Source organism: Anas acuta, chromosome 1 (genome assembly GCF_963932015.1).
Source record: "Anas acuta chromosome 1, bAnaAcu1.1, whole genome shotgun sequence".
Lineage (NCBI taxonomy): Eukaryota > Metazoa > Chordata > Aves > Anseriformes > Anatidae > Anas > Anas acuta.
The window spans coordinates 74,088,900-74,233,078 of NC_088979.1; the positions used below are offsets into that span (position 1 = coordinate 74,088,900).

A 144,179-nucleotide genomic window follows, 5' to 3' on the forward strand; every position below is an offset into this window, starting at 1 on the left:
ACTGGAACAGGCTGCCCAGGGAGGTGGTGGAGTCACCATCCCTGGAAGTCTTTAAAAGACGTTTAGATGTAGAGCTTAGGGATATGGTTTAGTGGGGACTGTTAGCATTAGGTCAGAGGTTGGACTCGATGATCTTGAGGTCTCTTCTAACCTAGAAATTCTGTGATTCTGTGATTCTGTAATAATATATAATATAATACATATTATACTTATAATATAATAAGAAAGATAATAATAATTACTGTTCTGTTCTTGTTTCTCCAGATTGTTTTATTCTAACAGACATAATTCAAAGGTATGCCAAAAGTTAATTCAAACCTACATCCACCAAACTTCACCATCCTTCTTCCCAGATTTCTGCCTCCACCTCAGCTTTGTTTTTTTTTTTTTTTTTTTGTTTTTTTTTTTTTTTTTTTTTTTGTTTTTTGTTTTTTGTTTTTTGTTTTTTTCCTAGTGCATTGTTTCTGAGTACTGGGAACTACTCTATTAGTACAGTGGTTTCAAAACCTGGTGCTAAAAGGCTCTAAATCCTTTCACTGCATTGGCTTCTTTCCTGTAGTTTGCAGCCTACTTAGAATTCCTCTTCCTAAGGAACCTTATCAACTCTCATAACCTAAACCAGCTGTGATATTGCTTCCAACTCACAGAATTGGAAAGGTTTTGTAGAGCATTACTCTGACACTGAAAGATACGTGTTCAGTTCAGCTACTGACACACACCAAAGAATGAAGAACAAAAATTGTCTGGGCTTTATGGCAGCAGTACTGGAAAGCACTGTTTTTAATAGAAACCAGGGAATAACATGACTCCCTGAACCAGTGGGCACAGGAGAATGTGCTTGTGAAGAAAACCTCTATTTCAAAGTGATATGCTAGATAAGAGAACATTTGCATTTAAATGTAGAGGAACTTCAATTCATTAAGTGGAAAGGGATCAATTTACATGTCTACAAATACAATATTCTTTTACCCATGTATCAGATGGTTAGTTTTGTCTTAGTGAAGAATGTTGACTTCTGTATCTCTCTATAATAAAAATTGGGAAGATAAATAAAGTCTATTGTATAAATACTAAACATTTTGTGGAAACAAGCAAAACCTAATCTCATACAGTGTGCAGAGCAAATTACTTTTTTTTTTTTTTTTTTTTTTTTTTAACAGTATACAATGCTTAAAACCACCTGGGCTTTCTTCCAGAAGTACCAGCAGTATTGGAATTGCACTAGACACAGCTTGAAGCTGAACTTAAGGTTGAATTCCATCATACAGAAATTGCTTTGAAAACAGAAAACTATAGGTTACAACAAGGAAGAGCAATACAAAACCTTGTGTTAGTTTCTTATCCTTGTGCTATTGCTTTGCAGCTGTAACAAAGGACAAGTCTAATTTTCTATTCTTTGTGAAGCGTGACTTTGGACTTCAGTAAAGTTATAACTTCTTCACAACAATCCAACGAAGAGAATAAACATCAGACTTCAGTTTGAAGTCAGTGGAAGAAAATTAAGTGCAAAATGGCATGTATTGCATATGACCCATCTGCAGTATTTGGGGTTATAATCAGGGACTCACTGCGGCTTAGAATAAGCATTGCTACTGAGACATCAGTATTCAACTGAAATATCAAGAATGCAATATCTGAGTCTCTGTATATATTCAGATTTCCTTAGTGTTTGCTTTGGTGTTCAGCTCTTTTTAGGGACAACTTAGCTCCAAGATCAATAATTATTCTTCAGATATAATTAATGGTTAGCCATTAATATATGGACTTATTCCTGTAAGTCTTTGAACAAGATTTAAAATAAAATCTTCCTCAAGGAGAAGAAAAGGAGATTTATTTAGCTTCCACTGTTTTTTTTCTTTTTTCTTTTTTCCTTTTATTACACTCACGATATGGTTCATATCTCAGAATTTGTTTTAACTGACTGTGTTCAGAATGAGCACATCCACATATGGTCTTGAGTGATACATATAATAGTTGTAGAAAGGATCCCATAAAAGATAATTCTATTTGAATTGCATTTTCATTTATTATTTCCTTGGATTTATATGAGTATAAATGAGAACAGAATTAAACTCTGCAGTAGACCATGTCCTCTGCTTCAGTGAAATAAGGGGGAATTATTTCAGAGCTGCACTCGTTCTGCAATATATAGTTTCACTTCCGCACTCTACCACTACAAAAAGATTCCCTGCAGAAATCCCCTTCACAGAGCAGGTGACTGTGAAGGGGTTTGTGGCAGATAAGGAGGAAAAAAAATAATAAAATAAAATAATTATTCTCATTGATTTAAATAGGAACAGGAATAAACCACTATATGGATGAACAGTAACAAAAAATCCACTTCATGTTCTGCCTGGAGAAGAGGATGAAGGCCTTAGAAAGACCTTATAGCAGTCTTCCAGTACCTAGAAGTTTGGCCTACAGGAAGGCCTACAAGTTGGAGATGGACTCTTTATCAGATGGTGTAGTGATAGGACAAGGAATAAGGGTTTAAACCAAAAGAGGGTAGCTTCAGATTAGATATAAAGAAGAAGTTCTTTACTCAGGGAGTGGTGAGGCACTGGAACAGGTTACCCAGAGAAGCTGTGGATGCTCCATCCCTGGTAGTGTTCAAGGCCAGGTTGGATGGGGCTTTGGGCAGCTTGGTCTAGTGGGAGGTGTCCCTGCCCATGGCAGTTTGAGGTGGAATTAGATGATTTTTAATGTCCCTTCCAAACCAAAGCATTGGGTTCTATGGTACTACAATTCTATATGCAAGCTAATTCAGTATCTCTGAAAGTAGCCATTTCTATAAATCACCCAGACATAATGGTCTAAGAAATCAGTCCAAGAAGATTACAGACACAAAGTGAACAGGCCAATATTTTAATCTCTTCTTTGTTTCTCTAGCATAGACAAAATGAAAATGTTGTTCTCCCAGTGGAGTATGTTAGTAAAGCAAACACATTTTTTTGTTTGGCATTCAGGTTTCTTTGTTTTGCTCCCTATAAAACCTCTATGGTTGGTTTCTGCCCAAGGCTTGCTGGAGGGCATAAACGTTTAAGGTTAAGCACACTTTTTAAAGTGTCTTCAGGGAGACAAGCAGATCACTTCTGAGTTCTGAATGACAGAAGGTTCTTGCGTGCAGGCTTATATCTCAGGGTCATTTGTCTCCATGTAAACAGTCAAACGGAAAAATATGGGACCAAAAATGTGGCTTTCTGTTCCTTGTCTGGTGAATGCCAGTGGTATTCTGACTGGGTGAAAAAATTGAGTGATTTTACATCTAGAAGAGTGTTTCAGTCAAAACTGAAGCATTAGCACGTCATTTCAGAGCAAAGAGCAGTACATTAACTAATTGGTTGTTTAAAATTTCTAGTTGTAAAAGTTGTCTGTCAGAAGTGTGGAGCAAACCCTTTGATTTCAATTTGATTCATTTAGCTCTTATGTCACTTTTGGTTACTCAACAGTCTTTTTCGCTGTGTTTCAGTTCTAAGAATGAAATTTCACATTGTGCTGAGGGAATTTAAGTTCATCTGGAAAATGGAGCTTAGTATCCATAGTTTTACAGTATCACAGAATTGTCAGTGTTGGAAGGGACCTCCAGAGATCATCACGTCCAACCCCTCTACTACTATTCTTATATCTAATTAAAACAAACAAATAAATAAATATATATGTATATACACATGTATATATTAGAATTGGACCACTTAAAAATAAAGGGAGATTGTTTTATGTCATTGACTTCTGTGGAAGAAAGATGTTGTCTAAATTGGTAAAATTATTTTATGTTTAAAGTTAATTTTTGAATTCATTAGTTTATTGTTAGATTTTTTTTAAGTTTGGAAAACTTGAAAAATCTAATAATTAATCATAACAGATTATTACTTTAGCTTTCTATTAACTCATGCATTTGAAAATTTTGGTCCCCATACGTGGAAAGTTTTGGATGTTGAAGTATCCATATTTAATCCAATTTATGTAAGGGAGATATATATGAATTTAAAAGTTTAGCTGTGTCTGAATAACAAATTTGAGACTGACTTTTATAATAAAAATTATTTAACGGGACATGTTTTACACATAAAAGACAGCAAGGCTTCTTAGTGGCAAAATATTTCCTTTATCACCTCAACCTGTGTACTAAACTTTTTTTTTTTTTTTTTTTTTTGTGATAAACACCTAAAATCAAAGTGTAATTACGTGTAAATTTTCCTTAGCTGTACTATCTGTATCTCTAGATACAACCTTCATAATATCAGTGGTTCTTCTGCTGGCATAATGTATTATTTATAAATATTCTGCATTTGATATTGTTAAATGATTTCTAAAATCTTGTGGAACATAAAATGAATATTCTATTTAATGCTCTGCATAGTGATCATTTTAGGGTACAATAATGGTCATCAAAACTACATACTCAGCCTTTCCTTCTATATCTGACTAGGGGTTTTTATTAATTCATATTCCTATTTGAATTTCCTATTCATGTTAAAAAATATTTATCATTGAAAGGGTTACGATACTCTGCCAATTTCTGTATTTGATAACAATTTTTTTCTCTGGGACTTTTCCTCCATGTTATTTTGAAGGCTTGTTACCCTTGTGCATTGTTTTCCAACACAAGGCACCTTTCCTTTTGTGGCCGTGAACCCTGGGCATTGCGATGGCACAGGAGTTGCTTAGGTGAGTTCCAGCTGAGAAGAAGCCTCAGCAGGCAGAGCCTAAAGATTTTCTCTTGCCAGGTGAATTGCTTAGAAAAGCAAGTAAATTAAATGGTCCTTTAATAGTCTGGAATAATAGCATACTTCTTTTGTAATAAACAAATCATACAGACATAGCTGTTGTGGTAAATGAATGTCAGGACAATAGAGAAATACTTGCTTACTGAACCACACTGAAGATATTGATATTGATTTGGAAATGTACTTGTATACAGTTGACTATTAAAAGCAGTCATTGTTCAATTTATTATTTAACAGGAATATATATTTACAAAAAAAAAAAAAAAAGGAAAAGAAAAAAATGAAAAAAAAAAAAAGAATAAAAAAGGAAACTGCATTTTTTTTTCCTAAATAATATGTTCAATAATGTTAATTAATTTCACTATTAATTTCACTAATTAATGTTCAGCCACTTCCAGGAAACCAGGACTCACCATGAGTAACAGTTTATTGGGAAGGCAAACGCCATCACTCCTACAGTTCCCCCAGTTCTTTTTCTTTATTCCGGCTGACAATTTATGGTATGGGATATCCCTTTGGCCAGTTTGGATCATCTGTCCTAGCTATGTCCCCTCCCGGCTCCTTGTGTACCCCCAGCCTCCTCGCTGACAGGGTAACATGAAAAACAGAGAAATCCTTGTCTGTATGCAAACACTACTCTGCAACAAACAGAAACATCAATATGTTATCACCACTATTTTCATAAAGAAACCAAACCACAGCACTGAGGTTTTATGAGAAAAATTTATTCTGTCTCAGCCAAAACCATGAGAGTACCATGGAATGTTTTATTTCTTTTTACTTCAGTCTTAAATATGTAAGTCCAGATCTGATTATTGTTAAAAAATAATCAATTCTGTTAAATAATAATCAATATTGTTAAATAATTCAATAATAAAGAGATAGCTACAAAATTCCAGTATTATTTAGCCCTTCCAAATTATTTAAGTGCCCTCATAATTTAAGCTGTTCCGAATTAATATGTTAATTGTATAGGAAAAAACAAAGAACTTGATTCAAAGTTGTGGAATGTAGTCATAGATAAATTCTGCACTCAGTCAAAAAGACATCTGTACCTAAACACATAACTAAAACTATATTCTCCACAATTCCATCACAGTTTTGTCAAATACAAAACTGTAGACTTCAAAGTACTGGTGGCTTTTGAAAATTGTGACTCCAGTCATACATGATTCCAAAGGGTTTGAAGACCCTAGTGTATCCACTAGGTATAATACAGGTTAGTATAAAAACTGAGGACCTGCTGTGAAATTTTATTTTACTTCATGATGCAAAGTGCAACGTGCAGGACCTAATCTAGCAATGTAAGTTAAACAGGTACCATTTTCAAACCTTCAATTTAGGAAATGAAATGAAGAAAATTTAAAACAAGGAAAAATCACTACAATACATTAACAACACCAACAAAATCTTTGCACTCTGGAAATGGAAGTAGTAGGGAGAAAAACAAAAAAGTCAGGTACAATTTATACAAATCTTCATAAAGCCTGACATTATTTTTGAGATCAGGGTCCACAGATGCCCAGGATGAAGCAAATAAGCTACATAATTTGTTTCTTGAAATTTTTCTATTGTATTTCAATTAATTATTTCCCCTCAATGCTAATGAGCAATATTATTTTGGCTTAGCATGGGGAGCTTGCACTGACATAATTTCTGTTAGAAAAAACTCACCATAGTCTCCTCAAAGATAGGAAAGTATACTGTAATTGAGAAATGGGAATGTAAGAAGTTGCTTGCTTTCATTTTTATCTACGTTTCCTTAGAAGCTTACTTTGAAAAGGCTATGAGGAATTGTGGGAGATAGGCAAAAGTAGTACAGAAGGAGATAAAGGAAACTTTGAAAAGAACATGTCAAAGAGCTTGGAAAGAAACAGACAAAACTATTACAGAATATGCTACAAAAATGTAATTTTAGTAATCCCTAGAAAGATTGCAATATACACCAGACATTATTGTGTCTATTTCTTTTAGCAATAGATTGGTAAAATTTCATTCTACGTCCTTGATCAAAGTTGGGAGTTGGGGTAACATCATCCTTTTTTTTTTTTTTTTTTTTTTTTTTTTTTTTTTAATACGTATTTCTGCTAATCCAAATAGACTTTTACTAAAGCTTTGCCTTTCTGATAAGCATAATATCATTCTCACAATATCAGCTGCAGATTTTTCTTTACCAATCATTTCCCTGTGAAAAATTGTTGTGTTTTGCTTCCTTTTTTTTTTTTTTTTTTTTCTGAAACTTAACGTTGATTCCACCTCCTTAATAATGAGACTGTTAATATCTCTTGCTCACAACAGTGAATGATTATGAATGCAATAAGAATCACCTACTGTTTCCACCATCTTCTGAGAAGGTGGTCAGGAGATGAATCCTGTTAATGTTTGCAAATATATTGGTGAACTATATGAGACAGGTTATCTCATTTCTCCTGGTCTGTTAATTTCACTGCTGTAGATCACTGAGCATTAAAAATGTGTATTTCAAGAAGTTAAACTGCAGTATAAGCTTTACTGGCAAATACAGCTCAAAACCCTGAAATAGATGAAAGGTCTCTTTTTTTTAATTATTTATTTATTTTTTTTAATGATTTGAAATGTATCTACAATATTCTTCCCCCACAGAGAATTTAAAGGTATGAAACAAATAACAAATTTACTGCCATGATACTGGCTGTTGCAAATATGCAGAACTGAGGATCCAAATTTAGTTGGTAAATAGAGAAGTTATTGAAATAGGATGTGTATTTAAGAACAATTTATTTCAAATTGCTGGAGAAAGAAGAAATAGCTTGTTTTCCCCAAACAAGGTGTTATACTGTAGCTGAAAGGATGTGAAATTAAATGACAATGACCTGATATAAACTAGTTCTAAAATTCTATTTGCTAATGTTTTAGTTAATATTTATGGACATTTTTATAGAAATATTTAATTACATTAAATATATATATATATAATTTTAAAAATAAATGAATAAATGAATAAATGAATAAATAAATAAATAAATAAATAAATAAATAAATAAATAAATAAATGTTCCCCCAGGTCTTCTATTCTACCCTTTTTAAAAATGGGAGTGATGTTTCCCTTTTTCCAGTCATGGGGCATTTACCTGACTGCCATTATTTTTCAAATGTGATGGACAGCATCTTGACAACTACATCAGCCAATTCCCTCAGGACTCTGGGATACATGTCATTGTGCCCCATTGATTTGTAGCTGTTCGGTTGTATCAGGAGGTCCTGAACTTGCTCTTTGCTTACAATGGGAGGGACACTGATTCCCCAGCCCCTGTCTAGAGGCTCGGGAACCTGAGAGATGTGAGAAGCCTGATCACCAGTGAAGACCAAGGCAAAGAAGTTAAGTGCCTCAGACTTCTCCACATCTCTTATTACCAGTTCTCTATCTTCATTTGTCAGAAGCAGTAAACACTCCTCAGTCTTCCTCTTGTGGCCAGTGTACCTGTAGAATCCCTTCTCATTATTCTTTGCATTCCTTGCCAAGTTTAGTAGTGTCAGTGCCTGGGGTTTCCTCATCCTGTCTCTACACATTTGGACAGCGTTTCTGTACTCTTCCTGGGCCAGATGGCCCCGTTTCCACCATCTGTGCATTTCCTTCTTTTGCCTAAGTTTGACCAGCATGTCCTTGTTCAGCCATTTTGGTTTCCTGTCTTCCTTGCTTGATTTATTGCATATGGGAATAGAGAGCTCTTGTGCTCTAAGGAAAATATCTTTAAAGAGTTGCCAGCTCTGATCAGATCCTCTGTCCCTAAGGACCGTGCCCCATGGGATCTCATCCACTAATTCTTTGAACAGCTGGAAGCTGGCTCTTCTGGATCTTTGGGATCCTGACTTTGCTCTTAGCCAGGCCCATTTCCCTTGAGATTACAAACTCATCCAGGGTTCACTGCAATCCAGGCTTCCTCCAGTCATAACCTCTTTAATGAGCCCCTCCACATTGGTGAGCACCAGGTCATGCACCAGTAATGCTTCTCCTCTGGTTGGTTTCTCTAATACCTGGACGAGGATGTTGTCCTTAATGGACTCCAGGAGTCTCCTGGATTGCTTACTGACTGCCACGCAACTTTCCCAGCAGACATCTGGGTGGTTGAAATCGCACAAGAGGAGGAGAGCCTGTGAACAGAGGGCTTCCTGTAGTTGGGAAAGAAAACCTCATCAACAGACTCCCCTTGATCCGGTGGCCTGTAGTAGACCCCAACCACAAAGTGTCCTTTGTTGGTCTGGTCCTTAATTTTTACCCACAGGCTCCCAACCTGCTCTTGGCTGTTTCTCAGAGTCAACGCTTCACCATCTATTAATTTCTTAACATTGAGGGCAACACCCCCACCCTTCCTTCCCTGCGTGTCTCTCCTGTAAAGCTTATAGCCCTCCACTCCAATGTTGCAGCTGTGTGATTCGTCCAACTATGTTTCTGTTACAGCTGTTAGAGCACAGTTTTCTAATTGCACTGTGTTTTCCAGCTCCTCCTGCTTGTTTCCCATGCTGCATGCGTTGGTGTAGAGGCACTTCAGCTGGGCTATGGACCGCATCACATTTTTAGAGGAGTCCTTCCCAATTCATATGGGACGATTCACGGTCACGATTCTCAAAACATTGCTGAAGCCCGGGATTGAACCAGGGACCTTTAGATCTTCAGTCTAACGCTCTCCCAGCTGAGCTACTTCAGCCCTGCCTGAGTAATTTGATAAGCTTTTACAATGAAATATCTTTCTTGAGAGGGTGTCGGTGGATATGGCCTATCTAGATTGCTTGTTTCCCATGCTGCATGTATTGATATAGAGGCATTTTAGCATGCCCAAGATCATAGAATCTGAAACCCTGAACATGGAACCAGCTATGCAGACATTTACCTGACCCATATGCTGCCTCCTCTGTGGGCACTAGTCTCTGGCTGGGAGGACTGAGGAGAACACCACTTTTGCTTCTGATCCCTTCAGCATCTTTCCATGAGATATAGAGTTCCTTTTGATGATTCTTAGTATCCTTATCACAGCCGGTGTTGTCCCCATGTGGAAGATCAGGAATGGGCAATAGGCCTCTGGCTTAACTAAGTTTGGTAGCCTCTTTGTGATGTCACAAATGAGGGCCACAGGCAGGCAGCAAACCCTTCTCAAGGGATTGTCTGAGCTACAAAAGGGCACATCAGTGCCTTTCAGAGAGGAATCTCCAATTACCAACACCTTCTGTTCTTTTTTAGTGGAAATGATTCTTAAACTAGTGGTATGCTGGTCTACCTTGTTGCAGTTGCCATTTCCTGGGTCTTGACTATTACCATAGTTGTTGTTGATGCACTCTCGTTTTCTGAGCCCCAGAGAATCACATCTTTTGTGTAGGGACTTTTCGGGGCAAGGGGAAGATTCCTCACTCTGCTCCAAGCATAGGACTTCTGAGCTGAGGAAGTCTTCCCATACACCTGTGACTTTTAATGGCAGAAATTAAGCAATTGCTTCTGTATGGCACACAGATGGCTGTCATATAAACAGCTTCAACAAATCATTTTACATTTATCACTTATATTTTCATGGTTTTACTATAAATTCATAAAGTCTCAATTCCATATATATATATATATATATATATATATATATATATATAAACACCATAAATCTCATCCAAGCAGGCAGTGTGAGCTGTAATCAGTATGAGATGGTACAACAGCTACTTTCTGATCTGTTCTTAATACAGAACTGCAAGTATTTTTCAGTCAGATATAGCATGTAATTTTTAGTAGATGAATTACTTCAAGTTTGATGAACTGGCCTCATCCAAAATTATTTTGCAGGTATCTGAAGAGAAGGACTTAAAGGCCAGTTCATTCTTCCATTGTATAGGTGCTCTAACCACCAAAAAAAAAAAAAAAATGTTACAGATAAAATGGACATCTCTTAGGATTGGAGAACATATTCTGTGCTCAGTTCTACTCGATTTTCCAGAAACTCTTCTAGGTACTTCTAAGTAAATAGTCCTGACTGTGTATGGGGGACCAGCTCTGAGAAGGGTAATACTGGACTGGGAAAAACTATGATTTCTTATACAGGCTGGATCATACAGTTGCATGCTGGTCAGATGGTTCCAGGCATGATGCCTGCTGGGACACTTCACTCCCCTCTTATACTGTAGACAGAAATTAGGTATTTCATGCAGTGTCCTCCATTGGTAAAATACCAAACCAATATTTAATGCTAGCAGCAGCACAGAGTAAATATTGTATGCTACTTTTTGCTTCAAGTTACCATTCTTCTTGGATGACTTTTATTTAAACAGGCTGCATCTTCCATCTGACATAAAATAGAAGTCTTGACTGTGCATAGCATGCATTTAAATTTAATGAGTACAGATAAGAATCTTGTTCTGAAGTCTAGGAAGACAGAAATGTTAAACCTGATTTGATATCCCTGATAAACATGCTAGCAATTGTGACAAAAGAAATCCTGATAAAAAATATCACTGCAGAAAATACTGAAATGAATGAAAGAGGATAAGAATCAGTTCTTACATGTAGTAAATGGATAGTAAGGTGCCAAATTTATGAACCCATTCCCAGAAGCAATGTTTATCAAACATCAAAACCAGACACAGACTTTATATATACATACATACACATATATACAACATAAAGTCCTAGAAAAGTTATTTATGGTTACCTGAAAATATAGTTATTAGAAAATATATATAGAAAATGTAGTTATTCTGGACCCATTTGTAATACTGCCTTTAGGAGGCTGTTAAATAACTCACAACCATATTATTTGTCAAATAACTTGTTCAACATACTTTTAAATAGAGTATTCTTGGAACATTTTGCTTTCATTAATTCTTAACACTGCTTATGAAATTTCTGATATTTAAAAAAAAAAGTTTATCACAGTGTTTATAGCACAGGGGTCTTATTTGTTCTTTACTGGCATGGAGGTTCAAGAACATTATATGGGGAAAAGGTGGAAGGCATTCAGACTATTTTGCAGTCAACTCATGCAGTCAAGACAGGAGTCAAGTATGTCTTCACCCCACTGTCAGCAGTGCAGGCACTTCCAGGGAGCATATATGCATAGTGCACCTGAACCTCAGATGCCTGCTGCACAGAGAGCTGGTAAATCTTTGAGATGATGTTGAGAACATGGAGATAGTTTTCTGAATCTGTAGCTGCAGCTATAAATGAAATTTACTACATTTTTTTTCTCTTTTCCTGGTTTGTTTTTTTTTTTCAGTTGTTATTATTATTTGACAGAATTTCCCAACAAACTGCACAACTGCTGGGAAACACAGTATGAACACATAGTATGATCCCTACTTGCTTGTTTTCTTTAACTCCATTCCCAAAACATATCATAAGTCAGGACCCTTTATCAAAATATACTCTCAAAGATATTGTTCAAGGTTCTACCCTGGAAGGAAAACAAATCTAAAACAATTATAATGAATTAACTATCCTTCCTTGTGAAATAAAAAGGTATACTGGTTCCATTCCCTAAGATTCTGTTTTTCTTCCCATCTTGTTTGTTTTGTATATGTGACAGAATATAGTTTTAAAAATGAAAGATTATTTATATCTTATGTGTATACCTAAGATATTCACTCTTGAACATATAAACTAGTCTTCCAGTTATACTGCAACCAAATTATATATAATGGTGAAATCAAGTGTAATAGTAGGTTTGAAAAAGACAAAATGAAGAAAGAATGAAACTGTATTCAAGACAGGAGAAAGGTTGCAAAACACTTCTGACAAGATAAATGACTAGCAGAGTATTAAATATTTTCTTGGTGATAGAGAAAAACAGTTAATAATTCTAGTCTATTTTGCGTTTTCTTATAAAACCACCCCCAAGAAGGGAATAACTGTCTCTGGAAGACAAGGCAAGGTTGAGCCTAGAGAATTCCCGATACTCAAAACATAGAACAGGAAACTGCAGATAGAGCAGTCTACAGTATTAGAAAATTTGTAGCAAGGAAAACATTTGGTCTTTTCACAGGAGAGATACTTTGGGATGTTTTTTATTACCTAAAAAAGAGTGTCTGGAAAATCTAGTGCATTTCATAACCTGTCTCTTGTTTCATGAAGAAAGAAGGTACAAAAGAACAGAATACTATTAAGTTCCTTATTCTTTTCTAATTTCAGGCCCAAAGTGTCAAAATACTTCAAGTATTTTGCATTTTCAACACAAAGATAAACTTTAATTTAATTTTAAGAAAAGGAGACTAATTTATTACAGCTGTTCACATTTTTCCATATTTCACCAGCATAAATAATAAAGCTTATTTTTCATATTCTTGTACTAGACCCAGGCAGGTCTACAGCATCACTTTGTTCAAATATTCATCAATTCCTTATAGGACATCATGTGTGATTTTGTGAATGTGAATCTACAACATATTTCTGCATTTTTTAAAAATTTATCATATTATCTCACTATAAAATCTGAACAACGAAAACACAACAGACTGCTAGCAAAACATATTCATAAATAATAGTAGCTGCAGCATATTTTACCTAATACAATTTAAATATTCTAAATATTTAAATGTGAAAGATTTCACACCCATCCAAGAAAACCAGGATTTCTAAACATTGAACATCTTGAATCTATTTGAATCTCTGTTTTTCTGGTCCATATCTTATCCTTCTTTCACACATAAAAGTAAAATATTGGTATCCTCCTCTCTATAGCAGGAAAACATATGTAATAATTGACTGTGTCAAAAGAAGCAAACAGCTTGAAATTTACAAGTCATGTGGTTTGTCAAATCCTAAATAATAATAATAATAATAAAAATAAAAACACCCACAAACAAACAAAAGCCCAACTGGGAATTGTATGTCCCGTTTCAATTCCTTTTTATTTTTTTCTTCCTTTTAACCTTATAACTACTATCTTTTTCTTGAGAAAACAAAACAAAACAAAACCTTCAAATGGGATTATTCATTTAAAAATATCTGTTTAATTTCTCATGGCTGTGTAATCATGCAGCCTCTATCCTTTAAACAAGAAGATACCAGAATCAGGGTATATTAGAACTTACTGGTAAATCAGAATTTATGCCATAAACTGATATTCTGACTATGAAAGTAGAAAATAATTGTTACATGCATAGATGCAAGTGTGAGAACATGCGTTAGCAGGAAGAGCTTTGGGTGTAACAGGAAAAGATAAAATAGTTGATGAAAAGCTTATCTTATGATGCACCAATTTCTGGGTTTATTTTCTTGTAGAACACCTCCTGCAACACACATACACTTTACCTTATTTGGCTGCAAGGTGTTTTGTTGTTGTTGTTTTGTTTTGTTTTTATAACTAGTTTTTAAATAACAATTTGGGAGATATTTTATTTTTCTTGTTCTGCAATGTTGTACAATTTGTGTAATGAATATTTTTATAATGAAAGATTTAGCTCTGCTGAATGTGGCTAAGGAACACTTCAAACTAAAAACTCTGAAAAGCGGAAAGATTTTGCAAAAACAATTTATGAAATTCCTATTCGTATACTTAGATGCAAGGATTGATGTATTCAGGTGACTTTGCTCCTCTTCCATCCAGCAAAAGTAAGGAAAGGTCTATCTCAGTAAAATGGCTTGAAAAAGCCATTTGAGCCAAAACTCAAAAAAGTCATGGGTTTTGGATATAGTAGGCCTAACACAAAATCTGTCTGGTAGAACATCTTTTCTGGTTGAAGCCACTCATTAAGTCCACTGCCTCCTCTCTACTGTTACTTTCTGTGAATGTTTTTTTCTCAGTTTGGAGACCTGTACAGGGCTTTCAGTGTCACCAGAAAATCACAGTCTTTGCTACCAGTTTCAGAGATATAGGCAGAAAGATGAATCAGTTGCAGTCAGACCTGGAGAGTGTGAAATCATATTCTGTGTACAATTTCTCCATCTAATTCTCGCTGGAAAAGTGCTCATTTCTCTTTCCCCCTCTCTATGTCTCTGCATCTTCTGATCTTCCATATTCAGACACTTTAGCAAACACACAGTAATACAGCAATATGGTTGATATGACAGAGTTGGCTAGTCGACAATTTTCTGCATTCAAGGTCACAGTATTATGGTTTCTAAAATATGCAAAGCAGATAAATAGTGGTTATATATTGCTGATATTGGACAACAGTCTACTGTTTTTTGTTATCTCAAAGAATGACTTTTCACAATAAAGATATTCAAATCTACTTTAAGTTGATTTGAGAGATGATTGCTTTTATTTCCTCTTTGCATTTTCTGAACGTTACCAAACTTCTCTAATGCTACAGCTCAGTTCCATACCTACAGAATATTTGATGGTGTAATATCAAGATTTTAAGCAATAGGAATTTGGGATAATTACTTTAATCCCTAGTAAGAACAATGCAACAAACAAGACATCTTCTGAAAAAATCAAATGAAAATTTCATGCCATACTACACTATTTCATTCCTATCCCATTCTGCAGCAATATATATGCTACAAAAATAAAAGCTATTTTAGGTGCAAATTTGTTGCATATGTGACAGGGTATTGTCTTCTGGATTGTATATCCTTATCCACAATTTAAAAGTAATATTTTGAAGATAACGTATTTGTAATATTTCTGAATTTTTGAAAAATGTGTAGGAAATTATATTTGGATTTAAGTTGCTGAGGTACTTTTCTTTTGTTTTGTTCTGCCCCCTTCCCTCACCCCCAGCAATATTCATCATTTCCAAAACATAAGTTTATTTAGGATATTTGATGACTAACAAAGTATTCAAGGTGGATTCCCATTTGAAACAACAGCTTTAAGGTGCACTGCTTCACCGTATATCTCTGAAATATGACATATCTATATGTATATGCTTAAAGATATAGAATGCTTTTATTTGTAAGAATTATTTCTACAATATTTATTTAATCTATTCTGTGCATAGATTTGTTACAGTGTAAAAATTTTTTCAGCTTAAATAAGGAACATTTGATCCTGAGGGCCAAACTACAAAGACTTGATGCAACAATAAGAAATCAAACATTTTCATTTAAATTGATTAAAGAATATTGTAGCTAGTCCTCTGTTCTCAGTCTGTCTCACACATGGAACAGAGACTTGAAGTTTTAAGTAATCCAAATCCTTCCAAATTACAAGACTTTAAAGTTGTGACTGGCCTAATTTCTAAAGACATTTTTCAGCAGCATTTCAGGAAGTATAGATAACACGCATGATTCTTAAGAACTTTGATCTTTTTAGGGCTTCTCTCTTTACTTATTGTGACCATTTCTTCTAGTCCAATCTATAACATTTTCCTGTACAACCAGGAAGAATTTAAGATAAATTTTCCACATTCATGAACACAGTTCTATGTGCATTTCATTTAATAATTAAAAAGTGAATAGTCTTGGATAGTGGCATATTTTTAATTGTGATTTAAACACTTTCAAGGGAAAAAAAAAAAAAAATCAAACCAACAACCCATCATTCTTTTCATCCAAGTTGCAAAACAAACAAACAAACAAACAAACAAACAAAAAAAGTAGGATTAATTCCTCCAGGCAGTTGGCAACAAATCCAGATAAATGAATATTATTCCTAGTTATTTAAGTTTAATTTCTATGTACAGACAAAGAGCCCTTTTATATGATATAAGTCCTCTGTATCTACTTTTGGATCAGCTTAAGAAGCAAATGATATAAAAAGAAAACTTTGTGCAAGCAAAATAAATATTTATGAGCGTATCAGAAATTTATGTTAGGAAAAATGAAATAAATTTTATAGAAAAGACATGAACCAAAATAGTCAGAAATGAAGTTTGGATTTCTGCTTCCTCTGCTCAATAAACTTTGTCATGCTATGTATGCACCATTAACCTTTGTTGTTGCAAGCAGTTGCATATAGTGTCATTGCTTTCACTCACCAAACAGAACAAAGAATATTAGCACAGACTTGTGAGAAAGAATACAAAACTATATGTGAGATATGAAATAGTCATTGCTGCATTCACTTGAAAAACATCCTCATTGCTGTTATGAAAAATATAGTCATTATACGAGAGTGACCAAATTGAGGTTTTTGAAAATTGACTTTCAGATTTATATATGGTGAACAGTAAACGCTCTAGGAACATTGAATATGAGTATAATATGAATCTTATTTAATATTAAGATAAAATGGTGTTTGTAGCTGCTTGAAAATAATCACTGTTCAATTATAGTATTGTAGCCATGTCATGACTCACTATGAAATTCAGAAAAAAAAAGGTTTTATTTAATATTTTATTTATTTTATTATTGTTCTATCCTATCCTATCCTATCCTATCCTATCCTATCCTATCCTATCCTATCCTATCCTATCCTATCCTATCCTATCCTATCCTATCCTATCCTATCCTCCATTCTAGGTAAAAAGAAAACAAACAAACAAAAAAAAACACCAACACTATAATCTTGTAATTAAATGATAACAGAATTCTCAAAGGTACACAATTCTACTAGATACAGGATTTCTGCCAACAATGTCTTGTAAGTCTTACATAGTTTGATAAGTGTTGTTTACCAAGCTGATGTGATTTTTCTCTCACTGAAACTGTTTCATTAATTTGATGTGTGAGAAATAAATATTTGCTGTGCAATTAATTGAAGATGATTATGGTCTAATGGAACTTTCCCATGCAAACCAGTATTTGGCATAACTGGTGAACAAAATTGATGTTCCTGTAATAGTTTTGTTCACTACTTCAGTTAAGTTTTAACTGAAAAAACAGTTTCAGTAAGTCAAAACAAACCAACCAAAAAAACAAACAAACAAACAAAAAAAAACACCACCAATAAAACAGTTACCATGTGTGCAGATATTTGCCAAAGCTATGGAAATGGTAATGACATAACAGACAGTAAAAGATTATTATTATTATTATTATTATTATTATTATTATTATTATTATTATTATTATTATTATTATTATTATTATTATTAACAAAAATACATAGCCTTGTTTTCAGAGTCTCATGCATTCATCTTATATACACAATATTTTATATAAATATATATATATAACTTTATGGTGAGTAAAACAGAAAGTGAAATATTTTTGTCTATGCTATAGTAAGATATATAGATCCATTCACCATATTACCTAGATTGAAAATTGCAGGAAAGATAAGATAGACCTCTTTCTCTTGTATCAACACTTAGCCACATCCCAACTGTGGGATTTGATCTAATAGTACTTTTGGTAGTAGCACAATACATAGCTCATAGTTCGAAAGCTATGATTTATTCAGTTATTGTAAGTAATTTAGTAAGTAAGTAAGTAAGAAAGCAAGTAAGTAAATAAGGGGAAGTCCTGAATGGTAGCTGTTCCTAAGGCTGCATTTCAGAAGCAACACATATGTAACAAGACTAGTAAGTGTACTCAAAATGAAAATGTACGCAGAAAACTAAGAAACTAGATAAACTGAGAAAATATCATGAAGATAAATTATAATTGATTGTATCTCTAATATATATATGGAAAAGTTCAGTAAGGTTATTCTAGATATTCAGATAGAAGTCATTGTCAACCTCTTTTAAATCCTACATCTACTTTTTTGTGTTTTACATTTGTGATAGCTAGCACAATTGGTGCAAGGCTCCCTACAGTACTAGTCCATCCCTCTGTAGGATAATTGAACTTTGTCTGAGAAACCAAGGAAGTGTTTCTCAAATCCAATAGAAGCTAAATAACACTAGAATAAAGGTAGGCTTGAATCTTGATAAATATTTCTCTTGCAATTGCATGTAACACTTGAAACATAAATATGTATATAATTATGTAAATCTAAATACAAGTCTATATCTGAATACATATGATTACTAAAATGGGTCAGAAGGAAAATCTGGATTCTACACCTGAAAGAGGTGCAATATGTTTTTGAATAAATTATTTATGAAACTTCTTTAAATGTCTCTGTGTGTTTTGTGCGTGTGTTTGTGCTTTCATTGTTTGATTGATTTATTTTTTAATGCCAGCCACCATAACAGGAAGTTCCTTAAAAGTCTCTAGATTCAAGAACAGATCTTCCTTACAATAGAAAAATAAATTTCAACATCTTAGGAAAATGTAGTCAGAAAAAAGATACAAATGTATGTGCCTCGTGATTCTTGAGAATAACTTTAATTAATTTTGTGCGGAAACTTACTTGTTAGTGCTGTGAGCTGTTATTTTGGCTAAAATGTCAAGCTATATTACAATATCAAACTGTGTTATGAAAAGGATTTAAACTTTGATCTTAAGGTTCCTGTTGGTACATAATCTTTAATGTCGATTACATTACCAGTATTCTTCAATATAACTATGAAATTAAATTGAAAGTAAATGCATTAAAGGAACATTCTGGCTCCAAAGGTCAGCATTCTAAGAATAAAAACCAAGCAAATGAACAAACAAAAAATGTTAGATAGATAGCACTGTCTATCTTTAAACTAGATAAAGGAATAATATTTATTTTTATTCTCACTTCTCAATAAACAAACATCTTTCCCATTAATTTGGTAGTGACTATCTTGTGTGTGTGATGAAGGTCTGATTAGATCAGGAAATGCACATTATTATACTATAGGCTTCAGAACTTCAGAAAGCTTAGCCAAAGTGTTCTGTTATGTGGAAAAAAAAAAAAAAAAAAAAAAAGCTAACAGAATAAGGCACGGATTTCTATGCCTCAGGGAACCTAGAAAGGCAGAAAATATCTACTCTTTATAAAGTGTAGGTCTATTAAATGATAGATTAGGTTTGTTCTGTAATGTATTTAATGCATAAATGGCAAAAGTAAACATAGAAAATAAAGCAGAAACAGAGATGAAGAAAAATAGAGTCAGTAGCAGGAAAAGGGGCTTGCTGAATGATTTAGTATCACTAGAGAGGATACTCAACACAATAGCATAGTTACAACATGCCTTTTCTACAAAACACCATATTGGCAGCCATGGGAGGTTCTTCCATAAATCTTTCTTTAAACTACAGTAGAGAATACATTTAAATGACAAGCTTTTATCCAAAGGTATCTATGGACATAGCAAGGTATTCCCCAAATACTTTGAATATCTAATCTCAGAGCACAGGGAAGGAAACTGAAACAGAATATTAGGCCTGGATCTCAATATCAGGGTGATATCACCTTTAAGGCAATTCACAGACAATTGCTTTCCTCCTTCTATTTAAAAATTTTGGTAGTATTGGAGCAAGCAAGCTTTGCTTTCCAACCCCAAGTGCTCATAACCCTTTCTCCTTGGTGCTTTTTCAGTGTGCTTCTGGCTGCTTGCATGTTCTGTTAATTTAGGTGACATGCATGAAGAGTGCAAGTGCCCCAAGCTTCCTAGTGAGCAGCTCCCAAGGAGCATTTCCTTTCCTGACATTAACTGCTCTGATCTCTGCCTTGAGGTGAGGTCACCTTCAGGACCATGGCTGGCTCTAGGTGTCAGCTACACAGAAAGTGCTAAAGGGAAAAATTCCTGGTGGTTACTCTGTGAGAGATGACAGAAGAGCAACATGCTCCATCAAAAACAAATATCGCAGTAAGGGATTTTCCAAAGCCAGCAGCAGACAACAATAACACTTCCAGGTTTTTTTTTTGTCTCTTGTGAGAGTGGTACATTAGTTTTTGCTCATGTTTCTCAAACAAGTAAGAAACAGCAGCATGAGTCCTGAAAACGGGGAAAGAAACAGCAGTGAGTGAGAAAGCTGTTGATTCCAGGGTGACATCTCCATGAAGTCACACAAAAACACACACATGGCTTCATCTCTACATTAAACCAAAACAGTAATGTCTCACCATTGCTTCTTCACAGTCAAAATCCCAGCCACAAGCAACTTGCTGAGCAAATGGCATTCTCATGCCAACCATTGCTGATGATGCAGTATCCACAGCAAAGATGCGGAGAGTTTGGAGGGCACGTGCCCGAGGAAGTTCTTGCTCCAAAGGACAAACAGGCCTATTCATTTTCTATGTGTTTTTTTTTTGTTTGTTTGTTTGTTTTTGTTTTTTGTTTTTTCCACAAAATTTTACAGTTTATAAACAAAATGTCTTCACCACTAAAGGACCCTGTTAAAAAGCCCTTTATAAAGCAGTGATGTTAAGAAATATAACACAATTTCCTTTGCGATAGTACTCTGCCATAGAAGACAATGCAAACTTGTGGTATCGTCATTATGATGAAGTAGCCACAAAACCAATATTTCATCTTAGGGAAAGATAAACCCTCTGCAACATTTTAAGAGAACCTGCCTGCCAACTGTAAAAACATATAGTCTAGCTAAAACATGAAAGGAAAGCCTTCTCATTTAGGGCCCCATGAAGGTCATGTGGTTTCCTTGGTTAGCAATGTGTTTCTTTTGAGGGTTTCAGAGACACACATATTTTCTTTCTGTTTACATTTGTTGTCATTGGGAACTACGTTCCTCTCATTTCTCAACTACTAGTAGTAATAAAATAACATAGCTGGGGGCAGACTGCCAATTAAATAGGATTGTAACAGTCCATATTAGAAAATGTTAGGGCTGTTACAATGATGATCAAAAATGAAAGAAATATTGTAATAAAAAGTAGTAAAAATACCCAAAACATAATTGTTCATAATCAATGGCAATAACATTACACCAAGACAGGTTATGGGCAAAGGGTAAAGAGCTGAATTGAAATTATGTCTAGTGGAGATTTCTTCAAACAGCAGAATTTTTGAAATTTTTTACCACTGCTGATTCTCTCTATCAAGTCATCCTCAGAAAAGTACATCCTTTGGGCAGTCTGGCAGCAATCCCTTACACTGAGGAGAAGCTTGCCTTAAGACATATAAAATCTTTAACATTTAACCTTGCCTTTCTAGGTCTGAGAATGAAATTTCACATATCTCTAATGAAAAATATGACTGCATACTTAATAATATTTGAAAAGTTTAACATTTTTTCCAATTTCATCACAGCAGAGGGAAATGGAAAACTTGAAAAGATACTTTAAAACATTAAGCTTCCCCTTAATACACTGCACAGACATATGACACAGAGGTGAAATTGAACTAGCTACTTCTTCCTTCAGCAGTTGGCCCTGGTAATTTCAAAATGATTTGTCAGTTCCCCATCATGCATAATACATTTTTTACTTGCCTCACCTCTCCCTCTTCTCCCTCCCCTTTAGAATTCATAAGCCACCCAGTAAGATAGTAGGGACACTTATATGCATTTTATTATCTATATTTATATTAAAAGACCCTTCCATGCTGAACTAACAACTTAAAAACAAACAAGCAAACAAAAACAGAACTTAAATGAGCTTTGTTGAATGTAAGCATGTGTACAATAATGGAGAAAGATGCTGTTATGACATGTACATGTATTTGTTTGGATCTGACAGCTGGTTTAGATTCCATCCGCTACCCTTTAGGGATGTCACCTGAGAGTGATGTTACTGATACATCATGATGGTCAGTTGCTGCCATTTATCCAATACTTATGGTTCAGCAAATAGAAGCAGAACTTGAACAACAACAACAAAAAAAGCATTTTGCTACTACAGGGTGCTGCAGAACACTGGGCTCCTAACGTACCTGGTTCTATAAAGTAAGAAGTTCCTAAAGAATTTCTAATGTGAGAAGAGTATTTGATTCAAGTTTCAAAGACAAATATGATACTCTGTTTCAGCACTACAGTGATAAATTAAATTACTTTGGGCTCAAAACTATTAACTATAGTCTTTTAAGAATCTCCTCTGTCATTCTTGTTAGAAATAACTTCCTAAGAACGTGGATCAGTGCTTTATATTGCAGCATCAATACCTATTTTGTGACTCTTTACTACACTAAGTAGTTAGACATTTCTCAAATACAGTCCCTGCAGCATTTAGGAGTGTTTTTTTTTGGGAGTGTAACAATTATAATTTAACTGTAATGTTTAAACTTCACAGTCTTATTCTTGCTAACTTAACGGTCTCCTCCCATCCTACAAAACAAAACAAAACAAACAACAATGAAAACTGAGAAACTGACAATTTAAACAGACTTGATGACAGTGACAGGTCTGTTAGAGCACAGCCTATTAGGAAAAGTCAGGCTTAGATTGGTTTCCCCTACCTACATACACAGCTCTGTTCCAGTAGAGGTTACCCATGATCTATAGATTGCACCACAACCTTAGAAAGATAACACATCAAGAGACCTGAAAAGATTTTCTTTCTTACTTTGCATAAGTAACTAACAGGAGGTAGTGAGTATGTTAGAAATCTATATAATGGAAATAGAAATCAAAACAATTACTCCTCCAACTTTACAAAGGTAAAGGGTAATAAATAAATAAATAAATAAAATTTAAGAGGATGAATAATGGTTATACACCTATTCTGATCCTTAGTTACTTGCTTATGATGAAATTTCCCTGCATGTCTTCCACAGATAATTATCCACTATTTTTTTACAATAATAAACATGATTAAAGCAAGACATTTTTAAAATTAGATGTTTTAATATGTATATATAATTGTAGATCTAGTTGTACGTAAGAGATAAATTAAAGCAGATTAAGCAATACTTCTTTTCATACGCTAAATATTTTATAGGTTATCACATTGGATGAGTTTTAATAAAAACATAATGTGCTATGCCTAAAAAATGTAAATTGTAATTGCACAACTTTAATATTAGGATTTTCAGATTTCAGTATAAGGAGAAAACTCATGATGTAAGAGAACAGAGTAAGATAACTATGTACAATTTAATAATTCTTTTGACATTCAGCCATTCAAACAGGAAATTACCATCCTATACAAAGTACAAAATGAATTCAAAAGAGGGGAAAAAGTGAAGAAGTTGTCTACTTTTATCTTTCCCAATCTCCTCAGTCATCCCCCTCATGATTACCTCACTTGGCATTGTCAAAGGAAGGTCAACCACCTTCCATTACTCAATGTTGTTAAAGAGAATCTGAAAAAATCCCAAGTTTCCTTTTCAAAAGCAGGATTTGCAAACATCAGAAGAATCTGTGCCTTAGCTTCTGGAGCAGAAGGAGAGATGCTGATGCTATCAACAATTTTATACTAATGGAAAAAGGACATGTGCTCATCATGGATAGAACAGAGAGATCCTGCGAAAGAGACAAATACAATCAAAGCATCACATTTTCCTTTTAGGATTCTTCCTGTAAGACTTCAGTGTGGTTGGCCTTAAACACTCAAAAGTTGTATCAAATTAGACTCTGAAACTGTTTACCAAGATCACATAATAGTGAATTGGGTCTTCAAATTTCTGATGCTCAGAAGCACTGGACAATGGAGAAAAATTGGATGGTTTCCTTTTTGTTTAGTTTCATTGTTGAAAGCACAGTAGACACCTGCAGACATTTTAAAGATGTTCTTACTTCAAACAACAAATACTGTTGAAAATAGTTAACAATGCTGTGAAATTTTTAGAGATAGAAAATGACTGTGTTGTTTGCTTTAAATATTTTGTTTTGACTTTAATATATAAATATATATTAGTTCATAAGGTTCCAAATTTATTTTAACCTAACCAGGACAAGGAGTTGTGTATGGCCAGATCTTGAGTTAGAGTCAAGAACTTTCAGACTGAAAGCTGGAATCCCAGTCCCTCTTTTCATCTGAAGACACTCTAGAAACTGGCTGTTATGACAAATGAGTTGCAGCAGCTTCCCTTTCTCTGGCTCTGTTAGTGAATGAAAGTTGTGGTGGGTGCTGCTGCTGAACTCAGTCACCTTGGCTGATTCTGCTCTGAAATTACATGGGGCTCTTCACGGGACTCACTTATACAGAAAGAGATTTAGTTTGGAAAAATGATGTGGAAAAGAGAGGAGAGGAGAGGAGAGGAGAGGAGAGGAGAGGAGAGGAGAGGAGAGGAGAGGAGAGGAGAGGAGAGGAGAGGAGAGGAGAGGAGAGGAGAGGAGAGGAGAGGAGAGGAGAGGAGAGGAGAGGAGAGGAGAGGAGAGGAGAGGAGAGGAGAGGAGAGGAGAGGAGAGGAGAGGAGAGGAGAGGAGAGGAGAGGAGAGGAGAGGAGAGGAGAGGAGAGGAGAGGAGAGGAGAGGAGAGGAGAGGAGAGGAGAGGATTAACTCAGCCTGAAAACTGTCTACAGAGGAAATTTTCAGAGACTGAAAAGGAATTCAGTGGAAGGAGGGCAAACTTGCACCACAAGCAAAATAGATAAAAAAAATTATAAAAGGCAACACTTTACAAAAATGCAAGGACTCTGCCAGTTCCTTGGATAGTTCGTGTTTGCAGGAGTGGATTAAAAGTTATATTAAATGAGAGATTATGCTGGCCAGTAACAATGTTTCCTCATGGATCTAATAATATCCCTTCTAATCAAACTGCTCTATGTATATATCATTAGAGTGTATTCCATATATAAATCTTTTTTTCATTTCTGTTTTAAAGTTAAAAGAAAAAAAACAACTCTTTAGACAAGTAGTGGAAAGCATTACATTTTATGTGATTTTTTTTTTCTAACCTTAAAAGAATATGAAAGGAAATTAAAAAGAAAAGTTTTATCTCTCCAGTCCCTATTGGTGGTTTAAAACACACAGCATTTTCACTGTTTCAGTTTGACAGTGTAACGTATAAAACGTTTGCTGATTAAAGTAAAACCCAACTATTTCACAGTTTATCTCATGTGTATAAGATTTACCTTTTCCTAACCCATCTCTTTCCCTAACTGTTACTGTCTTCTCCGCAAGGATATAAAACTGTAAGTTAGTTGCTTCATTAATAACACCTGTGATTTTCGCCATCTGAAAACAAATATGTTGGGTTTATGAGAAGGCCTTATTAGCTTTCAGGTCCTTATTTTTAGAAGGGCATTTAATGCTAGACAAAGGTGGAGGACTGCCACCACTGGAAACTCTTGATAGTATTTATTAAAGGAAATGACAAAGGATGACTGTGATAGTATAAGCTTCCATGTATCACCCTCTCACCCTCCCAATAAAATTCGATTCTGACTTATTTTTTTCTCCATTTTTCAGGTATCATTTTGCTTTTTTTTTTTTTTTAATAGTAGAATATGAAGCTCCAGCTTCTCAAAAGCCAGCTAGTTTTCTTTTTCTTCATTTCCTTTTTTTTTTTTTTTCTTCATCAGCTCAAAAGCACTTGAGAAAACAAACAAAAACCTCTATGAATTACAAGGAGTCTCCAGAAAAAAAAAAAAAAAAAAAAAAAGAAATGGGGATATTTATTCAATGTTATTCATATTTATTCGATTGTTAGAATTCCATGTTTACATGTCCATGAACCAATGTAATTTTTGACAATACAGATTACTGATTTACAGATAAATCACAATACAAGAGGAAAATGTTATTAGCTTCATAATTTTTCTTTATTGACTGCAAAATTATTGTAAGGAATTGGAACTTTGGATCTTATATGATAAACAATCCTTGTCACATAATTTCATTTGTGCAGCTGTCAAAAACATCAAAGAGCTTTATAGGAAGCATCCTGTCTGGGAGCTGTAGTTACACCACACTAATCTAAAGATACATAAAAAAGATAGTGTTTTTACATTTATCTTTAGGATATCCTCTTCCTCTTTTTCATCCGCCCTTTAACATTTTATTCTTCTATCTCTACACTTTTAGTTTTCTATTTCCATGCATTAAATATAGTTTCTGTAGAGATAAAAGTTCATCGCTCGATACAAATGTATAATGTTGTGATAATGCAAGTAAGTAGGATTTGAAAGGAGCTAATGCCATGCTTTCAAAGTTCAAGCAATTGTCTTGCTCAACCCAATTACACCAACACTGACATAAGTTCCAGAGCAACTAGCTATACTTCAGGGAGAAATCATATTTCAGGCTTATATCCTCCACCTCAGGTTTGTTTGTGAAATTAACAGCACAATAAATAAATAAATATATGAATAAATAAAAAGAAGGCTTTCTATTTGCTGCTAGGTAACGTTAACATTAAAGTTAATAATTTCTTTAAAGGGAAAATAAATGCATTCAGTCAAACAAATTGCTCCAGTTAACGTGGATATGCCTCAAGAAGTTGAAATGGATGTATAGTGTAGAAAGACTACATCTTTTTTTAAAAACTTTTTAAAAACTCTTCCTGCCAACAGGTGAAGAATACTTACATTAAACTTACATTAAAGTCTGTTGCTTAGTTTTGATATGAGAAAGCATAAAGATGTGTTGATTTATCAGTGAACAGAGCTACTCTTGAAATGGTTTTATCTTTTCCGTTGGATGTTTGAAAGGGTAATCTTGATAACAAATTATTTTACGTACAGATTGTCTTATACCTAGCTTAGTCTATGGCCAACAGGACTGTGAGGTGTAGGAGAATTGACTCTGATGCTTTCACTATAGTGATAGCACTCAGGAGACTGAGAAACTCTAACAAACGTTGTCACCTTCTTAACCAGTGAAAAGGTAATAGGCAAGGTAAGGATTTCTCTAGGGTGTACAGTTGCCACATTTTTGGTCAAACAATGAGATTTCTAGCCCACTGTAATGTCAGTTTGTATTGCAGCTATATCATCGTCCTGACAGGATTTGCAAAAACAAGATTTACAAGAAGGGGGTTGCTTTGTTTTGTTTTCTGTGTGATAACAATGTCCTGCCTACTGAATATGATAGCTCCCGTCTAAAGAAATATTCTTATTGGTTTACTGGAACTCTTGTGTTTGCAGTTTGAGACTGCCGAACACCCCGAATGTAGTTTCACTTCAAGCCAGTTTATTAACCAGAACATGTATAAAAATGTGTCTTTGTTATTGAATTGATTTCTCAGTGAGAATAGAAAACATGATATTTTGTTCTTTGTACTAGCTGCATTTAAATTTCAGTGTGGATTTTAAATGGATTTTTTTTGATATTGATCTATAAAGACCAAAATAATTTTGTTTCTGCCTTCTATGGTACAGCAGCAGACAGTGAAATACACAGTAGTAAAAATTTCCTCAATTTAACACAGAAAATAATATTTCCAGGCCAGAGGGGCAACTTTAGTGTGGTTCTCCATTTTCAACATAGAAGAGAGCAAAGGGAATGGGGATGGAGAGAAAGAGAGTTAAAGATGTAGATAGAGGCAAAGAAGAGTGTTTTGACTCTATAATAGCATTATTCATATTGCACTCTGTGGAGTTTTCTGAAATGTAGAATTTCACATCAATAAGCTGAGGAAGAACTGCAGCTTTCCATTTCTTATGCAAGTGCCAGATAATGTCAGAAAAAATTGTGTTCGTTACAGCATTGTTGAGATGGGCTGAGAGCTGACCACATGCATTAAGAATACTCTGAGCATGCGTGAAGGATTGATCTAAAGCTATAGATGAAATCTCAGAGTAGCATACATGATTAGGAAATTGTGCAGTTATCACTTTTAGGTGTGTCCACGATCATAACACTGAACTACTGTGTTTGTTCTGGTAGAAATATTTTGATGCATCAGGTAATGATGCAGACTGATAGAATTTAGTGTCACTATCCTGCTTGGGTTGTTTGTTGAGCATTTAACTCCTATTTGTATTTCTCTGAACGAGGTTCAAGAAAAGAACTCCCAGAAAGGGTAAGTCATTTTAATATACTGTAGACTCCCTGCTGCTGGTCAACAGAAAGATCCCACAGAATCCACTGGATAACCACACTGCATTTCCTTTGATGGTGGTGTCAGCTGTCAGCAAAAAGAGACTTAAGATCATTCCACTCCTACTGAGAGAATATGGAAAAATCTTCCAGAATTCAGAAGCACACTTCATTGCGCAATTAAAAGCAGCTCTGCATGTGGACATACCCAGAAGATCAAGAAACTGTTAGCAGGTTCTATATTTCTCTGCATGGAAAATCTCAAATTCCTGATCAAGCAAGAAGAAAAGATGCCACCCATTAATGTTTATTAAAGTGTTTTCTTAATCACACATGCTTTTAAGTCCAATAAAGCTATTTTCCCCCAGTGATTGTATTTAAACTGCAATTAAATTTTGTATTTATTAGTAACACAAAATACTGGGGTCTGAAATTAGCTGACTTCATAAACAACTTGCTCTAAATTCAACCAGCAAGCTGCAGATCCACTACTGATATATACTGCTGGCAGTTTCATCCATACCAACTTACGGATAGGAACAGTGAAAAAATTTCGTCTCCAGATTTCAAATGATTAATAGCACATTTAATTCATATTGGTTACTAAAGAGATTTATACACATGGTAAATATTCTGCTAGTATTGAAATTTCCTCTCTTGGCTGTAAGAATTAGTAATAGTTAAATAATTAAACTAAGGTAGGAGTTTTGGTCAAAAGAAATAATGTACTCTTTCCACATTTCACCTGTCATATCCGCCCAGTTTCTCTATTTGTGAATGAGGGTACAATTGAAGTATTTGCTTTTCATTGTGAATTTCATTTTTGCTCCTGTTTTGTTCTGCCTACAAGTAGAAAAGATTCTGCAATGCCTTTAACTTCCTACTAGGCTAAGCAATGCACTACTATGGAGACACCCAGCAGGAGTTTACAGAGTCTGTATTACCTGGGCAACCTGAAGATGAAGAACATCTTAAGTTTTTCGGGTCAGTAGATATAAAGCAGCTTTTGATGTTCTCTCAGTCTGTGCTAGTGACAGCCCTCTTCCATCTTGTGTATCTGATTAGAAAACAGAGAGAAACCTCGAGGTCATATGCACTAGTCCCCATATAGGATCCTCCCATGTCGTTCTTGACACTCATCTTTCTCTAAGGTCTCCAGCCTCCCCAGATAATCTATTCCAGAGCTCTGCTACTCTTACCATTAGCAAACTTTCTACAATGTTTACCTGCTTTCTTGGACTCTAGATTTATGCTGAATAAATCTAAAGAATAAACTGGATGCAAATTATCTTACTTGTTTAATATGTGCTAAGGAGATGTCTGCTTCAAGCAGTTTTATGTTGTCAAGTAGCTATTTTTGGGTAGTCATGAACTACAAGGCACTGTTTTATTTCACACTGCTGTATTCACCTGCATTTTTATAGACACTCATAAAATGCCTGATTGCTTTTCAGGGTTAAATACCTCCAAATAAGGACCAGTGAAGAGATACTACTCTGAGATTGTTTGTATCTTCCTTCATGTCTTGTTATCTATTTTCATGGCTTCAGTAGAAATTTGCACAGAATTTATTTTCTCATCTCTTGGTGATACCATTATAAATTTCAAAACAGATCATGTATTTGTACTTCATTTAGAAATTACTTAACTGTGCTGTTCCTCCAGGCTGCAGCCACAGAGCAGTGAGACATCTGCACAGTTACTCTCTCAATTTTTCCGCTTATCATAGTGAAAACAACTCTGCTAACAGAGAAGCTACAGCCTACTAGGTACATTTATCCATCTTTTTCTTCCAGCCCTGTAGATAGACAATAATCAGCTGGAATCTAGGCCTTGTAAATATGTATCATCTCTATTATAGTCCTAAAACTAATCCTCATTTCAGCGGTTAATTAAAATATAATTTTAGATAAACTCAAGTTTCCAAATTGCTTGAAATTATAGTTGAAGCTGGTAATAAGAAACCACAGAGGAGTGAAAGAAGTCTAAAAGTAAGCATGCTTATGTGTTGGTATTGTTCTGATATTTTAATTGAGATGATTCTTATTTTCATCACTGTGGGTAGGTCCTGAAGAAGACCTACATGTCAGTCACCATATCCTTAGGTTGTGTGCTTCTTTTTAGAGAAAAGGTTACAAGGTCATTGTACAGTTATTAACTTATCTTAAGTTTCAAACTTTATCTATGTCATATATAGGAAGAAAATAATACATTTAAAATTAATCTCTCTCCAGTTTTAGAGAGTAAAAAACACTTTTATGCAGTGACATTTCAATATTTCCTATCGTATGCCATGACATAACATTTCTAGATTTGATCTTTTTAAAGATCTTAATTATTTCAAAACCTTTGACGTGTTTTCTTGGTCACAAGTTTAATTCACATAGCAACTGAGCAATAAGCACAAAAATCATCTGATTTTTCTTCATGAAAGTGTTTATGTCACATACACATCATTCCTACGAGACACAGTTTCTTTTCAAAAAATTATTACTGAATAGCAATAGATTCAAGCTTATTGTTATATACTAGCATAAATATTTTGGTTAGCTGAAACTCAAAGCTCTGGCAGGACTTCATTTCATGAAGAATTTTGTCTATCATTTGGAAGAGATGAATACTTTTTTGCATTCTATAACACTAATACATAAACTTAAGGCAATTAATAATTAATGGATTAGTTAGTTACAACTGTAGGCAAGCCTTTTTGTTTGCTGAACTCTCACTTATCCAATAAACTAATGCTTATTTACCTCACAAAGTTCTACTTTGTAGTATAATGCAACATTATTGCAATTATGTATGATTGTGGAGTCTCCTTCTCTATAGATATTCAAAACCCACCTGGATGCTATCCTGCACAATGTGCTCTAGGTGATCCTGCTGAGCTGGACTAGAGGGTCTTTAGGGGTCTCTTCCAACCTCATCCATTCTGTGATTCTGTGATTAAAACCAGGTTAAACTTTAGCTGAGTACAAGTCATTAGAACAACATACTGAGATAAACACTGTGTTAAAATATAGAGTAACCCTATCACTATCAAATTAAATACATTAATTTTCTGGAAAACAAAATAAAATGAAACAGAATCCTCTGATACTGGATAACTGCTCAAATGTATATGTGAATCCTGGACCAGCTGCATTAATTTCCTTATGCTTGCCTTTGATCGATTTTCTCTGAATCACTTATTGCTTATTCAAATCAGTATCTTAAGGGCTTTTATCACTGTTGTTCAAAATGTTATAGCTAAAAATATTATATGGGGAGTTACTTCCTAGAAGCAGGAAATTCAAAGAATTTTACATTTCTTTTATTTCTCTCTTCAACCCGATTAATATCAGATATGATTTATAAGAATAATATCCAATTTAGCTGTTATTTTTACACTTACTATTTAATCAATAATATTAATTTACAATAATATAATTAACATTATATTGATATTTATCATTATCATTACAATTATCACTATAGTAATATTACTAATTATATTATTCATATACTCATATATGAAATATATAAATATATATTATATATTTAATATATAAATATAAATATATATTGTATAATGTCATATAACATGTTAATATATTTATGCTATATTAAATTAATTATAATTATATGATTATATATATAATTACATATGATATAATATATATTATCTATATTATCTATATTATATAATTATATAATTATATAATTTTTAAATTATATTAAAATTTTTATTGGTGATTACATTCATATGTTAATCTGTTGATAAAAAATGAGGTAAAGAATGGCATAAGTTTAATGATACATTCTCTTTACAAATTTTTAAAAATTATTTATCTATGCCTCTTTTTTAGGGAATAAGAGTTATTTTTTATCTTCTTGTTGATATTATTTCCTTTGTGTGATTAGTTAGCTATTTGGTGTCTCTAGAACACAATTTTTGCTCTATTTTAATTTTAGTTAATCCATTGATAACAACAGTAAATAATGTGTCCACAAATGTAAGTTTAAATAGCCTACATTTTTTTTGTTTTTATTTATTTATTTTCCTGAGACATACATTTGAGTGAATGTGGATTAGGGGGATGGAATTCTTTAAGAAATAGTTGAAAATAATAAAATGATTAGAGTATACAATTAGTGTTTTAAGATCAGCTTAGCAAACATTTCTAATAGTTGTCGAGGAGACAAAATATATTATGCTGGAAAGTTAGAGGTTTTTGTTCTGGTCTTAGTGCTATTAATGAGAATGGAATATATTTGTACCGCCTTAGAAGGCAGTGATTCTGCAAAGACATGCAACATTTCAAGTAGACAAACATAGTGGCCTCCCAGCAGGACGCTGTGTATCCTTGTATTTGTAAACAAGACAGAGAAGCAGAAGAGTAGAAATTTGATTTTAACTCTGTAGAAAAATGGTTTTAAGGTGTCTATATAGAATCATATATATCTTATCCCAGGACTGGAGGAAATGTCTTCTATCACAAGCCTTGAACGCCTTTTTTTTTTTTATTTGAAAACAATTACCAGGACGTTATCCCATATAACAACTTACATGTAAAATGGGGCGGGAGGGGGGAGAGGGTGGCAAAAGAATTGATACAATAAAGGACATGTAAGGTGAAGACACAGCCTTTCACAGTGAGAATCATTAGTCATTTCAGCAACAAGCTATTGAGTTTGTAGATGCCTCTCAATGTCTTCAAATCAAAACTAGATATTTCCATGGAAGTTATCTCTGTAGTCAAATGCAGACATTCAAATCCGTGGGCAGTGCAGTGCGATAAAATCAAGCTTTAGTAAAACACAGGGGTAACTGTGCATGATGGAATTTAATAGTTTATACAAGGAGCTATGAGGAGGTTAGCTGACCTAATGGGCTTCTGTGAATTCCAAAGGTAAGTGTTAGGGTTGCTACATTGCTTTCTTTGCCACATTATGGTTCTTGGCAGCTAATGTTCATATATGTTGGATTGCATGATTTCTTTTCTGAAAAAAAGAAAAAAAAAAGAAAAAAAAAAGAAGAAATTATGTTTGTTTTTATTTTTTATTTATTTCTGAAACACTCTTGTGGTATGCTTTATTTGTCTAATTGAACCAAAGCTAGATAGAGCTTCATCCTTCTGGTGCTGAAGGCATAAATAGGTCTTTCAGCAAGAACATCAAAGAGAGGTATCTGTTGACTACTTTGCTGTATTATATTGTCACTGTTGCTACCAATGATTTATTTCTGTTTTTGTCAGCTTTGAGTAAATTCACCACAGAAAACCAATCCTCCTCCTAGTTGTCTGAAGAAAATACTCAGAATGTAAAAACAGTCATAGCAGAGTTCAACTTGAAACTACAATATTATAAGCTAATCTGTTGCAATGTCCAGGATGTGTGATGGCAGAAAGGGAAATAGTTACAGTGAGTAAAACCACAGGAACCTCCCCTTAGAAACAGGGTTAAAAACATGTTTTTAGGAGAACTTTAATTTATTTTTCAGCTAGTTGCTGATAGCTGTGGTTTTAGCAGTCTCAGCTGACCTTTTAAAACTTTTCATTGGCAATTCCAAGAAAACGATGCTGATTGGTATATTAATTACAATATCTTACTTTGTTCACTTTTCAGGTAAGTAGTTTTTTGCAGTTTGTTGTTGTTGTTGTTTGTTTGTTTGTTTGTTTTTTAACCTCAAAATTCTTAAAAACCTAACTTTTGAGAAAATCAGTGTCAATTTTTAATCAAGGATGAAAGTGTCAAAAAAAATTAAATCTGATTGGCACATAATAATAAAAAGAAAGAAGAGCGGGTTCACTTTTGCATATTAGAAATCTGTACTGATATTTTAATATTTAGGTCAGTAACTTTATTTCAGGACTTTAACATAAGTGAGTCTTTAAGTACTTTTAAAACTATTCATTTATACTAACAAATTTAAAAGGAAAGAAATATAAATCGTATTTGGAGCTTTTTTTTCTCTTTCTTTTTTTTTTTTTTAATTGTATAGTATGATGAAAATGCAAAAGATATTTCAGATATGACACATCCTTTTCTTTACACAAAGTTGCTTTCCTTCATTGAATATACTGAAATTGGTTTTACATGGGTTTTGAAATATTGCTATCAATGTGATATATTGATTTTTTTTAAAGAAAGTTGTTTTTCAAGTAAATGAAGGATATAGCCCAGAAACTTCCTTCACTCCTCTGGGTTTATGTCCTTTTTAAAATCTATTCCATGTTATATTTCAGCAAACCAAACCTCTTTCAAGTACAGAACAGTCATTTCTGAGCATACATTTCTTAGTATGTATGCTCAGATGACAAGAAGTCTAAAAAGAATAATATAAAAAATTAGAGGTAACCAACTATTTTGAAGCATCATATTAATTTGTTCTAATATTTTTAAAAGCATGTGTTGTCTGTGCTTAGTAATGATTTTCCTTTTTTTTTATACTTAGTATAAAAATGCATAAGTAACACTTACGTAAGACAAATGTTTAATTTCAAAGCAATTCAGTAAATACAGTTAATGGTGGAAGTCTAGTTGCAGTTCCTCAGATGGAAAAGATTCATTTCACAGAATTCTGAATGTCTCTTTCATGAATTTATTACTCTACATGAGAAATAGATGTTCTTATAGTAAAGTAAGTAAATAAATAAATCATTCAATCTGTTTAAACCTTTATTGTGGCATTAAATCAATCTTGCCTTTAAATTATTATTTCAGTTTATTGACTAAAAAGGGAGAGTAAGGTTAAGTGTTGGTTTCAATGTGGTTATTTAAAGTTTAAATAACTGACTTGAAAGCAGATTAATCTTGTGTGAATTATTAGTTACAATCTCAAAACACTTAAGATGAGACACAAACGTAGATAAAGTTTCGTCATATTCACTAGAAATAGTGAGATGTCACTGCTAGCTGATCTGAGATGGGTGTCAAATAGGGATTTTTTTGTTATTCAGAAAAAAAATATCTCAGAGTTTATCATTATGGGTCCAGAGGAGGACCATGAAGGTTATCAGAGATCTGGAGCACCTCTCCTATGAAGAAAGGCTGAGAACACTGGGGTTGTTCAGCCTGGAGAAGGGAAGGCTCTGGGAAGAATTTACTGCAGAGTTTCAAGACATAAAGGGGGTTTATAAGAAAGGTGGAGAAAGGCTTTTAACTTGGTAAAGGTAGACTTGAAGGTAGATTTAAAGAAGTTACATTTATAGTGAGCATAAAGAAGAAATTTTTCACGATAAGAGTGGTAGAACACCAGAACAGATTGCTGAGAGAAGCTTTGGATGCTCCCATCCCTGGAGTTGTTTAAGGCCATTTGGGTGGGACTTTGGGCAACCTAGTCTAGTGGGTGGCATCCCTGCCCATCTCTGCCCATGGCAGAGGGGCTGGAACAAGATGGGTTATAGAGGTACCTTATGATTTAGAGGTACCTGCATGATTCTACAACTACGTGTCTTGGAAAAGCCTCTTCACTTATTTCCAAACTAGTAAAGACTTATTTGCTTATTTGCTTATTGACTAAGTATTAACATTCTGGAATTCTTTACATTTAATGAAAGATTGTTCTCTTGTGGTGTATCTTCTTGTTTATTGCAATCTTATTTTAATTAACAGTTTTTATTATTATTATTATTTTAGTTCAAGGCACAGCAACAGATTTATTTCAGGCATATTCCCAGTCTTTATCTCATTGTTGCCTGCATATTATGCAAAAAAAAACCATCTCATGTTATCCATCTATGGTTTCACCATCCTTCTGTATTAACTCTGTAGATAGTTTACGTGCACACAGTATCTGTATAAATCTTTACTGCATATAGACTTAAAGAATTAAAAAGAAAAATGTTAGGAATTATCAACATTTATTTTTTTTTCATAAAAATATGAAAAAATATAGAAATTGAAGACTTGTATTAACATAGAAAAAAGATGTTGACCTTGCATAGAAAATATCAGAAAGTGAGTAAACTTAAATAATCCTTATATTTAAAACAAGAATAGAATTTCATTTTTGCTACAGTTTTTGTTACTCTTTTTTTTTCCCCTCATTTTAGATATATTGTATTTCCTTGCTTTCCAGGATTCCTCCACAAATTGCATGTCAATATTTAAATAATGATGTATTGGACTAATAGGATAATATTAACAGAACATTAACATTGCTTTTAATAAAGGTGATTATTAATTAATTGATAATTACAGCTAGCAGTAGGCCAGAGCTCTCAGTTGTGCAATATCCTGAAGATGCCAGTGTGCTCACTAACTCCACAACCTGGATGCTGTGTGTCTTTGAATACCACAATGACAAGAACGAGGAGCCAGTTGTGTACTGGAGAAAAGGCCCCAGTTGCAACAACCAGCAGAGTCTTCGGTCAAGCTCAGGCACCAGCAGACCACAAATACACATTACAAAGGATGTGTTCAGGGGATACTCCATCTTAAAACTCAGCAATGTTGACCAAAATGCCAGCAACTTTTATTTCTGTGATGTGACGCTAACCCAGAAAGCTCAGAACAAATGTGGAAATGGCACCAAGCTGACAGTACAAGGTAAGAAGTGTCTAATACACAGAAACTGACTTGATATATCCAAGGAGAATTAAGTCTTCCACAAATTTTACTGTCTTCTCTCCCACCACTCACTGCTACCAGAAGAAGGTTGGGGAAAAAACAGCCTACAGTCATGAGTAGGAGAGAGAAGGTATGAACAGTTTATATAGCCAGACTTCTCAGGGACAGGAACTTTTCTTTGCATCTGACATTGGGCAGCAGAACATTGACTCAACATTTAATATATTTTATACATTTTCGATATTTTGCATATTATTGTATTATTTAAATTCATATTCTGCATTAATATATACATTACACATTTTAAATATTTTTTTCTTACTATTCTGCACACAGTTTTGCTGGATCTTTACTTTGCTTCATACAAACAACAGAAATCTGTGACAATATTTTGTACCATTTTTCATCATTTCCCTCAGTCCTTGTATGCTGTCTTTTTTGAAATACGTAGTTCATGCTTCCCCTTCCAGTCACTGAAAAATGAATAGTAAATTAAGCACTAAGGGTATTTTTAGAAAGGTTTGTGAAAGTAGGGATACGTAGGAGTGGGAGTTTCTTTCTGTGTAATTATAAAAGCATTTTCATCACCTTATAACTCTTCCACTGTCCTCAAATTTTCTAATTTCTGTAATCCTGATGGGGACTGCGAACTCAGTGACTAAATTACACTATTGTAGCAGAGCCAAGTTTTGTGCACGAACACTTTCCAGGCAAATCTAACTAGCATATGCTATGTACCGCAAAGAATTTCTCTGTTTCTACATTTCACTTTATGCGTAACAATTGTCCAATGCAGTACTTTTAAGTCCTTAAAGAAAAACAGTTGTTGATGAAATTCTTTTGACTTACACACCATAATCATGTTTGGTTTAGTTTAAAAAGCAAACAAGCAAAAACAAACAAACAAACAAAAAACACACGCACAAAAACAACGAAAACCACCATAGGCTTTTTCATCATTGCGTAAGTGTGTGCTGTATAAAAGAGATGTTTATGCATATCCCACTTGGAGCACACTGAGAATTTTGTTTACTTTTAATTTTATAAATTGCTAACAACAGTTTCAAAAATTTCATCTGAAAAACAAAGAAGACAATAGTTCTCACATGAGAGGCTTAACCTTTTAGCCTGAAAAAAAAAAAAAAGAGCAAAAGAAAATGTGATAAAAATTAAGACCACTGTGCTGACTAATCCTCACTAATCCTTCAAATGAAATCATATCAGAAAAGCAACTATTTTCTCTTTTTCAGGTACTTATTTTTCGTTATCTTCATTTCAGATTTCAAATGTAAAGACTGTACAAGATCAGAAATGACATGGTGGTGGTGGTTCCTTCTCGGATACGCCATCTTTGTCACCACAGTTATCATGGCTTTTGGTGTAAGTAATAACTTCAAAAATAAATACTACAGACCTAAAGAAGGGTGGTATCTTCTGATGGAAAGAAATGATAAATAGATTGTGCAGCTATAGCAAAGTAAAAAGTCAGTCTGTTTTCTTAAAGTAAAAAGTTAGAGGTAGAACCCCCTGCCTTTGGATGTTTTGAGAGCATGACCATAAAAGAAACAGAAAGCTGTGGCAGTGGAGATGCATAGAGAAATTAGATCTGTTTTCTGAACTTGCTGACAACTGGGAAGCTGTTGTCTATGCTGGTGGTTGATCTAGAATTATTACTTTTACCTGGAAAGTAAACAGAATTATAAAACAAAACAAAATGATAATAATAATAAAAAACCACAACACTTAATCAGCATTTTAAAACACATCCTGCTTCCTCCATATGTCTGGGCTCCAGCTCCTAATGAGCTCCACTGGGCATACATGAATGTCTGCTCATCTTTTGTTTTACTCATGTTTCAATCAGCCAATCAGTCATACCAGGATTTTATGTCCACTCTGACCCCCCAGCTGATATGGGTCCCTGCCTGACATTTTCCTGGTCATCAGTGAAGCACACTGACATTTTGAAAACTTGAAAATACTTTAAAGAGGAGAAAATATTTTTTTGATATATATTTTGAATATATTTTTTTGATACAAAACTGTCTAAGATGAGAATGATTTCTTATGCTTCCTACATATTTTACAAATCCTTCCGTCTTTCCTAATCTTTGCTCTGTTCCCCTCCTTATAATCATTTTAATCAATCACTTCTTATGCATCAAAAAACTAAAAGGTAGATTTCAACTAATAGTTTTATTTTGATCATATTTGGAAATATCTTTTATGTGAAGGAAACTTTGCATAAGGAAATAAATCTGAGCTGAAGAAATCTGAGCTATGTCATAACTTGATGCAAATGAGCATTACACAATCTTTGAAGGCAGGGACAGTGCTACAATGTGCTCTATTTACAAGGTCCTTACTTGTAAATGTAGTTCAAAGATTATCTTTTACGAGACATAAAAAGTTCCTTGTGCTTCATTGTGCAACAATCTCCCCTCTCAAAAAACTATATTGTACAGTCCCTTAGTAGTCAACAAATGCAGTTTACATTGGATTAAGAGGGAACAGACAACAAACTTAGCAGACTTTCTCAGCTTGTGAAAGGGCTATTTAAGTATTAGTGAACCTAGCATTAATTACAGCAACAGCTCTCACTACTGCACAGTGGAGAATCTCATTATGAAAAGACTTGACACCAGTGACATAAGTTACAAGACCTACAAAGATACTTATGGTATCTGGTTGCACTTCTGGGTCAAATAAGGTTGGGGTTTTATTTTCTTTAGAAACCCAGTTGTTAAGTTCTGTTACCTCACAGCCACATCAAAACTAGAAATGTTCACATAGTTCGGGCAGCTGGAGACAAAGGATGTGTGGTTAGACAGAGTGAACTCAAGCCAGAGAGAGAAGAGGTAAACAAGAACAACAAAAAAGAAAAAAGAAAAAAAAAAAAAGAGAGAAAAAGAGAAAAAGAAAACACAAACACCAAAAAAATTGCTGAGATACAATAGCACTTTGCACTACTGAGGTGACTCTTGCTCAGACAATGGCTTGGCATTGGTCTGCTGGAGGGAGCTGATGAGCGATTTCCTGATTTCGTTTGCTTCCCCTTTTTTTTTTTTTTTCACCTATTAAACTGTCTTTATCTTGACCCTGGAGATTTTTCATTTTTTGTTCTTCCTGCCCTCTCCCCTCTTCTGCTGGGGACTGGGTTGTGAGCAAGCAGCTCTGTGGTTGCTTGGCTGCTGGCCAGGATCAACCCACTGTACCAGCTAAAGAGAAAGACACTGAGATTTACGAAGTCAGGGAGTTTATAACTTCTTATGGGTCTTTTTTTTTTTTTTCCCCACTAAATGACAAATGTTTTGTATCATGAAAATGTGTATCATGTCAAAATCAGAGCATACAATAATGAAAGAGGGACTGAATCACTCAAAGGCCCTTCAGCCCTTCTAGGCCACTGCTTAAATCTGGTATGTCATGGTTGGCTGAGCCCTTCATGTAGCTTCTGGAAGGAACTGCTATCTCAGGAAGAGGTATATAACTTACCTCTTCTTAGCGTAAAATTCTCTTAGCTTTTCCCTTACCTCTGTCAAACTTTTTCTGTGCTTCAAAGTCCAGAACAGGGCACCACAATGCACTTTTCCAATGAAACTTGCATGACAACTGTGTATACTTTATGGAGAAGCCATTACAGCTGTTTATTTTCCCCAAAAGATACCCATCTCATCCACCCTCAAAAACAAACAAACAAACAACTAATTTAAATTACATAAGAATAAAGAATAAATAAATTATTAAAATAATAGTTATCTCTCTCCCCCTACCTTATGCTCTATTTTTATAAAGTGGCAGCATACATGCACCTTAAGAGATAGTATTGGGAATTGGAGAAGTATTAAATGAAATCACTGATATATAGTTGGACACACTTTCTACCTACTTTTATGAATTACCCTTATTCTGCTAACTGTAAAGTTTTAGAATTCAGCATATAAAAAGCTAATCAATCAATTTAATAATGTTTAATATTAGTTCTTACTCTTATTTTAAACTAAAACATACCATAATTGTTTTACTGTATCATAATTGTCTACAGTTGACCATATACCACTTAGCTAAAACCCACTTAGCTAAAACCATATGAAATACCAACATGTTAATTACTCAGGTATTAGCTAATATGCCTAATTAACATTAGGTATATTATACCTAATATTAATTTCCTATACATAAATATAAATATATATACCTATACCTAATATAATACCTAATTAGTTAATAATATTAGGGTCTAACTAAAAATTATTAAGAATAATAATAAAAAATAGTATGTCAATTCATGAAGTTGTATTTAACATTAGTATTTCCATGTTTACTTGTGCTGTGAAAAGTATCATAACTTTACAAACAATTCGCAATAAATACTGGGTTGCTATCCCAGTAAAGTGAGGAATATGATCTCTAAAAAGATGAATATCTGATGGAAACACATTTTTCTTGCCTAACAATATATTTTGTGGAATATTGAAACAGATTTACCAGTGCTGTAAAAAGTGCAAGACCGAGTCAAGAAATACAGATAGCAGCGCTACCCTGAAAAGTGAATGGATTTATGACAAGCCATCCAGACCAGTTAATAATGGGTGTAACCAAGAATATGAAGATATGTCACTAGTAAGAACTTCAGTCACATTAAAAGGAAAATGATATGAAAAATAAACCATACAGTTGTAACTGTAAAGATGTAAGCATCTGTGATATGTACTACGTTGAAATACAGAAGAAATATATACTAAGTCACTTCATTAGCTTGGAATCTTCCTTGTTCAAGATTTTTTTCATTTGTTCATGTATTTATTTCAAACTAATGAAATAATTCAAAACTAATGACGGTCTATACATCTACAGATACAGTGAGCTTTACTGTATACAGCTAGCATCAAAATACTGTAAAAGTTAAAGATATTCAAACTTCTTTTTAATGCCAACAAGTCTGGCCACACATTCCGATATTTTTTTTTCCATTTCAAACAAAAAGACACAAAAGTTGGAATTTTGCTTTTTCCTTGGGTTGATACAGTTTCTTTGCTTTACAACAGCAATGGCAAATTCTGTAATATAGTATCTGTCCACTGTAGTGATAGATTAGATTATGATGAATTTAGAGTTTATCATAGAGAAATTTTTCAAGTGCTTTTTTGATCTTATTTCTAACTCCTTACACAACCCCATGTTTATAAATCCCTGCAAATTCTTCCACACTTAGTTTTGTAGCCACCTATGCCACTCACATAGTGCACTTTGGGTACATGCATCTCCCAACAGAATGAAAATACTGAATGTATTTTTAAAAATTTTAATTTCTGAAGAAAAATATAATCGCTTCTGTTGTAGGGCTTGTCTTTGCTGACCATGTGCAATACCTAAGATTATAAGATAAACTATTTGCATAAATAAGTGTCTTTTAAACTTGTTTGAATTAGAATACTTTGGAATTCATGTAAATAACAATAATAGAATTAAGCTACATAGAAAGAGCTTATTATAATTTGTGTAGTAATTAGGTACTTGAGGAAGGAGTGCCATGGAATACTTATGTATGTGTTGACTTGAAATTAATATTTTGACAAATTACATAAATTGTTGAAAATAGATTTTATTTTTTCCCCTCAATCAAATATTGCAAGCTGAATATTGTGATTCATATTTGCTTACCACTGAAACTACACTGCGTGAAAGGAAAAGGTTTATAGAATAAAATGTCAGAGATTATGGCCTTACACATTAATTATGCAGTAATTATAAAAAGTGAGTAAACTCTTTTTACTCAAGGTGGAGGGGAGACCAATAAGTCACAGTTGATATTCAAAACTGTATTTTAAGAAGTGGATACACATTGCTAACAAAGTTCAGCTTAAACTTCATCACTGGTGTTTTTTTCTAAAATATTTCCCTATTCAATCACCAAAGATACCAATTACAATCATTTTCATTTTCATTTAAGAAATTCATCTTACTATTTGAATCCTTTTGGTAAAGCTGTTTGATACACTTAGATAAACGTGACTTGCAGAGGGACAGGCAGACTATGCTTGAGCATAGTGCAACCTTTAAACTAGTACTAAAGTCTACCACTAAATCATGGTAGACAGCAGGAACTAAATAAGTCTTCCCCACTCCTCTACCCAAACAGGCATAGATATATAAATTTCCAGATTCAGGAACACAAATTCTAATGGTGGATGTAAATATTTGTGTATATTTTCCAGAGGAATTAGCTCTTCAGAAGCACCTCAAATTTCATATTTTAAGAATCTTTAAAAATAAAATCCTTGCTGTACATAATACATGTCTAACGTTTCATTTTGAAGTTAAATTTTTAAATTGAGTTAAATATTAATGGTTTAAATACATGGCATGTTTATACATTCAACATGTAGCTTTAGAGAGAGAAAATGTCATTTCATCCTTTACAGTGCAAGGTGTTAAGTCCACCGGAGAGGAAGATTCAGTTCTGTGAAGAGAACTGAAGGCAGGAGTCAGTGAACCAAAGTCACCTTCAAGTACAAGAAGCACAAAGAGGTCAATGCATTCAGTGAAATTTTCCGTCTCTGGCATTTTGGCAAAAATAACAAGAATTCATACCTAATCTAGCAGATATAACTAGAGGGCAGGTTTAAAAGGCATCCCATTCAGATAACTCATATACTTGAATGGAGCTGTTTTCTTTACATCTCATATCACTGGCTCCACTCTGGATCAATGGCCCTTCAAATGAAGGTCAATACAATTTTGGCACTTTTTCACATGCTTCTCAGAAACAGCCAAGGTATTTTCTACATAATGTTTCCAAAGAAGTTGTACATAAACTTCAAGTCAGAAAGGTTAAGTACTTTGAAAGTTCAGGGGGAATAAAAACAAATAATAGGTAGTATGTGCCACTAACACCAATAGCAATAGTAAAAAAATAAAATAAAAAAAAAAATATGTTGCAGTCAGCAAGGTCATGGAACTTTTATGGCAGCTTAGAACAGAATGACACATCAGGACAGAATTCGAAATGAGTTTATAGTGCAAGCACTTATCAGTATTAGACACATGAAATATTACTTCTTCCAATTTATGCTTTAAAAAGTCAATGTTGTGGTGTAAAGAATGTTAATATTTATATGTGTATTGGGTTTATGGGGCCAGGTTTCGGTGGGGGGGCTGCAGCCATGGCCTCTGTGAGCAGAGCCCAGCAGCTGCCCCAGGTCAGATCAGGGCCAGCTCCAGCCAGCTCCAAAAGGGACCTGATGCTGGCCAGAGCTGAGCCAGGGAGCAATGCTGGGTGGGCCTCTGGGAGAGCAGATTTAAGATGGGAAAAACTGCTGTGCAACAGCAGCTGGGAGAGAGGAGAGAGAACATTGAGAGAAGCAGCCTTGCAGTCCCCAAGGTCAGTGCAGCTGGAGAGCAGGAGGTGCTCCAGGCACAGAGCCGAAGTTCCCCTGCAGCCTATAGAGAGGCCCCTGGTGGAGCAGGCTGTCCCCCTGCAGCCCATGGGTCCCACATGGAGCAGATCTCCACGCTGCAGCCCGTGGAGGAGCCCACGTGGAGCAGGTGGATGTGGCCTGGAGGAGGCTGCGGCCCATGGAGAGCTCCTGCAGGAGCAGGCCCCAGGCCAGAGCTGCAGCCTGTGGAGAGGAGCCCACGCAGGAGCAGGGGGCATGGGGGGAGCTGCCGCCCATGGCGGACCTGTGCTGGAGCAGTTTGCTCCTGGGGGATGGACTCTGTGGGACGGAGCCTTGTGGGAGCAGTGCTTGAAGAGCTGCTGCCTGTAGGCAGCCCCTGCAGGCTTAGCTGGGGAAGGACAGCATCCTGTGGGAGGGACCCCACATGGAGCAGGGGCAGGGAGTGACCGTGAAAGAGCGGCGGAGATGAAGTGTCAGGGACTGACTGCAGCTCCCATTCCCCATGGGGAGGAGAACCTTTTTAGTTTGCTTTTAGTTTTTTCGCTGCTCCAGTCTACTAGTGATAGGCAATAAATTATATTAATCTCCCCTCTGATGAATCTGTTTTGCCAGTGATAATAACTGGTGATCTCACTTATTTCAACCCAAGACCTTTCCATCATATTTTCTCCCCCTTTCCCTTTGAGGAGGGGGAGCAGGGTAAAACCATCACAATATCAAACAAATTCTACAGTAAATCACAGAATCACAGAACCATTGGTTAGAGGGTACTTATGGAGCTCACGTAAGCCCAATCACCCTGCTCAAGCAGGGCCACCCACCACCTAAAGCAGGGTACCCAGGCCCACATCCAGACAGTTTTTGAAGATCTCCAAGGAGGGGGACTCCACAACCTTTGTGGGCAACCGGTCCCAGTGCACTGCTACCCACACAAGGAAAAACTTTTTCCTTATGTTCAAAGGGAAGCTCCCATGTTTTAGTTTGTGCCTATGGCCTCTTGTGCTATCACTGGCCGCCACCGATCAGAGCCTGGCTCCATCTTTTACATTCCTTCCCATCAGCTATTTAAACACATGTATAAGATCCCCCTTAGCCTTCTCCTCACAAGGCTAAACAGATACAGGTCCCACAGTCTCTCCTCATATGTCAGACGCCCCAGACCCCAGTCTTTGTAACCCTGCAGTGCACTCTCTCCAGTAAGTCACTATCTTTCTCATCCAGCACTGGAGCCACTACTTCAGATGTGCTCTTACCAGTGCTGAATAGAGAGGAAGGACAGTTGGTAGCTTTTCTAGATTTTATTTTTAGTTTAACAAGGAAAGATGGAAAGTTACTACATTTTTTGTTTTCACACTGAAATTCCAGTTTTCTCAGTAGGTGTCATGTTTTATAACCCTAGCAAAATTAAAATGGAAGCCATGAAGTCCTACACAGCTGTCCAATTCACAAATACGGAAACCAATTTTCTTGGGGCTTGTCTTTCCCTAGTACATCACAACAGCACACGTTCTTTTCCATGTAATTACCTGAGTGATTAGAAAACTCACATTTCAAATTTTACATTGCTTTGTGGCATGTGCAAAAAATGCTACAACGAGGCGTTTGCCTCAAGGAGGAATGATACCTCCATATAGCTTACATTCTCAAACACAAGCCTATTCATTTAGGAAACACAAAAAGGATTTGAGAAAAAAACAAACAAACAAACAAACAAAAAAAAAACCAGACAAAACAATACCTAGATCATATGAAAAACAAAACAAAGCAAAACAAAGCAAAACAAAACAACACACTTAAAGCATATCTCCAGAATACAACAGTATCTCAGACTAGTTTCCTAAAAACAGTAAAAAAAATATTTCAGTATAAAAGGATCCGTACTGTCTAAAAATCCCTTTACCATCTATACGGCAAGAGAAACAGATGCAGTACAGGCACAAATTATTCCTTAATAACCTCTTAAGATTTGTATTTCTTGCCTGCTTAAACATACCTCTGCATTTAAATAACAAAAGAACAAACACGAACAAAAACAAAAACACCTTAGCACATCCTTAGCATAATCTGAATAACATCAGAACATATATACATTGTGCTTTATCACAAAAATGTGTTAATCTTCAGAATAAATTATTATCTTAATCTGTTTTTCTAGATTTGACTGTATGGATACTAATGATTTTCAAAAGAATTTGTGAAATGTTAGTTTAAAAAGAAAAAAAAAAAAGTTTCCTAGACAATGTGACCAGCAGAGACAGTAACAAGGTTTCAGCAGAAATGGCATATGTATTTAATTGGTATTGAATGCTATTATCTTCATCACAACCACTTATCAGCAGCATCAAGGTAGAAAATAGTTATGAGATTTAGCAAGTTTAATTTCCTTTAACCTTTTAAGATAGTAATAACATTTTCTAAAAAAGGTTATGCAGCCTATTTATGTAGCAAGTCCATCAGAAGATGAAATTCTAGCAAGTGCAGATTATGCTTTCAGCCCTATAAGGACTTCACCTAAAACAACCCTAACAGGAAATGAATCTATTTAAGAAGTATTCTTGAACTTAGAAATTCATATATTTGATTTTGGTTTGTTTTGATAAAGGAGATTGGTAACTGCTTTTCAAATTCATTTATCCACTACTTTTTGAAAGAGGACTCCCTACTGCCTTAGGCTTTTGAGAAATGAGTCAGAACCTTTCTCGGTATAACAGAGTTATGATGCTCTAACAGAAAATTCCAGCTATTAGTCAGCAAAATTAGCCAGGAAAGATCCATATGAAACTGAAGAACCTGCAGTGTTGTAAAACAAAAAACTAAACTGAATTTCCTTAAATCTAATATTCACTTGAAGAATATCACTGCTGACAATACAAGAAAGCTTAAGATAAGTCTGACTTTATTAGATTTGTATTTAAATAGAAAATATTTAAAAGTGTATGCATGTAATTGCCCAGTAAGACAATACACAGAAGAGATTTAAAACAGAACTAAGGTTTAGGTTAGGAACATACACAGCCATACATACCTCCAACTAGACCTGGTACAGGGTATGGACAGAATTAGTACTACTACAGATGAAGATAAGCAGGAAGTTAGCTGAAAGGAATCACATCTTTTGCCATGAAGCAGACTGACCTTAAGGTACTCTTACTAGTCCTCCTATCCTAAAGGCAGCTTTTACAAACATTTAAAGGTTACCCCTCATTTCCATAGTGTCAAATGGCATGTACATTCTACATAAACAAACTATTCCCCACATCCACATGGGCTCCCCCATGTTGAATTATTTTCAGAAACAAAAGCATTACTTTTGTATTATAGATATTTTTAAATTAATGTTTTGAAGTTTATGAAGATAAACAGAAGGTAATTGTGAGCAATTCACACAATTTTTGAGACCAAACCAGTAGGAAAACAAATTAATCTTTAGTAAGGTACATCTCTATTGCAAAAGCACTACTTAGCTTGGAAAAAATAAATTTACTTAAAACTCTACATCTTAAATTTTCAAGATTATACAGCTGTATGTGTTTGAAGGAGGAAATAAAATGGGTATTATTCACAGTATTGGAACATACAGAAGCAGACATTGTTTCTTCCCTAAAACAAAGAGATTGCAACTGTCCTCATGATTTAAAACTGCCTTCTGCAAATCCTGCCCTGCGAGCCTATTTGATCAAGAAACTTTTTTTTTTTTTTAAAGATTTAATTTTTTCCACACAAAATGGGTTCAAACATTGTTGGCTGAGGATAATGCATTTCTGAATGTCTGAATGTGCTTTACTATGCTTCTTTAGGACCAGATGAACAGCTTAAAGACAATAAGACAATAGGCTTGTGTTCTGCTTTTGGTAGATCATACACAATCAGAAAATATTTATAAAATGGTGGTAATAAAAATCTCTGAGTCTTGCTGTTCAGTAACCATTCCGAACATTGGTGTTATGTCTGAACAGACTTATGTTCTCATTCAAGTTTTATGCTCCAAGATAAATATATATATAAAAAAAATATCCCCCCACCCCAAACGACAAAACTTCATCTTATCATTATAAACACTTCTGCAGCTTTTCTCTGCATAAACATGATTTTTATTCTTTCTGAAAAGTGTTCTGTCAAATTATCATAAACCTCTGAAGGTCAGTTTCTAAAGCACTGAACATTACCTGTGGCTCTCAGAGTTCAGTGAACAGGATATGGCATATGTTCCTGTCTGTGACATTAATACATGCAGAAAGAAGTCAGATTTTACTAGACTAAAGAGCATAGCGAACTGTGACACTCCATGCTCAAAACCAACATACATTAAATGTAAAGTTCATTTACTGACAATAACCTTCTTCTTTAAAAGCAACTCTTACAGAACTGCATCCAGATAAACAAGCTTTTTACAGGTTTTCTAAATATGCATGGCTCTATTACTGCTTAGGAAGGTAACTGAGTGGAGCACGTATGCTGTTTCCAAAAGCTTGTGAGTAGCTCCAAACCCTCAGAATTCTAAGTCTGTAAGTTTCTGCTATACTGACAAAATATCGTTAATTTAGAAACTCAGGCTACACCAGACCAGCATTAAAGAAGAAATTTTTAATAGCATTTTTCACATTTCTCCTTATGCTAAAAGTTATCCTTTGTATAAACAAGTAAGCCAGCCACAAGTGTTTTGACAGCACAAAAGTAATGTACCTCAGTTCTACCTGTAGAAATGCTGTCCTACAGATCTGGAAGTCATACAGCTATCCTATTTTAATTGCATACTGAACCTAATGCATCTAAAAATGCTGGTACAAAACATTCTGTTTTAATTACTCCTTTTTCTAACAAAAACAATTCATAGAATAATTCAATCCCTACCACGTGAATCCTAGGTACAATCTATGAACAGGAATATGTGGTTGTGTGCTGAAGAGGCTTTTAATTATTCTTATCTCCCTAGATTTTCCATCATTTAAGAGTTCTATAAATATCTCAAATTTTTGTAAGTATTAAGAACTCAAAAAGCACATTTAAAAACCTAACGCTGATTTTAAACAGCTGTGGATTTTAGGCATTAAGACTGAAAACTTTGAACTCGCACTTAAAAAAAAATCAATACAAGGGGAATAGTAACAACAAGATATTAGTGGGTTCATTACCTGCTGGCTGACTTGAACTTATTTCCAACTGACTATTTTCTGTAGACAATCAGATTGTTATAGCATTCTGAGAAATTAATAAATGAGCTCAACAAAAGTTTCAAGAAAATATATTTATTCATATTTTGTTCCCCATTATTCATATTTTAGCAAAGGAAGAAAACATAATAAAATAAGTATTCCTATGCACAAGGTATTAAAATATCACAAACATCACACTTCTGTTAAAAATTTTAAATAGTGTTTTTAAATTTAGAGACTGCATTCACTGAAAAGAGCAAGAGCTTTTATTATTTAAAAAATACTCGTATAGAAGTAAAAGTGAAAATGTTTTATTTCTTGTGGCTAGTGCTGAGTTCAAATCCTTAGAACACTGTAGAATATACATTAGACTAGCAACATTATAAACACCTGATGAGCATGCACAACAATTATACTAACTGAAGAATACAGACTGTAATTTTTCATGATACAACCATGATGAGTCTCTCAAGTAACATCAGATACAACTTCCAAATTTCTTTAATTACGGTAACACAAGCTCACCAAGTTAAAGTCCAGTGCTGCAGCAAAATGGATCTAAATCTGAGTTACCTCAAAACAAAACAATTACCAGGCAAGTACAGTTCCCATTCTGACATGTTTATACAGTTCTTCAGGATGGAATTGATACTTTCTTGGCAGAAGCTGAAGCAATTCCAGCTGAGATTTTTATTTGGATTAACAGAAATTGTGACAGCAATCTAGGATAGGTAAGGTTACCTATAGCTGTGCTTCAACAGCCATCAGGTTTTGTTTATTTTCTATGTACTATCTATTCAAACCAGTTTTCTTTTAGTAAAAAATGAACAGCATCATCAAATCCATTTTGGTACAGTGATTCCATTTTCTCTTGGTTTGGTGGGAACATAGCTTGATTAAGTCTTACTAGGTTGGCCAGAGACAGCTGCAACAGAGAGAAGTGCTAGAAATTAATATATCAAAGCAACTTATGTTAAGCTTGACTGTGTTGTTATCTGTTCTGTTATCTGTTTCATGTAGCATATGTAAAAACAAAACACCAGCATGGCTATGTCCATACTAGTAAATCACACATGTTCAGGTACATTGCTGAAAAACAACATAATTCACAGCCTCTAAGACAAGCTACTGTAAAACTGCCCAGAGTTTCTGAAATGTTTTAAGTATGGAAGCATTCCAGGAACTGTCTGGGGTAGTAGTAGGTGACACAAGCTAAACTTGCTTAAGTAAGTATTTTGACCACTTCCTAGTGTGAACAATCACATTCTTCAGAATATAGCATAATAGAGGGTCGTGAGGCACTGGAACAGGTTACCCAGAGAGGTTGTGGATTCCCCATCCCTGGAGGCGTTCAAGGCCAGGCTGGATGAGGCTCTTGCAGCCTGCCCTAGTGGTTGGCAACCCTGCCCAGAGCAGGGGGATTGAAAATGATGATCTTCAAGGTCCTTTACAACCCACAGAATCATCTAGGTTAGAAGAGACCTCCAAGATCACCTAGTCAAACCTCTGAACTAACACTAACAAGTCCTCCACTAAACCATATTACTAAGCTCTACTTCTAAACGTCTTTTAAAGACTTCCAGGGATGGTGACTCAACCACTTCCCTGGGCAGTCCATCCCAATGCCCAACAACCCTTTCGGTAAAGAAGTTCCTACTAATTTTCAGCCTAAAACTCCCCTGGTGCAACTTTAGCCCATTCCCCCTCACACTGTCACCAGGCATGTGGGAGAAGAGAACAATCCCCACCTTGCTACAGCCTCCTTTAAGGTATCTGTAGAGAGCAATAAGGTCACCCCTGAGCCTCCTCTTCTCCAGGCCAAACAATCCTAGCTCCCTCAGCTGCTCCTCACAGGACTTGTTCTCCAGACCCCTCACCAGCTTCGTCGCCCTTTTCTGGACTCACTCGAGCACCTCGATGTCCTTCTTGTAGTGAGGGGCCCAAAACTGAACACAGTACTCGAGCTGCGGCCTCACCAGAGCCGAGTACAGGGGGACAATCACTTCCCTAGACCTGCTGGCCACACTGCTTCTTATATAAGCCAGGATGCTGTTGGCCTTCTTGGCTACCTGAGCACACTGCTGGCTTGTATTCAGCTGACTATCAACCAATACTCCCAGGTCCTTCTCTGCCAGGCAGCTTTCCAACCACTCATCTCCCAGCCTGTAGCTCTGTTTGGTGTTATTGTGCCCCAGGTGCAGGACCCGGCACTTGGCCTTGTTAAACTTCATACATTTGGCCTCAGCCCATCAGACCAGCCTATCCAGATCCTCCTGCAGAGCCTTCCTACCCTCGAGCAGATCGACACACGCACCTAACTTGGTGTCATCTGTGAACTTACTGAGGATGCACTCGATCCCCTCATCCAGATCATTGATGAAGATATTACAGAGGACTGGCCCCAGTACGAACCCTGGGGGACGCCACTGGTGACCAGCCTCTGACTGGATTTGACTCCATTCACCACGACTCTTCGGGCCCAGCTACCCAGCCAGTTTTTAACCCAATGAAGCATACATCAGTCCAAGACAAGAGCAGCCAGTTTCTTGAGGAGAATGCTGTGGGAAACAGTATCAAAAGCCTTGCTGAAGTCAAAGTAGACCACATCCACTTCCTTTCCCTCATCCACCAAGTGCGTCACTTTGTCATAGAAGGAGATCAGGTTCGACAAGCAGGACCTGCCTTTCATAAACCCATGCTGACTGGCCCTGATCGCCTGCTTGCCCTGCAAGTGCCACGTGATGACACAAGATAATCTGCTCTGTAAGCTTCCCTGGCACTGAGGTCAAACTGACAGGCCTATAGTTCCCCAGGTCTACCCTCAGGCCCTTGTAAATGGGCGTCACATTTGCTAGCCACCAGCCTACTGGGACCTTCCCTGATAGCCATGACTGCTGATAAATGATGGAAAACAGCTTGGCCAGCTCCTCCGCCAGCTCGCTCAGTACCCTTGGGTGGATCCCATTTGGCCCCATCGACTTGCGTGCATCTAAGTGCTGTAGCAGGTCACCAACCATTTCCTTGTGGATTATGAGGGCCACATTCTGCTCCCCATCCCCTTCTACCACCTCAGGGTACTGGGTATCCAGAGAGCAACTGGTCTTGTTGCTGTGATAATAGAATCACAGAATGGCTTGGGTTGAAGGGGTCCTTAAAGACCATCCAGTTCCAACTCCCCTGCCATGGGAATGGACAAATCCCACTAGACCATGTTACTCAAAGCCCCATCCAGCCTGGCAAAAACATTCCCAGTCAACATTTTACGTATGAATACAAATGCAGCTTTTACTTCCAACAAAGTAAAAATTACTTAGCATCATAAAGGGTCATTTTGTTGACCTTCCTGGTATACTACTAAGATTTTAGAACTTTGTTTTTAAATAAAAACATTATTAAGTTGTTTACAAGAAAATTACAAACAGATTTAATAAAGATTTAAATACTTCATTTATACGAATAATTTAATATCTACTTTAGCCATATACTTTATCCATATAAATATTGCAACACAGTACCAAAATAATCATCATTTGAAAAAAATATTCACATTTTGACACTAACAGATGGCGGATGTTTGAAGAGAGAACACTGTTCACATTCCAATCCAGATACAAAGATAGACAACTCTGTTTTATATAGATTATGGTATTATTGAAATAAAATTTTTCTTAGTTCACATTTTTACAGCTCTAAAACATAAGGGTGCTTCAAAAATAACAGTTTTAAATGTTGCTCAATATTTTACACAAGTCTGCACTTGGAGAATCCAAGCAGCAATGCAACTCTGCAATTAATTCTCAAAATTAATCCACTCATCAACTCATTTTCTACCTCTAGATGCATTACATACTAGACACAAGCCGCAACCAAGAAACAAACTATGCATATATTATAAGTAAAATAAGTATTCTCATGCTTTATGATCATTTACCAAGTACTATGATGCTTGAAATCTCTGTGAAGCACTACAAAGACTCAGAAATTGTCACAGTTTAGGACACCAAAGAACTTATGTTTTCTGAATTTGAGTAAAATATATTAAGAACTGCCAAAGTGAAACTTAAGATGTGTAGCAACTATTACTAACCATTCTTTTTTCTTTCTAATGAAGTTTTTTTTGATAGCAATGATAAGCCTACTGCCTTCAGTATTTTCTTTCATCATGACGAAGGATGCAATACTGTGATAAAAGTCTGTGAGAAAAAGCTTGCAGAGACAGGAATGTCAACAATGAAAAGGAGGTCATAAAAATCAGTCTAAGCCTTAGTCATTAAACACGAACATTTTTGTAATATCAAAAAAATTCTGGAAAAGTGTAGTAGTTACAAGGTTCAAAATCTTAACATAAGCTCTACTGAGCAATGAAGTGTCAAGTGTATATCATTTCAAATGTACAACTTAAAACTCATATTTTAAATTCAGTTAGAGCAGCTTATTTCAGTATGTGTGAATGGATGTGCTAGTTTCCCTCTCCCGAGGTATTTTAGGGAAGTCTTAAGGTGTTTTTTTTATTATTTTTTTTTGCTCTGTAAACACTGCCTAACTGAAAACAAATGATATGTAAAGCAAGCCTAGATTATTTAAATTGAATAACCTCTGACATACTTACTCTATTTTGTACTACTAGATATATACACTTTCAACCTTTCTGACAAAATTTATTCTATGTTTTTCTTTCCCTTGTGTTTAAGGAAATATTTACACTCCATGTCAAAACAGAAAATGCCAAAAATATTATATAAAGGTAACATATATACAGAAAACAAACAATCAAAAATAAGCATGAACTTAACTACTCAACTACCTTTTATTCTTCTGAAGTTATTAAATAAACCATCAACTCACCATTATATCTTGTTTTGCAAGTTTAACATAGAGATCCACACGTCCTTTATCTTGTGGACAGATATCTAATCGACCGCTGAAAGGAGAAATTGTCACGGTTCGTCCAGCAGGCAAGACAGGAAGGCCATTGGTAAGGCCACCATCAACCCACTTCTACTGAAAAATAAAAAGTATTTTCAAAGTAGCTTTAGTACAGTATGGTAACGATCAAATACTTCATCCTTTCTGTTCCAGTCTCCTCTACAACCACTGTCTCTAAAGAAAGACTTTCTTTTGACAACCAAGAAAATTAAAGAGTTTTCTTCTCAGAATACCATGAGTAAGCAACTTGGAGGATAAGCAGCATAAAAATCAAGGAACTGACAATGTACATACACAGTGTTCAACAACATGCAACTGTATTTATAAATTCTCCAGACACTTAAAAGTTTTAATCAAGCTAAGGCAGCTTGTTTAGTTGATCTATTAAGAAAATGCCCCACAGAGTTTAAAAATACAAATTTGATGTCCACAGGTAAGAAAAAGATCACTACTATGACACATGAACCATTTCAGGTAAGGTATACTCCTGTCTTGAGAAGCAGGAGCAGTGTACATATATGCTGGTAAAGTGATTGCATGAGCTGAAACACATGTAACGTCTCTTACTGTCTCCTAGAGTTTCTTGTTTCCTTACATCCAAAAAAAACTATCATGCACCACACCACAAAGACAGCAGTAGCTGGAAAGCAGAGAATAAAAAAGTGGGAAGGAGCTAGATATCCATGCCAAATGAGAAGGAGTAGACATCAAGTCTGCTACAAGAGTTGAGTATAGGAGAGAACAAGGAAGAAAAAAAAAAAAAAAAAAAGCAACCAATGAATTTCTTGCAGATCCTCACATATTTCTTGATTCTGAATACAGTCCAGAGGTACAAGACTGATTTTTATGGAGGCTACAGTCAAATTCCATCCCAGCATAACCAAGGACAGCTGAAATTTTACCCTTTTTTTTTTTTTCATTTGCATAAATACCATGTTGATTTTGTTGGTTGTGTAACTTTTAGCTAATAGGTTTGTAGTAAGGAACATGAAACACTATTCTGTTAGTGTTCAGATTTTCCACTGACCCTACTTGAATCATAAACTAAGTGAAAAAGACCTGAATCCTGGAAAATCACTGACTAAAAGTCAATTATCTCATGATACTATAGACAGTGATCTCAAGCAAGAACTACTGGAGTTCTTGCTCCATGAGAAGCAGGCTGCATGCTCAATCTCCCCCTGAGCTGGGACACCGGAGATAAAGTGCATCTCAGGGCTGACTCCTCGAGGATGAAGCTTGTCTATGGACAAACACGGATGAGTAAGAACGGTGAGTAATTCACCTTAGGAGAGAATTCTAGAAGTGTGAGGCTGAGTTTAGAAACTCCTAATACACTGTAGTAGTCTCTCGTGTGAACCTTGCCATTTTCAAATCTTTAACTAAGTCTCTTTCTATTTTAGCAAATTCCGCTAAAATCATTGTTTTAAGTTGTCTGATACTTAAATGCTAAGTGCTGTTAAAAATCATACAGTATAATTTTGTTCTTTACCATAAAATTATATAATAAATCCTTAATTACATGTACTACTACATTGAAGTTGTGTAAAATCAATTCTGTAACACCAGTGTAATCTACCTCTTTACCAGTACATTGGTTTTACAAAACCATTCTGTAAGACAACACTATAGCTTCATCACGAAAAATAGTCAACTCAGTCATCTGAAGATGTTTATTTAGCTCAAAGATTAACATTGCCAGAGGTTCAGAAGACACCAACCCAACTCAAATAAAGGTTACGACACTTGGAGTAAGCTTGGTCCATGTAGAATCGTACAAGAAATTACTCCCACTGCTTCGAGGAAACGCTTGTTTCAACAAAAGACAGTATGCAGAGCAGAGGACCTCTCTACGGTTATTGGAAATGTAGTCCATGGGCATCTTAAATACCCAATCCAGGTAAAAACCTAGCCCACTGTGGTTAAGATCATTAACAGACTTAAGATCTCAGATGCTCTATCTGTATTACACACCCTTTTCCTTCCTGTTATTTTTAGGCCTATCAAACCAAACCAAAACACACTATGAACAGATTGTTGCAATGGCTACACTACCATGCAATTTACCCATTTCACCCCAGAAGTCTAGTCTCCTAGCATGCTTTGTGTAGATATGCCATCTTATTCTAGCATAAGCCAAACACTTCCTGAAAAAACAAAAACAAAAAAACACTGAAGTGCAATGCTGGGAACAATTCTCACCAGGGTTCAATCTCTACAGGCAGTACGTACAGGATAATAGGTTTGACTTTTTTTTTATAGTTTTCTAGCAGAAGTGCATCAGTATACTCCCTTACGCATCACACAATACATACCTCAGAAAACATACTATGTTTAAAAAAATTACTCTCAGACAACTTGTTCATGTATTCAGGTGACATAGGTAGCCCAGCAATGATCCAGACCAACTGTTCTGAAGCACACATACAGTTAGCCGACACAAGCAGCTGTCACGGCACAAGCCTGATTCCATGCTGCCATGGACTATATGGTCTAGGGAATTTGCTCCATGAAACTAGTGTAAATGCAGACAGTCAGAATTTTGATCCATTACAGCAGAACTTCCAGAAAACATGGAATATGATGCAAACATGATAGGTGGGCTAGTTAATATCCAATCCATCGTACAGAGGTCAGTGATTACCATGTTGGGATCACAAGGTTCCATTCCACATACCTGGCTCTACACTGCACACTCTAGGACCCCTACCCACACAGCATCATCATCCACTAAATAGAATAAAGATTCTAAGGTTTTTTGCTCTCATACTGCTCAAAGTGTTTTGGACTAGAAGTCACTTCCATTTACAGGCAACAGTTTTCTCAGATAAATAGGATTCCCAAAACACAAACGCACTGTATGAGAAGTCAGTGCAGATGTGCATAACTAATCCATTAAAACAAATAAAAATAAATTAAACCAACCTATTTCCCAGAAACTACGTTTGATGAATCTGACTTAATGAGAGTAGTAAGAAGCTTTGAGAATGACAAGCAGCTTTTAAATAACAGAAAACTAATTGTCCTAAAATATTCATTGATTTAACTTCTGAATGCAAAAAATAAAGCTAGGCAGGAATGAGAACTGTCCACTAAGAAAAGGCTGAAGGTGTTTCAGTAAATCCAACAAAACCCAGGCAAATCATAATAGCAGTGCTCATCCAGTAAAACGGGTTTTAAATCAATTTGGACAAAACTCTGATCCAACTTTTCAATTTGTTAATTGACAACAACATAAGAGGTTTAACAAAGACACTTCCTTCTCTTTAAGTAGTAGCAGAATGAACCTCAAACATCCATGCATGTCTCAGCAACATACAAATACTCCAATCAACAAAATCTTTAGACTCTGGCAAGATGCAAAGTCTCCATTTAACTCAAGCAGTCAGGCATACATTGCTGTATAAGTAATTCTAAAGCTGAAAAGCTTTCTGACATTCAAAATGAACTCAAAGTCCTTAGATAGAAATAATTTCTAGGGACAAATGGGTACAGTTTAGCAGTGATTTTTTTTTTATTTTTTTGCATGGTGGTCCCATGGGATGATAGATACTCTGAAGACATCATTTTGATGCATATGAGTGTACTGGGTCTGTCTGGGATGGAGTTAACTTTCCCTGCAGCTGCCCATACAGTGCTGTGCTGTAGCAAGAACAGCACTAGTATCACTCCAGTGTTGTGTCTATTGCTGCACAATACTGGCACCACATCAGGATTACCTCCAAGCCCTGCAAGGGCCAGCAGGCCAGGGGTGGGCAACTGATGGGGAGGGGACATCACCAGGGCAGCTGACCTAAACCAACCAAAGGGATATTCCATACCTTCTGGTGTCACACTCGGCAATAAAAGGTGGAAAACGGGAAGGAGTGGGGGGGCCTCTCATGGTAGAAGCTTCTGTCAACCTGAACAACCATTACACATTATTGCTTACCAGTACGTGGTCAAACATCACTTGATGGGAAGTAGAGAGTAACTTCTTTACTTTTTTTTTCCCCCCTCTCTTTCTGTGCTTCTGCATGGCCTTTGTTTTCGTCCCCCCAACCCCTTTTCCCTTTAATTAAATCATCCTTAACTCAAACCTTGAGATCTTTGCGTCGTACTTTCTCCCACTTCCTCTTTGAGGAGGGGGAGTGAGAGAGCAGCCGTGGTAGAACTCTGCTACCCACCTGAGTAAAACCACCACAATGAAGAAAATAAGGGAAAAAGTATAGTGTATTTTAGAAATAAAACATTTTTTTCTGCTTCTAGTGATTACAGACTAAATCAAATTATTTTAAAATGTTTATATATTTATGTAAAAGAGTTCTTGGAGCTAAGTAAGCTATAGGAAAAAGGTTAAAAGGTTTTCCTATAATAGTGTATGCCTTTCAAGATTTCATAGCCTTGCACAATAGGGAAAATATAAGGATTTTAATGTTTGTTCAGAGTTAAGAGTTTTGAAAGTGCTTGGTGAGGCACATTATCATGTTCTCAACAGAATTATAACACATACGTAGACACAGGTGCTTCAGGAGTGTACAAGCTGCCAAGACCTCTCTTATCATTCCTTCCATTATACAGGAAAGCAGAGTGATTATTCTTTCAGTTGCAGTCTTTTAGAGTTGGCAACACAGCAAGTCATAAAAAGTGTCTTTACTAAGGGAGGCTGCTTCTCATCGTAAATGTTAAACGTTATATCTAGGGAACAGCTCCACACTAAAGACATCACTTCAGTCTCAGCAGTCCTCATTTTTGAAACAATATAGGAACAAATTCTTGTCATCTTCCACAGTGTTAACCTCCAGTGTCCATAGAAACAATAACTTCTACAAAATACAGTACTGCAATCCCCACCTAACTTCCCTTACAATCAATTATACCATAAATGAAGGATGCTCTTGAAGAAAAATAAAATAAAATAAAAGGAAAACGAATAAAAACAGAACTCAAACATAATGAAACATTACCTCTCCTTTATATTCCACTGGCTTCATTCCTGCATACACCGGTATAAAACTACTTGCTAGCAGGACCTAGAGAAAAGAAAGAAGGAATGAAGGGGAAGAGTGAAGATAAGGCAACAAAATAATTCTGAACCAGTAAATATTTTCATACTTATTTATCTCTATTAAAAAATACAGCAGTAGCAAATAAATACATTAGTTTTACATATAATCATTATCATCTTAAAAAGTCTTGCTGCTAGGGTTTCTTAAAACGTGATTAAAATGATTCAGTAGGTTTAATGATGACAAGGACAACTTTCAAAGCAAAGTTATCAGAAATTGATTGACTTATTGATTAATATGATACAAGAGTATGAATTTAATCTCACACAACATCAAGTAAATCTTTGATTTTGCGGAAATATGTATATTATAAAAAAAAAAAAAGCAATACAGAGCATTGACAAAAAAAAGAAGCCAATCCAATCATTCTTCTGGCATGTAAATGCAGTGTTTAATAATCTAATAAATCAGATTTTGGAAGTAATTCAAAATTTCCAGAATATTATAAACAGCCTGAAAATTCACATATGTACATCCTTCATGAGTTTAATACTTTACATTTAATGTTTCAGTATGAACAAATTTTTACTTCAAGCCCACATTGTTGTCTACTGCAGTTCTCAATTTATTTATTTTTTTTTAAGACCACGACACCTTTTCTGTTAAGTATAGACGTGCATACACATATAACTTTCTGACCACCATCATAGATCCACTTAGGATCTATGAACATGTGTGTGTGTGTGGCATGCACCTACTTATACGTACATATACCCAACCATCCATCTATAATCTACAAAATTACTATACTACACCTCAAAAATGCTGAGGTTTGTGTGTCAGAAATTTTCATATAGCTAAATGTGGTCCATATGCATGCCACGTGCTTGTGTGTGGGTATGAGAAGCAGATCTTAGGAACAGAAAAACATTACAGACAGCGGTATATACAATGTGAAAGGCAATCAGGTGCAAACAACAAAAACACAACCCATGGGGATTACAGAAAAAATGCCCAACCTTTCAGTATTAAAAACCTCTCCTCCACAAATATGGATTAAGGCTCTATATGAAGCCTTTAACTCTCACTTTGACAGCTCTTTTTCTTGCTTGTTTCTCTTCCCAGTGATCTAAAGCACCAGAGACTTGTCTGAACTTACACAGAAAGATTTTGTCTTCTATTTTTCAAAAGTGAAACATTAGCTATTTTTCTACCAGACAACCTTCCCATGACAAAACCATCAGAAAAGGTGTACCTCAAACCCATTTCTCTAAGCATCCAGAAGGACAGGGAAAGAAGGAATTCCTCTTCAAAGCTTCCTGCTTATTCTATATTCTCCTTTACTCTGCAATATCTTAGTGTCTTCTACTAAAATGCAACCAATTATTAGAACATTTTCTTTACAAGCACCTGAATTCCTCCTACCATTTTATATCAGCTTATGTTTACAATAATGATCCAGATTTTTAAAGTGGTATTCAAAAGTAGAGAGATGGGCATTAGATGGGCAAAGATATGCTTTCCATCAACAGTTAAAATAGAGTTTATAAGGTGCTTAAGACAATATGACTATTCTCCACAAACTGCTGCTATTTTTAGTTTTTTTTTTTTAACACAGGAATTCTTTTTGTTCACTTTCTTTTGTGATTGAGCATAGTAAGTGATATGAGTGAAATAAGAGATGCAAAATGATGAACAGAATTGTTAGAAAACTTGAAGATTCTCTATTTTATTCTAATCTTCTAGGTAATTAATCATTAGTTACCGTTTGCTTTTTTTTTTTGTTTGTTTGTTTTTAAAGTAGGCTTTAAAGTAGTGCAAGTGGTACTAGCACAAGGTAGTACTTCTAAAACAAAGAAAGGAAACATTATAAATAAATTTTAGCAAAATTTCTGAAACTTTGGGATCAAATTCTGCTTGTTGTCACACCACTGTAGCCTAAGTGAGCATTTGAATAAAACAGTTATTTATTGTATACCTAATACCATACTCCTGTGCATTGAAGAATCTCATGCATTTTTATTTAAAGCAACTACATGCAACTTCATTACCTTAATGAGGTCCTCTCTGGAGGCAAAACTTGAAAACAAGTAATTTCTCCCATTTCTCACGTTAGTGACTGATACATAGAGACGATTTTCAACGATCTCATGAGCATTAGAAGGAAGAATAGACTCTATGCCTTCCCTAGAACAAAGAAAGTGGTAAACATTATTCACCATCATTATTTAAAGATCTTGCAAATATATTATGGGATAAAGAAAGAAAGTTGAGATCCAACAGCATGTAAAAAATACGCTTACCGTCCATTTTTATTTTGAGAGCTTCACAAAAATAGATTTAATAGATACATTAAGACTAAGTACCTAAGTCTTTTCATAAAATCATAACCAGGCGTTACTGCGCCGAAGTCCAATTTTCTAATTTCCTCTGCAAATCCATAGGTAAACTGTTCACATTTCTGAAAATTAAAATATTCACCATTAAGGACGTTTTCATTATAGAAAGTAAATTTAACTGTGGTATCTAGAACATACTAACAGCTAAGACTTTAATCAATATAACACCATATTAAGATATTTTCCTGTATGTGCTCAGTTTGTAATAAGATAGCTATAACAAATTGTTGATCTTGTCATAAGAATTAATTTCTAAGAACCCATATATAAGAATTCTTAATGAAGCAGTAAACATAAATAAAAAGAAAACAAGCAACAAACATCACACACACAAAAAAAAACAAAAAAACAAAAAACACCTCCCTACGAGTGAAATACTACATTTACTACAGCTGATAGAAGACAAAGGATCAAAAGACCAACTGAAGAAAAACAGGTTATAGATTCCACGGGACAGAGAACATTTTTCTACGTGAGCTGAAATGCCTAGTGTTAATGACTGTGAAAAAATAGCTTGAAATGTGATCTATACAAACTTTAAAAGAAGTAAAAGAATACAAAATTTTTATTTTATTTTATTATTTTTTTTTTTTTTTTTTTAGCAAAAGAAGACTCTTAAGCCCTGAATTTAGGAAAAACCTGAAATACAATCTTACCCAACTTTTTGAAACTGCTACTCAATAAACATACTGTGCATATATGTTTACAAGACTGTAAACACTGTCTAAAAATAGTTTGGGGTTCTTGGCTTATTAGCTTCTTGCATGAAGAACAAATATATTGATAGCAACAAAGTAAATGATTGACATGACTGGTGAAATTCAAAAAGATGACAGGTGAATGAGGAGAGAGTATATAGAAGAAGCAACAGGAAAAGAGTTGGGGTGAGGGCCAGCACAAGATGAGGAGCGAGCTGGCTGGGGCAGTTTAACTCCCTCACATCATTTGGACTTTCAGCACAACTGTGATAGAGCAGTTTCCTAAGTGAAAGGTAGAGATGTGGTTCTTGCATCTGCTTTTCCTGTATGGCCTTCTAACAAACGTATCAAAAATGCTAGTCAGGATTAAGACTTCTATACCTCTTAAAGCAACGATCCCTGTAAAGACTCATGCTAATTCATTACACATAGGTTAAATTTGAACTTTTACTCTAGGTAGAACTTCACTCACCAAGGACAGAAGAAACCCACAAACCTCTACAGATTATAAAAGCATCTCAGAAATACTATCTTTAGATCTAAAATGTCTTAATAAAGTGACTAAAGTGACAGGGAAGTCAGAGTAATAGGGAGCTGGACAACTCCAAATGAATGACAGAACTTCTTTCCATATTACAAATGCTAAGAAATGATCATACTCTCAATTCTTGCTGTCAAAAGGGACAACTTCTTGCAGCTATGAATTATTTACAATTTTTAGTGCCAGAAACTTTAAACGGTGCATCTAAATTTTAAATAGTGACTGAGAACATGTTTAGAAATGGTAACTACCTGTATTGATTTAAGCAAACTTGACATCTAACATGATCAAGTACTTCTGAAAGGAATAGGTAATTCTCTGTAATGCTGTAAGCCTTCATACATTTGAAAATCTGTCCCTAGAATTCTCAAGTCTCTTGCCTTTTCAATAGTGACAAAAACCTAAGACACATCAGAAATGCATTTACAAGCTGTCATGTTAGAACAGCAATAGTCAAAACAAGAAATCCTCAGTGTTACATTGCCTCCTAGTTCATAAAACTTTGCATTAGAGCTTTAAGACCATGAAATGGAGAAAAGTCCTAATTACAACTTGTATAACACTGCCATCACTCCGAAAATAAATAAAACCTAATAGATGTCAGAATTACAGTAGTGAATATCAGGTATTTTGACAGTTAGAAATATATAATAAATGTAATAATATATTATACTGATATGAAAAGTTAGTAGAAATTTCAATAAAAATAAATAATATTAAAATGAAGTATTTTCTATTCAGCACACAACACTGCCCTTACTTAAATGCCATAAGAATTAGGAAATATTTCTGACCCACCAATTTCTCAATTTTCCATTCAAACAATATAATAGAATAACTATAATGTCAGTAAGAAAATTAAAGGGCTAAAAAGTTTACACATTCTTTTAAGTTTATGTTAAAATGGTATTTTCAAGGTAAAACCCATCAGGCTCAATGTAACATAGACAATTTCAACAAACATAAAAACCAAAAAATTCTTCTCATATATTTACTTAGAAATATCTTTGTAACTTGTATCAGGCTGGGAACAAATTTTCATGCCCAGAACCTAGAATAAAGTAGAAATATTTCCTTGGGGTATTAAAAGGCTAGCTGTTTATTATATAGGAAATCAGTGCTTATCATATAGGAAAACTGGGTTAGAGGTAAATATTATACTATGTGAAGTTGAAACTGAACTACTAAACAAAGGTTACAGAAAAGGAAAAAAAATATGAATAGAACATATATAATGTTATCTTCACAACAGAGTGGAACTTGGCTAATATCAAACCGTATAAAGAATGCACTTGAGGGGGCAAGGGTGAAGAGGCCAAGGAGGAACTTACTGTTGAAAGCAACAGAAGTATAGCTAACTCTGCAAGCTAAATTTGTGTCATAGCAGAAATAAAATAAGAGTTCAGTGGCAAAACGTGGTCTTAGCTGACACCACTGTCTGAATCAAAAGCCATTAAAGTCTTTACAGAGAGGCACGGAAAGTTACCTGATGTTCACTAGACTGAAACCTAAGGGTACTCAAAACAAATAAATTATCTAGCAGTCCAACCCCTTCCAATAATGCCGTTTCTGATAATTGAAAAATATTAAAGAAATATTAACATTTCAGCAAGGCAGAGTCCTCTACAAAGCAAAGTTTCTACAGGCACATCAGGAGGGTGAAGCAGCCTTAAGCTATGGGGAAAAACAATCAAATGTAACAGAACTGGATAAGAAGTAATGTTTTCACAGAAAGCCCGTTACGGAACAGTCATCGAATATCACTTCGCTGTCTTTACATTATACCACCACATCCATGGTGAGAAAAGAGTGACTAAAAACTACTGCCCCTCGTTCTGTCACTACAGGCCTTGGTGAAAGTTTTCTCCACCTTCCTTCTTTATGTATTGAAAGGTTGCTATAAAGTCTCCCCAGAACTTCTCCAGCCGGACAAAAAAAATAGCTCTCTAAGCCTTTCTTCATAGGAGGGATGTTTTTTTTGTTTTTTTTTTTTTTTTTAAATGTGGGCCCAGAATACAATCGGCTTTCTGGGCTACACATGCACAAAGCCATCTCATGACAACTTTTTCATCCACTAGTATCCCCAGGTCCTTCTCTGTGGGGCTGCTCACTATCAATCCATCACCTGGTCTGTACACCTCTGCCCCACACAGGTTGCACCTGGCCTTTCTGAACTTCACGAGATTTGCATAGGCTTCATTAAGCCTGTCAAGGACTCTCTAGGTGCTGTCCGTTACCTTTCATGTATCAGCCACACCACTCAGTTTGATGTCAAGTGCAAACTTGCTGAGGGTGCAATTAATCTCACTATCTATGTCACTGATGAAGGCATTAAATGGTATTGGTCCTAGCACAGACCCTTTAGGGACACCTCTTGTATCTGTTTTCCACATGGACACTGAACTGTGGACTGTAGCTCTTTGGCTTAACAGCCACATCCAATTCCTTATCCATCTAACAGTCCATCCATCTAACATGTCTCTCCAAGTCAGTAGCAAGGACATGTGGGACTGTATCAAAGGCCTAACATGTATGTGACATGCTAGAACAATAGCTTGCGAGGGTTAATCCTCCTTTGGCATACAGTGCTGTTATTGCTATTTAGCCCTGAGTCTAAAGCTGGTGCTGTCTAAAGCTCTCTAATGGAGCACAAACTGCAAGGAGCCTATGAAAATGAGAGCCCGTGTGTGATGCTTTGACTTTAAGAATACAATCATCTCTCATTTTAATCTCCTCTCACAAAGGACGGTGCAATACATTTGCTTAACAAAGCCTGCCTCTAGCCAAGAATGCACAATGATTAAATAAAATACAGATACATTTTGTCATACTAGAACTGAAATATATCTGGTTGCATACAACCCAGCATTTAGACGCATTATATTTGCGTAGCTTAAAATACATAGTCCACACAATTTTCTGCTATAAACCGAGCACCAACTTTTGTCATAAATTCTTACTTCATAAACATTTTTGTCCATGCTTCATAGATTTTGTTAATGAAAACACATAAATGAGTCCTGTTTCTTTACGAGAAGCAAGAAACAAAATATTTACATTTAAGCAATTTAATGGTAGATGAGTATATTTTTAAAATATTCTTTGAAAATGATCATGTCCTATACTTATGAGTTTATTAATTTACCTCTATATTGTCTGGTACTGTTAATAGGACAGTGGCAGCCAGGGATCCCGCAGAAGCTCCAGCATAATCTTTTACAACTTTCAGTAACTTCTTACCATGTCTGTAAAGAGCAGCTGCTGCCCCCAAGTGGTAAATACCCAGAAACCCACAAGCTGCAAATGACAGATTGATATGTTTCATTTTTGCTGTGGAAATAAAGTTTTGCAGTCAGGACAAGGACCAGTTACTTTTATCTTATAACACAAATCTATTTTTTGGCAAAGAACACGTAATATATAATACCTATATAAAAAACAGTTTACATGTATTTTAAGATACTAAGCACTTTTGATTACCAAATACCTCAAACAAGTAGCTGTTCAAGTTTATCAACTCCAAAATTGAGAACCACCATTCTAAAATCCTTAGCACAAATCCCCTTTTCAATCAGGACATTAAAAATCCATCTATATATAATGTAACCGCACATTTTCATATAATTTGTCAAAGAAATACAGAAGTAGCAACTTAAAAGTATTAAAAGTTATGTTGGAGAGGGAACACAAACACCCCCCCCCCCCCCCCCGGTCAGAATCAAATTAATTGCAAAACTGCTGGCCTCTCAAGTTTTATCATAATCCCTTTATATGTACCGCCTTGAACCCAATATAATTCTCCAGAGAAGCGATTTCTGTCCTTCATTTTTGGAGTCCATCTATTTGCTACTACTAGTATTCAATAGACAAATCCTCATAAAGTCATTTCGTATTTAGAAAGGAAAAATACAGAACATATCACTGGTACTACTAAAAAGAAGACAGAAAAAACAATGAGGTAAAATATAAATACAAAGCAAAAGTTTGTTCATAAATGTGTGAACACACTCAAAGCATCAAGCACAGAAAAAGAGAAAGTGTAAGTTCTGATTGTTAGGGGTGGTTTATTAAAAAAGAAAAAAATGTAAGGCTATATATTATATTAGCTCTTTTGTTTCTGCAAATAATTATAATTGTAAGAGCAAGATATTCTACATTTGCACAGATTCACAAGATGTTGTACAGGTTATCTTAGTACAGAATTTAAAAATAAAATCTTGTACATTTGGGTACATGTCAATATGAATGGGACTAAATACATCAGTACACTCAGGAATATACCTGATTGTTCTGGTTATAATAATGAGATAGCTGATGACATTTTTATTTTGGAAACCACCTACACACTATGTTGTCAGTTCTGATGAAGAGAAGGAGACATACGGCAACAGATTTTTGGCTAAGTTGCTCTTCAGCTCAGTGATGGGAGGAGTAGGAAAGATGAGGGTAAGCAGTGCTTTCTAAAACCAGCAGATATGGAGACATGCTAAACTTAACTTTACCTACAGTTATGTTTAAATTCAGACTGCAAATGGGCCTCTCTGTTTAAGCAGAAGGATTACTATTTCCCTTAAAAAAGAAGAAAGCAGAGTATCAGGGCATTCCACTCGCTGTTTTACAAGGACAGTCATTCTGCTAAAACACCACACTCTCATAAGGTAATTTATCGACTGCATTTTATCCCCCCTTTACAAAGGAAACACTTGCATATGCATTAGTGAGTACGAACACCTGTAGCTTGCATCTAACACATTCAGTACTGATAGAACAGAGTTCAGGGTGATTTTTGCTTCGGGAATGTGAGAAAAAGGCATTTGCAGTGGATCAAACGATAGACCACGTTACTTCTTTTTAAAAATGCTCTTTAAATTGCAAGAAAAAAAATCACAGCATAGAAGTAAAAAAAAAAAAAAAAAAAAGTTTAGTCAAGATTTTACTGGAAAACAAGAAGCAATCCTAAGAGCAACTTAAAAGCAATCTTCAGAGTGAAAACTAAAATAGAAATATGACACAATGATGTGCTTACTTTTAGGCTAGCTAAAGTCTTGGAAGTTTAATTAAGTCCTGCAGCTGTTTCCATGCCCTCTACAAATATGGGGCAAAGATGCTAACATCAAAAGCCATTCTGACAAAATGTGACATGAGTTAAAGTAATTGCATTATTAGGTAGGAAGAATTCCAAGTATGAAAAAGTTAACTCCCATTTTTGTCCAAAAAAAGATTTCAGGCTCAATAAAAAAACGAATGTGAAATATTACATTAAATAAGGACCACACTCATGTAGTTGAATAGTCGTAACATTAACAAGGAAAGTAATAGTTCACAAATCCCAGGGATTACTTCTCGGGGAAGTTACATGAATCCAACAGGTGACTTGAGTCAAGACTTGAGCAAAAACTGCTGAAAAAATACTGACTGGAGCAAAATGTCCTTGCCTTCTCTTTTGAGGCTTCTTAACAAAGCTTCATCTTCCTATATGAAATTTAGTTCTATCGAATTATCAGTTATTGTGAGTAACCACTGTTCTTGAATGACACAGCACTACTCAAGTTAATTTTTTAACAGTTAGATCCTATACACTTCTCTTTCTTCATTCCCCTCCCAAGGGGCAGAAAAGGAAATTACTGGATGAGTATTTACATCAGTTTCTTGACTGACAAAAGAATTCAGCATGATATGAACAAGCAAGGAAAAAAAAAAAAAAAAAAAAAAAAGATTTCACATAAAGAACTACAGTTGAAGACAACTGCAGAGCCTGATACTCTGTTAAGAATAAGTTAATTGCCAGTCCAAAAAGATAAAATGAAGGCATTATTCTAATGCAACCCCAAAAGTAGTCAAAAACAATTCAAAAAGAAAAAGAACAAAACAGAAGTACCTGATACACTGGGTTTGTATGTCTAACATTACAACAATGCTTTAGAAATTCCCCAAGAAGATTTCAAATCAAAGCTAGCAACAGCACTGCTGCGTTATCACAGCACTGTGTTTTTATTAATTTGGGTCAGTTCCCAGGTCTACATTATGTATTGTTTCATATATATGAAATTTAAAAATACTTCAGGACAAACATTAGTCGGCAGATTACACTCAGGTTCAAGAGGCAGATCCAGTTGTTAAAAGCTAGCTGCACGACTGAGAAAACCTTTCAACCTTTTAACAAGGAAAAAAAATCATTACAAATAATATTACAAATAATCTGAATTACAGAGGAGAAATAGCAGAAGAAAAAATCTTATTCAGCAGTAGGCATCTACTTGCAGAAAGGTTTGAACACTGAATTGAGGGCCTCTTAAAAAAATCCTACCACAAAAAAAAAAAAAGAACACATACATACAAACAAACAAACCAAACTGTAAGAAGAAACCTGTAACAAAGCAGTTAACCTGCAAATATGATACAGATGAATAAAAACCATGGTTCTTTCACAGGCTATCTGCCTGACAGATGCAGTTAAGCAACGTTGTTTCACCTTGCAAAGTATACCCTGAATAAGAGGAAAAGATGAGACAGCATTAGGTGAGTGCCCTATAAAATCAGAAAAAGGAAACCAATATACTCACTTTTATAAGAATATAAACTGTCTCATTTCTTTTGATTCTTGTAAATTTGTCATAGCAGCACTTTAGCAAGTTAGAATCGTGTATTTCAGAGACAGTTTGGTTCAAAAAAATCTTTTGCTTTGATGATCGGGTAGATCACTGTTCTTTTGATCAGAAAGAATAGTAGGGTTATAACAATTTTCAAGAGGACATACAGAGAAAAGTAATCAAGTATAGTTATTCCCTGACAGTTTCTAAGAGAACACCAGAAAGAGGAGCACAGTCACATCTGGGCATAAGCCTTTTTTTTTTTTTTTTTCAGCTGAGTGAGCAAACAGCAGAAGCCTTGCTATCTTAGAAACGGTACAAAACACCTGTTCCACAAGACTTCAGAATAAATATTATTTGAGGGTTTAACAGAAGTTCTTAAAGATATTATTTATTACCTCAAAAATTATCATACTGGCATGTCTTCAGAAAAAAAAATTAAATGCCCCTTACAAGATGCACAAACACATTTCAGCAGAACTCTGGACAGTATATACACTGTAGAGATCTGACTTAAACAGGACAAAATGCGTTTGCCTGCCGCTGCTTTTAAAAAACACAGTCATCTTACATGACTGGCAATTTCGAAATATTTCAATGAGACAAAGGGATAGGTATGGTTCTGTTGCCTACAAGAAAAATAAAAATTTAAGAGAAGATAAGTACGAGAAACTAGAAGGACACTGGAGCTGTTCCATCTCCCTACTTTATAGATAATACAAAAACATTCAGGAATAAACATAACCTTAGGACTTCTATTTAAAAGGTTCTCATATCTGCAAAACAAACTCATTGGCAATTAAAAATGTATTTGATGGGGAATACTTTATACTCAGTCATATCTCAACCATTTCTAATGCAATCTGACAAGAAAGTGTATGTATAAAGGGACAAGCTTGTACTGCAGAATTACCTTGTATTACAATATAGCTTTTTCAGGGTACTCTTTTTGTAGTTGTCAGGATCAAGAAATGGCACAACAATTTCTCATACTGATGTTCCCTGAGCAATGTAATTATATAAACACTATATGATCTCAATGTCTTAACCAGTCGTAACTACCTCCCTAACATCCCATTTCTAAACAAGAGCTGGAAATGCCTACAGCAACTGACTGGAACCTTTTACAAATAAAAATTAAATATACACAGAATGAGAATGACCAAGCACCCTGAAGCACAGCAGCTAAAAAATACCTTGAAGTAGTTTGAGATATAATGGATGACACATAGCAGGACATTTGAAAATTATTTATGAGCTAGGAATGAGAAAACAAAGGTATGGAAGAACTAGTTAGGTGAGCAGCGTGGCTAAAATAAAAGCCATGTTTGTTACTATAAAGACATTAAATTTATTAAATATTAATAAAAAATAAATATTAAGTATTAAATTTACCCAAACCAGAAATCATCACTCACAAAGGAATGTTCAACCGTTTTTCATGTTTAAAGAAGGGAAAAAAGTTCATTGTCACCACACACTATTCATAGCCTTCAGTATATTCAAGGAATTGATATTCCCATCAAAAACAGGCTCACACAACATGATAACCCATCCAACAGACTGTACACTAATTAAGGGTCACCACAGTTGCTAGAATAGATAAACTAAATTTTGCATATATCCAGTCACAATGAATAAGCATTGTACAATTTGATGAAGTTGAAGGAAAAAGTTGCAATAATTTAAAAAATCAGTGTATGATCCAATCAGACATTAATACTCCTAGGAAAATTACATGAGTCTTTGCAAGACATAAAAAAACATATGTTCTCCTTAAAACTAGAAAAATAAGTAAAACACATGATGTCAAACTTTCAAATTAATAATTTAGACCATCTTGATCATTAAGACAAGATATACAGAAAAGACAGGAAAAGCTAGCTTCTTAAGATGGTGGGAAAAGTTTTAATACCTTCTAATGCACGTTGTTTTCCATCACATTCTCCACTGGGACTCTTTCCTGCATCTGCTTTAGTTCCTTCTGCACTAACAGCAACTGTTGTATCTATTACTGATGTTTTATCATTTATCTCAGAAACCTACAATGTTATAATAAAATATTACTATTTAAAACAGAAAGAACAGGTGTGTGTGTATATATATGTGTGTATATATATAGATATAAAAATAAAAGAATTATGTTCAAATAGATTTTAAAATCTATCAAAATAGTCATAAAGCCCATAAAGCCATCCGGAAGAATTTCTCATAACTGCTTAGCCCTCATTTAACTAGTTGAAACCATAATCTATTATAAATAAACTATGTGCAGCAATTTATATTTTAAAGATAAACTTAATTAGACATCTAGATAAAGAGAAGCATTACAACTTAGAACAGTCAAGTCTCTGAGATTAACCTTAATTTTCTGTCCTTTCCCACAGAGTTTGTTAAAATCTATATATTTAATAATCAAATTCTTATTTGTATTTTATCAATCCAGTAAACACAGACTTGTTTTTTTCCCCCTGTGCAATACTGTATTAGTAAAGATAGTTTTCTGGAGAATTCTGGTCCTATTCTTCAATAAAGGGTTTTTCACTAACTAGTAAGGCTGTCAGCTATGGTTCAGTATTGTCTGGAGCATAACTTGAAACAAATCAATGTTTCTCCCCAGCTCAGAATTACAAGATACAAAAAAGTTCATTCTACAACACCGGTTCTCCTGCAACTTCTTGCTGCCTGGCCCTTAATCTTTATTTATAAAAGGCATCTTCAATTCATAAGGATTTTTTTCCATAGGCATCAAAAGATACCTATGATAAAAATTTAGGCCTGTAGGTTCTAAAAGAAGTGATGCACCATCACTGTATTGTTGCACATCACTAGAACACCACAAAAATAAATAATAAATACTTACCTGGCATTTAAGTCTCTCATGTGGTGCTGTTATGGTGCAGTAATTTAGAAATCCAATCCAGAACTGCTGGGTTTGTGGAAATATACAACTACACAGTCTGCCTTCTTTAAACTGACATAACTGTATTTGAGCAGTACAGAGACTTCTAACAGTCCACATTTTCTTAAAAGTAACCTCTAGATCCAGATGATGACACTCTCAGAAGCTGTTTTACCATGGAGCTACATAGGGAATATCAACAGATGACCTCTTGGACACGACAATTATGCAGTAGAAACTTTCTCTCTTCTAAACATAACCTGTTTAAAAACATCAGAAAACAAAAACAAAACATGAAGTAGCTGAAAGATAGCTGCACACCAATGCCCTGACCCTGTAACAAGGCTCCCTTCACAGCCCCCTCACATTTAGCTTTCAAGGGACTGCAACCCAAAACATAGATGTGTTAACAGTTGATTTGTAGAAAATGTAACAGTTTCAGGCAGAACTTTTCAGTAGCTACTTCTCTCTCTCTCCAGCACCCATCTGGCACTGTGCTATTGAGCACCAACCATAAACTGAGTTGTTATTTCAAGAACAGGAAGAACTACCGTTGATAATAATGCAGAGACCAAACAAACAAAGTCTCCCTTATAATTAACAATATGACCAGGTTGTTCCTTCTGTCCCTGCTGAAAAATTTGCAAGGGCTGTTCCAGCCACTTAAGCCAACTGCCCGCAAAACCAAAGCGGTGATGCTGGAGCCTGGTAAGTAAGACTTGGGCTTGCTGGTCAGTACCAGGTAAACCTGGTGCTTTTCTGAGGTGCAAGGGTCTCACAGGGGTTACACACAGATCAAGCTATAAGTTTGGTTTATACCCAGCAAGACCCAAACTGCAAACACAGAAATGCACTTGCTTAAACAAGCTCTTGCCTTCATCACCAGTGCAAGACGAACAGTGCTGTTCTGGGGGGGGGGCAGGGTCTCAACTCCAAATTTAAACCCACTCAGGTGAGCTTCAGGTTTTCCACTTCATCTGATGGGCCGTAAACTGCGGCTTACAAAGCAATGTGAGTATTCCTCCCTCCCCCCACGCCCAGTAAACAGCCACCATCAACAAGCGACACAGAGCTCAAACTGCCAGACGCACTCTTCCCTTATAACACCTACAGCAAGCCAACCAACAATATCAGCGATCGCGACGTTAAGGGAAGCCACGAAATCTTTTACACTCGAGCCAGAAAGCCAATGTTTCAGCGGGCCGCCTCCTTCCCGACTGCAGCCTTAAACACACAGGCACGCACCCGCCCTCTCCTCTCCCCTCCCCGCCCCTCCCGGCGCCCTGCGGCGGAGCCAAGATGGCGGCGGGAGCCGCGGGCAGCCCCAGCCGCACCTCGCCCGCGGCGCCCAGCGCCGGCCGCGCCGCCTCGCCCCGCACCAAACCTCGCGAGACCTCGGCGAGGCTGCGGGGAGGGGTAGGGGGGAAGGGGAGCCCGCGGCTGGGGGAGCCGCCATGATGTGGGGGCTGTGTCGCAGTGTGTGTGTGTGTGGGGGGGGGGGGGGCGGGGGGGTGGGTGTTAATGCTGCCTCTGTGCCACTAATTGCTCTGAACTCAGCGCCGCACCCACAGGCATAGGCTTGAGGTGGTACAAGTGGCTTTTCTGGAGTAGGAAATAAAAGTCTGCAGGATGTGGAATCATCCCGCGAAGTGCGTACACAGAGGCGAGACCCTGCTGTAACATAACCCGGCATTGCACGTGCTAGCCTGTAATGAAGATAAATTAGCAGAGTTTCGACCGGCACGTAATATTTAAGACGTAAATAACAAGGAAAAAAAAAAATAGTTTTTATTACGCATATAGGTGATCTAGGTCACAAGAAATGCGAACAAACGCACGTCGCAGAGTTGGGAGGTGCCGGTCCGCGCGCTGCTGCTGGGCACCAGGAATAAAGGCAGTGCTGGCGGCGTGGCAGCGTTTGGGAAACGTGTCTGGAAGTGCTGCTGGCATCTTCCTGGTTAATACAGCTTTGGAAGAGCTTTCTGGGAGTCTGATCCCTTGCCTTGGATTTTATTATTTATTTATCTATTTATTTATTTATTTCCTGTGATAAGTCATGTTCTCAATCTATAAAATACAGCTTTTAAAGAAGGGGAGAGAGAAATTAATCAAAGGCACAATCCACGTTATCCTCCTAATTGGAGTAATACGGAAATGTCTTGAGTGCCATTTTCACAGGGAGGAAAGGTGAATATCTGGCATATTCACATGAATGGTGATTTGTAAAATATATATATACAAAAATATGGACAAAATAAATGTAACTGATAGAAGATACTGATATTGTGCATAAAACATTGTTTTATTTGAATTTTCTGTGTGTTGAGGAATAGTCCTTTAATACTTCACAAAAGGTGTTGCACATGGTTTTGGTGGTTTGGGAAATTACTTAAACTACAATTTGATGCAAATGTTTTGTATGGACAGGAAGAGGAAGTGGCAGCAACAGCAACTGACTTGCAGCCCAAATCCACATGAAAAAATGTTGCAAAAGAGGGCCCTGTGTTTGTCTAACACACAACCAAACCATCTTATGGTGAAATTACTGCCTTCTCTTTTTCTCATCCTGTACTTTTTCCCCATATTGACAGGATGAGCTTGTGGATGAGAAGGCTGGATAAGACGTACTGGTGGAAAAAGAATATTTCATTAACTACAGGGTTCTAATTTGTAGCAGACATTCGTATGGAGAAAATGTTTACATCTGAATTGATACTCTGGGTGACAGTTTAGGCAAGTACAAAAGTCACTAAAATAGCAGGAGGACCCTTGTCATTCTCATCTGTCCAGAAGCACATAGATTAATGTTAAGTACATTCGTTAGCCTCTTCTTCCTTCTGTTCTGAGTCTGATCTATTTATTTACTGGAAAATTAGTGATATAGATTAAGATTATTAGATTTCTGAGTTGGTGAGAATTAAACCTTTAATCAGGGATAGTTCCAAGTACAGGAAAAACAAGTAATTGTCAAGGACATTGGTTAGGGAGATGTGTTTGACTGAAATGTAGCAGCTGTCACTTGCGTCTTTTTAGGCCTTTTAGAACAAAGTGTAAGACTTCTTCAGCTCTGTATTTAAACTCTATCCTTTCTTTTTCCATTTCCTGTACCTAAGGTAGATCGGATCCTTACCATTAGAGTGTCAGTCTTGTTTATCTGCTGTGTGTTTAGGTAAATTTGTCCATATTCAGCATTTTAGAGCATGACATGTATATTTCTGTCTTTGTTCCTTTAGTGCTTGCTGTTCTTTATGATACTCTGGCCTTAAGACTAAAATGAAAAAACAAAAAAAAAAAAAAAAAGGCATTTAAGGAATGAATAAAGGCATGAGTTATATAAAAAATTCAATGGTTTTGAAATGCGGTGTTTTCTGGAACAGGTATTTTAGATCACCAATACAGTTAAGTTGCAACTTAAAAGTATGTCTAAAATCAGTTCCCAGGCTGCGCTAAAGCAGCAAAAGGAGATTTAGAAAATACGATTTTATATTAGTTACATTTTTGGTCAGCATGAGTAAGCTGGTTAGTGGTGTGATTACTATAATGTGTCTCTGCTAGCAAGACTGAATTACTTGCTTTACAGATTGAGTCCTATGTGGAAAAGAGGAGATATAGAGAGAAAATCAATTGAGAGTAAAGCTTTACTTGGAAGTCTTATTATTGACAAAGATATTACGTGTATTATTCAGAAATATATGTAGTTAAAAACTATGTCTTCTATTGAATGTCTATTTTCTGTGAGCTCTGCATGGTAAATTTTCCTGGAGAACGTGGAAGATTCTTGTTTTGGATGGATGCCATTGACAGAATTAATACAGTGCTTTGCAACATTAATTCAAACTGTCCTAGATCCAAATGATAATATATGGATTGAAAACTTCAAGAAAATGCAATGATTTATTACAGCACATTAATATCTGAAGAACTCATAAGGAAAAGAGTAAGTGTTTTTTACAGGCTAAGCATGAGCACATAGGACATTAGATTTGGGCAATCTATGGGTTTTAATGGTAGCCAGCCATAGCCAATCCATTTCCTTATATCCACTATAACAGTCATCAGTAGATGCTGAAAAGGAATGGAACTCCCTCTCTTAAAATCTGTTCAGTTGTCTGTGCTCTAAGGCCTGTTGCTGATACCACATACACATCTCAGACGGAAACTGCTAAGTGGCGAAAAAGAAATCGATAGAAAGTCTGTAGATTATTTTGAGATAAAAGAGCTAAATTTTGATACATTTAAGATGAGGAAAATTGCTGATATGAGCAAGTATAAAATCGTAAAGAAAAGACGGTGTCAGAAGATAGCAGGCAAAACAGAAGCTGTGCTCTGGGGAGCTACAAGACATGTCCCTTCTCAGGATTGTTCGTTTGGCTAGCAGTGACTTGTTGTGCCTCTTGAAAGAGGTGATGAGCATTTTAATACTTCATCTAGTAGCTGTTATTTCTGTATTATAACCAATAAATTTCTTTACACTTCTAACCTGAGTGCTTGCAGAATCACTGTGTGTATTTAAGCTGTCCAAAGAGATTTCAGGAGGTAGAAGTTTGCAGATACAGCAAATGCAGGAATTGTACCCCCAAAAATGAGTTCAAAAAGTACAGAGTTAATTCCAGATTAAAAACAATCTGTTTTGGAAGGAGGCTGTTGACTTCATGGTGGAAGGAGGAAGAGTTAGGATAGAAATGTATAGCTGCAATGGAACTGTGAGAGAAGTGTGTTAAAGAAGCTGAAGATACGTGTTGAGGCTCATGACAGAGAAGAAGAATAGCAGAAGGCTTTCAGAAGGCGAAGTTCAGCATCTGGCTTGGAAAACAGCTATGATATTAACAGCTGGTTTTATGAAATTTTCATTAGCAACCTCTAGCAAAAATATTAGTGATACAGACATTTAAAAAAATAATAAAAAGTAAAAAATTAAAATTAAGTTGACTTTGTTAAAAGGCATGGTGAAAATAGATCCAGTACTTCACTGAGTGCTGACTGAAATCTTTCTTAGGTGTACTCCCCCCCCAAAAATAAGAAAAATAAATACATTTTTGGTAACTACTTACAAGAATGAAATGATACAAACAAGACCAGTGACTATAAATATATTTGCTGGAGAAGGCAAGTTTGGGGCATTATATGAGAAGATCATTTCTCAGAATAGAGAGTGCAGTTATTTTTATTTATTTATTTTTATTTTTTTTTCCTGGTCCTGTGTTTTGAATTCTGTGGGAAACGCTGTTGGGACTACATCTTTGCTAGTGAACTTTAGTAATGTTACCATTTTCTAACAAAGTCAACAGTTAAGGAGTAGTTCATGTTTAAGAGTGGGCTTTGATTGTATAGAACAGGTACAACTTGCATTAATTGTTGGGTTTGTCATAGTAAACAAAGTTTAATTCTAGAGAAAGTAAGTAAAGAAATATATTTAAAGTTAAAAGTTCCTAAAAACTGTACCAAGTATCTTCCAAAAGTGTGAGGAGGAAAAAGTGGCATATAAATATTGGAACACCAAAAAGAGACAAGGAGGAAGAAAGTGGATTTAACTGCTGCTTAAAGAAGCTGGTATCTTAGGTTAGAATAGGTATAACTCTAGTATTGTATTATTAATTACTACTATTGCTAACTACTAGTTTCTAGCTATTGTTTCGAGTATAAGCTGAATAAACTGCAGTGTCTCCCAGTATTTGAGTCCAAGTTTCTCAACAGTATCTAAGTAGATGAAAAACATTACTCTCAGATGGGCAGACATTGCATCATTAGTTTGAATAAATTCTAGAAAGCTAAAATCTCTGTTATCCTTTAACTCTAAAGCCTTGACTTCTGAATAAACCTTTATCATAGAATTCTGAGTAAATGGGGGAAAAACCTTATCCTTCCTCCCTTAATTGTCCTTAAACATGTTTACAAAATCTTTTTTTTTTTTTTTCATAGTCTATGAAATCAAAACCTATCTTAATCTGCAATGTGAACATAATACATTGCAGCAAATAGGACAAACTTACTAGATACAGCCCTGTAATTTGACCCCCTCATGCACAATCAGAAATATATATAAATGCACATACAATGGGGGACTGTTTGTCATACTGAGTTCGTTTTAGCAAAGAAAATCATTCAATACTGAAGGCTCAGCCTTTCCGAAAAAAAAAAAAAAAAAAAAAGTAATATGTAATACAGTATGTAGGTAGTATGTCATAGTTGGTTACCTATGCTGAACCTTGCCAGAACTTCAATTCAAGCCTGAATGATTTTGATTGAGTTTAGTCATACCCAACATAACCTAGTAGCCTTTTATGATGATTTGTGCACTGACCAGTCTGTAGTTGATGTGAGCTGCAAGTGAGGCTGTGATCAATGTAGCTAATTAAACAAAAAAATATTGTGAAGAGTAACTGACATTGCATGATTTGAGGGTCTTTAAACAAAATGGTAAGATCTTATTTAAGAGGAGTACATACTAGTGCATATTGTGGTTGTATCTGTTAAAGCTTGTTATTATCTTTATTTCTGCCTGTTCAAAGTTCTGCCCCCAGTTTATCACTTGGTTGCCACTTAAATTGACTTTATTGAAGGTGAGTAGGCAAGGTACACTTCATTTTTATTCCCCTGTCTTTAGTTTATCTAGAACATTCTTTCAATTAAAGCTGAGTAACACCAACTAACAGAAAGACTGGGGGTAAAATTTCCCCTGGGTTGACTCACAGCTGCTATCTAGTCCTAAGATGACATGTTCGAGTTACTTTTCAATATCAAAGAGAAGATAGTTCTTCCTCAGTTTCTAAACACCTCATCTATCTAGATTAGCGTTATGTAAATCATGCGTTAGATCTGATTTTGCTCCCTAGACAATCTACTAGGTCAGCCTTTTAGCAACTTTACATCTCCCAACAGTCTCTTGAGAGTTTAGTTTTGGTCTTTACAGGTTTACATTATCATCTAGTTCCAAGATTAAAAAGTCATTTTCAATATTGATTATTATCATGTCACCGATAGAGGAAGTAAGATAAGAGTTTGCTTGTCCTTTGTGGTATACAACTGACCATTTTAGGTGAGAAAATTTTCCTTCACTGGCAGTTAGCCTATAAAATTAATCTTTGATTTTTGTTGTCACACATAGCAAACGTGTCAAGAAGGCTGTTCAAAAAAAGTGGTAGTGAATAGAGGCACTTCCTGTTTTCTGTCTAAGTCGTATTCATTCTGACCACCCTAAAATTATTTATTTATGTCTTTAACATTGACTTGCCTTCACAGTAAGCTAAATCAGCTCATACCATATCTTAAGATGAAGTGTCTCACCCTCTGAATGGCTGTTCTTTCAGACATGTGAGCTGGTTGATTTAGAAGACCAGCTGTCAGATGGCTTAAACAGTTGCATGTATCCTACATTTAGGGAGTTGTATATTGTTGGAATACAGTCATAATTTTACAAGAGGAGACTCTAATGCTTACAGTTTTTTAGGGCAATGATTTTTAGGGCAGTGACTCTAATGCTTGTTTCATTGGTGGTGGTCTCAACGAAAAATTTTTAATACACTCATGGTACATGTCTCCACATGTAACACACCTGAGGATTAAGAAAATAAGCATGCAAAGCAAGAGCACTGTAGGTTACTAGTTACCTGGGTAATAGAAGAGGAGGATAGCTAGTTATAAACTGGAAAAATACTCCCACCCCATCAGGTAATAGGAGTAAAGTCTGAACAGTAGATGGCACTGCTGGTTTTGTCTTGTCTTTATAGATCAATATTGTCAACATAAATGTAATTTGCCTTTTCTAGTTCTCATTTTCACAGTACCTTTGATCTGGCCAAGGAGTCAAGCAGAAGTCTGAAATGCAAACCTTTCCTAAATAAAAATAATGAAAAAATGTATGAAAATTTTTTTTCATACATTTTCCTTTTCATGAAAATACAAGTAATGAAAGAGGGTTTGAGCACCTCTGCTATAAAGATAAGCAGAAAGCGCTGGGTTTATTTGTCCTTGAGAAGATCTGTGGAGGCCTTCTGGTACCTAAATGGTGCCTATAGGAAAGACTGTTAGGAAATGTAGTGATGGGACGAGGCAACGGTTATAAACTAAGAAAGAGTAAATTTAAATTAGACATAAGGAAGGAATCCTTTACACTAAGAGTGGTGAGGCACTGAAGCAGGATGCCTGGAGAAGCTGTGGATGCCCCATCCCTGGAGGTGTTCAAGGCCATGGGGCTTTGAGCAACCTGGTCTGGTGGGAAGTATTCCTGCACATATCAGGGGGGTTGGAATTAGATGACCTTTAAGGTCTCTTCCTATCCAAACCATTCCATAATTCTGTAATATTGACAGATGATTAATTTGAGGGAACAGAAAACAAAAACAAAACCAACAAGAAATCGTTATAAATCTACAAGCATAAAACAGATCTCTGCCATATGTTGCAAATTGTCTTTAAAAATTTCCTGGCAGTCTTATGCCCTGTAGAACAAACTGTACTAATATTTTCTGAAATGAGTAGTCAGAACAGGGATAGTGGTTATTCTTTTGTTATTTTTTTTTCCTAATTATTTTTGTTAGCTTTTGTTATAGTTGAAAAAAATGACCTAGGTGACAATGAAGATATTTGTTCAGTAATCCAGAACTGCTCTTGGTCTTTATTCTCCCAGAAATAATGATTTTTTTTTTTTTTATTTCACACATGAAAGTAGCCCAAATATATGCATATTGTTTGATATTGAATTATCTTTCATAAATGTTCATACCTTTCATAAAAGGCACAGCAAATTTGGATGTGTTTATTTTCATTTAACCAGACATTTTTATATTTTGCCTCTCAGTTTTTGACGTCTTGGGTGGGATTCATCAAAGGAAAGCAGGCGTAGGCTAGTCTAGACATGGATATTTGAGCTAGTCATTCTGAGGTGCCTTGCTGGTCAGAGAGGAGAAATAGGCATTTTTGGAAAGAGATTAATTTCATCCCAAATTAGAATTTTAAAGTATGCTAGATGAATCACCCTCTAAAACTGCTTATTTTTTCTTTATTGATATTGATGAAGGTCTAAGAAACTTCTTCACAAGTAAATGGCTTCAGTTTGGCAAAATGAACCTCTGTCCTGGCAACAGTGTACATTCACTCGGCTGCCAAATGCTGCGTCTGCCATCATTTGTAATTCTGAGGTGAGATGAATTACTGTCTGAAAGCCAGACAGCAAAACCTGAAGTCATCCATTAAACAGAAAAAAGAGTCAGAAAACTGGACACCATAGAAAGGGAATGGCACATTTCTGTTAAATCACTCCATCTGTGTACAATTTGTCTCATTTCATTTCCTTAGACATTATTTAGTGTCTACTTTTGCACTCCATCTTTTTTCTCTTGTCACAGCCTGCATGGATGACTATGTTCAGCTTCACAGCTGACGTGCCCATGTTCTTCTCCATACTGCTTCCTTTGCAAACCTTGTGTTGCAAACCTCAGTGTTGTGTTGTTGTTTTCTCTATTATATATGAGAATCATTAGAGGAATGAGAAGAGAGGTGTTTGCAGACAGTAACAGCTCGTAATCATCACTATTGATGTATAGGCTTCTGCCATTCCTCTCCAAGGTCCAATTCAATACTCAGATAGCTAGGTATCTTGCATCTTTCAGAGGCCCCAATATTTAACGTCTACCAGATTGATAAGTTATGAAAATTTTGCCTGATTATTTCTGAATTTATCTTATTTCTTTCTGTAGTGGGTTTATGTGGCAAGGTTTTGGTAGCAGGGGGCCATAGGGTAGCTTCTGTGAGAAGAATGTAGAAGCTGCCCCATGTTAGCCAAGGGCTCTGCTGCTGACGAGAGCTGAGCCAATAAGTGATGTTGTTTTGTGCCTCTGTGAGAGCATATTTAAGATGGAAAAAAAAATGCTGCACCATGCAGCAACTGAGAGAGTGAGAAGAGTGAGGAACAGCCTTGCGGGTGCCAAGGTCAGTGAAGGAGGAGGGGGAGAGGCGCTCCAGGCACCGGAGCAGAAGTTCCCATGCAGCCCATGGAGTGCCATGGTGGAGCAGGGTTCCACACTGCAGCACGTCAAGGAGATCATGGTGGAGCAGGTGGACCTGCACTGATGGAGGCTGTGGCCTGTGGAAGACCCCTGCTGGAGCAGATTCCAGGCTGGACCTGTAGTCTGTGGAGAGGAGACCACGCAGGAGCAGGTGACCTGGCAGGAGCTGCTGCCCATGGGGGACCCAGGTTGGAACAGTTTGCTCCTGAGGGATGGACCCTGTGGTACAGACCCGTTATCTGGAGCAGTTCTGGAAGAGCTGCTGGTTGTGGGAAGCCCATGCTGTATCAGTTCACCAAGGACTGCATCCTGTGGGAGGGACTGTACAGCACAGCAGACGAGAGTGACTGAGAAGGAGCAGCGGCAAAGATGTGCTATGGACTGGCCATAACCCCAATCCCCCTGTTCCCCTGCGCCGCTTGGGGGAGGAGGTGGAAGAGGGTGGATTGGGGGGAAGGTGCTTTTGGTTTCTTTCCTTTGTTTCTCACTTCTCTATCTTGTTAGTAAAAAGCAATAAATCTTACTATCTCCCTATGCTGAGTCCGTTTTGCCCATCACAATAATTACTGCGTGATCTCCTTGTCCTTACCTCAACACTTGAGCCCTTTTCATCATATTTTCTCCCTGTTCCTCTTTGAGGAGGGGAAGTGAGAGAGCGGTTGTGGTGGAATTCAGCCGCCCAAGTAAAACCACCACACTTCCCATTTCCATACTACCCTTGGAAAAATAATATGTGGATTTATGTAATTAGAAAATATTTTAAAATGTTTGTACTTTTGATACTTTCTCTGTATTGCATAATGTATTACATGTGCAGTTACCAAAAAGTCATCTATTTAATCTTTTTTTTCTTTTTTTTTTTTCCGTCTGTCTATTTTTGACCCTTTAACTTACTTTCCTATCATTTTATCTTGTCTTCTTTATGATTCACTTTAAACCGATTGAAGGCATGTAAAGTGGAGGACTTTATGAGTATGCTTACATCATATCTCTTTATAAATATTTCTCATGAATCCACTACATTTTGCATGTGACATTTCTAGAAATAGCATTAGTTCTAAAAGCATTTGCCTTTCTGCAACTAATTAAGCAAATTACCACTATATGTTTTGTCATATGCTTTCTGTCAGTATATTAGTCTTATTAAACTTTTGTCCATGTAGAAACAGTAAAGAAAAGTTATCTAAATAAACTAATGGTGCGAATATAATGTGGATTAGTTAAGCCACATTAATTCTTTGTAGCTATTGGTTCAGTATTAAAATTGTCATAACTGAGTTTGTATGAGTAAACCATGTTTGGATGTTAAAATAAAGTTCTCAAAACACATTAATACATTTTATTTATTTATTTATTTATTTTTAAATTATTTTTTTTTAATTTATTTAATTTATTTAAATTTAATTAATTTATTTTTTTTAATTTAAATTTTTTATTTATTTAATTTATTTAATTTTTTTTATCTTTTTTTGTTTGTTTGTTTTGTTTTTGTTGTTGCTTGTTAATAGAGAGGTAAAAAGAACAGATAAGATTGATTCCTGTATTTAAGCAGGAGTACGATCATTGTAGAAATCTAAAAAAGAATTGAGCAAAAAGATGTATTCCCTGAGTAAAGACATACATGTAAGTGACCACTTCAGCTTTTTGGGGCCACTTTTGATGTACGTGTGAGCAATTGTCTCCCTTTCCTGTAAAATTATAGCATTCTCTTTCTATGCAGGTGGTATGCAATAGATCAGCACAGCCCCAAAGTACTCACAAATGACATTTAGTGACTGAAGTGACTTGTCCTTTCTTTCAGCAGGTAACACCTCAAGAGCATACATGTATGTTACTGTCTACTGATAGTATATAACTGCACCTGCGCTAACATTTAACTTAAATGTCTCATTTTCTGGTCACAACAGTACTAATTTGTGAGAAGAAAGTAACTTGTTGATTTGCTATGATGAAACCTTCTTTATTTACAAGTAACCTCTTTGTAAGGAATTGTGGCATGTTCAGTGTAAAGTAAGGGACAATTTGTTGAGCAGGTCAATAGTAAAGGGCTTGGTGAGACTCTTCAAGGAGGAGAGATTCTTTACACAGGAAATGACAAGGCAAAATTTAAGATGAGATCTTAATTTGTATTCATAGGATCTATTTTGGCACATTTGGTATTAGAACACGTTTTTAAAATATCATGTCTCTCTCTTCTGAGTTCTGTTTTAGCTCCACAGCTCCTTCAGCTCTAATTTTCACTTTATATTTTATGTCAATATGTTTTACTGGCTAAAATCATCTCCAACAATGTAAAATGAGCAAAAGACATTACTGGAATGATACTTTGCAGTAGTACATTAAAGCTGTTGAACAACATTTGCATAACACTTGCTAAGAAGCTCTTTCTACATTACTGTAGTATATCAAGGTCACATTTAACTTCTACTCTACATTGGAGATAAAGCGAAGCTGTAAATCAGACTAGTTTGCAGGAGCTTTCCTTTATGAGAATTCTATAACCATTCTGATTATTTATAGTAAGTATGCTCTTGAATGACTTGGAGATCTTGTAATAGTCATTTGTTTATTAGTATGATACAAAAGCATCAGTGCATTCCTTGGCTGTATGCTGTTGTTCCAAGTGAAATGCGGGAAGTGGTGGAGTGCTAGTTCCTCGGTGTATATAAGATATATGTGGACAGGGCACCAAGGGATATGGAACTTGGTAGGTTAGGCTGATGGTTGGACTTGATGAATCTCAGTGTCTTATAGAACCTAAATGATTCTATGATTACTGCAGTAAATTACTGCAGTAATTTAGTAGATTACTGCGGGGCCAGGAAGGGAACCAGTAAAACCACTGTATTGGACTTTCGGAGGGCTGACTTTGGGCTGCTCAGGACACTAGTTGGTGGAGTCCCATGGGAGGCGGTTCTGAAGGGCAGAGGGGTCCAGAAAGGCTGGGCGCTCTTTAAGAGGCAAATCCTAATGGCGCAGGAGCGGTCTATTCCCATGCGCCCAAAGATGAGCCAGCGGGGAAGAAGACCAGCCTGGCTCAACAGAGAATTGTGGCTTGAGCTTAGGAGAAAAAAGAGGGTTTATAATCTTTGGAAAATTGGGCAGGCCACCAAGGAGGACTATAAGGATGTAGCGAGGCTGTGCAGGGACAAGATTAGGAAGGCCAAAGCTCATCTGGAGCTCAATCTGGCTACTGCTGTTAAAGATAACAAAAAACGCTTTTATAAATACATCAACACAAAAAGGAGGACTAGGGAGAATCTCCATCCTTTACTGGATGCAGGGGGAAACTTAGTTACAAGAGATGAGGAAAAGGCAGAGGTGCTCAATGCCTTCTTTGCCTCAGTCTTTAGCGGCAAAACCGGTTGCTCTCTGGATACCCAGTACCCAGAACTGGTGGAAGGGGACGGGGAGCAGGATGTGGCCCTCACCATCCACGAAGAACTGGTTGGTGACCTGCTACGGCACTTGGATGTCCAGAAATCGATGGGGCCGGATGGGATCCACCCAAGGGTACTGAGAGAACTGGCAGAGGAGCTGGCCAAGCCCCTATCAATCATTTATCAGCAGTCCTGGCTATCGGGGGAGGTCCCAGCTGACTGGCGGCTAGCAAATGTGACGCCCATCTACAAGAAGGGCCGGAGGGCAGACCCGGGGAACTACAGGCCGGTCAGTTTGACCTCAGTACCAGGGAAGCTCATGGAGCAGATCCTCTTGGGAGTCATCATGCGGCACTTGAAGGGCAAGCAGGCGATCAGGCCCAGCCAGCATGGGTTTATAGAAGGCAGGTCCTGCTTGACGAACCTGATCTCCTTCTACGACAAAGTGACGCGCTGGGTGGATGAGGGAAAGGCTGTGGATGTGGTCTACCTTGACTTCAGCAAGGCTTTTGACACCGTCTCCCACAGCATTCTCCTCAAGAAACTGGCTGCTCTTGGCTTGGACTGGCACATGCTTCGTTGGGTTAGAAACTGGCTGGATAGCCAGGCCCAAAGAGTTGTGGTAAATGGAGTCAAGTCCAGTTGGAGGCCAGTCACTAGTGGCGTCCCCCAGGGCTCGGTGCTGGGGCCGGTCCTCTTTAACATATTCATCAATGATCTGGATGACGGCATTGAGTGCACCCTCAGTAAGTTTGCAGATGACACCAAGCTAGGTGCGTGTGTCGATCTGCTCGAGGGTAGGAAGGCTCTGCAGGAGGATCTGGATAGGCTGCACCGATTGTCTGAGGTCAACTGTATGAAGTTCAACAAGGCCAAGTGCCGGGTCCTGCACCTGGGACGCAATAACCCCAAGCAGAACTACAGGCTGGGAGAGGAATGGTTGGAGAGCTGCCAGGCAGAGAAGGACCTGGGAGTGATGGTGGACAGTCGGCTGAATATGAGCCAGCAGTGTGCTCAGGTGGCCAAGAAGGCCAACGGCATCCTGGCTTGTATCAGAAACACTGTGACCAGCAGGGCTAGGGGAGGTGATCGTCCCCCTGTACTCGGCTCTGGTGAGGCCGCACCTCGAGTACTGTGTTCAGTTTTGGGCCCCTCGCTACAAGAAGGACATCGAGGTGCTTGAGCGGGTCCAAAGAAGGGCGACGAAGCTGGTGAGGGGCCTGGAGAGCAAGTCCTATGAGGAGCGGCTGAAGGAGCTGGGCTTGTTCAGCCTAGAGAAGAGGAGGCTCAGGGGTGACCTTATTGCTCTGTATAAGTACATTAAAGGAGGCTGTAGCGAGGTGGGGGGTTGGCCTGTTCTCCCATGTGCCTGGTGACAGGACGAGGGGGAATGGGCTAAAGTTACGCCAGGGGAGTTTTAGGTTAGATGTTAGGAAGAATTTCTTTACTGAAAGGGTTGTTAGGCACTGGAACGGGCTGCCCAGGGAGGTGGTGGAGTCACCATCCCTGGAAGTCTTCAAAAGACGTTTAGATGTAGAGCTTAGGGATATGGTTTAGTGGGGACTGTTAGTGTTAGGTCAGAGGTTGGACTCGATGATCTTGAGGTCTCTTCCAACCTAGAAATTCTGTGATTCTGTGAAATAGTTTTTTTTTTGTTGTTGTTTGTTTGTTTTTTTAAAGAAAAAAGAGGAGGCAAAAATGGATGTAACATTTCAGTCCTTCAGATCAACCTGCATGAAATTCATGTTCTGAAGGCTTTTTGTATGCTCTCCATTTTCCCACCATGACTACAAACACTGCTAACTGTTACCAGCTCCTCAATGTGAGGAACTGAAGAGGGTTGTGAAATATCAATGGTTCACTAATGTTCACTTTAAACTAACTGGTGTCTTTAAAAAATGGAAAATTGAATCAAAACTTTCTGGAGTATCTTTGCCATACCTGACTGCTGTAATAACCTTTTTCTGTCAGATCCACTGAATCTTTCTGGAGAAGTAAATGTGAACATTTTGGGGGTTATTCTGATAACATCATCTATCAGGAGATCAAGTTTTTGTCCTACCAAAGCATAGTTTTTGATTAAATGTTATTCAGTAATATTGTTTTCTGCATAATGTAAGATATCCTGAAACAAGTAGAAAGCGTACTGCTGTGGCATATAGTGAACAAGAGGATCTAACAGCCTAACTAGTCTAACTCCTGAACAGTGTAAATATGACTTCTGTGGGGGGGGAAAGAAAAAAAAAAAAAGTTAAAGAAATCTCTCTGCTTACAACAGTTATGTTTTCAGTGCTACTGTTATTTCCAAGGTGTGAGTTCTAGACATAAACATTAACATTTGGTTATCTTATTTCGCATATCTGACTTTTTTTTTTTTCTCTTGATTTGTGGATTACATTCTGTAGGCATTTAAATGGCTTAGCTCCAGTAGAAAGTGTGGAAATATACCTGTCCTGAAGTAGCTAAGTAGTGAAAAGCTCTTCTGAGGTGAAATCTGTTCCAGATGTGGCAGAACTGGGCTTAGAAGGAAGACCATGAAGACATTCTGAGGAGAGGCCTTGCTCTTCTGCCAGAAATGCCATCCCAGACCTTCATTTGAATGGTTTTACTGCTATAGGTAAAAACAATTTGTTGAAAAATCACTGTGTCTTTGTACGGTAATCATGCCTGATTATATTCTGTTGCTGTGTAGCCTCAGGAAGAGCCTTTGCACAAACTTCTTGCATAAGCAACCTTACAGGGTTTTCCACTGCAGAGGAGGGGAAGTGTCATATCTCTCAATCCCAGTTATGTGTGGCAGCAAGCAGCAGAACCAGATGTAAATAGTGATTTCCTGACCCTGGTTCCCAGGAGTCCTAAATATGAGCAAGGAGGTCTGCCTCCAAGCAAGGAGTCTGCATGTCTCAGCCCAAACCATTCTTCCACCCTGGCAGGGAGCTGTCACTGCTAGGAAACCTGTGGGAGACCAAAGGATTTTTGGAACAAAAATAAATAAATAATTTCAGAGTGCCTTCATTCATATGTGTACCTTACCTTACAGGTGACATTTGAACAAAAAATATGTCTTTCTTTAAAAACACACTTAAAAAATATCACAGCGCCTTCAATATAATTTGCTATTTCATGACAAGTCTTAAATGCTGTAAAATGGTTCATGATGACTTTTGGCATCAATGTGTAGTGCATCAGTGTTGGCAGAACATGGTGTCTGAATGTATCTCAATATTGTGATTTTTCTCTGAGTTACTGGCATTCATTTCTTTTATGTTTTTGTATTTGATAATATTAATATAAATTATTAATATTTTTATTAACCTTCCAGAATTGAATATAATTTCAGAAATTGTATTTTATGGCATTTCCTATTAGTTTTGATCATAACAAAAAATCCCTAAATATTCAGTAAAGTTAGTAATTAGTAAAAAATTGCATTTAAAATTCATTTTGTAATTTACAAGACAGTGAACAGATATCTCTGAGAACTTGTTGAGCTGGAGCAATAATACCAAGTCAAATGTGCAAATATGTGTCTGGAATAATCATTAGAGATCAATGACAAGTGTTTTATGAATAATTTGAGCATGAACTACTGAAAGCATCTCTTAAAAGTTCAGATATTTAAGAAGTGTGAAACTAACTCTTATGTAGTAGAAATATTTAATTTCAAACTTTTTGTTTGTCCTTACTGAACAGCATTTCTCCTTGCTAGAAGTGTAAGTGACAAAACAAACACAAAATCTCTTCTGTCACTATTGTACAGTGAAAAAAATAATTCCTGTCAGTTTTAAAATACACGAAAGTCTTCATAATCATGATTGTTGTGCGAAATACAATTTGTAGGCAAAGATGCTTGCAGAATATACAGGAAAAGTAAAGACAGCTCAGAGTTAGAACCCCTAATGAACATCATATACATGGTGGCTAGAGGATGTGACCAAAAGAATGTATTTTTACATGTTTTTAAAAGAGACTTTGGCCTACATGCCTCTTTTGTTTGGAGAATAGATGAATACATAGCTCCTGAATTTGGAAGACAGGCTATTTGTGCTTCTGTCTGACTGCATTGGAATTCATAGAATACGAGGAAGAATGGAGTTGTATTTTTATTTTCTCTTGATCCATCAACATAGCTGTCAGGGAACTGTACATTTTATGATGTTTTAATAGGTACACAGCCTTTAAATGCATATTGAAGAATTTTGAAGCATCCTTTTCCTTGAGCAGTTTAAAGTTCTGTTAAAGTTCTAAAGTTCTTTCTGAATAATAAAACTATAACTTTGGATTTATATACACTGGTCAGTCTTTGAACTGTTTCATGAATGTGTAAGCTTCAAAAAAATCTCAGTTACATTCAATTGGTTTCAATGCTTTCAGGAGTGGTAGTTGACTTTAAAGAATGGGAGGGCAAAAATAATTCTTTGCCCTTGCATCCTCACTGAAGCAGAAGGTTAGAATTGCATCCTCATTACCCAGTTAGAAGGGATCCCCAAGGATCATGTAGTCTAACTCCTGGATCCTTGCAGGACCACCCAAAAATCAAACTATGTCTGAGAAGCATTGTCCAAACACTTCTTAAGCTCTGTCAGACTCAGTGCTGCAACCACTTCCCTGGGGGGCCTGTTGCAGTGCCTGACTGCCCTCTCACTGAAGACCTTTTCCTAAAACCCAGCCTGACCCTCTCCTGTCCCAGCTCCATGCCATTCCCTTGGGTCCTGTTGCTGTCCCCAGAGAGCAGAGTTCAGCGCCTGCCCCTCAGCTCCCCTCGTGAGGGAGCTGCAGGCCTCCATGAAGCCTCCCCTCAGCCTGCTCTGCTCAGGGCTGAACAAGCCAAGGGGCCTTAGCTACTCCTTGTATGTCTTTCTTGCCCTCTAAGGTACCCCCAAGGTTCACTATCTTTGTTGTCCTCCTTTGGATGCTCTCAAATAGTTTCATATCCTTCTTATATCGTGGCACCCAAAACTGCATACACTATTTAAGGTGAGACTGCACCAGAGCAGGGCAGGACAATCCCTTCCCTTGACCAGCTACCAATGACATGTCTGATGCACGCCAGGGTTTGGTAGCCCTTTTGGCTGCTGGGGCACGCTGCTGGTTCATGTTCAGTTTGCTCAACCAGAACCCCCAGATCCCTTTCTCTGGGACTGCTATCCAGCCTCTTGTCCCCCAGTCTGGATATCTAGGGTTGCCCCATCCCAGGTGCAAAATCCATCACTTGCTCTTGTTAAATTTCATGTGGTTGGTGATTGTCCAGCTCTCTTAATTTGTCATGATCTCTCTGCAAGGCTCCTTTCTATGTCTGAAGGAGTCAACAGCTCCCCCTAATATAGTATCATTTGGAAACTTGGTACACATTCAAGTCTTGCATCCATATAATTTATGAAAACTTTGAAGAGAACTGGCCCTAAAATGGAGCCTTGTGGAACCCCACTAGCGGCTGGTCACCAACCTGATGTAACCCCATTCCTTCTGATGTTGCAGAAAAAACAAAGGCAACACTTGTACTGTTTACAACCCGGGTGGGATCTTCATAGACAAAGGCTGTGATGGCACTCTGTTTAAATCAGTGAATACACTGACTGATGCTGCGTTAGGAGTGAGATAAAAATCTAATTAAATTTCAGTTGCTGTTTGTTTACAATTCCATAGTTGTCTTGGTCCACATTTCTGTTTCAATTAGCTTTTAAAATGAGGGACTCTTTAATTATGACAGTCCATGTTCAGATAATACACATGTGATTGGGAGTTTTTGGAGGGTAAGCTGTCAGATAGTAACATGCTGTAAATCCACCATGTAGCCATATAGACCTTGTTCTACAAAAACTTCAAGTTAATTCTGCAAAAATCTAACATTCTTGTAATGATGTAGGGCAGAAATAATCTTCTTGTATATTACTTTTTTTTTTTTTAATAAAACTAATTTTAGTACTTTTTGCTTCAGGCATTTTTACTACAAAATAATTTTGCATATCATTCTTTAGAGTCTGATTTATTGAATTTTAAATTAAGATTGACAGATAATATTTTGTCAGTTTCTGGATTTTTATGCTTTCAAATAAGATGAATCCAAGGGGAAATAATTATTACCTTGTAATTATGAGTTGTGCAAGATGAAGAAATTTGCATATGCATGGCTCAGATTGTGAAGTGCAAATATCCTCAAACAAGGAAAATTTCTGTAACTTTAGCCTTCTGCTGAAATAGTTCAGTCTGGGTCATAATATTCTCAGGATGAATGCATTTGACTTCAGATTGGCATACTTCCCATTATATTTCCCTTTTTTTTTGTACAACTGATCTCTTCCTGCCTAATTTCTATGATTTAGAACTGGAAAACTGCAATGACACTGTACATTTCGCAAGACAAAAATAAATAAATAAGATCATATATGTATATATACACATACATGAAACAGAACAGAATTTGGATTCAGTTCCAAACATTTAATAAGAAAAAATTACCCCCTTAAGAATGCCAACCAACACCAGAAATAACAGCAGGTATTTCAGTTTTTGATGTCAGATACTGATTGTATCTGTATCTGCACACTTCTAATACTGTACTAACTTAGATCTTATACTGTAGTAGCTGCTTTATTCAAAAACCAGGACTTTAGAGCTATCTCTGTGTGCTCTGAAAGCCTGTACCTCTATATAACCTTTATTGAAGTTCCAGTTTCCTCTCCTTTAGTGTTTTGAATAAAAATAGATAAAATTTTAAATTAAATCAAGAAAAATATATTATGGAACCATATTTCTAGCTCTTAAGAAAGTAACTCAGTCCAAAATTCCAGTGTTCTAGACCAAGAGTCCTGCTTACTCCAATTACTATCTTTGAGCTGCCAAATCTCAATGTTAAGTATTAATGAAGCTAGAATGAAACACCGTTTTAAATGTTTGATTAATTTTCAGTACTTTCAGTCAGAAAGATAGATAGATATTCAGAAAGATAGATGCCTTCGGGCTGAATCCAGAAAAATATTGGTGTTTTCTCCTGGGGATCTGTGAGAAGGAGAACATCAAGTGCTGTTTTTTTTTTCTTTTTTCTTTTTTTTTTTCTTTTGTTTTCTTATTTTCTTTTTTCTTTTTTCTTTTTTTCTTTTTTTCTTTTTTCTTTTTTTCCTTAGATTTATTATGATTCAGAACTGTAGATAAGTGTCTCTTTTTCTCTCAACTGATGGAAAAACACAACCTTTGAGCTCTTTGTATGCAAGAAAACAGTACATACATCTTGTTCAAATGAAACTTTTTATAATGATTTTCAGAAAAAGCTTAGAACTTTACAGAATTTGTCTTGGATAATATGTTAGATACCTTTGCTGTTTCACCTTACCCTCCCATCTCTGAGCATTAAAAGTCATTGTTGATGTCATATGTGTTTACCAGACAAGAAGCAGAGGTTAGCCTAAGATATGAATATAGTCTCAGCTTTTGTCTGTCTCTGAAAAGGAAAATATGGGTTGTAATTTTTATGCACCAGTAGAGAAGCAAATCTCCATGAGTCAAATAAATGGAAGTAAAAGTCACTACTTTTGTTTGCTTCAGTTCTTTAAGAAACACAGTCACAATCTTCTGAAGACTAAATACAACCAAATTATATTGGAGTTTAATTTATAACATTATGAACTTTAAGAAAGTGTTTATGATCTGAAAGTGATTATAATCTCAGGCTAAAATTAAGCTGGATATTTTCAGAGAGGCACAGGGAAGGTGATTCACTTTCACCCGCACGTATCTTAAAGGATTTAATTTCGAAGACTTCCAGTATGATGACAAAATATTAGTGCTGTGGTTAATAATGTATACTTCCTGAACTCAAACATAGCCTCTGGTCCATTTTTATTAACTGATTAGAGAAGGATATTAATCTAGGGTAGATTCATTATGATTTTGTTCTCAACTTTTTTTTTTTTTTTTTTTGATTAGTTATTTGTCTTCAGTTTCTACAGTTTCTGAGTACTTTCAATAATATACATAACTGGGAGAGACTTCTTGCTCTCTGGATCTAGTTCCCTGCAACCTAAAGGCTATAGTTAGAGGTTTCCTTAAAACCTGTGGAGAACTGTACTGCTGTTGAAAGCTGAGTCAATCTTTCTCTTCTCTTTCCTAACTCCTTGGTCACTCATTTCCATGAGCTGTCTTGTTTTGGAACATCTGGCCAGCCAAAATAATAAAACCAACAATAATAAATAATCATAATTTTTATAATAATAATAATAATTTTCATTAATGGCTGTTTCCTGTCCAAGAGACACAGATTAAAATTGCTGTATATTCCCAATATATTTTTTTTTTTATATAATATAATCATTTGCAATACATAATTCCTTTAAAACTATTTAAACAAATTATAATTGCAGTTTATTTCTATGGGTTAAGAATTTTCAGTGTAATATCTTCTTTTAATTTTTTTCTGTGAACAATTCCATAAGCAAAAATGTATGTCTACTGTCATTTCAATATTAACTGTTTTGTGTACAGATTGTCATTGTCCTCATGGTGTTATGGATCACAAACCCAGTGTGATTCATTGTATATCCATTAGTTCTGATTATTCAGTAATTTATTTATTTCTTTTTAGCACTTAAGGCTCTGAATATTTACTGTATACCACTGTGTGAGAAGAGTGCACTAATCCACTTTTATTTCTCAAAATTTTCACTGAAAAAACATTGTATTTGCTTTTTACTTATGATATATCCTTCTGAATTACTTTTGGAGGTAGGGGAAGGTGGACATCTCCATATGGCATCTGCAGGTGATAATCAATGTCTCATCAATTAGATGTCTGTCACAGGATCAGTTGCCTTGTCATGTCTTACTTTCCTGTCCCGCTTACTGCAGAGGGAGTCTTGATCAACAGTTTTTACTAAACACCTTCCTTCCATATACTTAGCACTATACACATCTGACCAAAGGTAGGCCTTACTGATCAGTAAGAAGTATCAAATTTAATGACATGAATCATGAAAAAAATAATTTAAGTAAGTTTTGCTTGCTAATCTTATGTCTCCATCACTGAACAGAAAGGTTAATAGACCAGCCTTTACCTTTCATTCTATTAATTTATTTGTTTACTTTGTTATATATTTTTATTATTATTATTTTATTTTCAATGGGGTTTTGTATTCTTGTGTAAGAGTCCTTATGTAAGCTAGAAGCTGGTGGACAAATGCTCGACATGAGATAGCAGTGCACAATTGCAGCCCAGATGACCAACTGCATCCTGGGCTGCATGAAAAGAGGAGTGGCCAGCAGAATGAGGCCCTCTGCTCTGACCTTGTGAGGCCCCGCTTGGAGTACTGTTTCCAGGTCTCGGGCTCCCAGCACAAGAAGAATGTTGATCTGTTAGAGCAGATGCAGAGGAGGGCCATGAAGGTGATCATGGACCTCTCCCAGGAAGAAAGGCTGAGAGAGCTGGGGATATTCAGCCTGAAGAGAAGGCTCTGGGGTGAGCTCATTGTGGCTTTTCAGTACTTAAAGGGGACTTATAAAAAAGATGGAGAGTGATTCTTTTCTCAATCAGATGGTAATATGATGAGTGGGAATGATTTTAAACTAAAAGAGTTTAACTATACTCTTCTATTTCCACAGTATACATCCTGAGTGAATCTCATTGTCAGCAGGATTAAGAAGAATCAAATTCCACATGGACATTTTAATTTTCCAGATAAAGATAAAGTCTAGTGCAGTTATTATATAGTTCAGAACTGAAGGACAGGTCCATAGATATGTGCATGCATGCATATATGTATACATTTATGTGTATCTGTATCTCAATAGATATATTTACCATCATTATTCCACTGTAAACCCTCACTTTGTAAGCTTAGATCTCTAAATCTGAGGTTGAGCTAAATCTGCTTAATGACATTTCCCTAATCAAATTTCTGTGGCCTAATTTTATTAATATATTATCAATTCTAAAACCTGGAATATATGAATGACTATTAGAGAAAAAAAATAAATAATAAAATGGCCATCTTGATCAGCCACTACTAATTAGTAAACTGGAACAACTATTTATATAATTGAAGGAAAACGTTTTCAATTAAAGCCTTAGAGCTAGAATACACTCTTCAACTCTTTCAAAGTGCACTGAAGACCTATTCAATTTAAAGTTAGCACAGAGAACTTGTAAATTGCTTATTCAGTTTTGTAATCTATAACACACAGAGAGCTTCAGCTGCAGCTGAATTACCATTCTCTTAACAGTGCCTATTTTATTTAGTGACTATATAGAAACATCTTCATGTGCACCAACAGCACAAAGCCATTAATTTAGCAGTTTTAGCCATCATATTTCAAGCTTGTGGTAGTGGTGTGGACAAAGAACCATGACTACAGACTGAGATGGAAGCCTCTCTATGAATTTGTACTGTGGATTCTCTTGTATCTCTGTGTTGAGGCTACATTCCACAAAAAGTGAAATCACTGTATCCACCCCTTCCTGGCTGAGCTGTGTGATTTCTGGCATGATTATGTTGTAATTATTTTATGAAGCATCCACTTAGCACCCTTCCAGAGTTTAACAAAGTAGGAAACACGATACAACTAACAATCAAATGTTACTTATCAAAACCCATGAATTCTCCTTTTTTTGTCTCCGTCTTTGACATGCTGCCATAATGAAGCTACTACTTTGTGAACAATTTCCACAAATTTGCCTACTTTCCTACTCTGAACAGTGCAATTTAGGATAGACCAGTAATCACTCTAATCATGGCAGCACAGATGCTGTTGAATGACTTCAAGACCTCATTTGGGTTTATATGGTTCACATCACCTCCTCAGCCTTTTCAGTCATTTGCTTTATAGCTCCCTATCTCAGTCCTATCAAAGAGGTTACATACATTACCTGTCAAAATAAGTAATGAAATATAATGGTAATTGTTATAAGTTGCCCCCTTAATTAATTTTCAGAGAGCATTGCATTAATAATAGAAAGGAATTTATTGAGTAAGCAACAGCAAGCAAAACAGCGCTGGGCGGCCGGGGAGTCTCGGCTCCGCCAACGGCACACACCTCACCCCCCCCAGGGTCCCTTTTTATATCTTGGTGATTTCAGGATTACGCAGCACATCCTGGTATATTCTGCGACTGCGCGCACTGTTGATAGGGGGTCGTCTCTGTCCCTCTGGTGGTCGTGAAGATGAAGGCCGTAGTCTTCCTCGGCGTTGTGGTTCAACTTCTTTCTTTATTTGGTCATGTTGGCCCAGCGTGAGACAGGAAGGCAAGATGTTGATACACTAGTTTAACAACTTATCAGGAGATGGTTACATGAACTTTGCAGCAGTGTTTTTTGAACAAAAGAGGCTACTGAGATGCAGAAGGAGAGAAGGGGAGGGGGTTCTCTTTTTTGTTACATTAAGCAAAGGAATTTTCATAGTGTCTAGCTAAGCATTATACAGCTCCTTACTTCAGCAGGGAGTTTTCACAACTCCTGTTCCTCAAACAGAACTCCTTGTTTTTACAAAAGACAATGAACAAACATTTATTGTGTATTACAGTAATCACATAAAGTCAGTGATCAAGGCTTTACCTGTATTATAGAATCATAGAATATCTGAGTTGGAAGGGACCCAAAGGGTCATAGAGTCCAGCTCCTGCATCCTCAAAGGACCACATTAACTAAATGAATGTAAGATCATGTGTCTGAGAGTATTGTCCAAACATTTGGACAAAACTCCAAATTCCATTGCTGATGTTCTACTGAGTGGGGATAGATAGTTCATAACAAATATTATCCTGAGGCACTTGATGTACTTTTTCTCTTCTGTTCATTTAAGAAAAACAATATCAACATGCAGATCATATTCCCCTCTAGTTTAAAGCCCTTAAGACCTCCAGAATTTAGGCTAGGCCAAAAGTTTTCACTACAGCATAGATTAACTTTATTTATCCTCTTTCTTCTATATTCTAGGTCTTCTGTGATTCAAACGAAGCTTTGCAGTTATCAGGGTTTTCAGAAGTCCTGTCATTCTCTGATTGATGAAATGTTCCACTCCAAGAGCTAAAGAAAACGGTATGGAGAAACAGAGGCTCTTTTACACCTGCGGGGGGCACTGCAATACAAAGAAAAACAGAATGAACACTGGAGAGACATTTTTTTTTTTTTTTTTTGTAACTAACTGTAATATTTTATGACATTTGACTGTCAAATATGGACTTTTTTTTTTCTTTTTCAAAAAGTGGCAATGTATTTTCTTTGAAAACATTTTTTTTCCCAATTGTTTTTGAAGCCACATTAGAAGGAAAGTTTAAATTATATTCTCAAGGACACTTTTCAGTATGCCACTTACTGTTATTAATCAAGAGGATTGAGATGATGGTTTTAATATGGAAAGTAAATACAAAATCATAGTTTCTGTAGTATAGGAAAAGAGTTAGCAAATGATCCACTAACAGTATTTCAAACATCTTCACTAATCTGTTAATTCTAATTAGTCTGTTAACATTATGAATATGTCACTATAATTTTTATAGCTATTATTGTATTTTTTTACTATTTTCTAGAGTGTTAGAGGAAATGAGAAATGGCATTTCAGCTGGCCAGCTACTAAATATAACATGTAAGGTTATGCACATAACCTTAGGCTGTGCTGTTAGATAACTTGTCAGTCTTGATATAATTAATTTTATATATCTATATTATTAAACATTGTTGTAGGATTTTACAGAGTTATAATCTATGAGTGCAAAGCAGTTGATGTAACTTTTACATTACAGATAAAGGATGGACTCCAATAAAGAAAAACATTGGTAATTATGGAACTGAGCTCCTGAGATACCAAAATACGTACATATGATTATGTATACAAGCAGAATAGGATGATCAAATGTCCTATTACACATTTGATTGGTTTGTCAATGCTATATGAACCATTCTCTTTGCTTCTCACTTACGGAAAATCTTTCCCCTTAGAAGCTGACAAAATAAAGCTACAACTGTCAGCAAAAAGGGAAGATGACCAGACTTGAAAGCTGTCACTTGGAGGAAAAAGATTATTAGATGGATTCACTAACCACTGAAAAGTATGAGGCTATCCAAGCTTAAAAATACTATAGTACCATAGCTATAGCGGTAACTGTCAGTAGTGCCATGCAATTTCAGTTTATTTTGATATTTTAATCACTTTCACTCCTTTTTTTTTTTTTTTTGGTGTTTATTCCCTTCTCCCAGTAGCAGTCAAATTATAATGACTTATGATGTTTAGATGCAATGTGATTCATGATAACAGACTGTTATTCATTCAAAATTGAGTCAGTCTTCTTTGCAAATTTGCTTGCACCTAGTTATGCCCTGGAAAAATGGAAGACTTACTTTGAAGACACAGTAATCATAGATTAGAGACTTAGCTGAAGAGAGATAATTTTATTTCCAGGATTTATCAGTAAACTGCTTATAAATGATATTGATTTACTGGATGTTTCTTTGTAGTCTTAAAGCAAATATTTGACATCATGTTCCTGATATTCTGCATCTTATGATAAATTTTCTACATTGCACTAATCACTGTGTTCATGTGTGTTCTCTAGCTTTTTCAAAACTGAATGAAAGACTGTTAGAATTTATTATATTTTTCCTGCATTAGTGTTTCAGCACTTTTAGTAGCCCTTAGTGTAGCATTGTAGAGAGAAAAAACAAACAAAAACTTTTTTTTACTTCTCTTTGACTCTGTCCTAGGAAATAAAAAATAAATAAATAATAAAAAAAAAAAGAAAGAAAACCAGCATTGATGTTGTGTTGCTGTTAGACGTGGCAGACTACTCTCTAGCTTCATGTAACCCCCACAAGAAGGAAAATAGATTATCCACAGTAATATAGTGACATTATCTGTTTCAGATGTGCACATAAGTCATACAAATTTCTTAATTCACTTAGTTTCCACATGTTTTTAAGCCAATTGTGGAGCTTTCTTACAGATTTCCTCAACAGTTTGTTCAGGCAAGGCTGCACTTCTATGTTTAAGTGCCTCTTCACTTAGTCATTCATATTTCTTTAATAGCCTTCTAGACTGAAAGCAGATGTATTTTTTATACTTAAAAGAACAATTGGTAAGTCTCAAGTTTGTAAATTTTATGATGATCAAAGTAGCTTTTTATTACTATTTCTAAGGTACAATTTGCAAAATGAGAAAATTGAGGAAGGAGAAAGATCTTGATACAGTTCACCAAATGAAAGCTAACCAAAAAAGGAGCAATATGAAACAGCTTAATTCTTAATTAGTTAAAGATTTACTTGCTTCATCTGGACATAACTTGCTGTTATAATAATGCTTATACTTGGAAGGGCACAGATACTGCTAATTTTCTTAAGATGACAGAAGAGTCATCAACTCTTGACAGATATTTGTTATAGTTTCTCTTTCGGTCTAGGACGTGTTAAAGGTCAGGCCTCTGGCATTCAAGCTGAATCTCAAAAATTCATACTAGAAGTTTTGGCTTAAAGTAAATTTTCCACATTTACCACAATTTGAACCTATTTACAAGTATTATGGGACTAAGATAATTATTTCTTTGTTCATGGAGAGATTGCAAGAACCATAACATAGAAATTTTCTGGACAATGGCGTGAAATAGAACAGTATAAATTGAAGTATTGTTTTCTTGAAGCATTGCCATTTTATATGATTTTGAAGGCCTCCAGAACAACCTCTTCCACTTCCGTAACAGAAAGCTGACAAAGGTATATCAAAAATAGTACAATAAAATGAAGATAGAAAATATGCATTCTGTTAACAACAGAGTGTTTACTTACAAATGTAAGTTACATAATAGTTTCCTCTAGGATGACATCTATTTAAAAGACGTACAGATCAGGAAAAATTATGGCTTAAGACAATTAAGAATTATTTCTTGTATTACTGAATGCAAGAGGAATCTGAAATCTCGCATTAGAAAATCATAATGTCCTTGGTTAGCTACAAAATGTCTGATTATTTGATATAGAGCCAAATATCATGGAATCATAATCATAGAATGGCTTGGGTTGGAAGGGACCCTTAAAGATCATCTAGCTCAAACCCCACTGTCATGGGTAGGGACACCTTCCACTATATCAAGTTGTTCAAAGGTCCATTCAACCTGGCCTTCAACACCTCCAGAGATGGGGCATCCACAGCTTCTCTGAGCAACCTCTTCCAATGCCTCACCACACTCTGAGTGAAGAATTTCCTCCTAACATCTAATCAAAATCTCCCCTCTACTGGTTTAAAACCATTCCCCCTTGTCATATCAATATCTGCCAATGTAAAAAGTCGTTCTCCGTGTTTCTTATAAATGCCCTCTAATACCCAAAAGGAAACAAAGAGGTATCTTCAGAGCCTTTTCTTCTACAGGCTGATCATCCTCAGCTCTCTCAGTCTCTCTTCATAGGAAAGGTGCTCCAGCCCTCTGATCATCTTCATGGCTGTCCTCTGAACCCACTGTAATAGGTCCACATCTTTCTTCTTCTGGGCCCGCAGACCTGGATTAAGAGGGGAGTAGAGGGGGACAATCACCTACCTCGACCTGCTGGTCATACCTCTTGTGATGCAGCCCAGGATGCAGTTGGCCTTCTGGTCTGCAAGCATACACTGCTAGCTCACGTGGAGCCTTTTGTCCACCAGAACCACCAAGTCCTTCTTCACAGGGCTGCTCTCAAGGAGTTCTTCTCCCAGTCTGTCCTTATGTCTGGGATTGCCTCGACCCAGGTGAAGCACCTTGCACTTGGACTTCTTGAACCTCATTAGGTTCACATGAGCCAACTTCTCCAGCCTGTCCAGGTCCCTTTGAATGCCATCTCTTCCTTCTTTGATATCATCCACACCACTCAGCTTGGTGTTGTCCATAAACTTGCTGAGGGTGCACCCAATCCCATCATCTATGTCATTGTTAAAGATATTAAACAGCACCAGTCCTAAGATGGACCCTGAGGGACACTACTCATCACCGACTTCCACCTGGACATAGAGCCATTGGCCACAGCTCTCTGAGTGTGGCTGTCCAGCCAATTCTTTATCCACCTAATACTCCATCCTTCAAATCCATATCTCTCCAATTGAGAGATCAGGATGTCATGTTGGACCATGTCAAAAGCCTTACAGACATCCAGGTCGATGACATTGTTTGGTCTTCCCTTGTCAACTGATGCAGTCACTCCATCATAGAAGGCCACCAGATTGGTCAGGCATGATTTGCCTTTGATGAAGCCATGCTGGCTGTCTCAGATCTTGTCTTCGTCTTACGTGTGCCTTGACGTTGCTTCCAGTAGTATCTGTTCCATAATCATGCCAGGCACAGAGGTGAGGCACTCTAGTCTTTAGTTCCCCAGATCTTCTTTTCTACCCTTTTTAAAAATGGGAGCTATGGGAGTCACTTTTCTTTCCACTCACCAGGGGCTTCATCTGACTGCCAGGGATTTTCAAATATTAAGGAGGGAGGCATGGCAACTGCATCAGCCAATTCCCTCAGGACCCTGGGATACATGTCATCAGGCCCCATAGGCTTGTAGCTGTTCAGTTTCATCAGGTGGTTTCAAACCTGCTCTTTGCTTACAGTGGGAGGGACTCTGCTCCCCCAGACACTGCGTACAGGCTCAGGGACTTGAAAGAAGTGGGGAGCCTCACTGGCAGTGAAGACTGAGGCAAAGAAATTGCTGAGTACCTCAGCCTTCTCCATGTCAGCTGTTACCAGTTCTCCCTTCCCTATTATCAGAGGGGGGATACACTCTCCTTGGCCTTTCTTTTCTGGCAGATGTAGATGTACCTATCTACAAGACTTCCTTCTTGTTAGTCTTTGCATCCCTTGCCAAGCTCAGTTCCTGCACATCTGAGTAGCATCCCTGTACTCTTCCCAGGCCACATGTCCTTGCTTCCATTTTCTGTCTATCTTTTTCTTACACCTCAGTTTGACCAGCAGGTCTGTGCTCAGCCATGTTGATTTTCTGCCTTCCCTGGTTGAACTCTTACACATGGGGATGCAAAGCTCCTGTACTCCAAGGACAGTATCCTTAAAGTGTTGCCAGCTCTGATCTATTCCTTTGTCCCTAAGGACAGTTTCCCAGGGGATCTTAACCACCAATTTTTTTAAGATCTGAAAGTTCATTCTTCTAAACTTCATGGTGCTGCATTTGCTCTTTGCCAGGTCCATTAAGAAAACGGACCTCCAGGTTCGTTGAAAAAATTCCATGGGTCTGAATGATTCAACAGTTTTACCATTGGTCTTCATTAAAATTCTGAGGACTTTTTCTTCATTCTAAAACTAACACTTTTTTTTCTTCTTCTTTTTTTTTTTTTTTTCTTGGATTATACAAACCTTAGATTTGAGCCATGGTGAACTTAAGTGTTGGTATTTTTTCTTTCCCCTGAACTTTACCATTTATCACATATTTGCTATTATATTTTAAAGGCAGAAAGTACACTTGATGTGCAGTAGTGTTGCAAGGAAAAAAAAAATCTCTGAAAATACATATGGCTTGATAACTCGCAAATCTTGAAGGACATAGATGCTGTGATTTGTTTACTGTTTTCTGTCCATTTATTGTTACTTGCAGATCTGTTCATTTGTCTTTCAATGTAAAATTAACAGCACGAAAAAAAAAAAAAAGAACTGCAAAAGAAAAGCTATCTTTACTTTTTAGAAATACAATTCACTACCCTGTACTAGAAATCACATATTAAATGTGCTTTGTTTCATATTTTTTGTTATAGGTTATTGCTCACTTTAATTTCCTTCTTGTTGTTTACCATAATAAAAGCACACTTTTCACACCTAATATTATGCATATCTAATTAATGCAGTTCAGATGAGGAATACTATACAAATTATATTGCATATCCCTAGATACATGTTATATGATTGTTCAGGTTTTTCTCTCTACAACTACCTGAAATGAAGGTGTGGGAAGATGGGTGTTGGCCTCTTCTCGCAGATAACTAGTGATTGGAACAGAGAGAATGGCCTCAAGTTATGCCAGGGGAAGTTCAGGTTAGAGATAAGGAGACATTTATTCTCAGAAAGAGTAGTCAGGCATTGGAATGGGTGGTGTCCCTGTCCCTGGGGTTGTTCAAAGAAAGGTTGGACATGATGGTGCTTAGGGACATAGTTTAGTGGGTGATATTGGGGTGATGGTTGGAACAGGTGATCTTGAAGGTTTCTCCCAACCTTAATGATTCTATGATTCTTCAAAGGAAATACAGGTGATAGCTTGTTTGCATTTTCCAGCAGAAATGTCAAAGTTAAACAGTCCTATTTTTTTTTTCTGTCAAATGAAGCCACTTATTGGATTTCACAACAGAATAGCAAAAGTCGTGTGGTATTAAAATGTGTACTGCTGATTCTGTTACATCAATGAGGTAGTTTGATTACTGGTCTGTCTGATTCTCCCATCTCTGATTCTCTAAGATTGTAATTCAGTTCCTTTCACTAAATCTGTTGTCAATGAGTTCAGAAGCTTTTTCAGCACACGTTTAGCAAACAGTAATAATCCTGAATGTGATCTACAGTACACATTCAGTACACATGGGGGTGGGAACAGACAACTTCCATCAAACTCACCTCCTCATAAATGGTGAGCCCTCACCAAAGGCACATAAAGAGGAACACATACACATAATTATAAACCTCTGGGAAGGCTTCATTTAGTGACACACGATAGATGTAGACAACAGTAGTAGAGGATTGTTCTGGGTTCAGACTGGATGAAGAAGCCAAGAGACTTTGATATTCAACCTGTGGATAAAAAAGAATCTTTGCACTTCTGTATAAATTGTGCAACTCTGTCATTGGAAGGTTTCATGTTACATTCCTTCACAGGCCTCCATTTTCAGAGCTACTTTGTGCAGCAGTTTATAAGGACAAGGTATACAGTTTTTAGTAAATTTAATGACTTACTGCACATGAACTGTACAAACATAATCCTATAACATTTAAGTATAGAATGTTGTTTTATGGATAAATCAGTCTAAAAATAACTTCGTTTACAGAGATTTTAAAGATTAAGGTTTATGAAGAAGTTTGGCAGAAACTAGTCTGTTCAGAAAATGTAGTGATTTCAAATTATATTTCAACAAAGTAAACAGCATTCAAAATAAGATTTAACAAATCCTTAAATGAAGGTTATTCAAAGTTTAGACTGGAAAAGAATCATAGCTGCAGTCAGAAGATGAGGCCACAATGAATTCTTCCCATAGCAAGAATTTAGACCTGGATTTCTGCCATCTCCTTCTCTGATCTTTTTCATGCAATTTCATCTTTGGGTACATCAAGTAAACAGAACACCAAAATCCTCTAGGGATAGGTTGAAATCAGGAATTTTGTTTGACATAGACTAAAATTTAAGACTATTGACAATGGAATACACAGATTAAGAGGGAATATCTTTTTGTTCTAGCTGCATGAAGGGACCAATTTTTTGATTATATGACTCTTGAGAATACTCTTTGATGGTTTGGGAAACCAAACATGTTGTTCAATTCCATGTTTGATGCCTAGTGGTTGAAAATAAACCTCATTCAGTCTCAAAAAGTATAATTTCCATGGCTCTTTAGTAATGAAGGAGAAAGTCTTTGTCTTTCTAGTACTTTTCAGATGATAATTTCTCAAATGGTAAGGGTGTCATACTGCCGTTTAAGGTTACATTGAAGACCATGGGCACAAGTTTCTAATGGATTTTAATGAATCCTTTGGAATTTCTTAACTTTCTTAAGTTAGTTTGTAGTGGTAGCACATATTGTGCATTAATAATAGACATTTTTCCGTTTCAAATCCAGCTACTGAACAACATATGCTCTACTTAAAATAAATAAATAAACAAAATAAATAGATTGGGGAAAAAAATATACTAATTGTTCTAATTGGTGGAGAGGTTGAGGGCCATCAGGGAGTGTGAGCAGGAGATAGACTGGTGGAGCAACTTCCTGTCAGGCCTGAAGGAGAGGTACTGGGCTGAGACACCCCAAATGGGGGTGGAGCCCCTTCCCTGTCACAGTCGGGCAGAGGGAGGGGACCTGGGAGCTGAGGAGGAATGGAAAGAGGTCCCTGCCCGACCTCACAGGCAACGCCCGCCCCCCTACCGGCCCCACCTTCTCAGGTGCCCTTGAAGCCCTGGAGCTTTGGAGACCTGTGGGTAAGGATGGGGTAGTAGGTCTACCCAGGAGGATGCCTAGGGCGAGGAAGTTGACTCCATGCCTCAAGACTGCCTCCACCAAAAAAGATAGAAGGGTAATTGTTGTAGGCGACTCCCTTCTCAGGCAGGAAAAGGATGAGGTTGAGGGTCTGGAGAGTAGTCCGAACCCAGGAAGCAACCCTGCAAAGTGTGTCAAGATTGGGGGAAGTACTGAGCATAGGGATCGGGGCTGGGTGGAACACTGCATCAAAACCAGTGCCACAGAAAAAGAACAGAGAGTCTTATTGATCACAGACCTCTTGCTGAGGGGCACTGTGGCACCTATTTGTCGCCCAGATAACCTATCCAGAGAGGTGTGCTGTCTTCCTGGGGCATATGTCAGAGACGTTAGGAAGGCTCTGCCACAGCTCATTAAACCAGAGGACTACTATCCTCTTGTCATTCAGGTTGGATCCTGGGAAGCTGCAGCTAGAAAAATGAGGAATATTAAAAAGGACTTTGCATCCCTGGGAAGGTTGTTGAAGGGATCGAGGCACAGGTAGTGTTCTCCTCTGTCCTCCCTCTAGGCAACCGGGACCCACAAAGAAGAAGGAGAATGGGACAGGTGAATGACTGGCTGAGGGGGTGGTGTCTGGACCAAGGATTTGGGTATTTTGATCTTGGGCAGCCCTTTGAGAAGCTGGGTATGTGGGCTGCTGATCGACTTCAATAAGTGGGGCACAAGTGTGTTGGGGAGCAAGTTTTCTGGGCTAATTACTAGGACTTTAAACTAGGTTTGAGGGGGGGAGGGGAGCTAAAAGTGACAGAGAAGGGCTGAGTGAAGTTGTCACTCCTGTCACTGTTGAAGATAGTAGGGAAAAACCTCTGAGTTGTCCCATAGGATCTTCTGAGGGCTCCTCAGAGAAGGTAATGATCCCGATACCCCATCTGGAATTTTCTTCTTCTTGCATCCCTCCCGTGTCTGCTGCTTCCCTAATGTGCCTGTATACCAATGCACAGAGCATGGGAAATAAACAGGATGAGCTCGAGATCTGTGTTCGGTTGCGGGGCCACAATCTCGTTGCTATCACAGAGATATGGTGGGACAGCTCACATGACTGGAATGCTGTCATGGAGGGATATGTCCTTTTTAGGAAAGACAGGCTGGGGAAGTGAGGGGGTGGGGTTGCTCTTCATGTGAGGGAGAAATTAGAGTGTACCCAGCTCCAGCCGGGGGAGGGTGATGGACAAGTGGAGAGCTTGTGGGTGAGAGTTAAGGGGTGGGCTGGTATGGGGGACACTGTTGTGGGGATATACTAGAGGTCACCAGATCAGGAGGAGGAGGTTGATGAGGCCTTCTACAAGCAGCTGGTAGTAGCCTTACAATCATGGGCTCTGGTTCTCATGGGGGACTTCAATTTTCTGGACATCTACTGGGTAAGCAACTCGACCAGGCACGTGCAGTCCAAACGGTTTCTACAATGCTTTGAAGACAATTTTCTGATGCAGGTGGTGGAGGAGCTAATGAGGAGGGGGGTGCTTCTGGACCTTGTCATTACTAACAGGGATGGCCTTGTTAGAGATGTGAAGGTTGAGGGCAGCTTGGGATGCAGCAACCATGAGATGGTGGAGTTCAAGATGGAACTTTGTGGAAGAAGTAAGGCTAAAAGTAGGATTGCAACCCTGCACTTTCGGAGAGCTAACTTCGACCTCTTCAAGGACCTGCTTGGGAGTATATCATGGGATAGGTTGCTAGAAGGCAAGGGTGCATGTGAGAGCTGGCCTACATTTAAACAGCACTTCTTCCAAGCTCAGGATCAGTGCATCCCTAAGAGTAGGAAATCAGGAAAAGGGGGTATGAAACCTGCATGGATGAGCAAGGAGCTCATTGGTAAGATCAAAGGGAAGAGGAAGGTTTATGAAATGTGGAAAAAGGGCCTGTCCTCTTGGGAGGAGTATAGAAGTGTTGTCAGGGACTGCAGGGACGTGACATGTAAGGCTAAAGCCCACCTAGAGATGAGGCTTGCAAAAGAGATAAAAGATAATAAGAAGGGTTTTTTAAAGTATGTAAACAGTAAAAGGAAGACTGGGGTAATGTGGGCCCCTTGCTGAACGGGGCGGGGGGGAGTGTCCTGGTAATGGGAGATGCTGATAAGGCAGAGATACTGAATGCTTTCTTTGCTTCAGTCTTTGCTTCGAGGACTCCCCCCCAGCACTCCTCAACCCTGGAGGGAGGAGAGAGTCTGGGAAGTGGAGATCTACCCCCTTGTTGACAAGGGAGTGGTTCAGGAGCGTCTGAGTGGGCTTAATGTACACAAATCCTTGGGTCCCGATGGGATGCATCTGTGTGTGCTAGGGGAGTTGGCAGATGTGATTGCTGAACCTCTCTCTATCATCTTTGAAAGGTCCTGGAGAACAGGAGAGATGCCTGAAGACTGGAGGATAGCCAATGTCACTCCGGTCTTCAAGAAGGGTCAAGAAGGAGGATCTGGGAAACTACAGGCCAGTCAGTCTCACCTCTGTCCCTAGAAAGGTGTTGGAACAGCTTGTTCTGGATGCCATCTCCAAGCAATTGGAAGAGAAGAAGGTTATGAGGAGTAGTCAGCATGGATTCACCAAGGGAAAGTCGTGCTTGACCAATGTCATTGCCTTCTATGATGGCATCACCAGCTGGGTAGATGGGGTGAGAACGATGGATGTCATCTACCTTGACTTTAGCAAGGCTTTCGATACTGTCTTCCATGACATCCTGCTAGCAAAGGTGAGAAAGCGTGGGATAGGGGAGTGGACAGTAATGTAGGTGGAGAATTGGCTGACTGGCCGAGCTCAGAGGGTGGTGATTGGTGGTGCAGAGTCTGGCTGGAGACCTGTGACTAGCGGTGTTCCCCAAGGGCTGGTGCTGGGTCTGGTCTTGTTCAACATCTTCATCGACGACCTTGATGAGGGAATAATGTCTGCCCTCAGCAAGTACACCGATGACACAAAGCTGGGAGGAGTGGCTGACGTTCCAGAAGGCTGTGCTGCCATTCAGTGAGACCTGGACAGGCTAGAGAGATGGGTAGAAAGAAACCAAATGAGGTTTAATAAGAGCAAGTGTAGACTCCTGCACCTGGGAAGGAACAACCTGAAATATCAGTACAGTCTGGGGGATGACCTGCAGGAGAGGAGCTCTGAGGAGAAGGACCTGGGGGTCCTGGTGGACGACAGGTTGACCATAAGCCAGCAGTGTGCCCTTGTGGCCAAGAGGGCCAATGTCATCCTGGCATGCATTAAAAGAAGTGTGGCCAGCAGGTCAAGGGAGGTGATCCTCCCCCTCTCGTCTGCCCTGGTCGCGCCTCACTTGGAATACTGTGTCCAGTTCTGGGCTCACCAGTACAAAAAAGACAGGGATCTCCTGGAAAGAGTGCAGCAGAGGTCCACAAAGATGATATGGGGCCTGAAGCATCTTTCATATGAGGAAAGGCTGAGAGACCTGGGTCTGTTCAGCCTGGAGAAGAGAAGACTGAGAGGGGATCTCATCAATGTGTATAAATACCTGAGGTTCGGGAGACAGAGAGAGTTGGCCAACCTCTTTTCAGTGGTTTGTGGGGACAGGACATGGAGTAATGGCCACAAGATGGAGCGCAGGAAGTTCCGTACCAACATGCGAAAGAACTTCTTCATGGTAAGGGTGGCGGAGCACTGGAACAGGCTGCTCTGGGAGGTTGTGGAGTCTCCTTCTCGGGAGATATTCAAGGCCCGTCTGGACGCCTACCTGGGAAGACTGCTCTAAGGAACCTGCTTTGGCAGGGGGGTTTGACCTGATGATCTTTCAAGGTCCCTTCCAATCACTTCAATTCCTTGATTCTGTGATTCTGAAAATGAGTCTTTAAAAAATACATACCTTTCAATTCCAATGAAATTGAGTGAAAGAAAAATATTTACTGAACTGGGACCTTAATTTAGCAGTCCATTGCTAAAGAATGTCAAAGTCATTTGTACTTGAGTGAGCACATGGTGGGTCAGAAGTCACTGGAAGAGGTCAGGTCCAATATCCAGTCACAAGTAGTATTAACGTTAAATGGTGAGACAGCTTTGGGGCTCTGAATGCCCTTCAAGATGTCTCTCTTTTGGTCACAGAGGACAATTTTAATTGAGACCATTGCAACTGGTTCAGTTAGTCTCCTGAGCTGGACTAGTCTGTCTTATATGAGAGGGTTATACTGGTCTCTTGTTAGATCCTGGGTGGCCCACAGGTTTTTTTCTAAGCAGGTCCAACGCTATTAGAGGTAAGACTTCTTCTTAGTTATGATCTGTGGCTTTTATAAGAAAGATGACAGAGTTTTAGGGACTGTCAATTTTTCATTTTTTGTTTTACCATGGATGAACTAGAAATTACTCAATGAGGTGTTCCACATCTACAGCAATCATACTCATCCACTTTTTCTGCATTCAGTAGACTGGTATGTGAAGAACCTTTTGCTGATGTTAAATTTGCTGGTTACCCCACAGCTGGCAGGGTCACCACATTCCATGTGTTCTGGATCCCTGAGAGCCTCCAGGAATGAGGTTGTTCCACAAGAAGTAAGAGTCAGGAGGGACAGTGACCCCAAAAAAGGCACTCTTTGAGAAGGGCCCAGGTCCATGGTCCCCGACCAAGGCAGTAGCAAGGCTACTAACAATAACAGGTTGTGCCAATTACCTCTCTGATTAACTAATTTTTCTCATTAAACTTCACAATGTAAGTTTTTAAATAAAAATGTTTATAATGTACATGGCAATACACGTGTTTATCTCTACACACCAATGATGTTTTTAAACAATGGTTTTATTTTCTTTCTAGTAGATAATCTTTCTGATATGAGAAGTTGTTTAGATCTTTCAGTGTAATAACTCTTCCAGAAAGGTTTTTCTGCCCCTGGGTGTTAAGATCTAGTATGATTCTCAGTACAAAGTATTTTCAAGTTAGTCAGGAAGTGGTGGAGAGCACTGATAATCAATTACCAAGAAAAAGTAAATGTTGCCTTGTGACCTATTATTATAAGAACATAATTCATGTTGCGTAGTTAATTTTTATGACCGACCCTTTGCTGTCCATATACAGTTCAATTAATTGGATATGACTATTTCAGGAGACCTTTGCATGTCTTCTTGGTTTCTTAAAACAGGTTCTGGGTTCAATTATATTAAAATAGCTGTGTTTATCTTGTTTCATTTACTTTGCAATGCTTAATTAGATTGAAAGGGAAATAATGTCAGTTTGCATGAAAGGTGTCTTCATGAAAGGGATTATTATTATCTATAATCTGCCCCTGTGAGAGTTAGATTTTTAAGTGGAAGCCTGATACTAATTCTTAACTGTCAATATGGGACAGATTGAAATCCATCTGTGCTCAAAAAAAATGTAGCCTATTCGAGCACTGGCAGCCAGACCCATTTTGAGATGAATTACTGGTGACATATTATCACTTTTTAGAACTCATACAATTGGCTCTGAAATAAACAGGGAACAGTGAACTCATTAAATTGTTTTGTGATACATATTATTAAACACAATTATAGGCCATTTGCCTTGGACAATTAGAAACTATTTTTTCACCAAAGAAATGCCAGTATCATTCATCTATATGCAAAACAAACAAACAAACAAAACACACACACACACAAATACAAATAACTATAAAAACAACAACAAAAAAAAAGAGGGTAAGAAAAAATGCATAGATACAACTAGAGGCAAATTATAGATGTACTTATATACACATACCTGTAAGATTTTTTTTGTTTGTTTTGTTTTTCTTGTTTTCTTTGTGTGTGGGTATAAAGTATGAGCATAAAAAGTCATCCAACTGATCATCCCTTGTCCTTAATCCGGGGACTTCCAGAGCTAAGAAAGTGAGCCAATGTAATTCTAGCTAAAGGACAAATTCATCTCAGTGGAGCTGTTCCTTATATATGATGCATATTATGAACATGAGAAGGTAAGAAATATATTGCTAAAATTAACTTTTATGTGACTTTTAGCATTTTCAAGTACTGTTGAGAAACATAAAAAAAGTGTCCATATGAATGTACTTGGCTAAGTAATAGCAAGGACTGGAGAAATCATGTAATGCCAAATCAAGTTGTCAAATGCATTTTTTTCAAGAAACTAATGTACTCATTGTTAGTTAATAATTAAATACATTGCTAATTAGTAACACAGTGTGTGGTTCTCAGACCTTTAATGTTATGGCATAACTAGTTTTGACTTCAGTATGGTTAAGATTAATGCATACCTCTTCATGTTAGTAGCAATTAAATAAATCCATAAATTTGCCATCATGTTGGCAAATCTTTGTCAAAATTCAGCTGCACTATGCAATATTTTACTATCTACTGTTCTATATATAGGAGGAGGCTACAGTGTTCAAAATGGGGCCATTTACTGAAGTCAGTGACAGTAACTGTTCTTGTATCTCTTCACATTTCTTCACCAATGAGTGTGGAAACATTTCACTTCTCAGTGGTCTGGCATTCAAACAAAATTTTAAACTGTAATCTTTTAACAATCATTTAAATATATACATATATATATTTTGCCAGATGGAAGGTTTTGTTATATGCCTCACAAAAAGGGAGAGAAAAAAACACCCTTTCCCAACTTTTTTTTTTTTTTTTTTTGTTAACTTATGTACTTGCATGTTGTGGCCATCATATTTTGACTTACATATAGACTTAACAAGCAAGAGAAACTGGCTAACACTGAGAGATTGGTGAACACTGTCTCATTTATACATAGATTTATTGATCTGAGAGGTCACCCAGCACATAAATTTAAAAGTGCTGCAGCATTAATTTCTCTACAATGCATAGAAACCTCCCCCTTTGTGCTTAAGCAGCCATCTGAGGCCACACAGGAATGGTCGTGCCACGGTTATGTTTCCTATTATTCCAGCCTTGCAGAGGCCTTCTTGTGCTACATGGCTAATGGGTTTGTCACACGGTGATGGATTAAATAGAGGACACAGAGCTCAGAGCCTGCTTCATTAGATTAAAACCTTCACACCCTCACCCATGGCATAGGTAGTACTGACAAAATGTTAGCAGTGCAAAGATTTAGGTGCTTTTTCAGGAAGTGAATTTATTACCAGCCTCAAGAGAGAAATGCAGCAAGAATATAATACTTCCTAGAACAGCACCAGGTCAGCCAGCACAGCCTTTGTGCTATGCTGAAATCCTAACCTCAGTGAGCACAGGAGAAATTCTTTCAATAATAAACTTTGGTAGAGACTCTGACATTGATTTTCTCATCTCCAGAGATCTTTTCCCTTTGCATATAATCACATACAGCAGCCTGTATTGTCAGCTTGCAGCTCCCTTCCTCCTTCTAATACTGATCTCTAGGAAAGGAGAAAGATAAATATTGATTTCCAAGAGTGGCTGGCCTCTTTCATACAGCCCATCAGTGTCTTTTCCAGCATCTTTCATCATATAAGCTGATACTTGCCTGAAAATACTTCTACTTCTATGTATCAGACAGAAAATTTTAAAAGAAGAGAATTAAAAAACACTGAGGAAAGGGAATGATAAATACTACAGACTTATCAGTATTCATCTAACCAGCCCATTAATTTCTTGTCAAATCTCATCATGGAAGAGAAGGTTTGGCTTTTTAAAATTTTTTTCTTCAACAATTTAGGGGAAGTCAGCAATTACTATATGCTTTCTTACATCTTGCTTCCAGTTTACCTGAAGTTTAAAAAGTATTGTAGCCAGGTCTAGTGAACACCAAAAATCATTAAATTTCATCCAGAAAACTTGCATTACATTGAAACAAATTCACAAAGTCATTTCATTACTTGATGGACACAGTTTCATACCAATGGAACAGATGAGACCACTGTTTGCCTGTAGTCTCAAGAGGCAGTCAGTAGACACGTGAGGGACAGGTGGGGTACCCAGATGACCTCCCCAGGATTTATTATATAAATAAGGTTGTCAAAAAACATCATAGCATTCACAACCCTAAATCAGGTGATCAGTAATCATTTGACACTAGCCAGATATCTGAAAATTAAAATTCTCTGTAACATCTCAAAGCATGGGGCTATGCAGTTAATTGTGTCTTCTTTCTATATATATCATTCCCTAGAGGGTGAAAACAAACAAACAAACAAACAAAAACAATAAAACAAGATTTCAACAGATTTGTGTTAGCTTCTCTGCATATGAAGATAGAAAAAGGATCACTAAGCTTTAGAGAATGAAGTTTAATTGTAATTGATAACTTCAAGTGAAGTATTAGTGGCATGTTAAGTTCTACACAGGTGACCCTTTATTAACACCTATGAAGGTAGTGGATGAAAACATAGATTTTAAGAACAAAGAGACTACCCCAAAAACCCTTCCTTCCTTCCTTCCTTTCTTCCTTCCTTCCTTCCTCCCTTCCTCCCTTCCTCCCTTCCTCCCTTCCTTCCCTTCTCTCTCTTTCCCAGTATACTGAAACCATACTTTCCCAGCAAATGAAACCATAAGGAACAGTTTCTTGATATATTTCCTTCAAATTATGTCATATTTGATTCCAAAGTCCTTAATTGTGAGTGTACCATCTCTCTTGATAAGATGTCATGTTTAGTTACATTGCTACTCCTAGGCTGCTAGGAGCCACTATCTTATTTCAAGATTAAATCTGCGTAACTTCAACCATCTTCCAGGAACTCAAAACTGGATTTTGTTTTGTCTTTTTCAGCTGATTTGAAAAAACCCTCCAGTAGCAAATATGTCATGTTTCAGTCTCAGTTTTATTTATTTTTTTCTAACAGAAAAACTGAACTACTCTGAAATCAGATAATTTGGTGAGAATTGTTTGAATTCTCATAGTCTTTTAATGTTCTTCCAGAGCAAGCATTACACACAGAAAAAATGTTACAACAAAGGCAAGATCATTTACCTCCTTGCGCTTGATATTAAACTTATATTAATCCTTGTTTTTTGTTGTCTTTTTTTGTTTGTTTGCTTCATTATATTGCAAAAATGTTTTTTCAAACTTTAATCTTATTCTCACTTCCAAAATACATATAAATTACATCTTTGTTTTATAAGTCCTCTTAAAAAAATAAAAATTACTATGGACTCAGTCATTAACTAGTATCTAAAAAAAAAAAAAAAAAGTTGCAGTAATTTTCCTACTGAGGCAATGGTGAATGTGCAATCATTAATAGTCTCTTCTCAGCACTCTACATATTACATTTTCAGTTATTTTATTAACAGCAACAGCAAAAATACTATATATGATCCAACCACAATGAATGTATATACATACACTGAAATCTAAATTAATGTAGAAATGACACACTGAATTATTCTTACTTTATATTTTAAAATATCATGCATAATAGAAAGATTAAAATGCAGAAAGAGTGATTACCTTGTAAGAAGCTCTCTGAAACAAAGACTCTATATTTAAACACTCCAAGAAATCATGATTTCATTATCAGTCCAGGTCAGGGAATTCCTGAACAGGTCATGGATGGGATACTTTTAAATTTAATACCTCCTTAATTCTTGCTGGATTGCCTGAGAGGTGATATATATACAACCTTTCTTTCCGATATCTTTGGTATTTTTTGAAACTTTAAGTTCTTCAGAGAAAACACCTTCGATAATTACCTGTCTATGGGCATTTTCATTTATAAAGATACAATTAGTCAAAGTAGTATACCTGAAGAATGAGATTTAACTTTCCTAACTTAATATGCTAAAGGTTATTTACCTCATCTAAAGCGACTTGTTAGTGCATAGCACCCAAAACAGATATACATCTAGTTTATTTATTCACAATTCAGTTAGTAAATTAATTCACAGCATCTGCCACCATTACCACTAGCTTTTAGAAATGTCAAGTGTCTCTTCTCAAGGTGCCTAAACTAGAAGACTGGTTGCCTCATTCCAAGATAGCTAACATTTAAGCGCACACATCTCCGTACCACTTTTCTAGGATGCGATTGTATGTGAAATGTGGGTGCAGACAGCTGCATTCTGTAAACAGGTAGGTCACCACTTGTCAGATGTTCTCCAGCTGTTAAATAGTTACACTCTTAACTCTTGCCAGTTTGCTGGCACTACTCTTTTGCACAATTCAGGTGAAGTAAGTTGAATAGATCGGACGGGCTCTTTAAAAAGTCTAATCTTATTTTGAATTAAGTATGTTAGGGATACCCAGGGCTAGGGAAAAATGAGCTAGTTTAATTTAAGTAATTTAAGAAGTAAGTTCTGAATAACTCAACACATTTTGGTTGGAAAATCATGTATAAACAGCACAGGTAGATGATCAATCACTCATATTCATGTTATAGTTGCAAATGAGACAGAATAAGAAGCTGGTTAATTTACTGTTGGCCCAAAAGTAACATTGTTATCCACCTCTAACCTGCAAGTTCCTCATCTCCCTCATCTTACAGAGGTCAAGCATTTTTTGGAGCACTCATGAGCAGGGCTGATGTTCACAGCAGTTCAGTGTTTATTTACTGTCAACTAGGTGAAGGTGAAGAATTTGGTCCTTCTTACATTACCTCATTTGCTGTAAATCTGTGACCTTTTTAGACATCAACAGAACTAGGGAAGCCTGGTCTCATATTGGTTTGCATCTCTCAGATGGATTCCTTGGTGTCTCCTGACATTGAAAATTTTAGCCAAGTTATTCCCAAACATTCTCAATGGCCAGATCCCTGGGTGTCAGGTTAGAAATGCACAATCCTTTGAACTAACTGCAAACATGGTACAAGCTTCTGTTTTCATAATGATTCAAATCTTATTGGAAACATATATATATATATATAAATATATATAATATACACACACATAACTTTAATCCAAACAAGTCTTCTTTTCTTCCCTTTTCTTCCTTTTTCTTCCCTTTTCTCCCCTCCCCTCCCCTCCCCTCTCCTCTCCTCCCCTTCCCTCTTCTTCTTTTTTACTGTATATAACACTTATTGTAAAAAATTAGTGTGTAGTTTGCATTTAAACATTCTGTACAGATCAGCAACATTATCAGAAATATCTCTGGGGAACAGCTACAGATTATGAAAGTACTGAAGGCAGTTTTATATTAATACTGATTAAAATATAATCTCTTAATGGTATTACACTGTAAAAGTATTTTGCTTCATAGAATTCAGGAAATTCTAAGAGATTCATGATAAACAAAATTCTTGTCTCAATTCCTTGATTGAGACAAGCTGCAATCATACTGCAATATGCAGTGTGTCTCTAGTAAATATCACTTAAAAATGAATAGTAGTCTTAAAGTGACTTTTTCTTATTACTACATATAAAATCCAGAAGAATAAGTTAAATATAGACATCTAAAATTAGATAACAGTCTCAGCCACAAAGTCCTGGAAAACAATTGATTTTTTACATAGACAAAGCTTTAGGAGAAAGGTAGTCTTTGATGTTGTGAAGCATTTTAGTATCATCAGTGAAAATTATGATCTGCTGTTAAAATCCTTGCTTGATTTTATGCTTGAATGTGTTCATTGTACAGGCTAATATGTACAATAGACATGCCTACACTGCCAGATCAAGCAGGGACCCTGAACGCAGAATCTCTGATAATCCACGCTACTTAGCTCTTAGGTCTCTTGTTCTGTGCTGCTCTGGTTAGCTCTCTTAAAGATAATTCTTATTTATGGTTCTGGAAATAATCCTCTCTGGGGGCTGATTTCAAAAGTCAATGTGGAAGCAGCAGGATATAGAAGTAAGTTTGGTTCATACAGAATTTGATTTATCTAATGAATCATAGAATCATAAAATCACAGAATGGTTTGGGTTGGAAGAGACCCTTAAAGATTTTCTAGGTCCAGCCCCCTGCCATGGGCAGGGACACCTCCCATCAGACCAGGTTGTCTACCCTCTTTTAATATAAAACTATTACTTCTTGTCCTATTACTCCACTCCCTGGTAAAGACTCTCTCTCTCTCTCTCTCTCTCTCCTTCCCCTTCCCCCCCCCCCCCCCCCCCCTTTCCTGTAGGCTCCCTTTAGGTACTGGAAGGCTTCTATAAGGTCTGCCCAGAACCTTCTCTTCTCCAGACTGAACAACCCCAACTCCCTAAGTATGTGTTCATAGGAAAGGTGCATCAGCCCTTTGAGCATCCTCATGGCCTTCCTGTGGATTCACACTAGTAAGTCTATGTCCGTCTTGTGCTAGGGGCCTCAGAGCTGAATGCAGTACTCCAGGTGGGGACTCATGAGAGCAGAGGGGGAGAATCATCTCCTTGCTCTACTGGTCATGATTCTTTTGATGCAGCCCAGGATATGGTTGGCTTTCTAGGCTGCAAACACACATTTCTGGCCCATGTTGAGCTTCTTGTTAACCAACAGCTCAAGGTCCTTTTCCTCAGAGCTGCTCTCAATACACTCTCCACCCAGCCTATGTTTGTGTTTTGGATTGCCCCAGCTCAGATTTCAGGACCTTGCACTTGGCCTTGTTGAAATTCATGAAGAATGCATGGGCATTCCCATATCAAGGTCTCTCTGGATTGTATTCCTTCCCTCCAGTGTGTTGACCATGCCCCTGTGTGGTCACTCACTCAATACCATGCTTCTTGGTCCAGGAGGTAACAAGATTGTTTCAGAAATGACTCCCATTGTCAGACTCAATTCTCTCTGGTGTACCATGATGCCACAATACTTGTCTTTCCAGGCCCAAGATAGTGTTTTGGGCCGTGGCATGGTTTACAGGGTATGTTTCCAGCCACCCAGTAGTTGCTTCTACCATGGTGAGTATGTACCGTTTGCCTTGGCGGGTTTTTGGGAGTGGTCCGATATAGTCAATTTGCCAGGCCTCACCATATTGAAACCCTAGCCATCTCCCCCTGTTCCAGGGAGATTTAACTTTCATGGCTTTCTTGATTGCAGCACGGGTCTCACACTCATGGGTAACCTGTGTGATGGCCTCAATGGTCAAGTCCACCCCTCGATCACAAGCCCATCTGTAAGTGGCATCCCTCCCCAGATGTCCTGATGTTTCATGGGCCCATCGAGCTACAAACAGTTCACCCTTACGTTCCCAGTCTAGGTCCACCTGAGCCACTTCAATTTTCAAAGCTCAATCCACTTCTTTGTTGTTCTGATGTTCTTCAGTAGTGCGACTCTTGGGCATGTGGGCATCTACATGACGTACTTTAACATCCAGGTTTTCTACCTGGGCAGCAATATCTTGCCACAGGGTAGCAGCCCAGATAGGTTTACCTCTGCGCTGCCAGTTGCTCTCTTTCCATTGCTGCAGCCACCCCCACAGAGCATTTGCCACCATCCATGAGTCAGTATAAAGATACAATGCTGGCCATTTTTCTCTTTTGGCGATCTCTAGGGCTAGTTGTATGGCTTTTACTTCTGCATACTGACTCGACTCACCTTCTCCTTCCATGGTCTCCACAACTCGTCGTGTGGGACTCCACACAGCAGCTTTCTGTTTCTGATGGCTCCCTACCACACGGCAGGATCCATCAGTAAACAACGCATACCGCTTTCTGTCTTCTGGCAACTCATTGTATGGTGGTGCCTCTTCAGCACGGGTTACCTCTTCTGTTGGCACTCCAAAATCTCTGCCTTCCGGACAGTCCATAATCTCTTCCAGGATTCCTGGGCGATTAGGTTTTCCCATTCGAGCCCGCTGTGTAATTAACGCTATCCACTTACTCCACGTTGCATCAGTTGCATGGTGTGTAGTGGGAATTTTCTCTTTGAACATCCAATGTAACACAGGTAGCCGCGGTGCCAAGAGGAGCTGTGCTTCTATACCCACAACTTCTGAAGCAGCTCGAACACCCTCATATGCTGTGAGTATTTCTTTTTCAGTTGGGGTGTAATTGGCTTCTGATCCTTGGTAGCCCCAACTCCAGAAGCCCAGAGGTCGACCTCGAGTTTCTTCTGGGGTTTTCTGCCAAAGGTTCCAGGTGAGGCCATGCTCCCCAGCTGCAGTGTAAAGTATGTTTTGCACAGCTGGTCCAGTACCGACAGGCCCAAGGGCTACTGCACGAGCTATTTCTTGTTTGATTTGTTCAAAGGCCTGTTGTTGCTCAGGGCCCCACTTGAAATAGTTTCTCTTTCGAGTCACTCGATATAGAGGATTCACAAGCTGACTATAGCCTGGCACATGCATTCTCCAGAATCCCACAAGGCCTAGGAAAGCTTGTGTTTCTTTTTTGCTAGTTGGCGGAGACATTGCTGTTATTTTATTGATCATATCCATTGGAATATGGTGATGTCCATCCTGACATTTTACCCCCAAGAACTGGATTTCCTGTGCAGGCCCCTTGACCTTAATCTGTTTAATGGCAAAACCAGCTTTCAGGAGATTTTGGATTACTTTCTTCCTTTTCTCAAAAACTTCTGCTGTGTTGCCTCACACGAGGATGTCATCAATGTACTGAAGGTGTTCAGGAGCTCCCCCTTGTTCCAGTACAGACTGGATCAGTCCATGGCAAATGGCAGGGCTGTGTTTCCACCCCTGGGGCAGCTGATTCCAGGTGTATTGGATGCCCCTCCAAGTGAAAGCAAACTGTGGCCTGCATGCTGCTGCCAAAGGGATGGAGAAAAATGCATTAGCAATATCAATTGTGGTGTACCACTTGGCTGCCTTTGACTCTAGTTTGTACTGAAGTTCTAGCATGTCCAGCACTGCAGCACTCAGCGGTGGCGTGACTTCATTCAGGCCTCGATAGTCCACTGTTAGCCTCCACTTGCCATTAGACTTTTGCACTGGCCATATAGGACTATTAAAGGGTGAGCAAGTCTTGCTGATTACTTCTCGACTCTCCAGTCGGTGAACCAACTCATGGATGGGAATCAGGGAGTCTTGGTTGGTGTGATATTGCCATCAGTGCACCGTTGTCGTAGCAATTGGTACCTGCTGTTCTTCAACCTTCAGCAATCCTACAACAGAAGGGTCTTCTGAAAGGCCAGGCAGGGTAGACAGCTGCCTAATATTCTCTGTGCTCAAAGCAGCTATGCCAAAAGCCCACCGGTATCCTTTTGGATCCTTGAAGTACACTCTCTTGAGGTAGTCTATGCCAAGGATACATGGAGCCTCTGGGCCAGTCACAATGGGATGCTTTTGCCACTCATTCCCAGTTAGACTCACTTCAGCTTCCAGTACAGTTAGTTGTTGAGATCCCCCTGTCACTCCAGAGATACAGATGAGTTCTGTCCCTTGGTAGCCTGATGGCATTAAGGTACATTGTGCGCCAGTGTCCACTAAAGCTTTGTATTCTTGTGGTTCTGATGTGCCAGGCCATCGGATCCACACAGTCCAATAAATCCGGTTATCCCCCTCCTCTACCTGGCCAGAGGCAGGGCCCCTCTAGTCCTGGTTGGAGCGTCTGCCACTTAATTCTTGCAAATGAGAGGTAGAGGTCCCTTCATCAGGGTCAAGAATAACATCAGCTCTTCTACTGCCTCTGGGGTACTGCCCAATAGAAACTGGAGCAGCATTTCTCTTAGGAGCCCCTCTTCTTGCTGCTGTATTTCCTTTCAGTTCACGTACCCGAGCAGCTAGGGTTAAAGTAGGTACACCATCCCATTTCCTCATATCTTCCCCATGGTCACGCAGATAAAACCACAAGGTACCATGTGGTGTGCATCTTGGGTATTGTCTCTCTTGAGCAGGCAAATGCTGATTCTTAGTGGCTGAAGTATCACTCCATCTAGATGAGGGGGAATATGGGGAATATGCTCGTTCCACAAGCTGGTCGTCTTTCAGACAGTTTCTCCAGAGCTGAGACACAGGACTGTAGCAGAGCAGAGAGATTATCTTCATATTTTTGAAGCTGGCAGGACAGATTATACACTGTTGGTCCCATTCCCTCACCCCAGTTAATTACTGCCAGGGTACTGGCATGTGCTGATGGTGCACTCTGCACAAATTTATGCCACATGGATGTTGTGCACTGAACTTCATTGGGGTCTTGAGGTGTCTGGGTATTGTCCAAATCACTATAAATCATCTCCCACACAGCTAATTCCCGCAGATGCTGGAGACCTTTATCCATAGTGGTCCACTTGCCTATGTGATATACAATATCTTCCTTATGGGGATATCTTTCTCTCACAGCTGCCAGGAGTCGTCTCCAGAGGCTGAGGGCCTGTGCTCCTCTCCTGATTACTTTGTCAATTACCCTTTCTCTAGAGAGGGATCCCAGCTGCTTGGCTTCATTGCCTTCTAATTGTTGGCTATTGGCCCCAGCATCCCAGCATTGAAGCAGCCAGGTGAGGATGTGTTCACCTGGGCGTCGACCATAATCCTTTCATATTTCTCGCAACTCACTCAGGGATAAGGATCGAGTGATTTCTGATTCCTTTATGATTTCCATCTCTTCTTCCTGCTGTTTTTGTGATGCCTCTGCTTTAGAGGTGCCTGCCATTTCCCCTTCTCCCTCCTTCTGAGGAGAGGCTTCTTCCCTTACTAAACGAGCTGACCTCCGTTTCCATTGTTTTGACTTGACTATGGGGGCGACTGATACCATAGTCAGTTGGTCCTCTGGGTCAGCCACAGCATGTGTTATCTGGTCATCAGATTCAGAGACTTCCTCCCTATCCTCAAGTTGCTGGATGATGTTAAACAGTGTTTGATAGGAATAAGCCAGGGCCCAGCACAATGCTGCAAGCTGTCGTTCTCCGGCATTATCAGGGTCAGGACATACAACTCTCAAACATTCTACCAAGTTTTTAGGATTTAGCACTTGATTAGGGGTGAAGTTCAAAACTATTGGAGGAGACACCCGTGACAGGTACCTGCCAACATCATCCCACACACCTTGCCACTCGCCACAAGACTGTTTTGAGACAGATTCCTGGGTAAGCTTTCTAAACAATCGACTAATCTTAGAGAGAAAATGAAACCTGTTATTCAGAATTAGAAATAGCAATACACGGGTTACAGATGGATCTTCAAAATACTCCCGAACTGTTGTAATTAGCCCACTGTGAAAGAAGGGAAAGGTACCATTCCTGATATTATTAACAAACTGGTATCCAGATGAGGAGAGGAAGGCAGTGTAGTTCTGAATATTCCCTAAAAGATAGTTTCCATGAGACCAAAATGATAACAGCGCAGAGCCTGAATTCCAGATTAAACTCAAGGTCAGTGCTTGGCAGCACAGCAAATTAAAAAAAAATGAACACAGATTGTAGCACTTTGTCAGGTCAGATATATAAGAGAAAGGAGAATATGACACGGATTGCATGACATATGATCGAAGCCATTATTAACAAAACACTGAACATGGTTACTAGCAAGTAAGTGTGTTAGTTGTACGCGTTTTAATCAATTCTATTGTTATCTCAACCCTTCGGGCCCCACGTTGGGCGCCAAAAAGGATCGTGGTGGTTTTACCGTGCTGGGCAGCTAAACCCCACAACCGCTCTCTCACTCCCCCTCTTTTTAGATGAGGAGGGGGAGAAGTAAAGCAAAAAACAACTCACGGGTTGAGATAAGGATAATTTAATTAAAGGGAAATAATAATAATAATTAAATAAAGATTATTATGAACTAAACAATTTAACTAAAGGGAAATAAAAAGGGAAAGGGGGAAAGGGAAAATAAAAAGAAGGGAGGAAAACAAACAAACAAAATAAATGAAAGCTATATGGAAGCGCAGAGGAAAGAAATTGCTCTCTACTTCCCACAAATGAGCGATGATTAACCACGTCCTTGAAGCAGGGCCTCAACGCATGTAGCCGGTGTTTGGGAGGAGGACCAATGTTTTCACAAGGAGACCCCACCCCTCCCCTCTTCTTCCCGTTTCCACCTTTTATTGCTGAGTGTGACATCACATGGTATGGAATATCCCTTTGATTGGTTTAGGTCAGCTGCCCTAGTGATGTTTCTCTTCTCACTTTTTGCCCACCCCCTAGGAGGGTTAGAGAGAGGCCCATGTGCTGCTCAGCAGTAGACACAGAGAGAGTGCCAGTGCTGCTCAGCAGTAGACACAACACTGGTGTGATAACACTGCTGTTCCAGCTGTAAGTGCTGAGTACAGAACTGTATGGGCTGCTGCCGGGAAAGTTAACATTCCAGCCAGACCCAGTACAGCCCCACAGCTTGGTGTCATCACCAAACTTACTGAGATGCACTCAGTTTCACTGGTCATGGCACTGACAAAAATGTTAAACAGATGAAGAGAGAATTCTCTCAAGAACTGAGAAACAGAAAACCTGAGAGGAAACTTTTTTTCCCTCTGTCTTCTATGCAATAAAGGAAGACCTTGCCTACAGTGCCTCTGAGCAAAGGCCTCTGGCCCGTGGAGGATTTGCATATTTTATTCTTTCCAAGGAACAAGTATAATTAGCTGTTCAGTGCTCTTCTTTTTACTGGCAGTAGAAAGGAACTTGCTTGTACCGGGACAAATGAAAATATTTATCTTATTCATGCTCAGACTCCATTCATTTAGTAAATTTATAACTTTTCTACAGATCTCACAGTCTTTAAATTAACTAAAAGTCTAAAAGTGTAAGTTTTGTTTGTTTGTTTATTTGTTTTTTTTTTTTTTTTCTTTTTTTTTTTAATTCTTTTTTTTTTTTTTTAATGTATATATTTAGGCTGGGGTTCCAAGTCTTGAAGCTTGCTCTAGCCTATAATCGTGTATGATAATCAAGCTTTCAGATGCTATCTTCCTACAAGCTATGGAAATTTGGGAAATCTTTCTATGCACCATTCGTGGGCTCTAGCTGATATCACACTAATTAAACTGATGTGCGATGAAATTACAATAGGCTAATGTGACTTTTGATGTTGCTTCTCCTTTCCACAGCAGGGCAGCCTACACTGATTTATTGGTCCTGGCACTGAGCTATAGGATTCTGAATTCACACAAGGGTGTCAGACATGAGCTGTGCACTTGGAAAGATGTGTCATAAAGCCCAGAACTAGAAGAAATGCTCACATTCCAGAGATGTACAGCAAATGTGATCCCATAAAATGTAGGCTAGCATGATCTACTGGAGAGCATCTAGGCAGGGATGAAGTTTTCTGGATCTGTGTGGATCTGACACAAGTTAGAATCAAACTTTGACTACCCATTTTTTAAGAATTTGGGTTATTTTATTTTTACTTTACCATGTATTCTTAACACACTACCTAAATAATTCCTTTCATTATCCTTAGGACATTGAAAAAATACAAGGTCCTTTAGCAAAGGGAAGGTTGTGAAGACAACCTGACAGAGGCAAAAACACCAGGGCATAACATGAGTTATTTAAGGTAAACTGTAACCTGAATACAACAAACAAAGAAGTAATGAAATGGTTTTTGCACAGAAATGATAAGGAAGAAATGTATGCCAATTTTTAAATGGTGCCAAAGAATTTATGAAAGAGACTACAGGCCCTTGGGACCTGTAATGACCTAAGTTCCTATTTGTTTTTTTTTTTTTTTTTCTACATAAACTGGGTAGTTTAGCTGCTTAGTTATGTATATGCAAGGCTAATCATGCTTTTGACTTTGAAGAAACAAATCAATGTATAGTGATGTTTTCTTCCTTTCTTTTTTCCTTTTTTCTTTTTCGCATGTGTGGTGGAGGAAGGTGGAGGCAGGGGGGAGATAACAAACCAATCACTTCTCTAGTATAATATATATCCCTACCATTACCTAGAAAAATGAGTTGCTTGGAAAAGACAAAAATGACTTATTCTTCTGAAACAAACTATTTCTTTTTACATTATTGATTAGTTTTTAATTAGTTTTTAAGCTTTTGGTCATTCTATAATGTGGTTGGAAAGCATGGCAGAACTCATAAATGTATTCTTGTTTGCTTGTGCTTTTTTTTTTTTTTTTTTTTTTTTTTTTTTCTCTCAAAATATACAAAGCACATACATTTTCTCCAGATCTAGTGAACTTGTCACTGGAGGCAAGTAAGAACAGATTCTCATAAGCAAGCCTGGCCTGGCTCCATCAGTGCACAGGCTGAAGAAGGGACTGTGAGGAGCCATGCTTTTACCTATCTCTGCAAGGCTTGTGTGATGCAGGAGTACCTGCTCTGTGTAAGTGCTTGAGAAGGACAAAAAGGAGACCATGCAAACATAGGTATAATAATGTGTCCTTGAAAATAAATACATAGATAAATAAATAAACAAATAAACAAAAAAAAAAAACAAACCAAAACAAAACAAAACCCCGTAGTTTGCATCTTAGCTGAGTCTTCAAATCCTTGAGAAATTCTGCTACTGAGAACCTTTCTAACATGTACGCTGGCATAATCTGGCCCATGGCCAGGATCTTAATGTTTTCAAAGAATCCTATACAACAAATATATTTGGGGTACAATTTTAATTCATATAGTACTTCTGAACTGCAATGTAATTTCACCTGAACGTTCATAGGTTGCACATTTTATCAGCAGAAAACTGGAAGATTCTGCAATATCTTTTTAGTCTTTAAATCCTTTAACTCCTGTATACTAGCATATTTACAGAGCACAGTACTCATTTCTAAGCAGTATTTGCTTATTTAGGACCAGCTGCTTCCTGACTCAAAATGCCATTTAAACAAGTAATCCTAGCTCCCTGGTAGCCTTACTATTTGCCCTTTCAGTAAACCTTTATTTTTCCTTCTGGCATGTGAGCACTTGCACTCTCACCTGCAGTTCAGATCAGCTCCTGGTGCCTCAGAAAGCTGCTGCTCTGCTGTGAGAAGCATGATCATAAAAATAATTTAGCGTTCATTAGCAGCAGTTGTCCTATTCCCACTCCCATTCAACCCTGAAATTGATATTCTTCATCTGATCTGCATAGGTCATCTGGCAGGTCACTGCCTGTGTTGCATTAAACCACTGTTTTTCCACTAACCTGGCTAACAAGGTTAACTGGAAATGTGACAGGCAGAAGAGAGAAGTTGGACACATGGCTCATATTATTTGCTTTAGAAAACAGTGGAGGTTTCTCTGTGGCAAGAACATATGCATAAATGATTTTTGACTCAGTCAAAATAATCTTAGTTTCTAAGATTTTTTTCTGACTGTCAAAACTCTTGAAAGACCCAGCCATGGGTCTACTACTTCAAACTCATTATGAAATAAATTGTTTGCCTGAAAGGAAAAGAAAAAAGAAAATCTATTTTCCTCACTAGCGAGACTTGAGAGAATAGTTTTATATATGTAACTGACAGTATACCATCTGCCTCTGCTGCTCCTTTGAGCCTAGTCCTTCTATTTGTGTCTTTAACAGATGACAAACAAACAAACGAACAAACAACAACAACAACAACAAAACCTACGTTCCTCTTGGGAACTGTAAAATAATAACAATTAAAACATGAATAATAATAATTAATGAAGCACACATGGTGCAGAAAGTCTGCAGTCTGAATAGGCTGCTTATTCTGCAGGGTGTCTATGCACATTTGGTTTTAAAAGAAATCATCTACAGGCACTCCATTAGATGCCTGGATCTATGGTCACCATTCTTGGGAGGGTAGTGTTGGGAGTAAGTGACACACTGCATCAAATGATGCTCTGCATCACTTTCTGCTTTTCAGTTATTACTGACAATAAGCAATTTTAGTAGGTGGACTACCAACCAGCATGTGGAGAAAGTTGTTTTTTAACTGTAAAATTTGTTCAAAGCTAGTTACTCTTTTTTTCACCTATTATGGTTGGACCTCTAAAGCCAAAGTGAAAAATCAGTTTGTTGCAATTCCTAGCTGTGTTCCAGTCAATCTTTTTACAGCTCTGCTAGTTTAAAGCAATCTGTTACTTCACATACTTGTCAATGGAAGTACCAACTTAATGTAAGAGATCTGGGAAGAATCTGCCAGGAAAAAAAATTGATGTCACATTTCTCAGCTTTAATATGTGCTGATGGAAGTGGGGTTATGAACTCTGATGGTGATCTCTGAGTCTTTAGGCAATTGGCACACCATATAAATAAGAATAAGCCATAGGCTTCTTTGACATATATAAGCAAACTGACCCAACTTATTTAGACAGAGTGCTGTTGAGCTACAGACCTAGAATAGACCTCCTCTAGACTTACTCCACCAGTCCATTCAGCACCACTGCATTCTGCTCCCATCTTGAGGAAGCAGTAGATGGCGATGAGGTCGCTCCTCAGCCTTCTCTTCTCTAAGCTCAACAACCCAAGTTACCTCAGCTGCTCCTCGAGTTTTCCCCTCTATAGCCTTCACCATCTTTGTTGGCCTCCTTTGGATACCCGGTACTTTTTTTTCTTTCTGTACCCTCCTTCTACTGCAGTGCCCCAAACTGCTGACTCCTATTCAACTTGCCCTGGACCAGAACCCCCAGCTCCTTTGCTGTGGGGCTGCTCTGCATGCAGCCTCTCATCTCCCAGTCTGCACGTATATTCAGGATTGCCCCTTCCCAGGGGCAGAGTCCAGCACTTGCTCTTGTTGAACTTCATACAGTTGATGACTGCCCGGCACTCGAGTCTGTCACAATCGCCCTGCAAGGCCACTCTACCCTCGAGGGAGTCACCAGCGCCTCCCAGTTCACTTTTACTTTTTCACTTTTAGTGTGGCCTACTCAAAACACTTTCAAGTCCTGCACGCGAGTTGTTTATGAAAACGTTGAAGAGAAGTGGACCGAAAATGGGGCCCTGGGCAACCCCACTAGTGGCTGGCCAGCAGCCTGATATAACCCCATTTGCCATAACCCTTTGAGCCTGAGCCTTCAGCCAATTTTTCAGCCATCATACTATGCATTGATCTACCTGTGGGTGCAACGTTTTGCCCAGAAGGATACTGCGTGAAGCGGTATCCAAAGCTTGGCTGAAATCCACAAAGATGACATCAGCTGGCTTCCCTAGGTCAACTAGATGGGAAAGCTCATTGTAAAAGGAAAAGAAGTTTGTTAAGCAGGACTTTCCCTTCAGGAACTTGTGTTGTCTAGGACTGAGGACTACAGTGTCTTTCAGGTGTTTTTCAGTGACTCCTAGAAGAACTTTCTCCATAGGTTTAGCTGGCCCTGAGGCGAGACTGCGTGCAGTCAATGACCGCTCTGTGGCCGGTGTTTAGGTCGGTAGCAACAGAACATGATGTCTCTAGGGCACAGAATATGTACATGGAAATCTTTGTGAAGACTTTTTTGAACCTTTAGAGTGTTTTATTTCATAATTTGTGTTTTTGTTTTATTTATTTCAAAAAATGTCCTGGAATAACTTTGGGATGGAATAGATAAAACATTTAAGAAAACTTCTGGAATTGTAAGTAAGAATACCAATAAGTTATGATTAACTTTGTGTGAGAACTGATGTGGTCAAATTCTGTCATCTTTTTATGTTTTCCATTTTGGCCACAGATGCTCAGTGAAGATACTCTCCATGTTTCTGCCTTGTGGTAGAACTGCAGCTGTGCCCCAAAAGGCATTTTGACATTTTAGCACTGAATACTGCTCATCTGAAGGCAAGCTGAAGCATGACTGTAAAATGCTTAGTTTTCTGCAAAATTGAAGAGACTAATTGTCCTAACTTTCCTAATCCATGGCTTCTGTGCAGTAGTGGACTAAGGTTTGCATATGGAAAGGACTAAAAATATTTGTCTTTGTAGCTGCATGTCCATTTAATCTCTTTTTCTGGCTAATTAAGCTAGAAGGAGCCGTGAGGTTAGAAACAACTATTTCAAAAATCCTATACTGATGGAGGAAATCGAATCAAATACAATTCCAGTAGTACTTCTAGATTACTGACACCCAGAATTTCTTCAGCTGACATTAAAGCAATGAACATTCAGCTCTCATGGTCAAATGACTTTTCCTCATGCTGATATAATCTAATTGCAGAGTGAAACCCAGTTAGATGATGATTACCTACTTTCTAAGCCTACTCAGCAAGTTCTGCTGTTACCCGAAGCAAATAACTTAGAAGTGAGTTCAAAGAACTGGAAAATGCATTTTGTTTAAGAGCACTTATTTTTTATGTTTATTAGAACCTATCATATACGTTGCAATAAAATGAAAATTCCAAAATCCGGTTTGCTTGTTATCACAGGTTGTTAGACGTTTTATTATCAGTGAAGGGGATTGATTAAGCTTCATGATTTTTACTGTAGATGTCTTGATTCCACAATCAAATACATCTTGCAGTATGAGTACAGATAAATGTAGAAACATATAATTTGCTTATCGACTTCATGATGTTCAACTTCCAGTTGCCACATTCATAAAGCCCTGAGAGCTACATACTAAAATGCATTTCATTCAGATTTGGAACTAGCCATGAATTTCTAATCTTCCATAGTTCATATCTAAATGATTTCCTCTAGCTACCTAAAAATGCATTGGTCTATATCCGCACTTCTCTTTATTAAAATTATAAAGCAAAGCATCTTTACATTTAGCAGAAATGTTTATCAAACTATTATTATTATTATTATTATTATTATTATTATTATTATTATTATTATTATTATTATTATTAGTTCATTTTATTTTATGGTTAAGTGATCATAACATAATAACTACTATTAAATGAATCTTTTTCTGAAGTCTTATTTGTATGGAGATTATGGCCTGAGCTGTAGGCAGGTTTTTGCTGAATGCTATAATACAATATTTGTTTTCAAGATAACTTTCTATTAGCAGTTTTCAATGTACCTATTTTAATTGGGGAAGAAAGTACATGCTTTCAGCCAATTTAACAACAAAATTTCCCATAAAAGTCTGTATAGAAATAGTCTTAGAAAATCTTTGGAGATCATGAAAATACTGCTAGCATGGTATCTATATTAAAATGTCTGAGAGCTAACTTCCTTTACTGTGATGGAATCACAATAAAATACAATATAACTGACAAATGAACATTTCTCTTGCTCTCTTCAGTTAATGAAGTCAGGCTCATTTAAATTAGCTATATGATTTAAGTGACAATATTCCCCATTTCATCTGGGACATTAGAGAATGGTTCCTACATAGCAGCAGTAAAGAACAAAAGGCTTTTTTTAAAAAAAAAATGAAGTAAAGAACACAAATATCTTCTTCCAGGAATCCACATTAGTGACTGGCCCAGGCAGGTAATGGGAATTTGTGATATCAGACTAGGCATCCAACTGATCAGTCAGTACAAACAACTTTATCATGTGCTCCAGGCCTGCATGCTGATTAGAGGAAATATGTCTTACTGAAGAAAATTAGCTTATAGAAACAAAAGGAACCATAGAGTCCTGTTATTTACTGAGAAAAGTAGAGTAATGGTACAGTGCCTGTTAATTTTAAGGCAAGTTACAGAGGTATTGTAATGGGGAAAACAAGAAGCTTTCTCTTCTATTGGGAATTAATGACAGTTCTGGATGGTGAAATTATTATATATATATATATATATATATATATATATATATATATATATATATATAAAATTGAGAGAAGTCAGCTTTGGAACAGAACTCTAAAACCTCATCCATATCAACAGTGCACTAAATCTGGGGACTACTTCTGGTCCTTGTGGTGCTCTTTAAAGAGCACAGAGGGTGAGAAAGAGCTATCTGAGGGTTAAATTGATCCTAAACACTCAAAGATTCATTCAGCTACAGTTATGCTGCTTACAAAAGAATGGAATCTAAATTTTTCTTTGTTTCTGAGGTTTTTGTTTGTTTGTTTGTATTTCATGCTTTTCCTTTTTTTTTTTTTTTCCCTATGTATACTAGTTAGAATTTGTTTCTGCTTGATTGTGTTATATCTACCAGATCTGTCACTTAACCTATGTGCTGTAATAATGAAAATGCCATTTCAAATGGCTGTATATTTTTGCATCTTTATTTAAGTTATTTACTGCAGATGATAGTCTTCCTGAAATCGATCTGATGTCTCAAGCTGGCAACAAACTTTCTGACCCTTTACCTTCATTCTTTTTCCACCTGTTTTATTAACCAAAGCAGAACAAATATACATATGTATTGTGGGAGTCCTCTAGGCTATTGGACTATTGTTTCCATAATCTTATTTTTAAAGGTCAAAATATTTTGCAATGTAACAGAGGTAAATGCATGGGGGAAATGAAACATTCTTAATATTCTTAAAACCTTGGAAGCACTGTACCTCTGCCAACAAATGTTGAAAGCTAGCGTCAACCTTTAATTCCAGCCAGAGAAGGAGACTCCACAACCTCCCTGGGCAGCCTGTTCCAATGCTCTGTCACCCTTACCATGAAGAAATTCTTTCGCATGTTGGTGCAGAACTTCCTGTGCTCCATCCTGTGACCATTACTCCTTGTCCTGTCCCTGCAAACCACTGAAAAGAGGTTGGCCAAACATCTCTGTCTTCCAGAGAAGATACTGGTACTTTTAAATTAATCATCTTAATACACAAAGACTACAGATTTTGATAACACTTCTGAAGTGTGTTGGACTCCATTATTCTGAAGAGTGCACATTGAAAATAGATACAAATCTGCATTAATATCTACATGAATTTATTACAATGATATTTGATGTAAGAATATGTTTTAAAGGACTAAAATCTGGTTCTGTTTCAGTGCAACCTCCTTCAGTCAACCTCCTCTCTATCACATAGATCACATAGAGAAGTGATCTGGCACTACAGAATTCTCAGAAAGAAGTTAATATTCAAGGTCACCATTACTTATTTAAGATGCTCACTAAGGAAAAAAAAAAAAAAAAGAAAAAAAAGTTTGTTATGTCTATAAACATTTCTGTATAAGAGGTAAAATTAATCAATTAATCTTTAGTTCATAAAAATTAACAGTAAGATATGTGGTGCATGAAAGTTGGATGTACCCTTTGCTTTTGTTGTCATAGGACACTTTAATCACATTTCTTAAAGGATTTTAAAAGGAATAAAGCCACAAATTCTCTGGGCCAGTAAAAATAAAATAAATAAATAAAAAGTCTTACAACTTAATATTTAGAAGCTGGCTTTCAATCCAAAGAAACAAAAATAAAATCAGATCTAACAAACCAGAGACTGGAGTCTGGGGAAAACAACCAAACAAGATTCAAAGTATTATACCCCTGAAGATATCCAACAAATATGTATTTTTTATTTGGTTTTATTTTTTTTAAGATTTTTTTTTTTTACAATAATGATTTAATCTTCTGGTATATGATTGAGACTTACACCAAGCAATCAACTTTTGTGATCATCTTTCTGCAAAGGAAGTTGTAGAAAAACATACCCCTGGACTCACACAGTTTGGTGCTCAGGATTGAGTCCCACACAAACCTAGTCCAATGGGGCTGTTGAAATTCCTTGTACTGATGGAGCCATAGTTTTTTCAGTTTAATTTCCATCAGTTTCCATCAGGAAAAAACTCCAGTTTCAAAATTGAGCTTGTCTGGAGAAATAGCTGGAATTCAGGTGAATGACTTTACTGAAGATAAAGTTTTTACTAAAAACAAACAAACAAACAAACAAAAAATGACCACAAAAAAAAAAAAAAAAAAAAAAAAAGAAACAACAACAACCAAAAAAAAAATCTGGTGTGACTTTCTGGCAGGCTGACTGTGAATCTGCCTCAGCCAAATGCTGTCCAGTAAATTCTTCCCTCTGCGCTCCACACACTGCAGCCATCAGAAGTGTTAAGGTAATTTATGTCACCTCTACACAAGTGAAGATAAACTTCACCACTGCAGGCTCAGTTGTGCCAAACACATTGTGGAGAGATTGTGACTCATCTGTATTCTATCTTCATTCTTGAAGTTGAAATAAAAACAAAGTGCAGTTATTAGCAGTTTTGCTTCATTAGAAACACTTAGAGAAATCTAACCTGACTTCCTAGACACAAAATGCTTTTCGTAAAGGATAGCAGGAGGCCTTCTTTTTAACAGATCAGTCAGGGCTTGAACAATATTCAAATGACTGATATTCTGAGTATAAAAAATAAAATAAAATTTAAAAAAGCTTAGTCTGATAACTGATTTCTTTGATGGGAACCCTTTCTCTGAAATTCATACTTCTGGAATAAATCTATATTTTACAAGCAATTATACAGTTGATTTAATTAAGTTAAAATCCATGCAGCTTTCTTCTGGGAAACAAGGTTCTGCAGTGTTGCTTTTTATACCATTTTTCAGATAGTTTCCTAAAATGGAGTGGAAGACTATGAAAGAACCAAGCAACTGCAAAATGGGATCAGAATATGGATTATTCAGAAATAATCGTGCTTAGCATTTGCACAGGTTTTATAAAGTTTGGCTAAAAATGTCTGCTACATACTGACAATCTATTTTTTCAAGTAAAAGGGCCATTCAGCCCTCAGAGAGAAAAATAATATGTTTTTTTTTTTTTTTTTAACCAAAGAGAGAAATTTTGAAACACATACACATTATCCCCCCCAAAAACAGCACAGCAGCTTCCTGCCTTCCAATTCCATCAACCTCCATTTTTTACTAACTCAAATTGTGTTTTTGTCAAACTTTTTTTAAAAAAAAAAAAAAAAAAAACAATTTTAAAAAAGACAATATTAAATATTCTGTATTTGCAGCACTACAGCTCTGTTTTTACTAACAAACTGACCTCTGACTTGATCTTCTATTGATAGAAGAGTCCTGTCAGGCTCTTAAATTAAGTAAATATTACCCTCCAAATCAATTTGGAGGTTAAGGAATGAATGCGTTCAAGGAACCTTTCCCAATAATTATTTTGGCTGTCACCATTCTGTTTTGGAGACTAACAGAGCTTAATTGTATGGACACAGACCATTTCATGCCAGCTGGCTTTCATGCCAGAGAATTTCAGCCTGTTTAGTATATTACTTAGGCTAGTAAACTTGTTAGACTGTAACAGTGAAAATATTGAGACTATCATCTGAGTTTAAAATTTCCTAGCTGAGGACACAAAAAGCAAAACAAAACAAACAACAACAAAACCCACCACCACTTTATTCATGACTGGCTTTCTTGTTAGTGTGTCAGTGACAGACTGAACTTCAGACCCTTAAAAATTCTTACTGAAATAAAGGTGTCTCTGCTGTTAGCTTTAAGAAGTCATTAAAAAGGCAAGAAAATCATAAAAGCCATCTAAGATGATGTTTGTGTGTTTCAAAGTGCTAACAAACTGGATTCTTAAACACAATGGGTGAATTAACAGAAGTCTTTTAAAAGTAAAAATGTCTCCTTTACATATCTGTTTTACCTTGACAGATCCTAACCCAAGCCCATAAGATGCTGTTATGGTTTAACCCAGCTGGCAGCTAAGCACCATACAGCCGTTCACTCACCCTTTCCCCCATAGTAAGATGGAGGAGAGAGTTGGAACAAAACAAAACAAAACAAAACAAACAAACAAAAAATAAGTAAAAGTAAGTTTTTTGGTTGAGATAAAGACAGTTTATTTATTACAGATAATAGTACTAGTAATAATGTGCACAAAACAAGTGATGCACAATGCAACTGCTCACCACCCATTGGCCACCCAGCCTATACCCGAACAGTGGTCACCCCCACTCACCCTGGCCAGCCCCCCCATATTAATTGTTCAGCATGACGCCATATGGTATGGAATACCCCTTTGGCCAGTTGGGGTCAGCTGCCCTGGGGTCTGTCCCTGACCTGCTCCTGCTGCACCCTCAGCCTGCCCGCTGTCAGACCAGTGTGAGAAGCTGAAAAGTCCTTAGTGTAGACTGAAAAGGCTTAGTGTAAGCACTACGACTGAAAAGGCTTAGTGTAAGCACTGCTCTGCAACAACTAAAATGTCAGTGTGTTATCAACATTATTCTCATCCTAAATCCAAAACACAGCACCATACCATGTTCTAGAGTACTAAATTAACTCTATCCTAGCTAAAACCAGGACAAATGCTCAGGAGAAAATTTAGAGCACATGTCAGGGTGAATGCAAAGAAACTTTGAAAACATGTTTATCCCTGTCCCTGTGTCCCATAACAGTGTCTCACAGTGCCCAGGGTCTCCACTGGAGCAAAGCAGCTTGCACAGTCTCTGCAGAAACTCCCACAAGCCCTAGAATTTCTGCTGAGCTCCCTGTGGTGGCCCACAGACAGAAGCAAAGCCTTTAGCTCCTTGTCTTGGAAGAGGGACTGCAGACAGCAATACATGCACATGGTTTTCTTCCACTTATAAAAAAGGATTTCTTCCACTTATAAGAAAGGGATCTTCTACACTAGAATAAAGGAAAGGCCCTCTAAAGCCATATTATACTGTTCAGTACTTTCTCTCACTTTGAACAGAGATAAGCAGCTAAGTAACAAAGCAGCAAAGTAGTGGCTTCTTCTGTAACTGCGGAGAACTATCAACAATATTAGCTCCCATTCTGACACTTTCCTGTATTTACAATGAAAGGAAACACCTTGTCCTTCAGGAAGGATCATGCAAAAGTTAACATTGAAAGTTGACTTGAGTGAGACTGCGTTTCAGCAAGACAATTTTGCACTTCACCAGTCCTATACATTGTTTTATGCAATTAATTATAAGGGAAGTTAAGCATCCAGCTACTTATTTTTCTCTGTATACTTACATCTGTATAGCTTCATAAACACACACATAATCTACGTCTAGTGTATATAAGCACATTCATATATTCATGATAAATATACATATAACATGGATAAGTATAAATATAATACATATGCAAATTAGTGAAAATAAGTATTCTAATCATGTCTTGTTAACTCACTATCAATATTCAGAAGAATAACCTGCCATGCCTAAACTGCTGGATTAATGATTGACATTTTAACCATATAAACCCAACTGATTGATTGACCAATGTTTTACAGACTGTTGCTTCCCTTCTCTGCTGGGCTGGTGAAAAAATTATCTTAGGGAGCTCTGGAGAGAAACAGAACACAGCTCAGTAGAGCTTATAAAGGAAAATTAAATATTTCTATTAGTATATATGCAAATACCTATATTACAAATAATATTTATAGAAACTAGTCTGTAATGAATTAAAGATGTTTAGCTCAGTTAACAAGCTGGATATTTCACAGATTTTTGTTTCAAACTATTAAAAACTATAAATATACTAATTTAGTGGTCTAATCTAAAATACAAATGAGACATATCTCAACTAATATTGTTATCATAAGGACCTCACTGTCTATGGAGGGAAAAATAAATAAACACATGAATATTGAAGATCATTGTAGCTAATTAGCAGAAGGAAAAAGTAAATAAATTTATTGCATTATTTTCAACAGCAATTGATTCCAGAAGAAATTTGCAGTTCCTGAACCTCTCTTGAAGAGAAGTTCCCTTCTAAAAACTTCATATCTTTACTGTCAATAATAATTTTAGCTTAAAGTTTTAGATATCAGTTTCATATTCAAGAATTTTCATATCTTTTAAGATGTAGCTTTTGCTCTTGTATTCAGAAATCTTGTTGAGTGAAATCTTGAAATCTGAAGATCTTTTTCTAAGGTATTATTTGTAATTATTTCAATGCTGGGAATGTGGCAAAATTGAAAGTTAAAGTATCACAGACTTTCAAAACAGCCTACTGCAAATTCTGGAAGACATTACCTGAGATCTGGAACAAATTTTGCGTAATGAATCATGGAATCATTTACATTTGAAATACAATGTGACTGATATCCATGTAATTTTGTTTCATGTATAATCATTATAGAATGAATAAAGAACATCTTTTTAGAAAGTTGAACTCAAACATATGAAAAACATGACAAAAGCTAGTACTTCTAATGATGTTTTAATGACTATTCCTTACACTCCAGTTTAACCTTGAATATTTATAGCATTACAGACTATTATAGCATCATACAGGTGTTAGTGATAAATAAAATAGTGTAAATAAATAATTAGTGTAAATAAAAATATACATTGTATGTACATATAACATGACATTTATTATATTATTACATGTAAAGTACATGCCAATTATGTTCTATTCTATATCTGTAGATAGAGTTAGACATACGTATGTGTGTAGATTATGTATACATGTTAAAAGCTGAAATCATAGTGAATTTTGTACACTTTTTTATAATTATTAGATATACTTTAGGTATTTATGTATTGTAAGAATACTTCTTTTTATGTGTCTGGGTAGTTTCAAAACATTTTTAGAAGAACTATGTTTAACTTTTCCATGTACAACATACATAAAACTACAGACTTGCCTGTACAAAAAAAAAAAAAAAAAAAAAAAAAAAGCAATCAAGCACAATCAAACAGAAACACACCCTGAGAAGACATGAACACAGAGCTTTAGAAAGTGGAGGAAAAAAAATCAGAACAACAACTTACTATAGTGACTGTTTGAAGATAATAGAGGAGTCTATCAGGTAAAGAGCTAAGTATGTCAAATGTTTATTAATTTTCACAGTAAAATTTGTTTGAAATCCTTAAGGTTCCTTGCTCCAATATAAGTCTAGCTCTTCTTTTGCACCATGCTTCTTATGGCCGGCATCCAGATCAGCATCCAGACTTATCTTCAAATCTTCAAATAATGAGGGCACAGCTACCCCTTTGTTTAATTTAGGAATTGACTCAGAACTTGCTTTTGACCTGTTAAAAATTCAGGGAGGTTGGGGGGAACAGGGGCATGACACACACGGACTAGCTGCTAAAGCAGAGGGTGAAAGAAAGAAACTGATTACTACTCAAGGGTCCTGATTTGCATTTTATAGTATATGTATTAACACCTCATTGTCTCAAGTGTGAGCAAGTATATTCCTGCAATCAGACTGCAGACACTTGAGAAATAACTCCTTTTATTTTTATCTTAGACTCCATGTCTTTTGACCACCAAAAGAGCTCTACTCACCCACACCAAATGGCAACCATGCATTACAACCCACTACAAGCTTCAGCTGAATCCAGGCTCCAGAGTTGCACCTCAGATGTGAGCCAGTGCTGACGGAGTTAGGAGGCTAACTGCTAAGAGATTGATTGCACTCTGCAATTTCCATTTGCCATGTTCCCAGCTGGACCTCTACAGAAACACTGAACCTTCTAGGAAGAGAGGAAGTCAGTTCAGCAGTTGTATACTGAAGAAGAATAGTCTTCTCCATTTTCTTCTTTAAGTCTCAGCCACTATGCATGAAGCCAGACTGCCATGTGTACAGTATACAATAGCAAAGACAGGAAACATAAACTGAAGGTTTGTGATAGAATGGGATACTGCAAAGCAGACACAGTCTTGGAAGGGGAAATATGAACAAGTGCCCAATGTGATAAAATGTCATTTGTTATCATGTTGGAAGTAGTCTGCAAGCACACAGCACACAGTACAGAAGGAGCAGGAGCTGTTGCAAGCAATGCTGTTGCTCACAGATGATTCTAGGAAGCACAACATCTGTAATTAGTTACTGCTTGGCAGAGCTGAGCTGTGCTCAAAGCTTTGTTTTGCATTTTCAATAGTTTTGCTATTATTTTTCATTTGCCTGATAAATTTACCTTAACATTTCTCAAGGAACAAATCTGTTAGATAGGCTGGGAACATAAAGACTATAGTAAGTCAGGAAAGAAATCTGGAAAATCAGAAAAGACTTAAGATAGACAGCAAAAAGTGATTATAGAAACAAGAGAGAGAGCCTGTGAGAAGTTATTTATTTCAAATTGATAGCCATACATATTCACAGAGGTCAAGAAGGCTTTCTGTGTAAGATTTTCATCAGACCATCAAACATAAGTTAAAAAAAAAAAAAAAAAAAAAAAAAAAAAAGATGTAGACACTGCTCTTTGTATTTGTCTTTTTCACTCCCCAAATTCAACTACATGCTCTTCCTTCCATGGTTTAGCAAATAGTTTTGAGGAGACTTTTTTACCTAAATGCAATTGACAGACTTCACTGAGTTTTGTGCTTGATGGGGACTCTATAAGCACCTCTTTCACTTCAGAAACTGACAATGGAGAAATATGCAAGCTTTCTTTTTATGAATAATGTATTTTCCTTTCATGAAAGACCTTGGAGCACAAGAGACAGCATAGAGATATGGAGCAAGCTTAAGAAGACAGAACTATCAACACCAAGACAGCAATACTTCTTCTGTATTACATCTTTTAGTGAGACCTAAAGGAATGTGAAGGTGATTTTATATTATAAAACTAGTGAAACAAAACTGTTTTCATGCAGTCAGTCACATTGCCATACCTGCATTCTCACTAGCACTAAGGAAGTACCTGTCCATGCTGCAGGCACAAAGACCCAGCCAGGTAGTCTACCCATGTTTCCTTGTAACTCAAGGTGAAATAAGGAATGACATCTATTAAATCCTGAAGCGTTCTGAGTTTTGCTTAGGTTTGCAAACATATGCTGATTTGGGGTCTGCTTTTGTATCCTTTATGTGATGCTCGTGATTGTGTTTACTGAACTGGATGGTTTTTGGCTCCTACCATGTACTCTGCCTTCCTTCCATCACCTTTTAATGCTTGGGTCTTTGCTTTAATATTGGTATATGATATTTCCATTTCTTAGGCTGTTCTTTGTTTTCAGACCTAGGTGACTTGCAAAGCAGCACAAGCATGTGCTGACATATTGGTGACCTGCAGTTCTAGGTGCTATCAAGACTAATTCTGCTTAGAGCTCTTCTCCCTCTGTCCCTTCTGATGCTTCCATATTAAGACATTTCCCTTAATTCTTCATTCAGACCAGTCTTAAGTTTTCTGTAACAATTTTGTATGTAAACTTGTATTATTTAAAGAACCCTTTAGTACTTTTTGAACATATCCCCAGAAACAGAAGTGATGGAGAAAAGTTTGCTTGATTACTAGCTGAAGTTACTTGTAAACCACTGTAGGCTACTTCTCTCTGCTTTTCCAATAATCAAAATGGTTGAAACACTGACTGAAGATGAATTAAAAGTGATGATCTTTTTTTTTAGCCAGTTCTGAGTTCCTTGTTTCTATAGTTACAATAACAGTTAATAATAGTTACAATATAGTTAACAATAAGGGATCTATAGTCTAAAACTATTTCAGGTATGTGATCCCTACCCTTTTCGCACAGTAGTGATTACTCAGTAAATTACTCTTAAACCCAGCTATTTTTGGAATGACATGCACAACAACTGAGAATGAATTTTGAGAACTACAAACATAATATTTCTAAGTTGTCTAGCTTTAAAACAACCCCTGGATTTATTTCAAATATTATCCAACATTCCTCTTCACCCAGAATCTTTTGTGAGGGGTTAAAGGAAGCTTTTAATTTAGCAACTTTGACATGGAACTCACCTTTACTGCGATTTCATAATTTACCAGATTGGTCATGAAAAAACATACAAGCTTAGCAAGCATTACCTATAGAGTTGTACAGTTGGGGTTTAACTGACAGAGCTGTTCATGAAGTACAGTTTATACCCGTTGTTTAAAAATCTATACAAGAGCCAGAGGTTATCTGGCAAAGCTTCAGATGAGCTTGTTTTATACTAAGAGCTGCCAGAGAAACAGCCTTTATTTGCAGTAATTTATGTGCTACTTCATTAGAACTTACAAAACAATGCTCTACTTCTAAATATCCCTATAATCTTCTTGCCCCATTTCTTTAGCATTAATCTTTATAGTTCATATCAAGATTAATCTGTAGTCCATATATGTCTGTTTAAACCACTTCTATTTTCATGTCTTGCTTATCTACAACTCTCACCCATCTTTTAATAGACCTTGATTTTTCACACTCATTTTTTACAGAAAGCTCCTTTAGAAATGTAATACAGAGACTGTCTGATGTTGAAGGCTGTGAGTAAAGCTTTAAAATCTAAACACCTCATCACTTCAATAATGTAGTTGGCCTTTGAAGGTTTATTAGGCCTGAGACACAAAGTCTGATCACTTACACAGTTTTCCCATTTGGCAGCAACGGATTGTTAACACATTATTGAACCAGTTACTTAAGAAACTTGTATTTTATTGGGTTAAACTCTTTTCAACATATTAGGAGTGAGAGTATAATTACCAGATTAAAGGAGGCCAACTAAATTTTTACTGTTTTTTTTTTTTTTTTTTTTTTTTTTTTTTTCTCCATCCAATGAGATTTTCCTGTAATAAGAACTTTGAGCAACACCACCTGATTTTTTAAGTATTTAAATGACAGACTTAAAGAAGTATTGAAATTACAAAAAGTTGACTTTGGTTCCAGCAGAGAGTAACAAACAAGTATTTAAAATGGAATGTATCAGCCATGTAATAGTCACCATTAGGCCATCTACTAGGATGGGAAACAAAAAACATATATGTAACAGGTCTTTTAAAACTTCTTAGACAATTTCATTCTCTTCAAAACTGAAAAAAAAAAAAAGTGTTTAAAAAGAGGAAAGTAAGTTTAATATTAAAGAAAATCTGAGAAGAAAAGGAAATTAAAAGATAACAGCAAAAAGATACAGTAGGTGAAATTTTTAAACTACTTCCATCTCCATCAATACAATCTAAGAACCTAAAGGCAAAATTTCTGTTGGTGTCATTCATCATAATTGCACTGGAGCTGGTGGAGTTATGCCCACTGGCTCTGAATCTTTACTGTTCAGCTTTTATTACTCCATTTCTCTCCATCCTTGTATCCCACCTCTCCCAACACTCTCTCTTACATATTCCTGTTCCTGCATTGCACATAATATACTGAACTCCTCAGACATCAGTACATGAATATTTTTTGCTCCTCTACAAGAGGAACAGAAGACAAAAAGCATCTCCTTTTTACTCTGCAATAATATTTCCAAACATCCATGTTTTTCATCTTTTCATATTCCTGAATAGACAGAGCCCTATTCTTCTGTGGACACTGATAACTTTAAAGGGTATCTATTGCATGTCATTAATACAATGACCATTCAAGATCAGAAATGAGATGAAAGATTCTATATGAAACAGTACTGTGGTTGGAAACCAAACACTTTAAAAAAAAATATATATATGTAGAAGATGCTTCTTCTACCGTGAGTATTTCACACAGTGCTTTTTGCAGACTCATAGTTTCAGTATTTTTTTTTTTTGTGAAAAATAATAAAACTATCAGAATTCTCAAATAGAAGATGTCTTTCATTTATGGAGTTTCTCTCTGGAAAAAAAAAAGTGCATCTCACAAAACACGCCTGTGTTTTTCTACACTGATAAGAAAATTGTAACTGATATTGCAATACTGCATGATGTGGCAACAAAGAATCTTTAATTCTCTTGCTTAACCCAACAAGCAGAATTGCCTTTTTGTAATGTATAAATAAATTGTATGCCAAAACAAGACAATGTGTGAAAATATACCTGTCAGTAATATTGTTAGATTGGGTGAGACAGCACATGGTCCATAAAAAGCAATTTAAAATTGTAAAATCCATAATAACTATATTAAAGAAACATAGTAATTGGTAACATCTAAAGCCTTTTCTGCAAGTGGGATTAGGAAAGAGTAAATCTCAATTCTAAATATCAGGGTCAATGACCCAAAACAAATCAGTTTTGCCTTACTATAGTTTCACTGCAAGGGTATCATGGTCTATAATTAATGCTTCAGGAGTGCAAATAAGCAATGAAATGTATATGACTAATAGAACCTATAATAACCTGCAGAGTATATAAATACTTGGTGAAAAGCACAGATCTTGAAATGATGTCACTAAAGGCATGGAAATTGTATACCTCTACAGAATTTGTGTAAAAGAAATCTTGTTATTTCTTTGAAACTGTTAAATTTAAACATTCCTAAGGCAGTAATATCTTTATTTAAAAAAAAATAAAATATTGAAAGTATAGCAAGACTTAATCCCCATGTCATAATATTCACTATTAGTAAGATGAATGATTAATTGGAAAGAAAGCAAATTATTTTATTCTTTAATGTTTTACTAATGTTAGTATGCTGCTGAATCTTATTTCTTTCAAATTGCTAGCTATCTGAATTGTCTTGTCAATGCTTTCCAAGACAGTACCTATGACTGATCTGATTCACTTTTTTATTTTTTTTCTGATTTTATTTTATATATTTTGTTTTGGTTTAATTTCATTTTTCTAACAACTTCACTATTAACTTTTTGCCAGTGCCCAAATTTCTTCCCTTTCTTGGGAGGTAAGCAGGGATATCCAATGTTCCTTAAGAAAGCACCAAACTTTTAGAAATATGGCTTCCCTTAAAATTTACCTTATACAGTCAATATCAGAAATGGTAAAATTAATCTTTGTCATATTGCTTTGTCTCTTTTGAAAGGTAAAGCAATACTCAGATTGAATACATGTATTGCTCGGTAGTACTCAGAAATCTTCCAAGCCAAATGCTGCATGAGGGTAACAGCCTATCAGGTTCCCATGGATACTCATAACGCATGAAGGCCCAAAGGTCAAAGAGTCATGAGAAATCAGAGTTACCAACCTGAAGACTAAGGCTTCTGCATCTGTGAGCAGGTTCCCAAGAACAACCATGGTGCATGAGTGGCTGAGGGTCATGAGGGCATGAGAATTTGGGGGCTTCCTGCACATAGAAG

General features: G+C 36.9%; 2 protein-coding genes and 1 non-coding gene across 11 annotated transcripts; 1 reads left to right on the top strand and 2 right to left on the bottom strand.

Moving 5' to 3' along the window:
* Nucleotides 1-9,339: 9,339 nt before the first annotated feature.
* TRNAF-GAA (transfer RNA phenylalanine (anticodon GAA)) lies at nucleotides 9,340-9,412 on the bottom strand. The gene has a single exon. It is a non-coding gene; the product is annotated as a tRNA-Phe (tRNA).
* A 13,837-nt stretch (nucleotides 9,413-23,249) lies between these two features.
* On the bottom strand, nucleotides 23,250-73,807 carry PNPLA4 (patatin like phospholipase domain containing 4). Of its 9 annotated transcripts, XR_011096740.1 has the most exons (12): nucleotides 73,514-73,681; nucleotides 72,364-72,662; nucleotides 71,416-71,542; nucleotides 66,056-66,240; nucleotides 61,639-61,733; nucleotides 61,324-61,459; nucleotides 59,231-59,296; nucleotides 54,204-54,356; nucleotides 31,097-31,192; nucleotides 29,197-29,309; nucleotides 25,345-25,447; nucleotides 23,250-24,036 (listed from the first exon to the last, which is right to left on the bottom strand). XR_011096740.1 is itself a non-coding variant. In XM_068682416.1 (9 exons), the coding sequence occupies exons 2-9, from the start codon at nucleotides 72,520-72,522 to the stop codon at nucleotides 50,152-50,154; spliced, it is 1,071 nt and encodes a 356-aa protein (XP_068538517.1). In that variant the 5' UTR covers nucleotides 72,523-72,662; nucleotides 73,514-73,684; the 3' UTR covers nucleotides 49,436-50,151. The 9 variants fall into 9 exon arrangements, 6 of the variants coding, with proteins under 6 accessions (XP_068538517.1, XP_068538483.1, XP_068538509.1 ...); XR_011096750.1 differs by lacking the exons at nucleotides 23,250-24,036; nucleotides 25,345-25,447 and adding an exon at nucleotides 25,885-28,521; XR_011096755.1 differs by lacking the exons at nucleotides 23,250-24,036; nucleotides 25,345-25,447; nucleotides 29,197-29,309 and adding an exon at nucleotides 33,119-33,235.
* On the top strand, nucleotides 33,589-43,099 carry LOC137856746 (uncharacterized). Its single transcript, XM_068682444.1, has 4 exons — nucleotides 33,589-33,859; nucleotides 36,437-36,784; nucleotides 38,085-38,185; nucleotides 41,288-43,099. The coding sequence occupies exons 1-4, from the start codon at nucleotides 33,811-33,813 to the stop codon at nucleotides 41,459-41,461; spliced, it is 672 nt and encodes a 223-aa protein (XP_068538545.1). The 5' UTR covers nucleotides 33,589-33,810; the 3' UTR covers nucleotides 41,462-43,099.
* Nucleotides 73,808-144,179: the final 70,372 nt, after the last annotated feature.

What these genes read in the sequence shown, in the direction of transcription:
- LOC137856746 (XM_068682444.1), top strand. Translation starts at nt 33,811, where the DNA reads ATGCTGATTGGTATATTAATTACAATATCTTACTTTGTTCACTTTTCA. An exon ending in TTACTTTGTTCACTTTTCAG is followed by an intron (nt 33,860 to 36,436) that starts GTAAGTAGTTTT and finishes TGATAATTACAG; the next exon opens with CTAGCAGTAGGCCAGAGCTC. An exon ending in CAGTTATCATGGCTTTTGGT is followed by an intron (nt 38,186 to 41,287) that starts GTAAGTAATAAC and finishes ATATTGAAACAG; the next exon opens with ATTTACCAGTGCTGTAAAAA.
- PNPLA4 (XM_068682408.1), bottom strand. Translation starts at nt 72,522, where the DNA reads ATGTGGACTGTTAGAAGTCTCTGTACTGCTCAAATACAGTTATGTCAG. An exon ending in CAGTGGAATATAAAGGAGAG is followed by an intron (nt 54,357 to 59,230) that starts GTAATGTTTCAT and finishes ATTTTTCAGTAG; the next exon opens with AAGTGGGTTGATGGTGGCCT. An exon ending in TTGCAAAACAAGATATAATG is followed by an intron (nt 53,565 to 54,203) that starts GTGAGTTGATGG and finishes TGTCTCTGCAAG; the next exon opens with CTTTTTCTCACAGACTTTTA.